The sequence below is a fragment of the Cheilinus undulatus genome, linkage group 8 (assembly GCF_018320785.1).
Source record: "Cheilinus undulatus linkage group 8, ASM1832078v1, whole genome shotgun sequence".
Taxonomy (NCBI): domain Eukaryota; kingdom Metazoa; phylum Chordata; class Actinopteri; order Labriformes; family Labridae; genus Cheilinus; species Cheilinus undulatus.
The window spans coordinates 48,201,888-48,344,551 of record NC_054872.1 but is presented as its reverse complement, the minus strand read 5'-3'; the positions used below and the strand labels follow the sequence as shown (position 1 = coordinate 48,344,551).

Here is a 142,664-nt window from a genome sequence, read left to right as displayed (position 1 = left end):
GACCTGCCCTCTTTTTGTTGAGGGTCTTCAGATAAAATCTCACGTGCACATTAAGATTGATTGAAGCTATTGATTGACTTGCAGCATGCATATCACACTTACATCCTTATAATGCGCTAAATATACATTTTAGAGCACAAAATCAAACCGGAAAAAATATGTCTATAAGCTAGAATTTGAAATAAATTAAAAATTAAATAAAACACGGTTTTAAAAACGGTTTAAACCTTTAAATTTCAGCAAATATAAAAAGAAGCTGAAGCCTAAAGCTGCAGCATCTTTCTACGTTTTCTGCAGCCTCGGCTGTAATTTCAGCTTAATAAAGTTGTCCTTGCAGCGTCTCAGCAGTGTGCTGTGTGTGATATTATGGGGTTAATATTAATATATATATTTATATATCTAAAGTAAATAGGTTAATATTAAAGTTAACCATTATTTGTGCAGCTGCAGGCGTGAAATTCAGCTAAAGGTAAATAACACCACAACAGTAAACAGCCCACAGTGCACGAGCATTGATTTTTTATAATAATAATAATTTTCTTTCTTTTTTGGAGCACAGTGTAAATAATGGAAATGGCTCAGGGTTGTGACCCATGATTTCTGCTGTTACATACATTTAATTTAAACCACAACAGGGCTGTTACGTAATATTCAAAACTTCTCCTTAATTCACGCTGTTGCAGGAGTGTCATGCAAGAAAATAATATTTTTAAGAAAAATATAAAATAAATAAATATATTTCGATTTAAAATAAAATAAATAAAGGCCATTTGATTGTTAAAATAATAATTAAAATAAAACCAGCACTGTTACGTCACAGTGATAGTGTGTTTCTGTGTGTTTTTTTCGCTGCCTTTTTCTCCTTGTCATCTCCCTTTTTATTTCTCTCCCACCCCTAAACCAATCGATAAAATCAATTATTACCACGAGACCTGGCGTCACACACATCACAATGTGAATAATCGATACCTGAATTAATTTGACCCGATTAGATCTCAGAGAAAAAAAAAATAGCCATAATAATAACGATGATGATAATAATGGTGGAAATAAGCATCGATGTAAAAACCGCCATATTGACTCCAGCACATTAACCTGCAGCAGGATTGATGCTCGTGCTTCGTTATTCTCTCCTGATCTGTTATGCAACTTACAAACCTAAATGTGAGCATTATTATAGAGGGTTTTATTTGAGATTTAAACACATTAAAGCTGCAGGCAGATGTGTGTGTGTGTGTGTGTGCAGGCCTGTCTGCATGAACAGCGTGTGGCCTGCTGCAGAAACACACACATAACAAACTGCGCATTTCCCTCTCTGAGCTCTATGCATTACGTGAAATTAGCACGTTATTTCAGAGCAGAATCAATGACATTATTGCACATGAATAATTTTGAAAATGCAAATTACTGTGAGGCATTCATAAGAAATTATAAACATTTAAAATAATGCAATTAAAGTGGACGTTCTCCTTTAAATAGTCAAACAATTAGACGAAATAAAAAAAACAGACTATGAGGCAGAGGATGTAAAAAGCTGCAGCACTGACTGAAGAGTAATCACATATTTTCCTCCATTATTTGCAGGTTTAGTTGCAGTAATGATCGTGTACGCCATGATGTGGAACTTGACTTCGCAGCGTGAATAATGTTATTATCGATCATATCTGGATTAATGCAAATTCACTCGTTTAATTCACTGCATTCGACTCCTGCTGCACGTGAGCCAATAATGTGCAGAAAGCATGCAAGTGCTGGGGGAGAGGGGGGCGAAAAAAAAGGGACTAAAATGCACAATCACCTGCAAAAAATGCAACATTTATGGAGGCAGATGCTTCTTAATTTTGCTTCATGTTATTTTATGACATCTTCTAGTTTTCTATCTTTACTTAAACGTCATTTCTGGCGTCTTCTAATGCTTGTAAAACACGCATTTCAACTGCTTGTTTCTGAAATATATATTTCTGATTTTCCGAATACATTAATTTCCAACAATATTCAAATGTAGCTATTAAAAAGATTTAATTTTTAACTCCTCTATTTAGAAAAAGCTTGTTTATGTGTGATTGTGAGCGCGCACCACCCGAGCACGCGCCGAGCCAGTATCGATCCACGCATTTTAATCAGCCTAGCGTTTGCCCTACAACTATTTTTCATATAAAATGTAAATATCTCCCTCTGTAATTGGCTCCGCATTCTTTATGCAAATGAAATTATCTGGTGGCCCGAGCCGCGCGGGGCAGGAAGAGGCTTTAATTCATGCAAAAAAAATAGAGCTCAAGGGGGTGCAAAGGTCGATAAGTCACTACTTGTCTGACTTTATTTCTTTTCTTTCCACTCCTCTAGGCCCATCTTTCTCTCCCTCTCTCTCTCTCTTTTAGCCCGGAGTCAGTGCTCATTAGAAGTTTTTAAAAGTTAAACAATTAGAGGTTTCCATCATTAGTCACAGAGCTGGAGAAGTGGAGGCCTGCATTAACACCACCTCTGCTACAGGTGGACTCATTCAGAGGGGATGCAAATCAAGATGTCACCACATCTTTGCACATTTTCTGCAGGTTTGCAGAATCTCTAACCCTTTAAAACCTATCATTGTGCAAGCCTGCCAGGACATTCTTACATTTTTACATACTGGAGTGCCATTTTTGGGAGTATGTTTATGTGCTTTACATCAATATAACCCTTATATCCCAAGTTTTAATAATGTGTATTGACTTATGTTGTAACTGCTACAATAATTTCCTTAAAAGTGCAATAAACCTAAAAAAATTAAAAATTGTTTTGTTTATTTCATATATTTCAAAATACAGAAATTGCACAGCTGTATCCCTTAAATTTGTAAATGTATAAAAGTTGCACAATATCCTTTGGAACCACAGGAAATTTATTTGGAGTCTGTACATAACTTGCTTTTTGAGATATAGCCAATTTTGTAACCCGTAAAAAAACGAGCCAGATGAGTAGTTGGACTCTTCATCCAGAGCTTCGCGCCAGCTCTAAAACTGTTTGGCATGACCGGGGTTTTGTGAATCCATAACTACATATGTGTGGAAGTGTGTCAAAGGTGTGTGTGATGGATGTCTGGTGTGTGTGGGTTGTGTGTCTGTTTTTGTAAAAAAAAGTAGGGGTGAAATGAGAGCGGTGGCGAGTATGTGTGCAGGCTAAGTTCTTCAATGTATACAACTCCCTGGAAAATACGCCACTTCCTGTTGCTGGGGTGGGGCGCCTATGAAGTAGGGACACTTAAGAATCATGTGACAGGTCATGACCACAACGTGATGACGTTTATTTCAACGCAGGAAGTGCTGAAAATACCCGTGGTCTTGTTTATAAAGATTTTTGTTATTGTGTATTTTTACAAACCCATCACTGCAACGAGAAAGCGCTCTGAAACATGGTGAATGTGTGAAATGTTAGTGTAATTCCCCAGGTTTTATATGCAAAAAGAATGATCGATCTATCTTATCTGGTTTCAAATCTACCACCAATCAAAAAACGGATATGCTTATCGTAGCGCCGGCGCTATGCTGGGTTCTATAGGGTTAAACCAACAAGTAGTCTCCATTTGTTTAAATTCAGCCATGCTGAGGATGCAGTGTGAAAGGTTTGCTTTAGGGCTGCTGAATTATGGGAAATATCATAATTATAATTAAACATATTGATTTTAAAACATAAACACTGTAAACGCTGTAGGAGTCTGAACACTGAAAACAAGCAATAAATACATGAAAAATGTATAATTAATCATAATAAACACATAAATTGTGTCTCTGAGTTAACGGTGATGCACTTTCATGCCAAAATCTGTAAACAATCACCACACATGACAAACCTACATATGAAGAAAAGAAGCAGCATGCAGCACAGTGATGAGTTAATCTCAACGAGAGTGCTTGCATGATCACAGGAAGTTAAAATCCCAGGTAAAATTGAACTCAGTTAATCACCTTGCACTGGTTTGCTTTATGTTGCATTTAGACCAGTGTTTCTCAACTGGTGAGTCAGGACCCAAAGGTGGGCCCCAGAGCAGTTTTCAGTGGGTCACGAATGTGTGTCTGGAAAAAAATGGTGGTAAAAATCTTTTAAGAACATGCAACCGTACTGTTCATTTTACCCGGTTTTATCGTGATAGATGTTTTATTGATATTTCAACAATTTATCTCCTTTATTGCAATAAAGAGTTGCTTTTGTCTTGTTATTGAAGTAATTTCTCAAGATCTCTGGAAAATTGGAGAAAATTTACACGTTATGGGGAAAGGGGGGTGTAAAATGTGAGTTTTGTCCCATTTCTTGTTCCTGTCATAAATTATGTTCCATCCAAGATCTTAAACTCAACATTTTTATTTATTTAATTGTGGGACATGTTTGGTAATTTGGGTCGTAATTTGTCATCAAAGATATTGGTGGGTCCTGAGGCTAGAGCAGTTGAGAACCACTGATTTCATCTAATGCAGGCTGTTGCATTTATAAACAATTTTCATATCTAAAATGAAGAGAAATTTACCTAAAAATGCCATAATGCATTACTAGAGCTGCCAGTATTATTCACAATAAATTAAGCTTTACAATTAGTGCACTATTTTTTTCTCAACTGAGATTAATTGCATGCTTACTTTGTTTGAGCTGCTACAGCGTCTCCCTGCAGCCACAGTGATGTAAACAGCTCAGTGGACAATTCTAAAAACATCTGCACCTTGTGATATCAAAAATGTACTAGATTATGGTGTCCTTATTTCCTTTTAACCCATAACAAATTCCTTTTTCTACAGTTAAATGCATGTTAATACCCTCAGTCCGCCTCTAAAAGCAGATCTGCATCCAAACAGGAAGTCAGTGACCCGTAGTTCAAGTCAGCAGAAATGTGCAAAATGACACATAACAGTTTTGGATGCAAAATAGTGGAATTTTAAAATGCGATTAATGTAGATGTGATTAATTGCAATTAATCAAAGAAATCATGTGATTAATTGTGACACATTTGTAATCTGAAGGTTCTTAATAATCGCAGCTTCGAAAACCATATTAAATCAATAACTAAAGCAGCTCAAATCAGCCAGATTTAGGGGTTTTGCATGCTAGAAAGAGCACATGAAGCTGCTCCATGCCTTTGTCTCCGCTAGGATTGATTATTGGTTTTCTAACCCGCCTTCATAAAAGGACCATAACATGCAGCTCATTCAATATGCAGCTGTTTGGACCAAGACGGCAAAAAATTAACACATTACTCTTGTTTAAAAACCTCTGCACTGGCTCGCAGGGTCAGCTTTTGTTTCAAATTTAGGGTTTAGATTGAAATATTCTTAAGTTTTAGTCACATTTTAGTCATTTTAACCTGTAAAGCTTTAGTCAGCGATTATTCAAAAACATTTTAATCCAGTTTTTATCAGTGAAAATCACAACATATAGTCTATTTAGATTTGACTTGATAGGCCAAATTCTGAAATTAACACAAGTGTAAATGTACTATATTTATATGGCCCTTTATAACACCCCACAGGTGACCAAAGTGCTTTACAAAAAATCAAACAGCATTAAAAACACAGAACAAGACACATCCATAAAGATGAAAAATAGCAGCATTTATAGATACAGACTAAAAGGATAAAACACTACAAGGTATTAAAAGCTATCCTGAATAAATAAATCGTAAGTTTTGATGTGAAAAGGCCCAAGTCAGAGAAAACACGCATATCAGGGGAGATTATTCCAGAGCCTGGGTGCGGCAACTGAAAAGGCTCAGTCCTCCCACTGTTTATATTTCGACCTGGGCACTTCCAACAAACGTTGGTTTGATGACCTCAAAGTCCTAACTGTTAAAACCTCAAATAAACAGGACAGAGCAAGGCCATTCAGAGCTTTGAAAACAAACATTAAAAGTTTAAAATCCATTCTAAAATGGACTGAAAGCCAATGAAGGGAAAAGAGATGAGGAGTAAAACACATAACCTGAGAAATAATACACACTTCAGAGAAATATCATTGATTCTGAATGGCAGACGGTCCTGCTCTAACATTTGAGTTTCGTTTTAGTCTCTTTGCCAGAAGCTTAAAATGCTTTTTGTCCAAGTTTTTGTTATCAAAGACACTTTTTTATCTATCTGGTATTGGAAAAGAAGGTTGTCGCCAAACATATTTAATCATATTTTCAGTTGGTGAAATTACTGTTCTTAGTTGATTTTTGGAATATGTTTTAAATTGTTAAAATGATTTAAAGTTCCTGTTCGACATGGCACCGGAATATAGTTTATCTAAGGTTATTGGTTGGCCTTTTCATATCATGCACCAAACATGCACCAGGACTGGGGTTTAGACCTGCAACCAGGACTGCAGCCTCTACATGAGCCCCTGCTCTACAATCGAGCCAAACTGGACCCCAAGAAAATATTCCCTAGGTTTAAAATGTAGCAGCTGAACAGAAGCCTCAGATCTGCTGACTCTGGTCAGCTTGTGCAGTCAACAGTTCAGACTAGACTGAGGGAAAAAGTTTCCATGGCCACACATAAGAGGGGGAAAACTTTCAGGGGCCCCAAAGCAAAAACATAATCCATCCTAAAATAAAGTGATGCTAACAATAAATAGTCGCCATTACAGCCACATCTTTGTGATGGGCTGACCATCGAAACATAATGTTAGACTAAATCTACCAGGAGCTGAACAAAGTCAGGACTCTAGTTTTTTCTACTTCAGATTCAACACTGATCTGGTTTAGGTGAATATTAGTCAGAAAGCTAGTGTTTCTGATTCATGCATTAAAATTAATAAATCACATCTGATGAGGATCCTTTAATTGGGCCAGTGAGTGGCCCAGTAACTTCTGTGGGTGGGCCTGATTTTGTTCCAAATGTAAACATTTTAAAATCTAGGCTAAAAACATTTCTTTGCCCCATGTGCCTTTAAATGAACTACACAACCTGCACTTTATTTTTTATAGATTTAAGTCATCTTTATGTCATTAAATCTCTTTTAACTCAACGTGTCCCTTTTAAAATACTACCAGGCCCGTCCACAGGGATGTCTAGGACCCTGACAGGCCCATTAAAAGAGCCCTATTCAGATGCCATTTCAGAATATCAGCATGCATGCTGGATCTGTAGCATTAATGGTACATTCATGGTAAACATTTGCCTCCTGATCCTGGCTCCAATCCGCTCCAATCCGCTTCGGGTACTGAAATAAAGTGTTGCAAGTCTTGTGATGGTGGTAACATTACAGTCCTGGTCCAATGGGCCTGTCCAACAATGTTAATATTACAAAAATAAAAGCTTGTACCATTTCAAGAAAAGGAAAAGTACATTCTGAAACAGGCAACACTTCATTAAAGTTAGTTTTCACAGGTAATAATTGGTAGTTAGGTTTGATATAAAACTCAAGCATTGCTTGAGTTTGGGATAGACGATGTCTTTGCTAACCTCCACAGACAGCCCCCCCCCCCCCCATGGATGGCCTTGTGTACTACCACTTTCCAGCTCAAACGCTCAAGATCAAATTTTATTTGTTTATCATATCATGAGTTTCTTAATTTTATAGTCTTTTCCATCTTTGTAGTGCTCTGATTGTGATGAAAACATCCATAGGCTTGTCTCGTATTGATGCACGCCCTAAATAAAGGCAAGGTCATCCCATAGATTGACAAAAATAAAAGCCTAGGCTACTAATTGAAGTTTTACAGTAATATGATCATAATCACAGAGTGGCTTACAGGGCTTGAGCCTTGAATGCTGTATTGAACAATGTATAACACACTATAATGATTCCAGTGATTAGTGTAGAATCTGTCCATGCGTTGGGTTTAATGGGTTCAAGAAATGGTGCAAGTCAGGCCTGCATGAAAGGCATCCAACAACCCAGATGCAGTCAAGACATTAAAAATGGCAATAATTATGCAAAATGCACTACTCACATAAAAACAAGAGTGCAAACTGCCCATAACGGACAATTTTTTGGTCTTTTTTGTTAGCGTTTTGCAAAATGCCTTTGTCTGCAACAGTTCCTTCAAATGACCTAAAAAGTTTTTATTTTGCTATTAAAATCAGTACAAATTAATCTAAAGGTAGCTGATAGTTAGCTTAACACTAGTACAGCCAAAAGATTAAAAAGTTAATCACAATTAATCACAGGATTTCTGTAGTTAATTCAGATTAATCATACTCTTTTTATTGCATTTTAAAATTCTACTATTTTAAATTTTAAATTGCTCCTGTGTCATTTTGGATTTTTCTTCTATCAAAAGTGTGTTGATAGGGACAATAAAGCATGTGATTAATGGCAATGAAAAAAACAGTGCGCTACTTCTGGACCACAGTTAATTGCAATTAATGCAGTTAATCTTGAAATCCCAACTTAATACATTATACAGCTGTATCAAAATGATCTGCAAGCAGAGGCACAACACTCAGGCCACCACACAGTTAAAATCATGGCCATCAAGATTAATCACAAGACTTCTGTAGTTAATTCAGATTAATCATACTATTTTTTTTACATAATAAAATTCTACTATTTTACATTGTAAATTGGTCTTGTGCCATCTTGGATTTTTCTACCGTCCAAAGTGTTTTGACAGGGACAATAAAGCATGTGCTTAATAGCGATAAAAAAATAGCGCACTAATTGTGGATCACAGTTAATTGTGATTAATGCAATTCATCTTGAAAGCCCAACTTCATACATTATTCAACTATATCAAAATGATTTGCAGTCAGAGGCCCTACACTCAGGCCACCCCACGGTCAAAATTATGGCCATCAAGATTAATCACATTAACTCAGAACCACAATTCGTGTATTTTTTCAAGTGCGATTAATTGCATGCTTTATCGTCCCTCTCAGCACAATTTGGCTAAGCCATGTCAGTGTCTCTCTGCAGCTACAGAGCTTTAAAATAAGTCCACCACTGCTCCTTAATGTCTCATTTTACTTTAAAAACCTCACAGACAGCTCAGTGGATGAGTCAAAAGTCACCTGAACCTCGTGTTAGTAAACATTTAAAGTTTTACCTTTGCCTTATTTCCTTTCCAATCCATGACAAGTTCCTTTTTCCAAAGTTATGCTCATGTCAAAATCTTTAATCTACCTATAAAAGCAGGTGTGCATCCAACAGGAAGTCAGCTTCCCCTAGTTTAGGACTAAACAAAAACAGTTTTAAATGCAAAATAGTAGAAGTGTGAAATGCAGTTAAAAGGATGCGATTAATCACAATTAACTGCAGAGATTCAGAGAATAATTGTGATTAAAAATTCTAATTGTTTAACTGTGATAAATTCAACCCTTTTGCATTAATTGCAAACAATCTTAATGCATCACAATAAATTATGAAGACGTAGTTAAACATATCGTACAGGACAGAAAAATAAAACCAGAACAAGTCAAGGCCTCCCATGCACCCCAGGCCTGTGGTGTTATCACTGCAGGCTTCATCTGCTTTCATTATAACCCCTGCTTGTTACTTAAATAGCAGATAAATTACCCAACAGTCTGTACAAATGACTCACTGATAAGACACTGTGCATATGTCAGTTTCTCCTTCTGCTGCCTTGAAAAATACTCCACCATCCCTCCTCCTCTCCCATGCAAGATCACTGACAAACATGCAGACACACCCACTCAAACGCGTCGACACAAACATACAAATAAACAAGTCTGCATCTCCCTCCACCGCCCTCCCTTCCTCCCTCCATCTTGCCCTCCACACCTTCCGGTCCCTCTCGGAATAAAAAGCGCCTTTCTCGGAAAACCTTGGCGTGCATCTTAAGAAATCCCTCACCGCACGCTGCTTAACATGGTCACTGGCTGATAAAAATACAGTTAAAAAGGCTACATATTGATCACACGAGCACAAACGCACACTCTGAGCTATTTTCTGCTACCATAATGCATGCTTTCTCCTCGGCCTGCAGCCTCACAGTCAGTGTGTTTGTGTGTTTCAGTGTGGATGCAGGTGTGTGTGGGTGTAAATGAGTGTGTCTCACAGCCCAAAGTGTGTGTCAGTCTCTCCAGCCAGCCGCTGTAACTCGGTGGGAGATCAGAAGCAGCAGGGTTTCTCTTTTTTCCTTCCTTAGTTTTCCAGTCAGGTCAGCCCCCCCCTCCCCTTCCTTTGCATCCACCCTCCTCCTCCTCCTCCTCCTCCTATTCCTCCTCCTCCTCATCTTGCTTCCCTCTCTCCTCCTCTTTCCAATTATTCCCTGATTTTCCTTCCCCGTTCGGCTGTTAAATCCACTCTGCATCCTTTTCTCTTCCTCAGCCGCGGCGGCTGCTGCTCCAGCTTCCTCTCCGTCCATCCGTCCGAGCCGAGGCGAAGGCGAGGAGTGTGTGCAGCCTCTCTTTCACTCCCTCTCCCTCTCTCTCTCTCTCTGCCTTCTCTCTTTAATCAGCATGTTAATAAGAAAGGTAACTAATCAATACATTCAATGGCCTGGCTTGGCGATTGATACCATCTCCATCCACCTCCCCCTTGCTCTCTGCTAGCTAAACACACACAGAGTGACACACACAAATACACAGCTGGAGTGTCTGTGGGTGCAGGGGCCCTCGGTGCTAATTTAGTCATGTCACTCTATGTAGGTGTCACAATTTAAAACAGCTAAAGTTGGCCCAAGGTATGCTCAAATTTGGAACATCCAAAGGTCAAGAATCTGTCCGAGATACAAAAAAATGCATATTCTGTGTGTTTTAGGACTGCACAACATCATCTGTATGACATCAGTGAAGGCAGATATGAAAACTCAGTATTTACAACCAACGTATCAGCTGTGAAAAATGGCCTACAGTGGCTGTAAATATCCGCTGCATGTGCAAAAAGTCTGTGGGGTTTTTTTCAGTCTTTTCCTTTCTTCATTCTTGTTCTTAATCTGAGAAATATCAGTACTGGCTAAAACGAATCTGTAAAATCTAATAGCGTGCATCCCCAGTATATCAGCATAGTTAGAAAAAGTCCAGTTATTGCACTAGTTTGCTGAGCACTGGACTTCTAAAATGCATATCAACATCCAATAAAACTGCCCAAAATTGACAGCAAGAAGCTGTAATGACACACCTAGATAATGCTGCTGGAGAATGATTTACTGTTGCATGTATACACCTCAGTTAAACGCAAACTGGACTAGGCTCTCAGCACATGCTACCCTGAATCCAAATGAGGCTAGACCCAAAAGTTAAGGCGTAAAAATGCAAAGCAAAGTGGAGGTTACATAGTCGTCTGCATTTTAGTATCACCACAAGCAAGAGGGTGATGTACGTAGCACTTGTACCAAAAGTAAAGAGCATGAAATTTACTTGGTTGTGAAGTAACATTTCCACTGTTAAATAAGTTAACAGTTAGCTGACTGCTGACTCTAGGCATGGTAAACTATAGAGCAAGGGTTCCCAGCCTTTACTCTTGTGCCCCATCCACACAGAGACAAATTCAGGAGTAAACGCAAAACTGTTTTTGTCATTTTTTGTCATCCACACAGAAACGGCATTTTGGGTGACTTTGGTTGGAAGGGAGGAACTAGGCCTAAAAATGGGCATGATTATCTTGTATAGTGTACCTCACTTTAACTGATAGTAGTCCTATCATGGTATACCACAATCCATGAATTGATCCTCCCTCAATTTGGTGGCCCTGGATGATGAGACCAAGAAGTCCAATCTAACAAAGTGTGTGATAACTGCAGGTCGACTTAACCATACATGTGCATGTCCTGTATGTACTGACTGTGATGTAAACAGCAGCTCAGTCCACATACCAAGGGAATAAAGTGGCCTTTGAGAGAACTCTTCTAACGCTAAGATGGAGGCTGTTGCCTCAGTCTTGAGACAGAATAAAGGCTTGATTCCCTTTTCCGTCCACGACAGAAAAACAACAGCATCGATCGCTTGTTCAGATGCCTGAAAGGACCTTGTTTACCAGGAAAAGGACTCTCGTTGGCATGCAAATGATGGCAAAGCAAAGGTGAAAGCAGGGTAAGAGTTGAAAGAGGATTCAGAATGGGTGGACGGGTCAAAAAGTGTGACGCTTTCAATGGAAACTGCTGTGTTTCAACCATCAGTCAATATCTGAAGCATTTGCATTTCTATAGTGCCAGATTTCAACGGAAGTTATCTCATTTGACAGTTTTATTTTTAGAGCATACTCTGTATTATCAAACTGAATCCACCTTAAACAAGCACCAGATAACAGAGAGAAAGGAAAAGCTTCCCTTTAGAATGCAGAAACCTTCAGCAGAGCTCCGGCTCTTTGGTAGACCATCTGCCTCAACAGCTCGACACCAGTGTCTTTAACCTTGACCACAGTCCTTCCTGAACAATAACCAAGCAGCTTCTTTGACAGCTGAGCTGAAAACTGGTTTGGTGTTGCTTTGGTTCTCAAAAGACAGAGAAAAGAAGGTCTTAATGGTCAAAGGTCAAAGAAGAGGCTATTTAACATTGGGTCTGAATGAAATCTATTATTTCACACTTTAAACTTTGTTTTTGATCAATTTGATGTCATTAATATAACTGGATTAAGATGACTGCCACTGTCTAGTGCAGCCAACAGTGTAACTTGCAGCTGTAGTTTTTAGTTTCTGCAGACCTGAAAATGTAGGAGACTTCTCCCTTTATCAAACATAGGGAAATGTCCACCATGTTGGTATTTTTCCTGTATATAAGAAAATTCTACATTACTAAATTGCACATAGCAACTTGGTCAAAGCTTATTCCACCAGTACGCTGTGTGTACATCTCCTTGTCTAGTCAAGGCACATTTTTAATTTGAATAGGTAAAGGGCACATTAACTGCAAAATGTATGAAAATAAACATACAAGACATACAAGAAACATACAAGAACACTAACATACAAGAAAACTAAGATAAGTCATAGATTGAGTTATGTTTCAAGCACTGTAATAACAGCTGATGAAATGTTTAGGCTGAAGTCGTTTTCACACATGCAATTCAAGAAAATTCCAAGGTGGCCTACCCAGAAAACGTCCTTACTTGCTTGTTCACAATCGTCCCACACAGTAGGAGGACTTCCTGTAGGGAGGGGGGAAGTACTATGTGGTACACAAACTTCATAATGATAACCATTATTTAGTAAAAAAAATAATTAAAAAAAAAAACTCAAAATGCACTGTTCCACATTATTGAGCAAAACCGAGTTTTAAAACATTTTATAGGTTGTAAAGAACTGAAAATGGTCATTTGTTGAATTTGCAGCATTAGGAGGTTATTTTTCCTGAAATCAAAGCTATTTCAATCAAAAACATCTTAACAGGCCAAGTTCCATGTTAACATAGGAGCCCTTCTCTGATATCACCTTCACAATTCTTGCATCCATTGCACTTGTGAGTTTTTGCATAGTTTCTTCTTGAATTTCTTTGCAGGATGTCAGAATATCCTCCCAGAGCTGCTGTTTTGATGTGACCTGCTCCAAGCAGCTCTCTCCTCATGAATCCAGCCCAGAACATGACCCCACCACCTCCTTGCTGACATCACAGCCTTATCGGGACATGGTGGCCATCCACCAACCATCCACTACTCCTCCATCTGGATCAGGGTTGCACGACACTTATCAGTAAAAAGACAGTTTGAAAATGAGTCTTCATGTATTTCTGGGTCCACTGCCACCGTTTCTGCTTGTGAGCATTGGTTAGGGGTGGCTGAATAGGAGGTTTATGCACGACTGCAAGCCTCTGGAGGATCCTACACCTTGAGGTTGGTGGGACTCCAGACGCACCAGCAGCTTCAAATACCTGTTTGCTGCTTTGTAATGACATTTTAGCATCTGCTCTCTTAATCTGATGAATTTGTTCATCAGAAACCTTCCTCATTCTGCCTTTATCTGCATAAACCCACCTGTGCTCTGAATCAGCCACAAATGTCTTCTATGTTAACATAGAACTTGGCCTGTTAAAATGTTTTTGATGGAAATAGCTTTTGATTTCAGTAAATATGACCTCCTAATGTTGCAAATTCAATAAATGACCATTTTTTAGTTCTTTACAACCTATAAAATCTTTCAAAACTCTGTTTCGAAAGATTTTATAGAAATAATGTGGCTGATGACTTGAAAAGTATTCTGACTGTCATTTGCATTAATATTTAGTAAAATAAGAAAAAAATATCATTTGCATAATAATGTGGAAAGCGGTGTATGTTCCTTTCCATCGATGAACCGAACCATAACCCAAAACTGAGGTAGAAACTGATCCATGACTTCTGAGGACTGCTAGTACAGACATTCTTATGCACAAAACTCCACTCTTAAATGTTGTAAAAGTTCTGCTTTTAAATCTGTAAAGCACCTTTAGTTGCTTTGTGTTTTTATGGCGCTCTAACACCATAAACGTATCCTGTCTATGCTTTGCACATGAGCAATTATAAAAACTAAATTCACCCTGGAGATAAATGGTATATTCTTAATTCTGATGCTGTGAACTGTGAGTATATGAGGAGGAGGAGGAGGTGAAGAAGCTGTTTTTTATTAATTAACACTGAGAACTAATCAAAGATCTGATAAAAACAAATGGATTTAAAAGCAAATTATAATTTTGAATCAAACCACTGAAGAGCAAGGGTGATGCCGTCTTTGTTTTGTGGCTGATAAGAAGCCAGGCTGAAGACATTTTTTAACAATATCCTGCAAAGAAAAGACACAAACGCACGCTTATATCCAAAGAAAACATTACACCCCATGCACTGGTGTGTTTCATTTAAGAGTGCACCTTATAAAAACAAGGCCTTGATTCTTTTTAAGAGGGAAAAACCATGATTGTGGAGATTTCGACAGCTGAACGGATCAAACTGACAAGTTTATTTGCCTCTCAAAATTGAGATCAGACTCAAACAGAGCAATTTTGGCAGAAGCTTAAAAGTAGCAAGTCAAGAATTTTAGAAACTGCAGTGGTCAAGTCAGTTGGGCCAGAGATAATTTTATAATAAAATGTTTGGACACAACCAAAATTGTAATTTTTTTCAACTATTTAAGTCTTTTTCAGCCAAGTAGGTCATAAATTCACCCATTTGGAAATTCATGTTTCCCCGTTGTTATTAAAATATATTTGGCAGAAGATTTAACAGGCTTAACTGCGTTGTGGTTTCTAGTAACTGAAATGTTCAAGTCTTGTGGGCAACAGAAAATACTTTTGGTTAAAAGACCGTTTCCAAAATGTTTTCGACACACCTGGATTTGTGCTTTTTTTCACACCTTTTCCACCCGTACAGGCCCTAAATCCTCCCATTTGAAGAATTTTGGTTGCCAGTTGCTGTTAAAGGTATGAGGATATTTGGCCAGGGAGGTCCATGCAGCCCTTAAGGGCAAGAGATAGTTGTGAGTCACAAGGGAAGGGAATATTTAAGAGCTGAATACTCGCACAGCTTAGGGCTGCAAACAGAGAAACATCTCGCCTTGTACCAAAGCAAACATCCACTTCTATCTCCCTGTCTCTCTCTCTCCCCAATATTATTAATAGATAGAAGGGAGGAAAATACACAAGCGCTCACACAGAGACACATAAGTCCTCCCTCCTCGGGATATGGAACTCCAACAGACATGAAAACGCTCAGGCTCCTTCTGAGGAGGACATGAGAGGCATGGCACAGGATGAAGGGAAATCCTTCATACAGGAAGAACACAGGCAACCGCCAGAATGCAAGGTGGCCTTTCAGGGCCGACTGGATGGGTTTCTCCCCGTGACCCTCCACCCAACACACAGAAAACCTCCCACCCCCTTCTGTGCAGAGCCTTTTTTGCCTTCTGGTAACTTCTCTCTCAGTGCGGAGCTTACAGTGTGATGTAGATCCTTTTACATTCGTCTCCCAGTTTATATCCACCCCCCTCCCCTCTTCTTCTTCTCCACCTCCTCCTCCTCCTCCTCCTCCTCCCTCTGCTTCTTCTTCTTCTTCTTCTTCTCTTTTGCCCTGCGTATCATTTTTCACTCGCACAGAGGAACAATCGATATGTAGAAAAGCGCTACGGTATCATGTATCATTGTGGAATATGTGATATAGATTATGGCCAGTTCATGTTTACAGTATTTTTCTTTTGTTCTGTTTGGATCATGGATGGTTTTTTAAGGAAGCCTGCGTTCGCTGGGCATTTATACTGAATGTCTAATATCTGAATCAGAAGCTTGTATAAGTGCACTGTTAGACCGAACAGTAAAAGCTCGGTTTTTCTAACTTATTAGAACATATTTTAAGTTTTAAGTTAACAGTACTCGAACACTGTACGTATTTTTTCTGCTTTTGGACTTAAAGTCAAAGGAAACTGTTGAAATGTGTTGGGATGTTGCCTGTCATGCAGTACTCACTCATAATTTGAAAGATTAATGCTGGTCTTTATTATAATACATGACAGTAAGATCTAGACCAGGGGGTCAAACTCAAGGCCCGGGGCCAAATCCAGATCACAGATCTTTCTATTACAACTGGCCCACCAGTATAAGGTCTGCAGATTACTCCAGTACAAACGTGTAAACTGAGCCTTGATGATTTATAATATTCTTGTTAAATTATAAAAATCTGAAAAAGTAAAGGGTAAAATAAGTTAGACAAAAAGTCAGGAAGGTGGGAAAAGAAATTAATATTCTCATTTCATATTTTCAATTTTGTATCTCAGAATTCTGACTTAAATGATTTTGACTTTTTTTTCATGTTTTGACCTTCAAGATTCACAATTTAAAATTATTAGTCATATTTAACCTTTGAAACTTGTGTTTTTGACTTTATATCTCATGTATTTGCCTTATAAAAGCATCATTTTGCATTTAAGTTTCATGTTTTGACCTTTTGAACTAATAAGTAGGGGTGTAACGATTCGTCGATCTGGATCGATATATCGATTGTTTGAGCAATGATTCAGTCAAATCGATTGAAAGTATACACATTGATATTAATCGCCATTTTTACCTTATGCTTTTAATTTGAAAGTCCCCCCCATGTGCTTGGCTATGACAGTTTCTACCGATCCACTAGTCACAACACTGCTAGGTGCGGATAGCAGGTAATGGCTAGCAGCTGAGAGAGTATCAACATTGTGTTTTTTTCCTTTATGTGAAAAGTAACAGATTGTGGTAGATGGATTCACAAAATCGTCTGATATCGATCGCAGGCCTCTAAATCGAAATCAAATTGTGGCAGACTTTGTGATATCGGCAAATATCAAATCGTTGTTCCGAGAATCGATATTGTATCGTATTGTGATGAAACTGGTGATTTACACCCTTACTAATAAGTTTGACTTTTTATCTCAGGCTTGGACTTTTTTCATCTCAGAATGATTTATTATCAGTGTTATTTGAATTTTAACATATTTTACAAATGGTGAAAATGAGGTTCTTAGGTTAGGCCTAAATTCAGAATCTGCCAGAGAGTCCGGCCCTCAGGACGTCTCATTGGAGCAAGCAGGACAAGCGGACTCAATATGAGTGCGACACCCCTGATCTAGACCTACCCTGATTGGCTGCTTAAGATTCTTCTGCACATCTTCCTGGTTTTAGAATTGCTTTGTGGTTTTGCATTGTTGCACCGTGAGTGAAGTTACCCACTCATTTGGCAAAGAGGAGGAAAACATTCAGAGTTTCATTAAAAGTGAGAGCAACTTTCAGTCACTGTTATATGTAAACTCTAAAGTTAGATTAAGGTGGCTGGAGTGAATTTTGAAACAGAGATACTTGAAACTATTGAATGAAAATCAGCGTTAATTTCGTCAACTAAACAATGACTAAAAATGTTCGCCGACAGCCTTTTTTTCCTTGACAAAAACTAGACTAAGACTAACAAAAATAGATCTGTGATGACTAAAACTAGATAAAAAATGTAATGTAGTTTTCGTCCAACATTCAAAATCTATTATCTATATTTCTCCACAGTGGGTAAATCTGTCTAAAAACAGTCTAGCTGTATCTATTCTGCCTCTCAGCTGTAGGGACCCCAGGTTTACCAGAGTGCAGAGAACACACTACCATGTTTTGGTAACAGATTTAGACAAGAAAATAAATGCTTGGACTAAAAGTAAAGACTAAAATGTGAGGACTTTCTACGGACTAAAACTAGACTAAAATGTTTTTTTTTAAGGTTTCGTCGACTAAAACTAGACTAAAACTAAAAAGAGTAGAAATGTCTTAAATGTTACTAAAACTAAAATGCATTTAATTTAAAGACTACAACTAAGACTAAAATTAGAAATAGCTGCCAAAATTAACACTGATGAAAATAGCAGTAGAGAAACATTTTGGTTGGTAAGGCTGGAAAAGTAAGTGATACTAATGAATAACAGCTAAAGAAGCCTTATGAATAAGATCAGTTAGCAGCAGGTCAGTAACATGACTGAGTGTAAAATGAGCATTTTAGAGAGGCAGAGTCCCTCAGAAGTAAAGATGGGTAGAAGTTAAAAAAAACAGCATCTACAAGTTGATCAGCAACTTCAGAAAAACATTTCTTAACTTAGAACTGAGAAGACTTTGAATATCCCACCATGTAAAGTCCATAATATCAAAATATTCTGAGATTCTGAGGGAAATTCTGTGTGTAAGGGACAAGGCTGAAGGTCAATACTGGATGCTTGGGATTGCCGAGCCCTCAGGCAGCATTGCATTAAAAACAGGCATGGTTCTTTGCTGGAAATCACTGCATGGGAACACTTCCAGAAATCATTGTCTTTTAACACAGCCATCCACAAATGCAAGTTAAAGTTAGATCATTCAAAGAAGAAGCCATATGTGAACACAAAATGGGAAACTGTTCTGTGGTCAGAAGAATCAAGATTAGAAAATTGCTTTTGAAAACCACAGACGCCGTGTCCCGTGGACTAAAGAGATGGACCATCCAGCTCTGTTCTCCTGGCTCAGTTCTAAAGCCTGCATCTCTGATGGTAAGGAGTTGAATTCATACCTATGGCATGGGCAGCTTACACATCTGGAAATGAACTATGAATGCTGACAAAATACACTGTCACAACAGCATGGCTTCACAATAGAAGAGTCCAAGTGCTGAACTGGCCTGTCTGCAGTCCAGACCATTCACCAACAGCTGCATCCTAAAACAAAACATTCCAGTGAAGAAGTACGGTTAAGCTGCCCTCAGATAAGAAACCTCCAGCAACTGGTCTCCTCACTTCCTAGATGTTTCTAACCTGATACGCCAGATGGATGTGTTTCACACATCCATCTGGGAAACCTCCCATAGACTGTGTTTGGGAAAGTCCAGAGCCTTTGGAAAAAAAAACCCGGAGGATGATTTGTTGAACGTTCTGTCTGCCACATCTTTACGGGCCAATCAGGGCAACAAAACACGTGACGTCATGGCCGCTACAGTGGAGTAAAGTCTATAGAGAACTGCATAATGCAAACTATGGCGACTGTATACATGTCAGTACACGACTTTTGTCAATTTTTTAGAAGAAAACAACTCACTGCTGTTCTTGGTTCTTCTTTTAACAAAGAAATTTCGTCAGATTCTGAAAAAACTGGTGCTTTAGCAGCATCCACGCTAATCTCTTGCTTCTTCTCGTTGCTTGCATATGTCACGACTCTGCCACGCCCGAAAGTACTGCACCAGGCCCAAACGGTTCAGACAGGAGCTTTGCAAGATGGAGTTGCCAGTGAGAAACACGGAAAGGGGCATATCCATCTGCTTTGCAAGGTTGAGATGTTTCTAGACTGTAGTTAAAAGAAAAAGGGATGCCACACAATTATTAACATGGCCCTGTCCCTACATTTTTGAGTTGCTTTGCCGTCAAAATCAATATGAACTTATAAATTTCATGAAATGGTTATAAGTCTCAGTTTCATCTGGGATTTAGTTTAGCTTCCATTGAGATTCGAAAATCACTGCATTGTTTTCATTTACATTTTAGGCAGCACCTCTTTTTATATCTAAGTACCTGCTACTTACAACATACTGTTTATTATTTAAAAACAGTTAGGTAATGAGTTTCCTGTCATTTTTTTTTAGTTCTGTTAACTTATCAGGTTTTACAGTGTAGAAATATATATTTTTTTTATGAGGAGAGGTCTTGTCATGAGTCATACCTTAATAAAACCCAAAGGAAATGTCGCACTAGCACGCCTGTGACTATAGTTTGTCATATCTTATTAACAGCTTTATTTCATGGAGTGCATAGAGTTTTATTCTGTGATATTGACCCTAGGAATCAAGCATCATTTTTGACGGAACCATTGCAATAAATCCGCCCAGCTCCTTTGCAATTCAGGGAATGGTATATTTGAGTAAATTGCTTTTGTCCTGTGATGAGAAACATTTTAACTGGGATTGTGCCAAAGCCATATCCTTCATCTTCAAATATAGACAATATGTTTGGGACAATGACTATTTGAATAGCCGTTTGTTTGACAAATCAATATTTTCATATATGGTCATCGGCTCCCTTGAAATCACAAGGGTGTCGTAAATGTTTTCCAAGGAATCTAATTTTTGTGAAAAACTCCACGACGTGAACTCTCATGTCCATATAACTGGGCTAATAGCCGGTTTCCAATTTTATTTTACCATAACCTATGTCATAAACAAACACAGCCGCAGTGCGAATACCAGACTCTTCATTGATCACAGGCGGACAGAACAAAGATGGCGTATGAGACTCTCTCTGCTGCGATATTGTCTTTCTGTATTTCTGCCTCGCACCTTCCTCCCTGCGAGCTGAGGTCCAGTTTCATTGCATTATCTGCATGTCCGGAGCGTCCCAGAGGAGCTGCAGAATGACCAGTGGCCCCGCTGACCCTCAGAGCTGCTGTCACCCTTCATCACCCCGCTCTCCATCTTGGATGGTGTGGTCACCTAGCAACCGGGGCCAGGGTTCGCCGCTCATGGACCAGAGGCTATTGGGAAATCAATCGATACGCCTCGGCCCAACCTAGCGAGCTGCCTGCCTGGCTGGCTGGCTGACTCCCCCCTCCTCTTCCCCTTCCTGCTCGCTTCCTCCCCCTCTCCCTTGTTATGGTCAAATGAAGACGATGCAGTTCTCACTTTTCCACACCTCGCTGTATGTGGATATCCTGTTACAGGATAAGAAATGCCTCTGCTTGCCAGGGGCTTGCAGCTCTTGAGGCTGATGTATCTGTCCTGTCATCCAGCCTCCATTTCCACCAATGTTTGGATTGAGAGGCGGAGAGACAGCAATTAATCAAATTTCAGGAGAGGATCTCTTTTCTATCACAGTATCGGCCATGAAGAAGTGCTGACCAAAGATTACACTGGTGCACAATTGCAACCCAACCCATCCCTCCGCCACATTTATGAATTTCTTTCAGCACATCAGAGCACTCTGGTGTTTCTGGGAGCAATAACTCCACCACTCCAATCCTCCCTCGCCTCATCCTTTGGACCATTTCCACATGGGTCTATGTGAATCTAATTAGAAACCTATCAGACATGAACGCAAAGATCACTTTCATTAGCCGAACAATGATAAATGTTAAAGGGATTACAGAATCTTCAAAAAGAAGATGGTGATTTTTTAAGCCCGTAGAAACGTCTACAAGGTCAGATCTTTTTAGCCAGACCTCTATTTATTATGGAGGTTCCTCTTCACAACCTTCACAGTCACATGGGGGTCAGCAACCCTTGATCCCCTCTGACCACATTGGGAGGATGGGCCAAATTCGATCACCTTAAACAGTTTAAGACAGAAGGCTGAGGCAAGAAGAAGAGGATGATGAAAAGATGGGGGTGGATAGGAGGTAAAAAAGAAGGGGAGGTGGGGTGACAACAAACCAGCGCTAATCTGTTCTCCGATCAGAGCCATCAAACTGAACGACTAAAATAAAGAAGGATCTGGAGGTGCATGTGGGCCCTGGGACGAGCCCCTGGGGTCTTCTGCACTTTAAAGGATAAACTCTATTTCAAACACATTTAACATTTCAGGTAGTCCACTTCAGTCCAGTCCAGTACATGCAGACAATATAAAGGCCAATAGGAGGCAGCTTTTTCAGGACTTAACCTGGCTGTCCAAGTGTTGAGACTGATTTCATCAATAAGATACTGCTTTGAACATAACATTTGCTAGTTATAGCCTCTCTACTTTAAGATATTGCTCATTTCCTCTGTTTGATTTCATAGATAAACTAGCCTTGGCAGCCCTAGGCTATTTAAAAACTTCATACAAAATCATGTTTAGCATCATTTGCAATTTTACTTTATGCTGTAGATCACCAGTTCTCCACTGGTTGCTCAGTATCCAAAAATGGGTTCCAGAGTAATTTTCTGTGGTTTGTATTGAAAAAATGTAGTAAAATGTCAACAGTAAACAAAATTATCAAGCAAAAGTTGATCCATCTTCATAAAACAAAATTTTGGTTTGTTTTCTCAAGGTCTTGACTTGTTTATCTCATTATCTTGGTAAAATGGATGGATGGATGGATGGATGGAGGGATGGATGGATGAATGGATGGATGAATGAATGGATGGATGTATGGATGGATGGAGGGATGGATGGATGGTTGGCTGAATGGATATATGAATGGATGGATGGACGAATGAATGAATGGATGGATGACGGTCCACCCAAGATGGTTGGGGTCTCTGGGGCCCAGCCAAACCTGGGGCCCATGGAGGTAAGTGAAAATGGACTGATAAAAAAATTGATAGAGTGGCAAAAAGAATGGATTAAAGTGGCAAAAAACACCAAGAAAATTGGTTAACAGTGGCAAAATAGGGGAAAGAACCAATACAAATGGGTTAAAAGTGGCAAAGTGAAGTGGCAAAAACAAGTTAAGTGGTAGAAATGGGGCATAAATCAGCAAAAATGGTTTGAGAATGGAAAAACAGGGTAAAAACAGTGTAACAGACCAAAAGAAAAGGGTTAAAAGTAGCAAAGAGAAGTGCCAAATGGGCCAGAATTAGCAAAAAAAAAAAGTGTCAAAAATTGGCAAAACAGGAAAAGCAGCAAAATTGAGTCAAAAGGGGCTAAAAGAGTGGAATACAAGGGCAAAACAAAGCAAAAATGGGTTAAAAGTATAGCAAAAAGAAGTTGCAAAAATGGGTAGAAAAGTGGTAAAACTGGTTAAAAAGTAGCATGAATAGATCATTCTGTTATCAGAACCCAATAATAGCTTAACACACTTTCAGCTCCAAAATGAGCTAACTGTTAGCCAGGACGCTAGCACCAATGCTACTGATCCACAACACATGCATTGATGTAAAAAAAATCACAACTGGGTAGTGCTCATTCTCTGGGGTTTTCAGGAGCCTGGCCTGGTTTTAGTAATAACACATTGTAGTGCAAATGCAACCCTGATTTTCTCAATACACAAGTTTGAGAAAATCAGGGTTGCAAAATCTGTTTTGGTGTGTTGTTTTTTAATCAATGTATTCTGAAAGAAGGGCAGAAAATATTCTTCATTTTTTTGTAAAGAATGAAATAAACATCTATAAATAAAATCAAAGAGGAGGCGGTGAATCTTGAAGCTAGACCAGTTGACAATGGCTGGAACTGAAGAATAAATCATCATACTGGTCATCAGCCAGTCTAACCAAACAAACAAAATGAGATAGATGCCATGACTGTGATTCACCAGGAAAAGAGCAGTCTCCTGCTTCAAACGCTGCAGCGCATTGCATAAAACAGCAGATGCACACAACACTTGATGCCAAACGACAACAGGCAGCTGCAGTGCCCCCTCCCACCTCTCTCCAGATTAGGCTGACAGATTTTTTGACTTTTGTTGTTGCCATCCCCACAACTAAGAAGATGATGCTACCTCTGTTGTGGGGTTTGCAGATCCCCAGATGGTCATCCAGCACGTGGCTGGAGGTGGGCCGTGAAATGACCCCCCAGCTGGACACTGTGGCCAGGTCACTGATCTCGGAGCCTCGCTTGACTCCCCTCCTCCCTCTCCTTCTTTTTAGGGCCAGCTGCCATCGCAGCAGTCCTACCCTAATGGTGTTGGATCACCACCCCCTCCCCTCCTCTTCAACCCCCACATCAGCGGCTAGTCAGGCCACTGGGAGTGTCCAGCTGCCCTCTACCCCTCCCCTCCCTAAATCCACTGGCCTTTCACTGGACACAGGAGAGCCTAAGGGGGGTGTGTGAGGGGGGGCAGAGTGTAAAAGGATGGGCTTGTCTGATTTGCACCCCCACCCCAGTAAAGATAGAAAGAGGGGCAGATGAGAGCAATAGCCACAAGGATGAAGCATGGCCACAGAGGCATGACATTGACACGAATGAAAGAAAAGAACCTTTTAACCATAAAAGTGGAATAGTCGCCTCTGGAAATCGGAGGCGACAGTAAATGTATTTGAGTGCCAGGGTGTCTCACTCATTGTCCCCATTACATGTCCCATGGAGTGACGGAGAGATGAGGGGGGGACAAGGAGAAATTAGAAGGGCAGAAGGGAGGGGTCAATGATTGAAGAGTAACTGAATCCCCAGACCACACCTTTCAGCTGAAAACCTTTGGTATTAAGTAGTTCTGTTGACCAATTCAGGTGCAAATCTTATTTGAGAATGAGGCATCTAAATTCTGGATACTGTGCTGAAAAATGTGGGCAACTGCCCTCTACAGGTTGAAACCTGGCTACTGCAATTACATTTTTCTTTTGGCTGAATCAGATGCCAGTTTTCATCATCAAAGCTCAACAGTTAAAACCGTTTTTTGCAGTAAATTTTCTCGTTTTCAAATCCTCAATAGTCAAAACAACCGTTGACTTCAGAGGTAGCAGCTCACAGGGAAAGTAAACACGTCCAAGGTAAAAGCAGCTCCTCCAATCAGACATGCTGCTGGGATTCTGTTTGAGTGTGGTTGTAGGGGTGTACGATCCATCAAAGTAAATCAATGTATAGATCGGTCTCGTTCCTCGTGTCAAGCCACTCCTGAACCACAGACAGCGTCAGAAGCATCTTACCTGGGCTGTGGAGAAAAAGAACTGGACTGCTGCTCAGTGGTCCAAAGTCCTCTTTTCAGATGAAAGTGCATTTTGCATGTCATTTGGAAATCAAGGTCCCAGAGTCTGGAGGAAGAGTGGAGAGGCACAGAATCCACGTTGCTTGAAGTCCAGTGTGAAGTTTCCACAGTCAGTGATGATTTGGGCTGCCATGTCATCTGCTGGTGTTGGTCCACTGTGTTTTCTGAAGTCCTCAATCAACACAGCCATCTACCAGGACATTTTAGAACACTTCATGCTTCCTTCTGCTGACAAGCTTTATGGAGATGCTGATTTCATTTTCCAGCAGGACTTGGCACCTGCCCACACTGCCAAAGGTACCAAAAACTGGTTCAATGACCATGGTGTTACTGTGCTTGACTGGCCAGCAAACTGGCCTGACCTGAACCCCATAGAGAATATATGGAGTATTGTCAAGATGAGAGACACCAGACCCAACAATGCAGATGACCTGAAGGCCGCTATCAAAGCAACCTGGGCTTCCATTACACCTGAGCAGTGCCACAGGCTGATCGCCTCCATGCCACGCCGCATTGATGCAGTAATTCATGCAAAAGGAGGCCCAACCAAGTATTGAAGGTATATAAATGAATATACTTTTCAGAAGCCTGACATTTCTGTTTAAAATATCCTTTTTTATTGATCCAATCAATATGCTAATTTTCTGAGACACTGAATTTTGGGTTTTCATTTCTGTAAGCCATAATAATCAACATTTCAAGTAATAAAGGCTTGAAATATTTCACTCTATGCGTAATGAGTCTATATAATATATGGGTTTCACTTTCTGAAATGAGCGACAAAAAATATTGAACTTTTCATGATCTAATTTTTGAGATGTACCTGTAGCTTGGCCACTGTATGCCCCTCTAATATATCTGAACATTACACTGTCATGGTCTGGATTTGTGAAAAGTTTGGGGTTTTTCAACTGACATACTGTACAGTGAAATGTGTATTGTTAAAATATTGTTTTTATTAAACCACAAAACTTCTCAGCTATGAAAATGTCAAAACTGTTTTTTTCTTTACCTGTGTGAAATTGTCTGATACTGACTGCAGGCATGTGATTCAAACTGAACTGAAACCATATCCAGGTAGACTTTATGATATCTGAAAATATTGTGTTGTTGTCTGTTGAAACTGCAGATTTAGAGCTGTTGTAGGTTCTGCAGTTCTTGTCCCCAAGATCCTGAATAAACCTTGTATTTCGTTTTTAAACAAAACTGATAACATTCGAACATCTCTCCTGTAAAGTTGCACATACGATCATTTCACTCTCAGGTAGCTCAAGGTAAGTCTACTATTGACGGCTACAACATAAAGGTTAGAAATTAGATCCATAAATTCACTTTGACTTTAGGATGTTGAGGCTGATGGTGATGACACAAAGTATTGAAACGGCATGACTTATTTTTCTTTCCTCACATTTGACTAAATTCCAGAGTAGAGGCACCTTGGCGGTAACTCTGGGGTTTAGTGACTCTTTAAAAGCATGCTCAGTGACATACGAAAACATGCATCTACAAAAAAAGACACTGTGTGGTTGTGTGCAGCTAATGCGCTGCTGTTTCCAGAGAGCCTGGTACAGTTGGATGACTTGGCACAGGCCCACCCGGCGCAGGGGGAGGTATGCCTCTGCTGGGCTGGAGCCGGGCTGCCTACTGAGAGAGGGGGCTTTTGGGTTCGCTTGCCTGGAGTAATGTCGATAAATCAATAGGACACACGTCACTGCAGGCCCAGAGAAGCCACATGAAACTGTCATTGATCGGCATAAGGTGGAGTGTGTGTGGGGGGAGAAGGGGTAAGGGAAGGGGGGAGGGATGGATGGATGGAGGTGTTGGGATGGGAGGGGTGAAGATTGTGGGGGGAGGGAGAATCCAAACGCAAGGAACCCAAGGGTCATCTATCTCCCCTCTTCCTCCTGCTCCTCTTTCTTCCTCCTTCTCCCCTAACAATGAAGGCCGCTGCATGGATGTGGTGTCAAAGGTCAGAGCAGCGGCCAGTGGCTGCTGAACTACGCTGCAGAGCCACGTGCCCGTCAATAGCTGGCTGTCACAGCTCACAAAACACAGAGTGCCTCTGGTGCTACAGGACAACCGCTGTGTCGTCCACGGTGGTGCAGCTTGCCAATCGCTGACATGCTGTGTTCATGCTCGAGTTTCACTCCTCTGTCATTCAAGTAAATCCATTGTGGTTTGTGATTTGTCATTCATGACTGCTGCATCAATGAAAATGGAGCAGAATACATGAGTACAGAAGGGAAAAAAATGCATATGCTTGGTGTTCAACCCTCTCTGAAACCACCATTTCCTCATGTGCAGCACTGTTGGTAACCACAGCAGCCTGATACAGGACCACTGACCGTAGCAAGGAGCCACAGCTGATTGCCTTCCCTCCCACTCTCTATTTGGCTCTCTCCCTCTCAATCCTGCGTTTTCAGCAGTAGTTTCGATTGGCGATCAATACCGCACATGATCAACACAGGCCTCGGATCATGATATCCATCCCCTTCACTTAGGGCAGACCCAGCTCAGCGACACTTCTCTGGAGCCACCGATCCTACGGTTGAAAGGGGGTTGAAAGTTCAATGCCCACCATGGTCAGACAGATGGAGATTCGGTGTCTGTCTGGGTGTCAAGTTCTCCTGACAGCCTGACTGGCTCGACCTGGTGGTGTTTTGATCCCAAGAAAGCTCTGGCTAGCCTCTACCAACCATTAGAACATGAAGTTAGATAAAGTCAAGTTACTGTGTTAGACCAACTAAAACAGGACTTTTTAAATGCATTTGTGTCCAACTGAAACTCTATGACATCCAATTTCATGAAGTCCAACTTAAGGTACATTTATTCTCTATGTTCAAAATGGATTTTAAACAGACTCTGCATTAATTTCATCCTTTGGTAGTGAAGCTTGCAGACACAGACCAAACATTTCAATGCAACCAACAGCCATAGTGGCAGTGTCAAGCAATCAAGCCAACATTTTAAGCAAGAGCAAAAAAACACTTTGAGGAATAATAACTGAATAATAGCAGAACTTTACCCAAACTTTCTGAAAAAATGTTTCTGAATATTGTGAGTTGTTTGGAGAATTTATGGTGCAATTGATCAGGAAGAAGATGACTTGATTCAAGGCATATTGCAACAAATATTTTAAGAAATATTTTAAATGCTCCTGATTGGTGCAAAACCTGCTCTATCTAAAAAGTAAATATCACAAGTTTGATATTTACGAATCAAGGTCATTGTAGTTGACATTGTAGTTGACATACATTCAACTATAACATCTTCTAAGCTAGGATTTCCCCCATATTATTTTTCCTGGTATTTCTGTTTTCCAATGCAAAACAGAACATACGCCAGCAAAGCCAGATGACAATGCAGATATCACTCAATATTTCCTTTTCTCCTGAAGTCACCTAACCTGACACGCCAGATGGATTTGTCTCACACATCCATCTGGTAAACCTTCCATAGACGGCGTTTGGGACAGGGCAAAGCCTTTGAAAAAAAATAATAATTGAGAGTGATTGGATGAACGTTCTGTCTGTCACATCTTTATGGGCCAATCAGTGCAACAAAACGCGTGACTTTGTAGCCCCAAACCAAGGTGCGCATAACGCGAATCATGGTGACGTTAGACATGTCAGTACATGGCTTTTGTCGTTTTTAAGAAGAAAACAACTCATTGCTGTCCTTCGTTCTTTTTTTAATGAAGAATTGTCTTCAAGGTCTGATAAAACTGGCACGTTATCATCATCCACGCTAATCTCTTCCACCAGAATTGCACTGGCCTCTTGTCGGCGCTTGCTTATGCCACCGCTCTGCTGCGCCCGACAGTATTGCGCCTCAACGCTGATTTGGCCCAAAGTGTTCAGACGAGAGCTTTGCAAGATGGATTTGCCAGTGAGAAATGGGTAAATCCATCTGCTTCGCGAGATTAAAAGTCACCTATACTTGTTTGGGTTTCTATGTCTGTGGATTTGGTACTGTGAAATTGTTCCACAGAAGGTAGGTGCACATTTTCGAGTTGGGCCAAACAGTCTAGTGCTTCTGTACTGTCAGTTTAAAGTGTCCTCATGTCTGTGGTCTCCTCTGTTTTTAAAATTGGTTGAGATTTGAAAATGGTCAAGTAAGGACACAGCCTAACACACTTCATAAAGCACTTAGAGATAGAGATGATAAACTCTTGCATGTATAAACCAAAATTATTGCTTAACAAGACTGAGCATTCTGCCCTTGCTCTGCAGTCTCCACACTAAGCTTAGACTTGGATGCCAACCAATAAAAATTCTAAGCATAACAGAAGTCATGTGGTCATCTGCCTAGCTAAAAGGTGACCTTGCAAAGCAGATGGATACACCCATTTCCGTGTTTCTCACTGGCAAATCCATCTTGCAAAGCTCCTGTCTGAACTGTTTGGGCCCGGTTAGAAAGTGACAGGACCAATCAGCAACGAGAGGCAGTACTGTCGGGCGAAGCAAAGTCGTGACATAAGCAAGCAACGACAAGAGGCCGGTGCAATTATGATGGAAGAGCTTAGCGTGGATGCTGCTAAAGCGCCAGTTTTATCAGAACTTGACAACATTTCTTTGTTAACAGAAGAACAAAGAACAGCAGTGAGTTGTTTTCTTTTCAAAAACAACAAAAGTCGTTTACTGACATGTCTACTTTCGCCATGGTTCGCGTTATACCTCGGTGGCTGCGCACACGCACACCTCGGTCACGGCTATGTCACGTGTTTGGTTGCTCTGATTGGCCCATAAAGATGTGACAGACAGAACGGTCATCCAATCACACTCCAAGTTTAGGGTCCTCTGCCCTTTCCCAAATGCTTAGTATTGAAGGTTTTCAAGATGGATGTGTTTCTGGCTTGTGAGGTTAGTTTCAGTCAGCAACTCAACTACAAAGTGAAAGACCAGGCAAAATCACAGCACAGGGTCAATGACTGCTGATGCACATTGTGCATTAAAGTTGCTAATTCTCTGCTGATTCCACGGCTGAAGAGTTCTGACCTTCCACTAGCATTAATGCAAACACAAAAACTTGCAGTGGGAGTTTAATGGAATGGTTTTTCATGGCCGAGCAGCTACATGCAAGCCTCACATCACTAATTTCAATGCTAAGCATCATATTGAGTGATGTAAAGCACACCGACACTGGCCTGTGGAGCAGGGGAGATGTGTTCGGTGGAGTGACGGTGAGTGATATCCATCCATTCCATTTTCTATACTACTTATCCTGTTTGGGGTCGCGGGGGGCTGGAGCCTATCCCAGCTGTCATTGGGCGGGAGGCGGGGTACACCCTGGACTGGTCGCCAGTCAATCATGTCAGTTTTTTGTGTATAGCTCGTGTTGTGTTGGTAAAAAACATGGTGTCTCACAGTGATGATCTGCAGGTGGGGGTGCCTAAAGGCCCATTTATGCTCAATGTTAAATATGAATCCGGATAAGGACGGAGCCTTCTGTCCATGCTCAGTATTCATTTCATCCGTATTTCTGCATGTTTCCATAAAGCTTACGGATACGGGGCAAATGAAGCAGTACCACCGGAAACCTTGGGGACAGTGTTGCTGTCACTACCCGATACGAAGCTCTAGTGAGACATGAAGAAAAGATAACAATGGCGGAACTTTCTGAGGAAAAGTTGCGCAAGTTGGCCTCCTACAACGCTGCCCCCCCAGTGGATACATTGGTTAACATCCATGCCAATGTAAAGGACGCATGGAAGTATGTGAGCCGTGACAGTAACATCGTTTGAAAAGGACGTATACTTTTTGTACGTAAAGGGAGTATAAATAGGCCTCAAGAGTGGCCGTCTGCTGTCAGACCCCTCTCAATTTGTTTGCATGGTGAACCAGAATGTCTGACATTAACTAGCTGAAAAGGGGCACATTTCCACCTAGTCTAGTCATACTTCCATCAATAAATCAATTCTCCCATGGTAGATGTATACTGGGACAAGGGCTGTAGCCCAGTTAAACATCCTGAGCTATAACTGTAGCCTGACTAAACTGTGCATGTAAACATACTGACAGTCCTGCTTCCCATTCCTGTAGCCAGTCTTCTTCACTATTTTTCTGCAACTCTGCACTCATATTTCTCTCCCCTTGTTCTGACAGTTGCTCCTAAAGCTAATGGCCAGCACATTGATCATGCTTGCTCGACCTCCAAATTGGGGTCAACACCAAAAGAGGCCCTTTCTCCACTGGCAGGAAACAACTGCCAGTTTCAAACATGTTTTTCTAAAAAGAAAAACAGAGATTTGGACCGTGCATGCTACAACCTAGTTGGCTTCAAGTGTCCTTCAGCTAATATGAGGAAGAGGAGGAGGAGGTCACCAAAATCCACCCTTTTACCCCTGCCCTCGCTCCCATTTTTCACATCTTTTCTCCAGCAAGCTATTAACCTTTATGTAATTTCTTTAATTGTGGAAGTTGACGCTGGGCTGGAACCTCGCGTCACCTTTGCATTCATTTTCCTGACACTTTCATTATCACAATAGGTATATGAAATAGACAGGTGCAAAATGCATGGCAGCCCTCTGTCCTTGCTCGGTCGGTTGCCATGGAAACGGCTGATAGAGTAGGTTATCGATCGCTGTGTCCAGTCCCCCCTGCGTTCCCCTCCTCCCCCCTGAACTGACTTTTTTTCTGCAGTGATGGGCGTGGATCAATAGCCTGTATATTGTATGCTTTTCTCACCATTCGTCCTCCATAACAGCAACACAGAGAGAGGGAAAAAAGGATTGTAAAAGAGAAGGCGATTGTGTTTACCGTGAAAGAAGAGGGATTAAAAAAAATGACATGCAATTAAAGAATAGGGCCTTGTAGACTGGTTAATTGCAAGTACAGTGATTTGTTGTTGTGATTTGAACCTTGAATTCCCTGCTTTAATGGCTAAGATAGAAAGATAGATGCATTGGCCCCCAGCATTTTTCCTGTGTTTCTGTCACAGTCCCTCAAAAACCATCCCTTTCCTTCAATCTGGCACCATGTTTACATACGTTTACACGTATGTCACGGCACATTTACCCTCATGTGTACATTTTTATTTCCATTTATACAAATCTTCTCTTTAGAATTCAAATTTATTTCACATCAGCCATCAGAGAGGGCCAATTCAGGTCTTTTAAAATGTGACGGTGAATAGAGGAGCCGCTGCGGACCTGGGGGAGCTCGTTTAAATCTCGCCTGAGGGATCCCTCCAGCGAGGGGTCATGGTTGAAGTCATGGAGCAGCGGATTTAAAGGTGGGCGCTCCTCAAGGTGTCTCTGTCGCCCCGAGGCACGGTCATCACAATTCCAAGAGAAGGTGGAAATAAAAGTGCACTGAGGACACAAAGGCTTTTGGACACTTCTGGAGAAATTAGCCGCCCAGCTCACTGATGGTCAACAGCCTTGGCTTAGCTACAAAACAGCCCCAACCCCCCTGTCTACCTTCCTAAACGACTTGATCCTATATATCACAATTCACCTCACCATTTCTCCTTACAGTATTGATATTACTCTGACAAATGAATGTGAAACCGACAGTTTAGCTGTAATGATTCCTGGGAGGCAATCTAAAAAGGCACAAGAGCAAAAGAGAAAAGGATATTGCATACATTTTTACTCCAACCTGCCAATCTCTCCTTACATGCATCAAGTAGGTGCCTGCATTCTCCAATTGTATGGCAATATTTGCAGAGAAAAAGGGAGACAAAACATCTTAAATCCATCTATACAGAGAGTCATGCTATCCATTTCTCTCTTTAAATCTCCAGGCTGATATTATATACAGCCTTTCCCCCTACACACATATGTCAATATGTTTGGTCTTCACTGGGAGGAATGTGCCCTGAGGCTTCCATATAAAATTAGCTGACCATTCCCATGTTGGCTCCCTTTCATGCCCCCACTTGCAAAGCGGCCGACGCCACTGTATCAATAATTCAACCACAATTTAGTTGTAGTTGGGCCACATGTTACGGGTCAGTTGTAACGGGCGCTATTGCCATAGGATGCCTGCTCGGTCTAATAGGTTCAGGGGATGTTTGTGGTCAAATGGTCTGCTGTCCTACCATTGTGGTTTGTCTGATGAAGGTCTGAATGTACAGTAAACCTGTTGAACTCTGCAAAAAGCTTTGTTTATATGTTTTGTTCTGTATTTCTGGGTTATGTAAACAAAATCAAAATGCATTTACTTGCTGTTATGCGTAGCTGAAATGTTGATATACTCCCTTGCTAACATGCTTTTTAAATGTGTCTGTCTGTCTTCTCCTTAAAACATAAAACTGATTTTGAAGGTTAAATGCATTCAAGCTCAAACTTCACCAGTTGCAGACTGGCTGACATTACCTGCAGGTTTATACAGTCTTACAAAGAAAGCATGTGGATCTATTGCTCAAGGACCGTTTTAAGGATGTTTATCATTTTAAAAAATACTTCTGTAATATTAACTTTTAAGGAAGAACATTGGGTGTAACATTCAGAAAATGATTAAGGGACATTCTTTTATTAACTGATCATAGCATGTTCTATAAAACATGTCTACAATGTTAAATGATAACAAAGGAAGAACCCTGCCATTTTCAGGCTGTTAATAAGATCTCAGATTAGAACAGTTTCCACAAAATCTTCCTTCAATGTTTGATGATAACAAAGTAGTATTTTGAAATTCTTTGTGGAGGGTTAGAAAGGCCTCAGACTACAACTATGAAATGTTTTTAAGATGTTTTTAAGAAAAAGCATTGTTAAAGCTGAATAAACAATACTTTCAGATTCCTGTAAAGGTGTAAAATTACATTTTCCTATTTATTTTCTATTTAAATAAAACATTTTCATAGTAACCTTAATTGCAAAGCAGATAGGTTTGCCAGACTCCATCTCTGTCAGGCAAATCCATCTTGAAAAGCTCCAATCCACAACGCTCATGCTGAACAGAACACCGTTCAGACCAATCAGCATCATTTGAGGAAAACAAGGCAGTAGTTATGGGCGGGGTTTAGTTAAAGTCATATGCAATGGCTGCCTCAAGTGTGGTGATAACCTCAGAAGTAGCTTAAGCATAACGTCAGTTTTACTAGAACTGGACCACGTTTCTGCATAAAATAAAGAGTAAAAACACTTGAAAGCTTATGTAAAAGATGTCTTCACTCTTCTCCCAGTGTGCTTTAGCAGGTTTTTGCGATTGTTACGGGTGGGCTTCGCCTTGAAAAGGAAGAACATCGCCAAAGGAGGATTCTGAAAATGTTCTCAGGATGTTTTTAAGCATTAACCTTTCAAAACAGATGGATTCACCCGTTTCTGTGTTTCTCACTGGCGAATCCATCTTGCAGAGCTCCTGTCTGAACACTTTGGGCCCAGTTAGAAAGTGACAGGACCAATCTGGAGTAAGAGGCAGTACTTTTGGGCACAGCGGAGTCGTGATGTAAGCAAGCAGCAACAACTATGGAATTATGCAATGCAATTATGGCGAAAGACATTAGCGTGGATGCTGCTAAAGTGCCAGTTTAATCAGTACTGTGTTAAACACATCCATCTGGCATGCCAGGTTAAGCGGGATCCACACATAAGGATTTTCTAAATCTTAAGAGATTTTTTATCTGTTAGAGACCCCACACATGCAGATAAAAAATCGGGCACTGAACAGTTTTGATCATACTGTGTGTGTGCTCCAAAAATCTAAACACAGCAAGATTCTGTCCCACCACCGATGTAGAATCTCGTCCTCCAAGCTAGAAATCTTGCGTGATCACACGTGATCTAACAAAAAAACGAAGAAGAAGAAACACAGCAACAACCAGAAAACAACACGCAACATGAAAGAGGACATACAAGAAGAGGGAATGATGGTGTTCTTGGGACTATTTGTAACGGAAATGTCCCGAACTAAAAAAAGAAAAGACTGTGACAAAAATCCTGGAAACAGCGCGAACATGGACTTTATGTTTGTACACGGACGTTGAATAAGCATTCTCGGGCTTCCCACAGCTCCACGAGCTGGTCCTCCATTTCAGAAGTCCACTGAACTTTATGATGCTTCAGCAGGTCAGTCCATGCTTGTTTTTATTTACGCCTGCTTCCTTGTTCCTCAGTCAGCTCGCTTCTTGATTGGCTACATTTCACGTCACAATTCACAGTTGTGTCTTGGGAGTCGTCGGCTTTCTCCACACACATGAAGATTTTTGGTCGTAAATATTGAACAAGTTTAATATTTCTGATTGTCAGCCCCGACCGTTTTCAGAGCCGATTATCGGGACAAATTCACTCTTAACACACCTCAGACCACAGGATAATCTTATAGGATAATCTTATAAGACATAAGATAATCGGGCGTTTGCCGTCCTTGGGTGGGAAGGGAGAAAATCGGGACAAAAACAGCCCGACTGTCTTTATGTGTGTAACCCAGTTTAGGTATGTGTATGACGAATTTTTTATACAGATCAGACATTTATTCCATGTAAACATGGCTGAAGTCATTGTAACTGAGGGAAATCTCATTGGTTTCTGAGACTTAAATAAATGTTCAATGAATATACAAAAGGATGTTTATCTTGTATGCATAGGTTTTACAAAGCAAATTCATCCCTGATAAGAATCATAAGATTATTTAAACCTCTGAACATCTGAAGCCGTAATCTCTTTCTTTTAAAACGTTCACTTCCTCATCATAATCCCATTTTTTTCTAACCTTAAAAAAGTTAAGACTTCATCAGCCTTCAACCATCTCCTTGCAACTAAAGAACTGTACAGAAAGGTAGTCGTTCATCCATTCTGAAAACACCATCTATGGATTTACTGATGCCATACAGGAATGTCAAGGCTTATTCACACTGCCATTACAATGCCTGATATTTACGTGAATGGTGACATTTCCCCATGAGATGGACTCAACAAAGCCAGCAGTGCTTGTGTGCATGTCTTTCACTCTTGTGAAATGCTATGACACAATGTGAATTGACAGACGGACAGAGACACCTATATTACGTTGTTACAGAATCAATATGAATAGCTCTTTCCACTGCACACTTCTGCAACAGCTCCATAATGGAGCTAGGCCACCATTACGCCATTGAAGCATCCACACTGATTCTTCAGCTTTGGCTGCTGATCTTGAGCAGTTTTGGGGGATCTGCTTCAGTATATGATTCAACGAAAGCTACATTGACAGTCTTCATTAGGCAAACACTTAGAAAAGAAAGTATACCATAATATAATCCATTAGGAGAGGAAATAACACACAAAATTGTATCTAACAAAATATTGTCACTATCAGAAAAAATGCCATGGGCTTGCTTTCGCAAGGAGAAGTCAGCCAACAATTGCAACTGACTTGTTGAACCCACATATGACAGTTTTCATGTTTTGAATGTCCTCCACTTCTTTAAATATAACAAATAAAGGACGTAGCAATGGTGTTTGAGCCTAAAATAAAGGACAAAAGTGGCTGCCATTGGTTAAGTAACATAAACTAAGTAAAACTGCATTAAAAGGCAACAAGAAATGGTCTTCAGTAAAACAGCAGACACTTTTAGATACCGGTGTGTCTTTTTCCCTTGCAGTGCAAAGCTTTGGCTACTTGTGAGGGCATCAAGTTGACAAAAAATTGACACTTCACAGCACAGCTCATCCTAAACAACCACATGTGTTTGGAGAAATCTTCTATAGAATCCGCGGCGGCCTCAAACAAGTCTTCAGGGATCTTCTCCCCCGCATGCATCCCACCAACACTGCTGGATGTTTGCCCTCCTGTCTTAAGCCAGCCTTGGGGTGGTGGAGCTGCTAATCTTACGCTATAGCTAAAATGGAAATCCACATGTGTATGTGCATGCTAGATGGGAAGAAGGGGCTGGGAGAGGAGAGAAGTGGCTGCCCTTGCACCTTGGTAAGATGAAAAACCCTCAAAGCCTGGAGAAGAGGAAAACACTAGCAGGGCAAAAGTCAAACTCCCAAGGCCGTCAGAGAGAGAGAGAGAGAGAGAGAGGGAGAAAGAGAGAGAGAAGGAGTCTAACCAAACTTTCTTCTACCCTCCGGCAGTTTGTGTATGTGGTCAGTCTCGAAGACCTGGTGTGTACACTCTCAGTAACTGTATATGAAATGTACATTCAATTGAAACTTCTGGACTTGTGAAAGGCTGCAAGACTGCAGTGACCTGATACAGTGTTTAGTGTTTCAGTGTCCGTCCGTTCTCTCCACTGTTTCATTCATGTGCCCAAGGCAATGCATTATGTTGGAATTTTATATTTAATTATGGATGAGCTGATTATAAAATGTGACCATGTTCTTTGTTGGGGATGCATTTGTTATGTCTTGGATCATGCCGAGTGCACCATAGTATCACTCGCAACTGCACTAAATCTGGTCAGTTCAGTTCTGAATAAGTCGATATCCAATGCAATTGTGCCTTACCTTATACCAGGGGTGTCAAACTCAAGGCCTTGGGGCCCAATACGGCCCGTGGAAGAGTTAAATCTTTATTTATTTATTTATAGATATTTATAGATGAAATTTATTTATTTATAGATAAATCTATAAATAAGGATTATTAAATCTGGCCTGCAAGATGATCTCATATTCCTGTTATAACTGGCCCATCAGTCTGAGCTCTGCAGATTTCCTTTTAAACTCCAAACTTCTTATGAACTGACTTAATAATCCCATAGTTTGACCTTTTAGACTCACAATTTAAAATTTTGAATCATATTCTGACTTTAAATTTCATGATTACAATTTTTATTTCATATTTTGACCTTTTAAACTCATGATTTGGACTTCTTTCATGTATTTCTGCCTTTTAAAAGAACATTTTTCTATTTCATGTTTTGACCTTTTTGAACCAATAAATTTACTTTTCTCAGATTGTGAGCCTTCAAACTTATCTTTTTAACTTTTGAAATGTCAAAATCATTTATTATCGGTGCTAAGTTTTTTTTTTGTTCATATTTTATTACTGGTGAGAAGAGGGTGAGAGTTTGTTGTTAAAATGGTGACCCTGTTAGGCCCTCAGGTTAGTCCTGAATCCAGAATCCGACCCCTGCTGTGATTGATTTTGACATCCCTGCCTTGTGCGCAAAACAATACCATCTTCATTCAAGAAAAGCCAGAGAAGCAGACTCTGAAATCGTTTTTGGTTATAGAAGGGTACGCACGGCAGGTATACGGTTGTAAACTGGGGTATGGGTGGTTAAATTTGGAAATTGCATATGAAAAGTTGAAGCACTTCAGGATAAGGATATATGGTTACCTAGATGTATAACAGTGGAATACAAGATGGAACAAAGGGAGATTTTCTAGTCTAAGACTGGGTTAAGGCCAACATTTACCAAAAATTACACTTTTAAAATAATCAATCACATGCTATTGTGTCAATTAGGAGCTCTGTAAGCTAACATGGGGGGGCAGCTATATACTGCTCAATGAAGCATCTTCCTGCTCTCACAGTGATGAAAAATAAAGACATCATTGCTCCTTTGAATGCTTAATTTCACTTTTAAAAAGTCAAAAACAGTTCAGTGGACGACTCAAAAGTCATCTACACCGTGTGATATAAAACATTTAACTTTTTTATTTCTTCTACCTGTTTTGATTGACTTTTCTGTCATTTGCAAGCTCTTTTTGTCTGGTTGAGCTAATGCAGTTACTATCGATCTACCAGAAGTGACTTATTTTCTTTCAAAACAAAGGACCTGTGTCGTTAGCCGGTTTTATAGCGCTAGCAGCACTTATTTTGAATTCAAAACCAAATATAGTCCTAACCTTGCAAGGCAGATGGATACGCCCGTTTCCTTGTTTCTCACTGGCAAATCCATCTTGCAAAGCTCCCATCTGAACCGTTTGGGCCCGGTTAGAAAGTGGCAGGACCAATCAGCAACGAGGAGCAGTACTTTCAGGTGCTGTGGAGTCGTGATGTAAACAAGCAGCACTAAGAGGCCAGTGCCGTTATAGCGGAAGACATTAGCATGTATTCTGCTAAAGCACCAGTTTTATCAGAACTTGATGACATTTTTTCGTTAAAAGAAGAACAAAGAACAGAAGTGAGTTGTTTTCTTTTGAAAAATGACAAAAGTCTCCATGATTCACGTTGTGCAGTTCTCTATGGAGTTTATTCTTCGGTAGCTGCGAATGCGCAGCTTGATAGCTGCTACGTCACGTGTTTTGTTGCTCTGATTGGCCCGTAGAGATGTGACAGATGGAACGTTCACCCAATCACCCTCCGAGTTTTTTTTCAAAGCCTCTGCCTTTTCTCAGACGTTTCCTATTGAAGCTTTCCCAGACGGATGTGTGGAACAAATCCATCTGGCGAGTCAGGTTAACCTGGCTGTTCAGGATTATCAGTGTGCACTCTTTTGCATGTTTTTTAAATTGAAGACAGCTGTTGATAACCTAAATACTACTGGTTAAAGTAACAACGGTCCTGTGTTTTTCCCTTAATAAATGTAGTGTTTTACTTATTTTCTGTGCACTTTTCACCTGTTCATGGTGGACGGTGCTCGGTGGGAGAAGTTGCTGGAGTTTGGTATTTACACGAACAAGCAGCCAGAAAGTGATGAAATTTAATTGGTTGTTTGCCACAGATGAAATAAGTGCAGGTGAATCTGTGAGTTTTTTGAGTTGTTCTTGACTTAGTTGCTCATAGTCAGAGCTGCTGAAGTAGTCAGACTGCTTGAGCACTTCTCTGTTTTCATCAGACTGTTGTTAAATTTTTTCTTGCTATTAAAGTTAACAGCATTCTGGTCACTCATCCCTGATGTAGTCAAAGCGCTCCTCAGGTGAGGTTTGTGTATTAATTGTTCCATTTATCAGTTTTATTATGGATCTGTTTCCATATTAAAGCTGTTTTCTCTCTTGTTCCAGTGTCACCGAACAAGCTGTTATAGCCAAATGCCCCTGTTTGGATTAATACTCTTGTTGATTGATTGAATTATTGATTAATTGATGATGTATGTGTATGGATTGTAATAAGGTGGCTGCATCCATATTCATCTTCTGCAGGCTGTAAAATGTGTCAGTGTTTGTTTAAAATCTTGTCAGTTATTGGCTTGATTTTGCTTGATTTTACAGTCAAATAACTTGAAAATGTGATGTGAAAATATTCCAAAAGACAAAAACTGCATGCATATCTACAAACACTGGACTCTCATCCAGGAAGATGGAAAAGGTATTCATATTTCTCACGGGAAAACCAGATGACACAAAATTTCTTTGATTCTTTTAACATTTTTCATGATTTAAACCAATGCTATAATATATTTTTAAACCTTTAAACTATTTTTAAAGGTTTCTCTGAGCAAAACAACCACAAGTCTGCTGCTGACAGCAAGACAAGACGGCAGAAGACTGAAAGAAAGGCAGATCTATACTTTTGTATCACCAGAGAAAGCTTAGAAACACCCCTGCCAGAGTATCGATACCATATCACAGGAGAGCACATCATGACATATCGTATTATTGATCACTTGTCAGCCCCTTTAGTAATTAGGGTTAAAGACACCAAAGTGGAAATTGAACATGTGGCCTCTCAGTGCTCATTCATTCCCTGATGGATACTTTAAATATTCTTTAAAAACGTCACATTCCTTTAAAGCTGGGATACTAGTAAAACCCCAAATAACAGGGATTGTTTGGGTGGAGTATTGATTATTGTTCAGACAGCAGAAGGTGGCTGTATTTTTTATGGTGCTGAACTTTTTCAGTTCCTCTCAAAGGTTCATCAGAAGATGAATAAAAAGGATGAATGGAGACTTACAGAGTCAGTCTTGGTGTTCCTGATGTAGTTTGTTAGTGTCGTTCAGTGGTTCCCAAACTTTTTTGTTCAGGCCCCCCTTTGAAAGATTAAAACATTTTCAGGCCCCCCTACCCCTCACCGTACAAATCAATGTGTCAAATTATGTTAAAGCAGGACAAACACATTGTCAGATTCCTATTTTTAAATAATTTACCACTACATACAACCTCAGAATTTTGCAGAAATAACAACCATCACCTTAAACAGAGTTTTAAAATCAGACTTGGAAGAGGAAATTCACTGAAAATAAAAACCTACTGAACATCTTCAAGATTTATACTTCCAGTCCTGCGATGATTGCAGTAACTACTGTGGGCTTTTTTGGTGCTCCAGACCTTCTCGGTCTTGGTTTAGCTATGAGACGACCAGTCTCAGATCATTTTCAGTTATCAGCTTGATCTGGATTTTATCTGATTTTGGCAACAGCAAGAAAAACATCTCACACTGTTAAGCCTGATTTATGCTCCTGCGTCGCGTCGACGGCGTAGCCTGACGCGCACCTCCAAAAAGTCCTAACTACGAGTCGCGGCTACGCGGACCGCAAGGGCTGTGATTGGTCCACTCAAAATGTCATGTCTTCATCTGAAAGGTGAACTCGAAACTAGGAAGTCCTCATCCATCATGTTCAGTGTATTGTCCACTCTGCTTTGTCCTCACAGGCAGGACTTGTCTAACTGAGTCGGTAACTTCACCCATGGTGCAAAACTATCTAATGCCCAAAGGTATTCTGGGAAAACTATGCAGATTAAGCAATGATTGTCAAATCATTGAAGTACAATGACATAAAAATATTTAAATTATTGAGTACAGTCTCCTTCAAGTTAAAATGTGTTCCATCAACTCAGAAAAACAGAGCAGAATTGAGCTATTTTGGATTTTTATGTTAATGCAGTGTAAACAGTGTGAGACCTATTCTAAAAGGTCATCAAAAGAGGAAATACCAAGTGGCAACACATCTCAGTGTCAAAATGTCTTGTTGACGGCAGAAAAGAACGACCAGACTGGTTCAAGCTTAGGGCTGAACAACTCGGGAAAATAATCTAATTGCGATTTTTTTACCCCAATATCTCGATTCAGTTTTGATATGCAGTTATTTCTGAAGTTCTTCATCTTATGTATTTTCCAACAAACACAAGCAATTAATCATTCTATATTACAACCAACACAATTTTACATTAAACAAGGGCTAAACAAGTTTGAAACAAAAATCTAATTGTGAGGGTTTTGACTCGTATTGCAAATTGAACTTGAATCCTTGTAATGAAGGGAGTGATCATTTTGATGTCATTCTCATATTCAATAAGAAAAACATACAAAAGTGGAGAATGTAGGATTAAATGGCACTTGAATAATTGCATGATATGTAATGTATAACATCTCTGCTGCAAAAAAAGGTTTCAAAATGATATTTTTGTGCAAATATCAGGTTTGAGAAATATTGCACTGTCTGCGATTTTAAAATTGCGGCGGCCCATACTGCAATGATATGCAATTAATTGCCCAGCCCTATTCAAGCTTATAGAAAGGGAAAAGAAACAACTGCTCATTTCTAGGCATGCACGAACATCAGCTTGATATTAGTATCGGCAGATACAATCTGAAACAGGCAATTATCAGTGTGAGCAGATATAGATTTTTCTGCTGATATTTAAAAGAAATATATCAGTACTTATATAGGCCTATGTGAGCTGTAAATATTGACCAAACTTTTTTGAGGGGTCCCAAAAACACAGATACAACTTAAATAACATAAACAGAATTACAGAACAAACAAACAATACATATTACAAACAAAAAGCTCACTCACCGTCTACCTTCAGATATACCACATGATAGAAACAGTGACCCAGATGATTGATAGGTTCACAATCACAGTCAAAACAGTTAAATGATCTATAATCAGTCAGTGGCAACCCAAATAAGTCAAAGGAGCGACATAAACAAACTAAAAACATGAGCATGTTGTTTAAAGATATGAGAATAAAGAAACAAATGAGTTAGTGGAGTTTTAGGCCTGACCAAAAGACTGTCGTAAGCTGAAGTCCATTTCTTTGTTTGTCCTCATTCCTTTTACTTTAAAATGTGTTTTGGGTACTGAAATTGGTTTATTTGTTCATCCTTTATTTATTTATTTTTTTTTACAAGTTTTAGATCTAAACTATATTCAAATATTGATACAGGTATGGGCTTAAATGTGGCCAGTGGGTGCAGTAGAAAGAAGCCATAATCGTCCCATCTGGATAATCCAACAGCTTTGCATCCTGCTTTTTCCTGGATTCTAAGATGATGGACTTCAATGTCACTTTAAACTGCCTTAAATCTGTCTGTTTTCTTTCAATTATTTATGAAGGAAAGGAAGGGAAAAAATGAATTTACTCTATTACAGTTAGGCTCAAGTTAGAGAATTCCTCCCTTGTAGAAAATGTGCATTTATGATTGTTTTGTTTACAGAAGATACTTACAGATTAAGTTTGATATCACAACTTATATAATTCATATTATTTCAATATTTATTTGTGCTTTTATTTTGATAGAATCATCAGATTTGGCATGGGATAACAGCTGTGTTATTGTAGATAGGATGGGTTTGTACCAGAGAAGATGCATGATTTTTTTACCAGGAAGGCTAAGCCAGGAGCAAAGGACTACTGAATAAGCAGAAGTGAAACTGCATTTTTGCTAGGACATTGTTTTTTTTTTATATTGTGGAAGAGTAACTATCCACATGCTACAGTGGCCAGCTGAATTTTAAGCTTTGGGTTTAAGTGACAAGACCAAATCACAGCAAGAACAGGAGAGAGTAAAATGAATGTGCTGGCTTTGTAAACAATGATAGCCATAAAGATATTGCTAGAATACAGGAAAACTAATGAGCTGTAAGTGAAGAAAAATACCCCAACCTTTAGCACTAATTCTGTGCCAATGTCTTAAATTACTTTATGAATAATAAAGCATTAATTATCTCACTTTAGCGTAAAAATCCAGAATTTGAAATTCATGCCTGCAGCTCTGGCAACGTTGACCACACTACTCTGTCTGTTGTTCTATGTTTATTGAAACTACAGTGAATTCAACCATTTACAACAATCAATACAGAGTAAAAAAAACTCCACTGCAGATGCATGAACAGCTGACGCTGGAGGTTAAGTGTTTCAGAGAACACACAGAGGTGTATGAGCCCAAAAAAAAAAGAAAAAGCTTAAAGCACAGCAGTGATCTATGTCCTTAAGTGCCTCAGTTTGCTTTGCTGGCACTCTTGATGAGTTGCTGCTGTGATTGGATGGAAAAACAAGTCTAAGTGATGTGGCCCCACAGTCACCTGACCATCAGCACGGCGGCGTGTCTACCATCGCTGGCCTCGCCGAGCCTGCATGGCACGGCGACGTATTGCACAGGTATACGGCATCAGTAGTTATTCATCATCCATAATGTTAACGATTACAGCATGTCGATAACAAACCCAGGAGTTAAATGAGTTTGTGCACTCAGCTACGCCTGCTCCTCGCCAGTTCAAGGTCACTCCCTCCCGTCCCTGACAGGAGGGATGATTCCCGGGCTGGGCTGCAAAGCACACACATCTCCACTCAAGGTCAAGTGTGCCACTATTTAGAACAAATAGATACATAAAACACTCAATCTTGTAGGTGGGTTAAGTATTGGCCAGGACCTTGGGCTGGGATAAAGTTGGCTGGCAGCTCGTATATTTCGTCCTGTACTTGTATTTCAGCTTGACACTCTGTCACCTCACATCTCTCGCACCGTCTGCCCGCTTTAAAGTCTCTCCAATGTGACTGAACGCAAAAAGTTAGCATTGATTTTGGCCATGTAAGAGCTCACCGGTGTGCACTGTGGCGGGATCTCAAGCGTCTCAGAATGGATGACAAACTGTGTTTATCATTCAGCCCGGTGGCCAGCTGAATTTAGAGTCTGCAGCCTGCTTTTAAGCTGCTCTGTCAAACATAGCATGACCAAAGCTGCTATTCACCTATGGATGGTTGAAAAAATAAAAACACTGAGGGCCTTTGTGTCGGAGCAAGACCAGGACAAGGCTAGGGCGCGTGGCAAGAGGATACACTTGATTTGGAGTCAGTTAGCAGCTCATGCCTATCGTAATGGACAATGGGGCAAGGGCAAGTGTCTCCCTCCCCTTAGCTTTGCTCTCTCTCTCTCCTCAGTCTCTTGGCGTGCTTCCCCCTGGAGACACGAGCCGGGGGCTGGGCGCTGTGATGGCCAAGCGTGACATTTAAACCCCTGCCCTCCGGTAGCTTTAGGGGGGCTTTGTGGAGTAGATGGGGGGGCACGTAGAGGTCCATCTGAGCACACAGAAAGAAAAAAGGGGGTACGGACAGAGGCTCACCCTATAAACCCCCTATCCCTCGCTGCACACGCACTACTCCCCCCTGCAGAAATCCTTAGTGTGTCGGAGCGGAGGGGGCCCCATTGTGCGCGGGCCTGCCGCTGAAGAAAAGGGCCCTTTGGTGGTAAACAATTCAGCTGTCCACTCTGATCACAATGGGGGCACATCCCATTGCTTTGAGCATCTGTTTCGAGTAGGTATTGGTCCCCTTTGCCGCTCGCCAGCGCTGACCATACATACCCGGTGAGCGACTTAAATCCCTGAATCTGCTGGCCCACTACCACCTGCTCTCAGCCTCCCCTCCTTTTATCATTCCTTATTCGGATCAATACTGTTGACTCCACTGCAGTGTCTCTCAAAAGACAACTTGAATAGCCTGGTGTGGGCTGCTTAGGAGAATCGCATGCTTTTTAAATTGTGTACAGTGCTGAGGCCAACTGTATGAGCTGATTAAGGCATGCATGAGAAGGAAGATGCTTTTCTGTCATGACATAAGGCAGCAGAAGTGATCTAGGAGGGCCTCATTCTTTCAGATTGTTCCATGGCTGCTTATCGCCCCCTTGTGGCTGTTTGGGCTACTCTATTCCTGCTTGTAAGTCCTGTCTCTACTGTGACTGTACGGTTTCTGCTCCCAGTGTGGACATGAGGAGGTAGAATATGTCCAAATCCTGAAGTAAAAATGCAAAAATCACTGCAAAAAAAATGCATTTTGTCTACAAATATATTTGACATATGATAGACGCAATATGCTTAACTGTTTTGGGTTGTCCCGGGTTACATTTTGACCCGTTTAACAGTTTTTTTAAAACAATAAATGGCCATTTCTTTGATCTTATTGCCTAAAGATACAATAGCAGTTCTTGTTCAATGCTTTTAAGTAGGGCTGGGAAATTAATTGAAAATTAGAATAAATCTGCTGCAATTTCCAAATTGCAAAAGGTGCAATATTTCTTTTAACTGCAATTTGTGTCAAAATATCAGTTTCAAACCTTTTTTTTGCAGCAGAGATTTTATGCATGACATATACAATCATTCAGGTGCTATTTTTTAAGAATAGTGTACAAAAATCCTACCTTCTTTTTCTTATGAAATATAAGAGCGACTAAAAACCTTCAAAGCAAAAAAATCATGTTTAATTTGCAATTCGAGTCAAAATCATCAGAATTAGACTCTTTCAAAGATTGTTCAGCCCTTATTTAGGAATAAAACAAAGTTAAAGAATAATAACATATCAAATCGCAATTGCAGTATTGGGGGGAAAAAAAATGCTATTAGATTATTTTCCAAAATTGTTCAGCCCTACTTTTAAGGGAGTGTAATAAAGATATTTGTTGTCTTTGCAGGTCAAAAACAACCAAGGCATGCTATGATTATAGTTAGTTATATATATAGTTATAGCCAAATAATTCACAATATCTTCAAAATTTTAGACTAAAACAAGGCATACTTTCATGCAAATAAGGCATATTGACTAGAAATTACAAATAGAAGTGTAAAATTTGTGTCAGTGAAGTATAGAGCTCTAACACAGACCAGGGTGATCTACATATGCTTTGCCTAAAAATAACAAGGATGCTCTTCCTACTACACCCTTTGCAAATACCCTTCATGCCTAATACAACAGGGAGTGTTATAAAAGTGTTTGTTATCTTTGCGAGTCAACAATGACGATGAAGACAAAATTTGTATTAATGAGGAAATAAAGTTTGCCATAAAACCCTAACACAGAATTATATGTTATAAGAGTGCTTCATAAATATTCAAACTAGACTGTGCCATGTTTAAACAATGACAAGTGGGATTAAGTTCTGTACAGGATATTTCATTTCTTCTTTTTGACCCATTCCCGGTTGTTACTGAAAGGTTTCTACTCCCGGTGTAAACATGAAGAGGCAGGAGTGTCCAAATTCTACAGTAAATGTTCAATAATCGCTGCAAAAAAAAAACATTTATCTACCAAAATGTATTTAAAAACTGAGGTATGCCTAAACTTTTGTGTTGATCAAAGTTAAATGTGGCCTTTTCTTAGACTTTTTTGGTAATAAATATGTATTTCTTTAATCTAATTGCCTGAAACTGTCATGGAAGTTTCCCTGCTACACCCTTGTGTTTAAAATATAAAAAATGCTTGTTGTCAAAAATGATCCAAGGATTCTGTGATCATAACTAAAACCAAAAATATTCACAATTTCTGCTAAATTTGGCTCTAAAGTGAGGCGTGATTTCACGAGAGTGAGGCATACTTACTGTAAATGTTAAAGGAGGGTGAAATACTGTAAGAGCTTTATAGACAACTTTATTCCATCATTAACACAGACATGGCTGATTAATTACTGTTATACATAAAGAGACATCCAGGTAGGGTCATATATGACAAATGAGGAGAACAAATGGGATTGTTTGATACCATTAGAAATATGTATAGCTTGGTTGTGATGGTCTATCATTAAATTCTTCTCTTATCACAACCAAGGACTAATCTCATGTACACGAGGCAAATAAAGAGAAAAATTTTAACGAATGAGTGCTAATTAATGAGCACGAGCTCAGTCCAAACAAAGAAAACGCGACAGTTAAATTCTGCTTAGGTTAGGGTTAAAACTAGGGCTGAATGATTTGCAAAAATAATAAAATTCCAATTTCTTTCCCACTATTGCAGTTTAATACGCGATTATTTTTAGTTTCCTCATCTTATGAAGATTTTTTAAAAATTATATCTAACTGCAATTGATTTTGCTGGTACTGCAAATTCGATATCAATTGCTTTATTGAATAGGTGTTATCAATTTATATCATTCTAGTTTTGATTAAGAAAAACATGCACAAAAACCAAAAAGGAGGATTTTTGCACACCATTCTAAAAAAAATCTGCAAAAAAAAGTTCTGCTCCTGCCAAAAAAAATGAATGCATTGAACTGGTATTTTGACATATTTCACATTAAAGAAATATTTCATCTTCTGCAATTTGTAAATTGCACCAGGCCATATTGCAATTTAATCTAATTTGCGATTAATTGCCCAGCCTAGTTGACACCATGCATGAAGACAACAGGTTTGATAAAATCCCCTTTGATACAGTTCACATTTTGTCAATTTAACCCATGTATATTTTTTATCACACTGATAAGTTTAAATCTATGGGTTATTTTTGTTATAACTTCCATTTCTTTGGTAATGTTTGTCCGTCATTATGCTGTGATGTTTGTTGTGAGCTGTTCAGCTTTGCATTGACCAGGTTTTATGCAGTGGTTTACCTTTTTTTGTCTTTATTAGCAATAACACTGCAAATTAACTCACTCATTTGACAGAATAGCCAGTTCAGGATTGCTTTATCAAATAACCAGGTATTAATTTTAACTCCTATAAGCTGATACTGATAACAACTAGGGATGAACGATATTACCGGTCTGGTATTGGCAGATATCAAAATTTCTGCCGATATTTACATCTGATATTTTGCCTGTAGATTTCAGCATACATCAACTGTAAATTTTGTCCATATACACTAAAAAAATAGTGGAGTTTAAGCCTGAACCAACAGACCTAAGTCAGTTGAGGTCTTTTTCTTTATTTGTCCTCATTCTTTTAATATTCAAGTGTTTTTAAAAACTAAAGTTTGTTTCCTTGGTCATCCTCAAACCATAAAGTGTGTCCAAAAGAACTGATATTTCTTGTCCGAAAAGCATATTTAAATATTGATATCGGTATCGGCTAAAATGTATCTGTAAATATCAGCAAAAATACAATACGGTGCATCCCTAATATCGATATAATCACAGCTTTTTTTTTTATAGAAAGTGCCAAGTCTATCCTGTTCTGGAGTCAACTAGAAGCAGGTTTCCATGGTGTGTCCCTCGGACGATCCTGATAAAGTACTTGAAAAAAAAAAAACAAAATAAAAACACCGTCTTCCTCGGATTTTTAGATGTAGAGAGTCTCAAAACGTTATCCAGTATTATTGAACTGATGATGTGCTTTGTTTGCAAAAGAAACACATCAAAACAAACATCAGCAGAACAATAAAAGCTCCATGGATGAACTCTACCAATATGGTTGAAAGTCCGAACAAAGATGCTGATCACTTTAAGACAGAATCTATTAGTGGAGCTGTCATAGGTAATAATCCGGACGTCTCCTTTAAAAGGAGTCAGATCTTTCCTGTTGTGTTAGAGAGTTACGTTGAGCTGTATAGCACCTATTAAAACCAGCATTCTAAAGTGCTTTACAAAATATAAATCACAGCAATGAAACACAATAAAAAAACAAATCAGGGATTTATAGAAAAAGATACCAAAGCAGAAACTGACTAAAGAATGAAGAAGCAAAATAATAAAAGAATGAATGATTTAAAAACCTATATTAGGTTGAATAAAACAATCATTTTAAATCAATTAGGCCTTGTAATTTCAAAACAGAAAGCCTTCTAACAGATATGTGTTTTAAAGTGATTTCAAAGATGGTACTGGTGAGGCTTGTCTGAAATTCTCGGGTCAGTCGTTCCACAGCCAAGGAGTCGAACAGCAAACGCTTGTTCACCTTCAAAGTTTGAGGTGGGAACAGAGCCGTAGTTCCTGTTTAAGGATTTCAGACTACACACTGGTTGATAATGAGACAGCCACTCAGATATTAATGTATATTATATTATAATATTCCAGGGCCATACCATGAAGTACTTAAAAAGTAAAAGAAAAACCTTTAAACCAATCCTCAAAGAAACGGGCAGTGTAGGCTCATTAAAACAATACTCTAATATTCCCTTGTATCTTAGTTTTTGTAACAAGTCATTAATTTTGCCATTTGGAGATGACTTTTCTGATTTACACCTGCTAAAAGACCATTTTCATTACATATTCTCCTAATCTTTTCTACAGTATTGACTGATGTGCAGCAGTTTTATATTTAGGTAAGGTGAACTATCTCCAACAGCATGCCTCGTCGATGCATCTCTGCACTAAATGACAATATAAGGTTGTTTCGATAGCAAGTGAGATGAAACGTTAGTTCTCTAGGACTGTGAGGCTACATAAGAAAGGACAGAATTAAGAGGTAGATGCAAAAAATGCAAATGTAGCATAGAAGGAATAGTTAAAGTAGCAAAGGTAGCTATTGCAGCTATTGGAAACTTAGACCTAATGGTGCAGATATTAGCATTCTGTAAGATAAAGAGCAATGTGTAGGGAAGTGGTATCTTTTTTCTCAATAAATGCAAAGATAAACAATCTTGTAACAAAAGTAGCATCGTTGCAGTCCAGAGCGGCATCTGTCACCATCTGAAAAGAAGCTGCCAGATAACTGTAGTAGTCAGTACTGCCTCTAAAATGTGGTTAAATTTAAGTCTAAAAGTGGAAAGATGCTAAACAAATCTGATGAGATGTGGCTGTAAAATTTAAATTTACAACGGCTTCCATGCAGCGTCACTTTATTTGAACAGAACTACGACTAAAAAAGTCTGTCCACCTTTTTCCATAAGGGAGCTGAGACTAAGACCAGCTAAAAACTGATCTTTGATGACAGAAACAGACTAAAAACGTGACTAAAATATAATCAAATTTGCCCAGTATGTCTGGCAAAACAACATACCAGTAGCTCTGCTGCCTCTCAGCTGTAGAAAACAACGATCCCAGGGTTTATAGGATGCATAAAATACACAGGTCTATGATGATGCAAGAGCATAAATATTTGGACCAAAATGTAATCACTTTTCATGGACTCTTAGATTTTCTGTTCATATTGACTCTTCTTCCATGTATTGCTCTTTTATCTTCTGGTAATGTTCACTGTGTGGAAACAAAATCATCTCATTTCTCATCTAAAATGATTAAACACAGTTTAATAGTGACTGTATTTCTCAAACTTAACAAATCCAGCAAACACCTGATCATGTAATAGAGCAGAAAAATGAGTGACACCTTTCCCGGATTTCCTTGAAGCCCTCTGCCAACTATCTGATTCCAAAGGGTTAACAGTGAGCGGGGTTACTCTGCTGGGGATGCACTAATCAGCTCGGAAACATTTGCTGCCCTTCTGGCAAGGTCAAAAGGGTCACGGTCCCTGGGATGGGTGTCCACTCCATCCCTCGCTCCTCCCCCTCCTAGTGTAAAGCCCAGCCCCCCCTTGGGGCCCATAGGCCCTGCAGGCACAATCACCGCAACGCGACTATAGGCTCACAGAAGCTGGCTTTAATCTATATGGAGCCCTGGGATGGACTGCGGCTGTCTGTCCATCAGTCTGTCAGCGCGTCTTGCCTTGACCGTACCCAGGCGGCCCTGGACCTAAACTATCGACTGAGACAGGGCGAACCCAGATTCCTGATTGGTCTGCAGAGGCGTCCAGCGGGCCCCTCCTGCTGTTTGGTCAACTGATTGATCTGTTAACTCTGGCCGCTGGACGTGTGTCCCTGAATTTAATTTCAGAATTCATTTCTGGGAGACGTGTGTGTACAGACATGATGTAGAGTCCCAGGATCCGAGTGAAGGATTGAGGGTGGGGGCCAAATAAAATTGAAATTGAGATTCCTTTCCTGCATTGTGGAGATTTTGAACGTGCTCGACAGGAGAGCTGGTCTATCTTTAAAATACTTGATTGAAGTGGATCCATGTTGAAGTCTGCATGCCCTCGAGGGTCTGATCTCCAAGACGACATCTTCTGAAAATATCTATTTTCCAGCAAACATTTCTTTTTATTTTCCACACAGTTGGACACATTTTGCCTTTTGGGCTCCATTTATCTGTTCATCTCTGTGATAAAGAGTTGTTGTAATGTCCATAACAGAGATCCTGGTTATCTACAATACATGAGCGGAGCAGCAAAGCTGCCTTTACCATCACTGCATTTCATCACTTATCAATACTAAGAGAACCCCTGCTGTCAAAATAATAAAAAGTGTTGAAAAATGCCTTTGGAGTCGGGCTGTGAGGTTAGATAACCCTGATTCATTTCACAGCTCATAAAGCCCGTCGATGTGCTGGAGTGTGGGTACGGTCCACCATGGATTTCCCGCTCCATTCTGCTTCTCCGTTATCAGAAATACCCATAAAAACACAAAGACAATGAAATAAAAATGTGGTGGCCAAGACAATGCCCGTGTTAGGAAGTGAGGGCTGATTTGATGGAGTCTCTCTTTCTCTCCCCCTTCTGGCCTGCTGCAGACACGGAGAGAGTGGGGGCTGCTTGGATATGCATCACAAAGGCTTCCTGCAGTATTGATCCACAGTGGGTTAAGGCAGTCTATCAGCAAATGTCCCTCTCTCTGGGAAAAACAATAGGAGATTAAAAACACACAGCTTGCCGGGCGGGAGGCTGCTGATGGGCCCTTATCTGGGCCCAAAGGTCACTGTGTACAGATATAATCCACTTTCACTTAACAGCTTCATTTAAGGCACCTCACATGCAAATGGTGGCATTTGTGGGTCTATTCAAAGATAGAGGTTTGTTTTTCGAGAGGTAAGCGAGCATGGGTGTTTTTTTTTTTCTGAGACAAGGTACCGGGTAGGGGGGGTTACAGACAGGAAGAGGAAGCTGTTAAATCTTTAAACAGCAGAAGACGGCTGCATTTCCTTTATGAACAAAAAGAAAGCAAAGGTGTCTGACAGCTCTTATCGCTGATGGAAGCAGACGCTGATTAATATGACTGTACGGCCGAAAGAGTTGCATTGTTTTTCTTGATTTAATTCACTTCAGGGCAGTCCAAAGCTTCATACAAACAGGGGCAACTGCAGTGTTAATTTCATCAACTAAAACTCTGACTAAAAATGTTCGTCAACTAGACTAAGACTAACAAAAATAGATCTGTGATGACTAAAACTGATAAAAACTAAGTTTAGTTTTCATCAGGATGACTAAAACTAGACTAAAATGTAATGTAGTTTTTGTCAGACATTCAAAATCTGTGATATTTCTGCACTGTGGGTAAATCTGTCAAAAAAACAATACATCTGTAGTTCTTCGGCTTCTCAGCTGTAGAAAGCAGGGACCCCAGGTTTGGCAGAGTGCAGAGAACCCACTACCATGATTTGGTACCAAATTTGGGCAAGAAAATAAATGTTTGGACTAAAAGTAAAGACTAAAATGGACTAAAACTTGACTAAAATGTTTTTGAGTTGTCATTGACTTAAACTAGACTAAAACTAAAAAAGGTAGAAAAAACTAAAATGGGACTAAAACTTAAAGACATTTGTCTAAAGCAGGGGTGTCAAACTCACATTGAGTCCGGGGCCAGATTTGCTCCAATGAGACGTCCTGAGGGCCAGACTATTTAGGCCAGGATTGTGAAAGTCATTTGGGATTCTGAATTTAGGCCTTACCTAAGAGCCTAACTAAGTCAACATTTACACATAAACTGTTTTCACCATTAGTAAAATATGAAAAATGTAAATAAAACGGATAATAAATCATTCTGAGTTAAAGATAAAAAAATAAAAATGCTAAGTTTAAGGTTCAAAGTCTGAGATAAAGTCAAACTTACTAGTTCAAAAAGTCAAAACATGAAATTTAAAGGCAAAAGAATGTTTTTAAAAGGCAAATAAATGAGACAGAAAGTCAAAATCATAAGTTTAAAAGCTAAAAATATGACTTTGAATTTTTGAATTGTGAATCTTGAGGGTTAAAATATGATATGAAAAAGTCAAAACATGAAAAAAAGTCAAAATCATAAGTTTAAGTCAGAATTGTGAGATGCAAAATTGAAAATATGAAATGACGACATTAATTTCTTTTCCCACCTTCCTGATTTTTGGGCCAGTTATAATAGAAAGAGCGTATGCTCTTGTGGGCCGGATATGACTGTACCACGGGCCGGATTTGGCCCCGGGGGCCAATTGTTTGACACCTGTGGCCTAAAGACTAAGACTGAAATTAATAATAGCTGCCAAAATTAATACTAGGCAACTTGACTTGGTTTTCAGAACTTCAGCTATGATTCTGGCCGTTGCAGTCCAGTATCAAAGATCCAGCCTGAATATGAGAGTTCAGGATGACAGACCTTAACGTTTAATAAAAACATTTGGCAAATATTTAAAGAAGTTTTGGGATACACTCTGCGGGATACTTTCAAAATATGACTAAAAATTTTCACAAAAATATTTAAGTAATTTCTTTTAAATTTCAGGAAATTTGTGAGGATTTTGGAAAGGAAAATTTCAGAAATCCAGAACCTTTATTGAAAGCTTTGTCCATGCTTGGCCTTCACAAGTCCTTGTGGTCCAACATCAGTATGACTCCAGCATACCTCTCTGACTGAAGACCCCAACAACGGACGGACACACAGCCAAAACATAATCTTTAAAACTGATGCAGTGCACTTCAGGAGATTTGTGGAAATCATTTCTGGTAAAAACTAATTCCTGTTCAAAAACAAGGCTGAGCTTTAAAACTTTTCAGGCCCAACTGTTCCCAAAGTGGAAGAAACTAAGAATGCATTCTAGACAAAATCTCAGGTCTCAGGAGTTGGACAGGGTTCCTACACACTTTTGAAAATCAAATTTAAGACCACATTTTGCACAATAAAGTGTCACAAATAAAAATCATGATATTTCTTGGTACACCGCATCAGGGTGAAAACTTCAGACTTAATAAACTGTTTATAAAATGTCCAATGGTAAAGGACAAAATACATTTTTGATCATAAACGAGTGTGCAGACGGCCTAGCGGTCTAAGGTGGGACCCATGTACACGTCCCAGGTTCAAATCTGGCCTGGGGCCCTTTACCACATGTCTCTCCCCACTCTCGTCCCGTTTCTGAATCTATCTACTGTCCTCTTCTAAAAGGCATGAAAAGCCCAAAAATAAATCTTAAAGAAATGGGTCATTAGCACCCAAATTTGAAGAATCCTGGCACATTTAAAGCTTCTGTTCTGTCAACATGTTGTATGTTGATGTTTATCATAATACATTTGTGCAGGTGTGCTGCCCTGATTCTAAACAGTTTAACTATTAAAAAGCAGAATAATGCTGTTTATTAGGGAAGCCCTGTTAAAATAAGGGCGGGCTGCACTGATTTTTAGTGTGCGACCTGGTAGCCCAGACGTTAAAGAAGTAGACCAGTGTTTCACAACAGAACTGAGTGTATTTATTCACACAGAGTCAGACAAAATCAGAGAGGGGTCTGGGGTCCTCCCCAAGGAAACGTAGAACATCCAACACTGAATTCCATGAATTATGGAGAATATCTATGGAACAATTTATGGAGGAAGACGATTAAATCATACAAGGTTGGCTAGAGAACAACATGTTGTAGTCAAAGTTACTTCAAAAATTTAAGACCCCTCTCTGGTGGCATTCAATTTTAAATGTGCAATTTAAGACTATTCAAGGCTTTTCAAGGATCTGCAGAAGACCTGGTTTGAATATGTGACAAAAATTCAATTCCTGTAAGTAACAGTCCAAATTCAGCCATAATCAATTGCAATTTGAAAAATTAAACCTTAAGAAATGATCTAGAACGGTGGTTCCCAACCTGGGGTCTGTGCACCCCTAAGGAGGGCGCCAAAGATCTCATTCGGGGCGAGGGGACCCTGTCTGCCCCAATGTTGTCAAAATTAGATGTACTTATTGAAAATCACCATCAGAAACATTATGTAAAACAGAGGTATAAAATCTAAAGGATAAAAAAGTAAGGAGTCTATTATCATTTCATCATAAGGTCAAAATTTGGGGGGAATAATTTCAATTTTTTTGAGACTGTAAAGTCAAGAAAACAGAACCAGAGTTTCACAGTTTTAAAAGTTGGAAATTTACGACAAGAAGTTTGAAATGAACAAGTTCAGGAGGTCTTAAATTCTGACATCAGAAACTTAAGAATATCAAGTTTTTTAAATCAAATTTACAACAGTGTAATGTCAAAAACTTACTAGAAACCAAACTGAAAATAGTGGTTGGTGTTCAACTTTATAACTTTTAAAATTCTATTTATTGGTTCACATATATTTATGACTTTTAAAGTCAAAAATTTTGTTTTTTTTATCTCTCTTAAAAATCAATTTTTAAATTTGAGAATTTCAGGAGTTTTTTTTTTTTAGAAAATTTTCAGATCCCCTCATGTTTTTTTCCTTGAGTGTCCCCAAGACACCTTCATGGTAATAGATAGTTTATTTTTCAAAGAACAAGTCTATGTCGGTCAGTGAAGTTGGGATCAGTGACAACAATTAAAACTGCTGGGTGGTTTTCCAAATAAGTCCTGGGGCGGCTTTACTTTTCTTATGGAAAAAAGGTTGGAGAACCACTGATCTAGAAGGTTCCATCAGTCATGAACACCAGCAGCATGTCGTACCACATTAAGCAGAAAAGTGAATAAAATAAACAGAGAACTCAATCAATGACAATGCCCATCTTTAAGACAAACGAGTGTAAATGCTGCAGGGTCTCAGTAGTCATCACCTTAAAGGCATTTCAGTTCAATACAAATATCACAGTGTGACTTGGATTTATTTTAAATGAATTTATTTTGAATTTGCTTTGAATTCATGCAAACCTTTCACAAGATGCACTTAAGATAACACTCCTCTCTCTGTGTGGAGCGTTTAATCACCAGTAGACCCTCTTAACTGCAGTACATAAGGGGTACAGTGAGAGGAGATTGTTCATTAATGGCTACAACAATAGAAACCTAAAAGCAGGTATAATCACATTCCTACTGGGTGTTCTGATGATTGAAGGGATTGGCATGGATACGGGGTCACGGTGACCTTCACCTTTCATCTCTAAAATCTCATCAGCTCAACCTTGAGGCACAGTTGATGTTTGTGCAAAATTTGAAGATGCACCCTGAAGGTTTTCTGGGATCGTACAAAACAATAGAGCAATAAAAACCCTAACACTGCACAGTAAGTCCATAGATTGCACCTTCCACTGTTCTTTCAACAGTGAATAGGAATAATCATTCTTCATGACAGCCATATTTGTTCTTGTAGGCTGCATAGAGACATCAGTATTAATTTCAGCCTGTTTCATAACCAGCTAAACTCTCCTTGCAGAAACTTTGGAGCTGTTTCATAAGATGCAGACAAAACTTGGACTAAGCAAGCTCAACCTAAAGTGAAATAACTGCAACACCAGACGATTACAGGTTCTTTTTGTTTAATTAACTCTGAATATAACGTGTAAAACAAGCATAACAAAAACAACATGGATGCATTTTCCTTTTATAAATGGTCCATATGTTGCATAACATTGCACTGATCTAAACTGTGCGGCAAACAGACAAGTGCAACAAAACTGAAAAATAAGTGCTAAAAGGAGTAAAACAGATGTTCAACCTTTTCCTCAAGTGTTTAAGGGGAATATGAATCATCACAGCAGATCATGCAGTGGTCTGTGGAATCAGAAGCGCTCTTTGGGCTCGCTGAACTTGCATCTCTTCGCAGGCGCTGTGGTCGAGGATGGCGTTTCCTGGCTGCTGGGGATTTCATACTGAGAAACCTGAAAGCAGCAGAGGAGACGTTGAGCGAACGACGAGCTAACCGCAGAATTTTATGAGTCTTCTGACAGACAACATCCCACTCAGAAACCAAAGTGATCAGTGCTGACTCATCTGTGGAACAAACAGGGATCCTACGCATTTTCCATTTTAAAACTCATCGCTGTAGAAATGCTTCATGTGTAGAGGAACAGCTGTTAAATCATCATAAATCAGAAATACATGAAACCAAATGATATGAGGGCACAGTATCGCAGCTGTTAATTTGTAAAAGCAGAAGTGCTTTGTTTATGAATGTTACAGCTGCAGTCAAAGCTTTATGGTTTTATCACAGTAAAATTCAATCAGAGTTTATAGACGCTGTAAAGATGAAATTCTCACCTCTTTCTTTGCCATAGCTCTCTGCCTCTTGTTGCTCACGGTCACGTTTGTCTCCTGGCCACACACACACACACACACACACACACATACACATAAACACAGCAATCATAAATCAACCCTCTGCTTTTCATGGACTTTTCTTCCTTATATTTGTAATGATTTTCCCAACATTGATGTCCATTCATCAAAAACACCAGAGGCCTCATTCACCAACCATTCTTCAGAAAATATTTGTTCTTGAAACCCATTTATGCAGTTTTTAACAAGACTCTGACATTCACTGAGGTTTTCTTATCACGGGCATATAAAGGAAATATGACATCAAATTTTTGCACATACTTAAGTACTTTTTAAAGACCCTTTGCATTACTATATTTTCAATTTCTAACTGGTTGAATTTTTAAGTGCAGTTATGAATATTTTCTGCTGACTGTAAGATAAAAATGTTGTGACATATAAAAGAAATACTGGTAGAATTTCTTATTGTAGTGTGCAATAGTGTTGTACTCACGACCACACTATCAGAGACCAAGACTTGCCCGAGACCAAGACTTTGGGGGTCCAGACGGAGACAAGCCGAGACCATAAAAATAAATTTAAAAAAACCTGACAAGGTTGAACAGTTAAAGAGCATTCTCTCTTTAATCTTAGTTTTCTTTTAATAAATTTGACAGATAAAAACAAGGTGTCTGCAACTCTTTCAAAGAACAACATGTAGAAATCCAAAATCTAAACAAATTTTTTCAACTAATTTCTTATAAAAAATAAATCCTTGTGTGTCAAAGAATAGCAGATCAGTGCTGGTTTAGACCGGACATTCACCGGTCTCAAGACCAAGGCAGTTCTCGAGTACAACAACACTAGTATGCAAATAAAGCTTTCTTGGAGTGTTTTGAGATACGATTTTGAGAATAAAGATTTTGGTTTCATACCATAAGTACAACTCCAATTCCAAGAAGAGGTTTGGGCCGTGCCATCAACAAATGCTAGTTAAAACTGCATCATGCAAATAAGATGCCATATGTGAACACGATCCAGGAATTCCATCATCTTTCTGGGCCAAAGCTCAATGAAAATAAGCTGAGGATGAATGGAAAACTGTTCTGTGGTCACATGAACATAAATTTTCACCTTTTTATTGGAACCCAAAAGAAGACGGACCATCCAGCTTGTTTTGAGTTTATATTTAAAAAGCCTGTGTCTGTGAGGGTATAGAGTTGTATTAGTGCCTATGGCGTGGGCAGCTCACACATCTAGAAAAGAGCTATCAATGCTGAAAAGTAGAGAGAGTTTTTTCAGCAACAGATGCTCCCATCCAGACAACGTCTAGACCAGCATTTCCGCTTAACTTTTTTGTCTCCGGTCAAAATGACCAGCAGTCCTCAAGAATTCAGGCCATTTAGAACAACTACCGGACATTTGCTTTAACATTATTTTGCATTAACAGCAGCAAAACGCATAAATCTGATATTCTGTGATACATCGATACATACAAGTCTGCGCTAAACGGGAGAGAGGACACATTTTTATTTCCAGACCTGACTCAAAACCGAGACAGAAACCAAGCCGAAAGTAAACCTGAGTAATTATTATCCTGTTATTACAGACACATGATTAGACCCTAGAACCGACTACACAAAGACTTTCTCTTATTTTTCTTTCTGTAAGTGGTTTAAAGTATCAAAATGAAAGTTGCGTGTTTTTCCTTACACACAGTCAGTTACACAATATACGCCCACGTTAAGCTCATAAACAACAACACTTAGCTTCACATTAGCACCGTTAGCCTGTTAGCACATTGGCCACTACCATAACTTTGCAGCTTACAACAGCCAAATACCATCCTCCACCAGCATCCAAACATAACTCCCCAGTGCTCTGTTAACTGGACACCGCGTTAGAACTCTACATTTCAAATGAAAAATAAGTCTTACCGTCAGTTGCTAATATCAGTCCTCATGATGATATAACTGTAACCTCTGCTAAAGCTGTAAATCCAACCATCCTGGTTTATTTGGACTAGTCCTGAAAAAGACAAAAGCTCCACAGCAGATAGTCCAGTCCAGTCCCCCTCTCATTAACGGCTTATCCAAGACTACTTCTGCTAATTAGTCGGTGTAGGCCTCTTTCTCTCTCTGCTGCTGCATCGGTGTTTCAGACACTCAGCTGTACAGTGCCCTTTGTTTCAGCCTCTTCATTACTTGCAGCGATGACACAAAATCCCTCCATACCGCTGATGGTATTAAGCCTTTGGTTAACCAGGAAAACCTCACTTAGATAAAATTCTGCTTTACGAGAAGCTCTGGTCAAACTTTCCCACTTTCCCTGCATAGTCCCCAGGAATACTGAGCATGCGCAGAGAGATAGGCTTGCTTTAATGTCTTCGTGCAAACATAATTAGCCATTTGCTTGCCGTCTGAGGAGATGAACAACCCCAGCACCAGGAGAGAAGGTGTAGTAAGATTAGGCAACTTTTAGTTTATATTAATGCATTCTCGCAACATATCTTCTAGGTTACACAAACTATAATATGCAAGTATTCAGTATTTACTTATCTGGTCATTTGCATGTTTTCTGCTGGACATTTTGACTGGTTATATTTTTATCTGCCAGACTTCCGCCCTTTTAACCGGCCAATGACCGGTAACTGCCGGCAAATGGAAACTCAGGTCTAGACAATGCTAAACCACAGACCACATCTATCACAACAGCATGGCTTCACAGGAGAAGAGTCTGGGTGCTGAATCGGCCTGTCTGCATTCCAGACCTTTCACCAGTGGAAAATATTTGGTGCATCATGAAAAGGGATGGAGATCACTTATCTATATTCATGTTGACACCTTAATGCAGGGGTTCCAAAACATTTTTCCTTGAAGCCCCCCCTACTTGTTTCGAAGACAAGCTGAGCCCCCAAAGTCCCAAAGAAATTATAGTGTCATATTGTTTCCCAAAAATCAGCATCAATTTATTGTTTCATGGATAAAACCATAAGGAAGTGACGCTTTAAAGGTTTCTCTTACCAAAAGAACATAACTATAAAGTGCTTAAATCATGATTTTACTTCATATTTGCAAATCTAATTTTGACAACCTCAGAGCAGACGAAGCCTCACACCCCCTCTGAGATCTTTGGTGCCCCCTAGGGAGTCCCAGACCCCAGGTTGGGAACCACTGCCCTAATGGATACTCCTTATCAATGCTTTTCTATTGTTTGGTAGGAAGGCAAAATGATGACAAATATCTACAACAGAAATGGTCTAAATTGAGTTAAAAAATTATGATTTAGTCTGTTACATTTATTTTACATCCCTCAAATACAAACACATTCCTCAACTTTCAAAGTTTCTCACCAAAAACAGAATTTTCCATTCTTTTGATGTGGCATTTGAACACACCATGCCCTATAGACTACAGTCTTCCAATTCACTAAGGCTACTTGAACGTATCACATATAACCATCTTTCAGCTCGTTAGGTCTGCTAATTAACTTCAATTCTGCTGATCCTACCAAGATGTCAACCCTGGATTCACATTCTTCATTGCTTCTTTAAAGTTTAGGAGCTCTTTCCAGCATTTTTCTGAGCAGATGGAGGAGGAAATTGTCCTGAAGCAGCTGAAACAAATGTTGAGTGCATGCTAGAGAGATAAGATAAAGGTACTGCATTTCAGTTTAATAAGATGTACTTTTAGCGTTCTTCGCAAGAACTGATGTATGTTTTACTCGAGCGATATCATAAACTGACGTTAAATCACAGAGCCTGTGAGACTCAATAAGCTAAAATGTTATTGATTTTTGTGGTGTTGAAGAATACAGAACCAGCTCTTCACAGATCCAGGTTTTGATCCCTATCATAAAACAAAAAATCTGGCAAAGAAGACCCAGCTAGAATCCTACATCAAGACAAGAATGGGACAACATTCCTCTCCCAAAACTCCAGCAACTGGTCTCTTTACCTCCCAGATGTTTACAGACTGTTGCTAAAGAAGAGAGGATGCTACAAAATGGTAAATATGGCCCTGTCCCTACTTTTTTGAGATCTTGTGCTGCCATCAAATTCAAAATAAGCTAATATCTTTTCAGGAAATGGTGAAATATCTCTGTCTCGACACCTGATATGTTGTTCTTGTTGTATTGTGAATAAAATACGGGTTTATGAGATTTGGCAATCATTGCATCTGGTTTGTATTTACATTTTACACAGCGCCCCAACTTTTTTGGAATTCGGGTCGTACACAAACACAGCAAATACACACATCCAAGTTCACACACACACACACACACACACACAGACTGGAATTAGATTTGGTTGAGCTCCAAAAGAATCTCTTGTGTGATAAAAATCATGTCAGAGTCTTGAAAACTGAACAAGTGTCCCTAAAAGTAAATTAAATAATTGAAGAATGAGGTGTTGTTGAATGTTTTCTTGCCTGTCCTCATCTATTCTTATAATCCAGTTAAGGACATGCAAAGAGATTTATTGGTCAACAGGGATGTCAGTCAGCTGACCTTAAAAGCAGTGTTGCTTCATTTACATCAAGTAATTATCTAAAACAAAGCTATTTGGAAAAATGAAAACTTGGATATAAATCATCTTGATAGCTGATCATCAATACAGAATCCAGCACTGAGAAAAAATCAGTTGAAGTTCATTTTATTGTATAATTTGGCACACAGCTGTGTCACCATCCATTTTGACAGACTACACAATACTTATACACACCGTGTCTGCATTTGAATGCATCCAAATATTCAAACCCCCACAGTAAGCTTGTAAATAGATAAAAAAAATACTTCCTCTTATATTTAGGTCAAAGCAGGGCAAACTCAAAAAAGCAATTAGAGTCACAATTAGTTTAACCTATGCTCGGTCACACAGAGAACGCTTCTGCCAGAGTGGATCATTAGAAAAGAAAAAAAAACGACCCAGTTGTAAAGGTCATCTAGCTGCTGACAGTCGAGTATTTGTTGCGGTTTGAGAAGCTGACTGACCGTAGCAGATTTGATGATCCGTCCACTCCTGGTCCTCTTCACGCCTACCTCCACGCCGGAGGTCCTCGTCACCAGAGTGCCCATCTGAGGGGGGACAGATGGTCCATAACGCCTCAGACCATGAAGTGCACTTAAAGTGGCTCGATGCTCTGTGTTTACTCAGGGTCTACAGCCACTTTCAAAGAAACCTTTCCTGGTGTTTGAGGAGTCACAAAGTCATGTAGTCTAGTATGATCCTCTGCTCCTGTCTTTCTTTTGTTGACCTGTCTGTGTTGTTCTTGGGTTTGTTTCTACAGCTCCTTTTTTATATAGTTCATCTTTACGTGCATTAAAAGCCAATGAAAATGTGTAAATTATAATAATAATAAACCTTTATTTATAAAGCACTTTTCAAAACAGATGTTGCAAAGTGCTTTACAGAACATAAGACATGCAACAGATCAAATTAAAATCAACAAATTCCATAGGAACAGTTTTGTTTATGCACCAAAACCCAATAAGATATGAAGTGTATGAAAAGCTGATTCTTTAAAGATGCGTTATTTTCATTATATTCAACTCCAACATAAAGTAAGTAAAAGCACTCTGGTAAAAATATGTTTTAAAAGTGCTTTTAAGGAAAGCACAGAGTCAGCTGACCTGATTTTGGTAGTTTGTTCCAGAGCTTTGGTACCTGGACTGAAAATGCTCTAGTTTTCTGGTGCAAATAAGAGACCTTTGCCTGAGGATCTCAAAGAGTGTGCAGGAGAATAGTGAGTTAAAAGGGTGGTGATATCTGGGCCAGAGACCGTTGAGTGCTTTAAAAGTCATCAATTTTTTATTTTTTAAATCCACCCTAAAATGTACTGGCAGCCAATGTAAAGATGCTAAGACAGGCGTAATGTGCTCATGCTTCCTAGTTGTGGTTAAAATCCTTGCAGCTGAGTTCTACTCCACCTGTAGCCTGTCCAGGGATTTTTGGTTTAGAAGTGTAGAAAGCCTGTTGCAATAATCCAGACGAGATGAAATAAAAGCATGTTAAATTGTCTCTGTGTCCAAAAGAAGCTAAAAATGATCGAGTCCTTGAAATATTTCTGAGGTGATAAAAACAAATCTAACAAACAAACAGGGTTTTGGCAATGAATGCCCTCGTATGTAGCACTGATTTACTTCATTCAAACTTACCCTAAAAAAGTAAAAACAAGGTAATAACTCCTGGTAGATGAAATGATTGTTTCACAATGAACAAACAAGAGCACATTGTTGTAAAACGCCATTATAGAAGTCTTCTTAATTCAATCTTTCCTCTAAATAATAAACCTAGCGAATCAGTATCAATGTCTACATCTGTATAAAACATCAGGGTTTGAAAAGAAAAGTTTTATGCATTCACTTTAAATTCTGCCTAAACCTGACATAAATAGAAAATTGAAGATTTTACTGGTTTCAGCCATTATCAAAGGCTTAGTCTGTGTTCAGCAGCTCAGTGTCAGTACACAGGTAGAGGTCAGCACTGTGTACCAGACTTCTCTTTTTATAGCCGAGTGTGTGCAAGTCTTTACGTACAAATAGCTCACACTGTATAGATGTTAGTGTAGTTTATGTCTTACCTCTGTGACTTCTTCACAGCTCTCAATCTTCTCAAGATGAGTCATTTGGATCTCTTGAGCACAGAAAGAGAAAAAATACATATTGTTCATATAGTTTCATAAGTCCTGTTCAACTTTTTAGATTTTTATGGTTAGAAAATAAAGACTTCTCCATGCTTGAAAGTAAGCATTTTCTTTCAGATTTGATTATCAGCTATAATTCAAGATTCAAGGATCTTTGTCTGAGTAGTGCTGATAAAAAAAACATTAAAAAAAACATTGTGGAACAGTCTACCTGTAGAAACAAGGCAGGCATCCTCCATTGATGTATAAAGCAAAGCTGAAGACCCACTTGTTTACTGTTGCATGAGACTTAGATTATTTGTTTTTCTGATGTCCTTTTTATTGTTTCAGTATGTTTGTATATGTTTGTTAACTCTGATTGTGATTCTCTGAAAGCGCTTTGGAAATACATTTATTATTATAATTATTGCAATAAAAACACGTGCAGTAAGCAAAAACTCTAGAAGTCTCATAAATACAGTAAGAATGCAAAATAGAAAGAACAAATTCATTATAATTTAAAAATATTATTATTATTAGGCATTAATAAATGATTCCCTCATGGGAATTTTTTTTCCCTCATGTTCAGTCCTAGTAATAACTAGGACTGAACATTTGGCAAAAATAATCTAACTGCGATGTTTTTCTCCAATATTAAAGATTATTTTTAGGTTCCTTATCTTATATATACACATATATTTTTTTTTCAATAAATACAAGCAAAAACTCTATCTAAATTATAATGTACATAATATTAGACACAATACACCAGGGGAAAAATGATTTAAAACAAATATATAACTGTGATTATTTTTACACTATTGCAAATTTTATATTAATTTCTATATTGAAGAGCATAATCATTTTTTATGTCAATCGCATTTTAAATAAGAAAAACATACATTTAGTAAAGCAGGAATTTTATTCTAAAAAATGTGAATGTTTGCATTATGTGTATAAAATCTCTGCTGCAAAAGTATTAAAGAAATATTGCAACTTTTGGGATTTGTAAATTAAAGCAGGCCACATTGCGATTTAATCTAATTTGCGATTAACTGCCCAGCCCTAGTAATAACAGCACTTAGAAAGCAGGCTATATATAGATATTTATTTTGTGACATGGTTAAAGTGAGGGGGTGAGGCAACAGGCCTGAGCTCCATGAGTGAAAGTGAAATAAGACAAAAATTTACCCATGTTCTCCATGTCTGTGTTGTTGTCGGTGATGTCTGGCTTCTCCGTGTTTTCAATCACAGGGCTCTAACATTTAAAAGATTTTATCTTTACATCGTGATAATACAACATCAACAATGTCAACACAAACTGCTTTAACAACATGCACACTGACTCACATGTCTGACTTGAAGACTCAGATACTTTCACAACTTTAAGAATTACATTCAAACATCAACAACGAAGCTGCTTTACTTGTTAGCATTAAAGAGGAATTATTTTTAATTCCTTCTCTGTTCACATCTACAAATAAGTGATTTGCCATAAATAGGTTGGAATAAGTCTGGTAGTAATTTAGGAACTTTTAGAACCAACTGTTCCTTTAAACCACATGAATTTAAATTTTTTTGGCATGCTGACCTGCGACAGGACGCCATCCGCCTCCATCTTCATGACCCACCTCTCTGTCCCACAAGCACTCTCCTCCACCTGCAGACATTTCATCATGAGATGAAAGTTAAAGAACTTTCAAATAGAGACAGGGAACATGACAACTAAAGCCAGATATATGAGGAAGAACAAAGACATTTTTATTTTGCCTGACGACCTATACAATGTTACAGTATGTCTTTCCCTGTGTCCTGTGCTTCGTTTCATTCACCTCCTCCAGTCTGTGCCTCTCTGTGGTCATGTCCAGCTTCAGAGTGTGGAAAGGAGTGACCACCTCGCCCATGTGAAGTTCGACCGGCTCCCTCTCAAACTCCATGGTGTCGCCATCTGCCTCTTTGAACCCTGGAGGCTGGTAGTCCTGAGGAGTGACTGGAAACAGACCAACAGGGAGTCAGAGGTACAGTAAATAAAACCTGTACGGGAAAAAGAGAGCATGTTTGGACATGTACAGGTGGATTGACAACAAACTTGACATATAAACTGTCAAATTATGACAAATTTCTTCACACAATTTGATTTATGGGTGCCAAAAAGAGGTGTGTGCACCTCAGTCTAAACTCGAGCTGTCACAAAACCAGAATTGTGACTTTTTTTGTTTCAACACTCCCTTATTTGAGTTCTGGCAGTTAATTAGCACAAGTTTCTCCAATTCTTACAGTAAATGTGTTAATTTTGGCTTTAGCAAACCAGAGAGATAGCAAAGGTAATAAAAGTGGGAACAATAGTAACAGTAAGGAAATTGTATTAAAGATAAAATAACGATGAAAAAATAAATAAATAGATAAATAAATAATGAAAAAATGAAATAATGAATGGTAATAAAAAAGAAATAAGATGCAATAATTAATAGTAGAAATAATAGTAATAATGACAATTATACTAATAATACAAAGAGAGAGTAGAGACAGAAAAATGAAAAAGGAGAAGGGAGAGAAAACAGAAAGAGAGAGAAAAATTAAATCATAAATAATAAATACTCAAAAATATATAAAATATAAAAAGTAATAAATAATAAACAATCTAGCAATGTTATTGAGAAAAAAAAAATCGAATGGTAAATACAGAATTTGAACTTTGATATGAATAAAAAGTTAAAGTTCTGGGCTCCTTATATCGAGTAACACCATTTCAATTTTAAATTTTTTAAATTAAAACATTTTCAATTTTCAAACATGCAAGAAAATGCATGCACACTGTTGAAATGGCAAAAACTGCCGTGCATGCCAGCATATAGCATTTGTGAATGTGTTTGTGTGTATGCGAGTGTGTGCCTGTGGGGGTGATCTAACTCTGCAGCTTGAGCTAATGTTTTATTGTCATTTTTCTGTGATGTTTTATAACTGATGTTTTAATTGTGACTTGCCAAGGGACTGCAGATGTAAATTAGCTTTACGCTAAATCTGGTACAATGCATCAAATGGAAACATTTATGTTTTTTATTGTACATGGTCCCTTTACAAATAAACAAACAAATAAAATAAATATATTTGTGCAATTTAAACAGTGTGCAGGAATTTCTTTGCAATTTTTGATGGATTTATTCTGCTCCTGTATCTTTTTCCTCTTCAAACCTTGGAATTTGGAGTAATATCCGATGTAAAAACAACAAATATTGGCTTGTTTGAAGCACATGCTATTAAAATAATATTAAAGTGTCACAAGTTATGGCAGCTTGACCTTCTTTTGAGATCTTGATATGGTCAGTTTAAATGCAAAAGTAAAAAAGAGACATCAAAATAAATCACCAGATGTATTTGTCTCATCAGGTGTTCTTGATTGAGTTTAAGCTGCTTTTTTTCTAATTAGAATGACATAACAGTTGTGTTTTTGTGCGTTACCATCTTCATAGTACGCCAGCTTCATGTTGAGACACACGTTGTCTGGTAGAGGACCCAGGTTCTGCATTAGCATGTAGAGCTTCCTCACCAGCAGGATGCTGGCCTTCTTAGTGTTTCCGCTGGACATTGACATCATGTTGTTGTTGCTGACAGAGAGAAAAGGACAAACCTTAGATGATGAGGACTCCAAATATAGTTTAAAGAGAAAATACAGAATCTATGTACTCCAGTAGTTTTCAGAGCGTGAGGCTGGCCTCCCCTAGGGGGCACCACAGGACTTCAGGGCAGGCGTGGAATCATAAACCTTCAGAAAATGGTGATTTGCTTTGCTAACCTCTGCTGTGCATGGGGCAAGTTGGGTAGAGTTCATGTAGAGATACTAGAATCAACTTTTTAGTTAAGAATTTTCCTTTATTGGTCCGGACACTCAGTGGCTACAGTGTTTAATTAGCAAAGACGTACAAGATAATGACAGCATACGGCTGTGTAAATCTGGAGGTCACATTGAGACAAAAAAACAGGGGGATTTTTGACAAGTAAAAGGAGTTTCAGACACTGAAGGTAACTTCAGGCACTGTAAACACTAAGACAGCCTGTGCAAGAGCAGGTTTTAGGAACCAAGAATGTCCTAAAGCAAGTACCAGGCAGGGCTGATGGTGGAGGATGATCTGCTTTCATGCAATCCTGCAGCAACCGCAGATGTAAACTCATAGTTCCCATTAAATTAGAGCACAGAGCATAATGATCAGGTAGTACTGGCAATAAGGACATCGCTGAAACCAAATCACTGACTACCTAGGAAAGATGGATGTTTACCAACATACAAACAACATAAAAATGTTTAAAAAATGATTAAAAATGATACATAAATGTTTGGAAATGAACAAAACCTGTTCACGATAGAAACCCAAAAAGATCCTAAAAACCCAGACCTTAAGAGACACCATGCAAATTTCAAAGAGGAACAAAGAAAAATAAAACCAAAAAGAGAAAAAATAGTAAACAAAAAAACTATAAAAGGTCATAAAAAGTGACAAGAGGAGCCAGTAAAACAGTAAAATATAGACGGAGGGTGGAAAATCGAGATCAAATAAGGTCCATAAATATAAAGGCAGTAAAAAAAGTAAATATAATAGCAAAGGTAGAGAGAAGAGAAACAATTAAAGACAGCCAAAAGAGTGGTGAAATTGAGGATAACAAGGAATAAAAGCAATCAGGGGCATTAAAATATGCTTAAAAATTAGAAAAGGTTAAAAAATGCTGGAAGACAAAAGCCAAATAAGAGGACAACATCACATAAAAACAAGTCTATAAAAAGGACTTGGGAACGACCAGGAGACCCCCCCTGAGAATCTGAGGCTGCAGCTGGCTCATAGGGGGTTAATAATTCTGATTTATAGTTTGGAGCCAGACCCCTATGTGCTTTAAAAGTAATGATTGAGATCTTAACATTAATTCTAAAACTAACAGGGAGCCAGTGCAGGGGAGAAATGTAGTGATGTGATGAATTTCAGTGATGTTAGTTGTCAGGAAAGATGTTTAATATTCTTATCCTAGCTTATTTAATGTGAATTAAAATTGGGAAGCTGCCAAAACAAGTCATTAATCATCATCATCTTGGTTTTTGGGAAACACACCAACATTTCACCTTTTTTTTCAGTTTCATAGACCAAAACACTCAATCAGTGGATTGACATTTATGAGAATAACAGCAAGTTTAGCCCTAATAAGATATCAAACATACTATTCCTACATCTATAAAGTGTGAATCAAAGTATGCATGTAAATTTAGACTTTTTGTTAAGAGGTTGATGAAATATGAACTCTTATCTTCTAGGGGAGCATACTAAGGCTGGAAATAAATGGAAAATTAGATTAAATTGCAGAAAGTGCAACATTTCCTGAGATCTGTATCAAAATATCAGTTTAATATGTTATTTTGCAGCAGAGATGTTATGCATTACATACTATGCAATCATCTGACTTGGATTTTTTTTTAGAAATCTACAAAGATCCTACTTTTTTGTGTGATTTTCTTATTAAACATGAGAATGACATAAAAATCATAACTCTGTTCAATACAACAATTCCTAGACAATTTTCAACATAAGTCAAATTCATCACAATGACATATTTTTTCTAAAATTTTCAGCCCTAGTTTAATCTAATATTGTGTTTGTTATAATATAGAATAATTTATTGCTTGTGTTTGCTGGAAAAACACAAAATAAGGAACTGAAGAAATAACAAACCACAATTGCAATATTGGAGAAAAAAAATCATAATTTGATTATTTTCCCAATCATTCAGCTCTGGTTTTTAACAATAAATATCCCCCTTCTTTCAGCTCACAAATAGGGCTGGGAAATTAATCGCAATATAGATTAAATTGCAATATGGCATGGTGCAATTTTCAGATTACATGAGCCAAAATCACAATTAGAATTTTTATCATGATATCCACTTTATTCCTAGTTCCCATGATTCTTTGCGTGAAATATGGGTGCAACTTCCGGTCCCTTCTATCTAAATGGAACTTTGCATTGAATACGAGATGTGAAACGCGATTTTTAGAGCAATTTGGACATTAAAATATGTAACTTTCAACTGCTTCCCCTCAGTTGGGACAATATTATTATTTCTCTGCCCTCTACTTAAGAGTACAAAAGTGACGACATTACCTCGGATAACCTAGACAAGCATATTCAGCTAACTTTATTAGCTTCATATCAGTATAGAAAGAAACGATCACGTCTTGTTAAATGAGTTCAGACACCACCTTCAGATAACATTTGTAGTTTGTGGGGTTGCTGAAATCCTTATTCCACCAACTAATCCCTCTTAAAATGTGGGAATTATATGAAATAAAATCATCCATGACTGAAGTTGTCATCTCTTCAGTTTGGTAAATGTCTATTTTTTGAATTAATGGTAGATTAATATTGAAAGGATTACATCCCAAATGCATTTAAACAGTGAACAGCATGTTTAAAACACTGTTGTTAAAGACATATATTTAACTTTGTCATGTAATTAGTACCACAACCGAAGCAACAGGTACTGATTGAGCATTACAGAAAATATTATTTAAACATTCAACTCATTTAACTTTATTGAGTTAATAAAAATGAAGCAGTATTTGTTGCAGCAAATATTTATTTCAGAACAACCACTGTTGATGCTAAATCACTTTAGTAATCCCTTGGAAGAATCCTGTTTTGCTATTATTGCTACTGTATGGGAAGTACCAACCACATTTATAGCAGTAGACCTCCCAAGAATAATGTACCACCTTATTTACTTACTTACAGCTTACAAAACAAACAATGAGAACATGTGATTTCAAAAATATATCAATATTTACAAATTTATGGTGAGTTTCTATCAAACAACTGTTGTTGACAGTTAGCATCTATCATTAGCTGCTGTATTGAATTACATGTAATTATGTACTTCTGCCTTAGCACCGGAAGTTTCGCCCAGATTTACAGTAGCGGCCCCAGGAATAAGGTGGATATCTAAAGAAAACTTGGAAATGATTTTTTTTTTGTTTCATTTTGTGTTTCCTGCAGTGACTTGAGATTTGTAAGTCCATGCTTATTGTTATTAAAAACTCACGTGTCAAAGTCCATCTGTGGTCCTTCTGCTGTGTACTGGATCCTAAACTGGTAAATCTCAGTCACTCTCTGAAAGACAACACAGCTGCTCTTTATGAGACAGGCGATGTTTATTCTATCTGTACAGAACCGTAGTGCTGTGAGGCATCAACAAGGCATGAAGGAAACCTGCTCCTTACCTGGGGGTTGTCCTGGTCAGTGAAGATCTGAAAAACAATAAACAAAATAACAACTGGCAAGTGGATATTCTCTCAGGTCTGACAAAGAACATCTGCACAACAGCAGCGTAACACTGGTTTAAAACATTCAAAATAGTTCAAGTTTTTCCCCACAGAACTTTATCACCCAATATGATAACGAAATAAAAAGATGGAACAAAAGACTTGGGGGATAAAGTAAAAAATACTTACAGACATAATGACTGTCCGCAGCTGATGGGGAAAAACAATAAGATTGGTAAAATTAGTAACAATGGAGCAGAAGGGAAAAGGAAAGAAGGACTTACTTTTTTGTTATGTTATATTTTCTAACCTTATTAGCCCTCTGAGGTCTAAGGATAGTTCTTTGATCTTCACGTTATTTTTTTATTCAAATTTTTAAGGTACTTGCAAATAACACAATGTCCAAGTGTTTTATATCAAAACTTTTAGGACAGTCTCAGCATTATGCATACTGAGGCCTATTTTTGTCAAAAGGGTGTTTTGTTGAGTTATTTTAACCCAAATGCTGAATTTTGAAATCCGATCTTTGAAAATGTTTGCATTTCTTATGAAAACACACCTTCACTTACGTGGACGAACTGTTTTGGTGCTTGAAAAAAGTTCACCAAAGTCTTCTATTTTCCCCAAAATGAAGCTGTGTCATTTTCATCACTTCCTTGTGTTTGTTCGAAAGCTGCAACATTCAAAAACTTCGCCATCATCCAGGTCTGATTCTCTGCTCTCGCTCCTGTCTCTAACCTTACCTCTTCTGCAAAAACTGTGATAGGGATTGGGATTCCAGAGTGTCAATTGGTTGACGGACAAAGGATTCATCCAGTAACGCTCAGTGACAGGTGACAACATGTGCCCATTACTCTCTTAATGACCCTGTAATTCGGGCTGTGAATCACGTGGAATGGCAAGTGAGGGTGGAAGTGCAAGATGCGATTCTCATATAAGTGTTTGAACCGCCTTTCTGCGACATAAATTGACAAAGATATCAATAAAAACAAAGTAAAAAGGTGCAAGTGAGTGCTTAGACCTCAGAGGGAAAAACAGACTGAAAAAAGATGCGTAGTTGACTTACATACTTCTTCTCGATGGCTTCAAAGATTCCCTGCATCCTGAAAGTAAATAAATGAACAACGTGAGATTAAGCTGCAAGTCATTGCTATAATTAACCAATTAATCATGATTAACTCAGCACTACATAAAAACAGTTTTAGGAAGGATTAAAAAATGGGCTGGTAAACAAACACCTCATTTGTGGCGTTAATGTTATCCTTGTGTTAATTATAATTATTATTGCATGTTAAATGGCTCCTATAATCTCTCAAATTTGTTTTTGTGAAGTTAATTCAGTGGTAAAGATCTGGAAATTTTAGAAATTTCAGCTGTAGATGTTGTTCAGAGGCAGAAGAATCAGATAGCCTCCTCTATGATACATAAATAGAGGCCAATAAGCATATATAATTCAAACTATCATACTGGATTCTTATACTGCATCAACATTTGCTGAAAAATGAGATGATTATTGTGTAAAAACTTAGATAGCATTTAATTTCACTCAGTTTTCTTTAATCAACTTCTTTTCATTGAAATATCTTTAGAATATAAAGAGAGTTCAGGCTTATCAAACTGCTTCTACCTTCTGTATTTTCATTGGAATTATAGCAACAGGAAGTGAAGAAATGAGGATGGAACACACTTTTAATATACGTGAATATCTGGTCTGTAAATGCATGCTTGATAAATGACAAGACAGATTTTCTGTAAGCTAGTAAGCTTCAGTACAACAGGATTATTACTTAAAATTTTTTTGACTTAAATAAAAGATGCATTTTTCCAGTCATATATTCTGTTATTACAGTTAATAAATAGTGTAAAATCTTGTCTCGTCCCATCCCTAATGATGATTATTGTTTCGTATGCACACACTTCATATAAGCCCGGGGTTGTTAGGGCTCAGGTAACCCTGATCAAATGCCCGGATTCACTCCTGCTTGTTGATTTAACGTGCTTACAACCACATAATGAGACTTAATCCAGCAGCAAAAAAAAAGAGAAAAGAGGGGGCAACTAAAGAAGGACAGGGACTCAAGTTAAAGTCAGACAGCTGATCAAGGATGGCTGTCTGGTTTTTGAGTACAATTTTTGATTCAGTAAATTTACTTCACTTTGTGTTTTTGTGGGAATCATTTAACTCAGCTTCATTTTTCATGGTATCAATTACTCAGTTAAAAATAAATAGCTAAATAAATTAACTCTGTACTGTCATCTGAGTTAAAGCAGGTCTTGTGTCAAAGGTTGTTAATATTTACCATTGGACAACCTGACTGGCCCCTGGACAGCTGCGCTCCTCTCTAAGGATCAACACTTTCTGATCTGTGGTAAAGAAAACCAGGAAACTAAGAATCTTCTCTACAAATACTTTCATGTGAAAAACACATCTTGATAATCACTACTGTGCTCTAACCTTCAACATGTCTGCTGCCATAGGCTTTCTCTGGGAAAAGGCCCCGGAGGTACGTGATGCCAGACACTACGATGGCCAGAAGCTTCTTGGTAACAATCAAGGACTGCTGCTCCGAGAGAACCTGATTGGGCAACAGCTGAGTATCCTGAGAGAGACACAAATGAATCACAGATACTGAGGTCTGCTGACTAATCACAAAAAAAACACATGAAGCCCAAATATGCCAACAGCTGCTTTGGAACAAGTTAGACGACTACATAACACCTTAAATGTTTATTCTAGTCTCATGTGAACTCATCAACCACTTCATTAGGAACACCTTTAAAACTGCTCATCAACTCAAAAATCTAATCAGCAAATCACATGGTAATGAACAATGCATTTAGGCACGTAGACATGATCAAGATAATCTGCTGAAGTTTAAACTTGGCATCAGAATGGGGAAGAGAGGTCATTTAAGTGACTTTAATTCATTAAGTGAGAATTATCAAACTGGTTCATGCTGGTTGAAAGGCAACAGTAACTCACACAACCACTCCTTACAACAAAAGTATGCAGAGTACCATCTCTGTGATTACACAACATGCCGAACCCTGTAAGCTTAAAACAACAAGTTGAAGATACAGCTTCCACAGGCTCACTAAAATAATACGATGGAAGACAGAAAAAACAGTGCCTGGTTCAGAAACTCTTGATTTCTGCAAAGATGTTCAATAGTGCACCTTTGGGATGAAGTGAAACAGGAGATTCGAAATGTTGATGTCTAGCCAACATGCCGTAAAGTATGTTTTATTCCAGTGAAGAACCAAGACCAAGACCAGATATGACTCTTACACATTCAAAACCCATGTTATTTCTCCACTGTACAGTACATTGTATTTTTAACTGTGTATCTGAAACCAAATAAAGTACTGACAATGCACTGATACGACTGTTTTACATATATATTCATTTTAATCTTATAATTTGGCTCATTCAGTTTGTTTATGAAGAAAGTAAATACCTTCACAAGAGGTTCTGACTAAAAAGTGACGATTTTTTCTTGACTAAAACTAATCTAAAATGTTTCTGAGATTTTGTCGACTAAAACTATAAAGGTTAAAATGACTAAAATTTGACTAAAACTAAAAACATCTTAATCTAAACACAAAGATTAAATTTAAAATACCGTTTATCAACACTGTTATGTATTACCTGTAGTCCTATTTTTGACATGAATCCTGTGAATCCAAAATAAATCATGTATTTTTTTTACAACTAAATGTACAACTAGATTTACTTACATTACTGTAACTGAGTAGCTTTTTTGTGTAACTGTAATTTTTGAGTACTTTGTTTAAAAAATAATTTTACATAAAACATTAATAATTATTTTAATAAAGGTGCACTTTTACCAGTAAGGCTAGGCAAATAATCTAAATTTAGACTAAATCCTGATATGGCCTACCACAATTTTAAAATTGCAGCAGGTGCATTATTTCTTCAACCTGAATTGTGCGTCACAGTACCAGCTTATTACAAGTTTTTGCAGCAGAGATCTATGCTCTACATCGTTAACCCTATATGACCTACCATAGAAGGTAGAAAGTAGGAAGTGCTATGAAAGGCAATAGTCTGGATTACATTATAGTATATTGTTTGTGTTGTTTGCACTTTTTACTACATTTATGCAAAAGAAGGGAGGATATTTCTGGAAGGAAACAGTACTCTTGGACTCACTGAATATACAATATGTTAGTATTACTCTTCCAGTTTTATATGCAAAAAGAGTTATTGCTCTATCTCATTTGGTTACAATTCTACACGTGGTTGAAGATAGAAATGCACCGGGAGCGCCGGCTCTACCATAGGTCTTAAAGGGTTAAAGCAGCATTTTTTTCTGGAATAGTTTGCAAAATATCCAGTTTTCCTTATTTGTGCATGTTTATTTTATTGAAAAAGAGACCGACATACAACTCAAACTGCATCTGCAATATAAGTCAAAATAACTAGTTAGATTTTTTATTGTTCAGCCATAGCTGGTCATGATGATTGCTCAATATATCGTGCAGATAATATCTTGAATCCCGTATATCTTATATAGAGATAGATTTGAACTTCAATGATGGGTTTGTTGCAGAAGCTCGTGTTATAACATTGAAATCTGGATCTTTTCTGTGCAACCCTTGTAAATATTAATAAATGCTTGTTTGTACTAGTGTCCTTGAACCAGAAGTGGCAAGGATATTGTGATCACCTGCTATACAGGCTGCACACCTGTAGCTAATCATGCATAACTGAGGACCTTTTGGCTGAATCTAATGGTCTGAAGTCCACATATTTTGTTAGTTAAATTTTAATCTGCTAATCTTTCATTTGAAAACTCAAATGGAGGGAGCGGTGTAAATGTATAAGGTATAACACAATAACACAAATAAGTTGTACATCAAATTAGTGGTAAATGTGTAATTATGCCCAATTTTTAACAATACACTCATAATGCAAACATAAATTCGCATTACTTTTTCAGCCAACAAGCATAGCATGTTTAAGGCATCATTAAAACAGCAGGATCTACATTTGTTTACCAGTTTATAATAGTTTTACCTGTGAAGTCCTCACTTGTTGAACAGTGGCCATCGCCTTTGCGAATCACAAGAATATAAAAAGCTGTGAAAGAAAGGGAATTTTTTTAATGGAGAAAGACAGTATATCCTTACATTCTTGCTTTAGCTTTGAGCCATCAAATTACATTGAACTCATGAAAGCTAGCTAATTATTCAGTTGCGTTTAAACAGCATACTTTTCTTCGGCTGAAATAATGTTATACTCACATAGTAACAATATACAATTAAAACGACTGTACAAAACAATCGATATGTATTTTTTTTCGTTTGGCAGCAAGCTAGCTTGATTAAAATGTATAACAACGCGTTCCCGCGATTCGTTTAATTGATAGGAGGGAACAACGTCAAAAACTAGCCAATCACAGAGTAGAACGCTTCGCCAAACTATACAACAACTGACAGCAACAATGACAACAAACGCTCAGTTACAATGCTCGTAGTGAATTAATTTGTCACTTTTATATAATATGTGTTAATAAAAAAAAGTCAGCAATACGCGTAAGTGGAATGTTTTCAGTTTTGTGCAGGTTCTTTGTGTTGATGCAGTGCGGCCCCCGCATCGCCCCCAGTTTCTATACAAGAAGAATGATTGGACCACGGGGCTGTCAATCACATAGAGTACGGACTGAACTGTAACGTCATTGGCTTGAGGCAAGCCGATGCCGCTCGTCCGTTGGCTACTGTATATGCCAATCAGGAGGAGGAGAACCCACCGAGGATGATGTCACAACTCGTTACGCCATTTTTGTTGGGGAGCAGCAGTCGTGTCCAGAAAAGGAGGATTAGACTCAGTACAGGTACATCAAACGGTACCTTGTATTTTTATCTCTGTGAGTCGTCCGTGAAAAAGGACACTTGCGTCACTTTCACACATACGCAATGTCGACAGAAAACCTGGACTCGGACACTCAGGTGGACTACGAGGACGAAAAACAGGTGGGTTTGTGACTGCTGTCTCAATGTTGTTGGCTAACCACCGTGCACGCTAGCTAGGAGTGGCTAACACAGCTAGCTTAAGTAAAGTGTATATGCCCAGCGCTGCAGTGAGGTAGAAGAGCACCCGTGGTTGGCATGCAGAGCTGTAATGAAGCTGTCGGTTTGCCAGTAATGTTCTCACCCTGGCTGCCCCTGCTATCAGAGCACCTTGCCACTGTGTCACTTTGTTTTGTCCCTTGCCTTGTGTCATTGGCTGGGAAGTCCACGGGAGCTCGGGCCTCATTGGTCTGTCCTGGAGGGGCTAAAAACGTGCCATGACAGGCCGAAAGTCACCAAATAAAGACAACTCGGAGATAACACAGTGAATCGTTGAAAACACGTCGATTTAGACGGACTAGTTAACTTGTTTTCTTGGCTGTCACATTGCTTAAGACGCCTGACAGTCTTCATTGACAGTGACAACAACTGCAGTGTGACAGAGGTAGTTCCGCATTTCCTTACAATGCAGTAACTACAGAAGTGATGTGCATGGTTTGACACAATGAATAATATTAGTTCAAACATTCACTGGTGTTTAGAAAATGCATGCAGAGGTAAAGGCCTACAGCTTCTGTTTATAGCTTTACTTTGCTGATGTTTGAGGTCTTACACCTGGCCTTGTTACTTTAGAAAACAATGACACTTTTTGTGTATGTTGTGTTTTAAACAATACAATTTCAACTGTTTAACAAAAAAAATCAATTAATAATTAAATAAAAGATACAGATCATAAGTCATCTTTTTTGTCCACCCTGGGCAAAGATGGAGAGCAACTGCTGTACATTAAAATTTACTGGTCTACTGATGTTAGACAAGACCTTTTGGCATCTTTTAAGATGCAAAAGTAATGTGTTGTCTTAAACAGATAGACATTAAGAAAAGTCAGCAACACTGACTAAATGCAGAGATACACTAGCAATCTTTCAGCATCAAAATTTTATCAAAGGTTTGTACATTATAGACTGTGTTTGAATTTCTTATAAGTTAAAAATATGGATGCAGCATGTTGGATTTTCTGCTGATGTTGATACCGATACTCAAAAGATGTTAAGACCTAAAACTTTAGTCCTTAAAACACAGAATTTAAAGTTAAAGGATGAACAAATGGACAAATATCAGTCCTGTAAACACGCTCCAAAGTGTCAGGAATGATGATAAATTTAAAAAAAGACGCCAGCTGAAACAGGTCTGTTGGTCCAACCTAAAACTTTACTCACTTATTTGTTTATACAGCCGATATTTATGGCTGAAATGTTGTTTGTAAGTATCAGCAGAAATTTTCATAAGCCGATGCAGGTAATTCACTTTTTTAATATTGAATCTCTGTTAATAACAATGTCATATCAATAGTATTATGCATCCTTGGTTAAAAATAAAGACTCAGTACTGGGTGCTTTTGCTGTCTTATTTACATGTCACTTGTATATGAAATAGGGTTGCACAATATTTTTAACATGATAGACATATGCTTAAAAGTTGAACGTGGATAACAGCAGATATTAAGATTTCAGCCAAAATTAACAGCCAATATATTGGTTGTACAAACCAGCAGTATAGATCTTGAACTGGTCTTACATATGTATAAAAATACAACTGTATCATGGTTGCCTTGAACACAATACACTCAAGGAGGCCAACCATGAGCCCTGAATGTTTTGAATGAAACCCAAATCAAAAAACAACTGCTAGATGCCTACTTCTCCGCTCCTCTCTAAGCTCTGATTGACTCACCTTTGCTCTGCACTGGAGACATTTGGGTTTTTTATTTTAAAAAATGGTGTGTTTATCTAAAATGAGTTTGTACATATTAGCATATTGGATATCAGCAAAAATCTAATTATTGCATCCCTAATATCATGTTCCAAAACCATTTAGTCTACACTGTTTTAGAAATCAAAAGTACCAAATACAGATCCTCAGTCATTTTCTCTCCCTGAGCAAAGAGAGTGCAGCAGAACTCCATTAAAATTTACAGGTCTGCAAATACTGAAGTTAAACAAGAGCTTTTGATGTCTCAAAGTGATGCAAAAGTTGTGTTTGTGTTTCTTCCAGACAGATGGCTAGCAAAGGCAACACTGACTAAACGAAGAAATTCACACACAACTTTTCAGTACTTAAATATTGCCAGAGTAATTGTACATTTTAAGAAAGTGTGCTTGCATTTTTTAAACTAAAAGAGAAGACTCAATTCTGGGTGTCTTGGATTTCTATTTTGCATTTATGTTGTTATTGAATGAAATAAATTTATTTTGGTTCACTTGCAACAAAAAAAAAATTAGAAAATCAAAATGAAATTTCTAAATTTCCAAGCTAACCAGAAGGGTGTAGGCAGAAGCTAAAGCTTGTTAAAAGAGGGGTCTCTTATTTAACAAAAACATAAGAAATAAATGCAGTAGAATAGAAATAGGTTTTGATGTGATTCACAGCATTTTCAAGGTTTAAAAATCTAGTAGTATGGCACTCCTAAAGTAAATATCAGGGTATCAGTTTAACATTGGTATCAGATAATATCAACCCTTTTGACAAACGTTGGCCATCTGTAAATAATGTGGGCATGAACAGACATAATTTGCACATATTAAGGTTTTTTCTTTGCAGTTTAATGGTGGCATTAGCAGACCTAAAGGCTCATTCAGAGAAGAAATTTACTAATGGGCAGAAGAACTGACCTGTTGGACTAACTGATCCGTTTTCATGGTCAAACATGGCAGAAAATGATGGCAGAGTGAGAGTGTTGCATCAAAAGAAGTAATGGGGAAAAACATGTCAGTATCAGACATTCACAACATTTTTATCAATGAGGTTATGATTTTTTACAATCGGTGCATTGCTAATAAAGATAGATCCAAAAACAAACAAACAAACAAAAACATATCTGATCTTTTTTTCTGCTATTTTGATGGGTTTTTGTAGAGAGCAGCAAACAGCGACCACTCCAGTGGCCCCACCTGCATTTGTTTGAATGTTGCCAATGGATTGGTGCATTTAAGACAGCGCTGGAGTTTTCTTGCAATCTATGGAAATTAAAACCAATTAACTAATCAATCTTAAGTTCCAATTTTACTATGGTACAGGAACTGTTATCATTATTATTAGATTTTTTTTCACTTAAATCACATTGAAGACAAACATTCTGGTATGGTAAGTGGGCTTAAGATTGTATAGCGCTTTGCTATTCAACTTGAAGTGCTTTCTACACCACAGGTCACATTTACCGATTTGCACACTGATGGCAAAGGCCGTTATGTAGATTGATCGTCAAAATTAACAAACCCATCCAAAGACTTTCACATGCCACTGACACAGCAGTGGGTGCAATTTCAGCATGTGACCGCATTAGTTGGGGATCAACCCCCCAGCCCTCTAGTTCAGAGACAGCTGACTCTACCTACTGATCCTCAGTCACCCTGATTTATAAATACATGAAATGATACTGGAATGGAAAGACAGTATTGTGAAGTTCTCTCTGATTTAAAGGGAATGATAGACATAGCACTTTGTGTCCCATATAGAGAGGTTATTATCCTCCAAGTGCTGCCAGGGTTCAAGAACAACCTGTTAATCTTTTTCTACATGCAATCCACCTTTCTTTCTCCTGAATTGTACACTATTCCCTATCTACTAATGCAAAAAGTCCATAAATGAATATTTAATGAAAGCATTAAAAAAGCAAAAGATAGTGATTCCATTTCTGATACCACAGCAACAAATACAGAAGTCCTAGACATCCAGTATTTTATTTTGATTTTATTTTATTGTATTTATTATTATTTTTAAATACTGCAAGCAAACTTATGGGTGCTGTTCCAACTGCACAAATAATATTGAATTTATCGTCAGTCTTTTAAAAAGTTCAACTACCTAACAGATACAGTGACACATCTGAATGTAAACTTGTTCTCACATGCAAGTTATTGGCTGCCGTGAGTTTCAGAATTGCACACCTGTTGGCTTTTTACTGTTCAACTCAGGTGTGAGCACAACATTTTAACCAGTGGCTCCCAACTCTATTTTCTTAGTTCCCCCTTGTATCAAAGAAAAGCTGAATACCCCTCCAGGACCCAGACAAAAGAACTCATACAATGCTTTAAAAAATGATTTAACTTACATTTTACAAAAAGAAGATGCCCAATAAAACTTGTTTTGGGCAAAAGACATTTCTAAAAAACTATGCATAAAGAGTGTCAGGTAGTGCTGGGCAGTTGATAGAGTTTCAATTTCTATCCGGCTTTCCAAAATCACTAAACGAAAATAATTGTGATTTAAAGATTACTGTGCCACATGCCATGGTGAGCCTGTTTTGCTCTGGTATTTGTGATAAATATTTTAGTGTTTGTCATCATATTTTGTTCATTATTGGATGTATTAATATTTTTTTCAGTAATTTGTCTTCATTTAAACCTTGATTTTCAAAGTGTAATGAGTGTTTAAGTTCAAAATAATGATGCAGATGTACAATTAGTGGTTGATCTTTTTTAATAGCCAGTAGCATAATACCAGTCAAAATAATCATGGTCTTGATTTTTGCCATGATTGAACAGCCCTAGTGTGTGTTAGGCTATAATCTTGTATGCAATATATTTTTGAAATTGCGATGAGGTTAAGTAGTTAATCATGCTGCAACAAGATCTTGTTTTGTTTTAATCAGTTCAGATCATCATCCAGGGTGAGCTGGCTTCACCTTATCGGGTTGATCTAGAGATATCATCCAGTGACTTTGTTTGTTTCCATTAATCATTGGTTGATGTGTGGGTGTAATATCAGTTGACCAAGCTTCCCTTTTATTGACTACAGCTCTACTTGGACATTATTTCTATTCTGTAATACAGTTTTAGGTGCAAAGCTTGGCATTATGGCTTCAAAATCAAGAAAATTTTAACACAAGATCATCGTTTCATCTTACCATGCATCAGATTTGTCAAACTTAAAATAAGGGTTAGTTTGAGGTTGCACATTGAAAAGCTAGGTGAGAGAGGTGACTGTTTTTGGGAGCAGACTCCTTACTTTCATGAGCAAAAGTCCATGCTTTCATGTTGCTTTAGTCCTGTAACTAAGGGAGAGACGTGCTTTAACAGAAACTTTAAAGTTCAGTTTAAGTTGATTTATGGAACACTTTCATTATCCAGCTGTTTGTTTTAGATTTCAAGCTCATTTGGACAAGAAGTAACAGTTATGTTGAAACATTGTGAACAGTACATCTGTATTGCTAGATATTGTCAGTCAAAGGTTTATTTAAACTTTAGTTACCTGAGGGGATTTTCACTGTTCCAGACACAACTGTTTAATCTACTGGTTCTGGATTCAGCAGTTTCTCAGCATCGGGGTCAAATATAGTAGCTCATAAATTTCTTGTCATGGGCCCAAGTGAATCAGCACACCCAGTACCACATGCCCCCCCTTTTCTCCTGAGGGAATCCGTTCAATGGCTTTAGTGTCCTGAGTCACATTTTAGCCCTGTCCTGGCAAGCTCTCCAGACTGAGTGCCCTATCTCATTTGCACTGTGTGCCACCTCCTCCAGGTGGATGTGCAGGGAGTGCAAATGGCCTTTGGAGCTTTCTTGCAGCAGCTGCATGCATGTTGCACCTACCGTACCCTGAGATTGTTTGAACATGTAGTTAAATCACCTGACTCACACTCTGTACACAAACAAGGCGTGTCCTGATGGCCCAAATTGCTGGCCTCAATTTTCACCTGACAGGGACCTGAATGACTCGTACCTGAACAGTTTGGCTTGTGGAAGTCACCGAAAACGATACAAACACCTCTCTGTTGTCTACACAAGTCATCACCTCAGGCCTCTGTAAGCCTGCCCTCATGTCATCAGAGCCAAAAAGCTTTACTGACTTAATGCTCCTTGACCTCCATTCTTAGAATTTTTCTCACAAACACACAACTAAGAAACCTAAGAATGCACATGAGTAAAGAGCAAGGAATTCACCCTAAGCCTTTTAAGAATACTTATGATAGCAGATTTTTGCATGTCAGTGTGATTCTAGCAAAAATAAAACCCGTTAATACCTGACTGGTTATCTCAGCGACAAAAATAGAAACCAATGAAACCTAATATTGTATACTGAACATAAATCAAAGAGAGATTAAAAAAATGATCATCATCTCCTGCTGTGAAACTAAAAGATAAGTGCATCTGCAAAAAGCAGAATAAAACTTTATGAGCCAGTAATGGGCTTAAATTTCTATTATATGCATTTTTCTCTGTGGTAATGGTATTGTATTGCTGTTTCACAAATTTAAAGGAAAATGCATTTAAATTAGGGCTAAAGGATTTGCAAAAATAATCTAATTGTGATTTTTTTCCCCAAATATTGCGATTGCAATTTAAAATGCAGTTATTCTTGGGTTAATATTGTGTATTTTTTGACAAACTCACGCAATAAATAATTCCATACATAAGACCATGTGTATTGAAAACAGTGAATTTATTCCCGAAGCAATTAATCCATAGTAGCATGAATCTGAATATGGAGGTGCAACAAGCTTGAAGCTACAAAGGAGGCGGCTGGGGTGGAGGAGGTGAGGCTGGCTACCAGCTGATTGCAAATGGGGTATGACTTTCGTGAAGTCACGCTAAATTTCATCAATATTGGATAGAAGGAGCTAACTATTTTTGCTCGTATTGCAAATTGTTTGCTTTGTTTAAGGGTATTATCATTTTTATGTCACTCATTTTGATAAAGAAAAATATACATACAACACAAAAAGGAGGACTTTTGTAAACCATAATAAAAAAATGACACTTGAATGTTTGCATAATGTGCACAAAATCTCTGCCACTGCAAAAAATTGATTTATTTAACTGGTCTTGTGACACATTTCAAGTTAAAGAATTATTGCAACCTCTGCGATTTGAAAATTGCAGCAGGCCATATTGCGATTTAATCTAATTTGCGATTAGTTGCCCAGCTCTAATTTAAATGCATATTCAAGTTCAATTTGCCCCTTTTCCCCACTAAAACAAACTTCACTCATACCAGTATAATAGATCACATAAAAATGTTTTTCTAAGTCTGTGTGAAATCTGTTGTAACCCCACCTGTGTTTTTAAGTTTCATTTCTCCCCTGCTGGGGTGTTTGGCATGTTAATCATTGATTCAGCTTAGCTATACGTGGCGAGTATCCAAAGCTACCATGTTATAGCTGCTTTCTGGCTCCGTTAGACACCACAGCCTCTTTCTTTGAATTATGACCGGCTTAAAACAAGCAAGTCCTGAGTTAAAAGACACTTTCAAACAGTCATTATTAGATGATTGGCTACATCGCAAGACAACTGAGTCACTCAGTTGTACTGCATTGTGTTATAGCCCCAGACAACCCAATAGAGATGCTCTGCAAAATGAGCGCACTTGCTTTATGTTGCTTTTATTACAGACATCAGACCTGGGGAGGGAAGAACACACGTTTTAGAAGAACACACTGGGTATCACATTAATTATACTGACACAAACAGGTGACTTCAATCGATCCCCTGATATTTAGCATTGAGGCAAAACATGCTGATGACTGGACTTAGACTGAGCTGTTGTCTGTCACTAATCACTCTGCTACGCTATCAGTGGCATTGGTTAAGCCTTGGTACAACACAGCATTTGTGTTGCAAAATTCCACTTTGTAGCAGAATTATACCGGTGATGGTACTGATACTGGTTTACTGCATCAGTGATGTCTTAGACCAGTGGTTCTCAACTGGTGGGTTGGGACCCAAAAGAGGGTCGCGGAGCAGTTTTCAGTGGGTCACAACTAGGTGTCTGAAAAAAAGTCATGGCAGAAAGTCCTCAAGTTCTCATTGGGCATGCATCGATACCATTTATTTTACTCAGTTTTACTGTGAATTGGGTTAATTTAAATGTTTGATCAATATTTTATCTAATTTATCTCCTTTTCCTGCAATAAATGGCTACTTTTCATATGATAATGAAGTAATTTCACAAGTTTTCTGGAAAATTGGCAAAAATTGCCACATAATGATGGGAAAGAGGGTATACAATGTGTCAGTTTTGTCTCGTTCCTTTTTTATATCAGGTGTTTGGTCCAGTCATGCTCCAAACTGCCAAATATTCAATTAACTTTTTCAATAAACTTTTTTTTTTGGGGGGGGGGGGGGCTTGGGGTTTCGATCTGTTGTAAGACATACTGGTGGGTCCTGAGGCCTGACCAGTTGAGAACCACTGTCTTAGACCCTCTCTTCTTTCACATCCAGAGGCTATTTGAAAGCAGTGAAAGGAAGATGAAGAGAGACAAGAAGCCTGGGATTGTCATAGCTCCACCATGTCTTCTAGTTACTTACTGCTGCTTTGTTTACCTCTTTTTCATTTAAAAAGTGGTTATCAAATAGTTAGAAGCATTACTGCCACCTGAACTGGGTTGTAGATACTTGCTCTTCGTCTCACCCATAAACAAAAAAAAGTTTGTTTTAGTTTATTATTTTGAGGCTGGTGAGGGTCCCCATTACCTCCTTGACTGATTTTGCTGCAACTTACTAAAACACAAGATAACCAACTTGTTATAAAAGGAGATGAGGGGAATCCTCACATTTGCATGATGTTAGCATGATGTTTGTGTTTTGATAAGCAAAAGACAAAAGAACCAAAGTTAAAGACATTACAGCCATGTATTCATTCCAATTTGTCATAGGTCATCGCTACTCTTATCACACCATCGTAATAAGGACAATGCAAACTAAAACGGTGACTCATTCTTAAGTTGCCCTCATTTCCAGAGTTCACACAGTCTGTTGTCCCTCTTTATCTGTGTAAACCTGCATGTTAGACCCTTGAGTCCCTGTTAAGTTTGCTATCAAATGAAGTTTAGTGCCATAAACATGCTTGATTTCCTTTATGTCAAGGCTTGCGAGGGTCAGGGTTCATTCTTCATGGATCAGCCTTAGCTTTAACAGGTCCAAACAAGCTGCTCTTGTGTGAGAAAAAAAAACAGCTGAAGTTCTTAAGAGGATATGAGTAGTTAAAGCTTCTAACAACAATTTAGAGCTCATTTTTAGGTCTGTTTTGTACCCAGCATTGTCCTCTTTTTGAGTTAATTCCTCTCAGGCATGATGGGAATGAGAGCCACTGTAACAGAAGAATAATCCTGCTGTGACTCATGCTAGCATAAAGTAGCTCTAGTTCCCTTAACTCGTTGTCAAAGTTTTAAAGCCGTATTCACAGCAGAGGGGTTAAAGAGCTGTTTTAGTACTTTTGGAGACTGAAGTGACCCTGCTTTCCACAGTGGATGTTTCTGTTTCTGGAATTCCTGTGTTTTTGTACATGCGGCAGCATTTTTGGAATTGTAGGCTGACCGTAAATGAACACCTGTCAAAAAAAGCAGCTGTTCCAGTTGGGCTTTCTGAGGTTAAATCACCTGATACCTGGGTTTTGTGGTTTCTGCAGAGAAGATGAGTTAACATACTTTTGTTTTTGTCTCCACAGGACTCGCAGGAGAAGAATGCAAACCCGGTGAAGGCAGAGGAGGCCAAGCTGAAGGCCAAGTACCCCGGACTAGGCCAGAAGCCTGGAGGATCAGACTTCCTGATGAAGAGACTACAGAAGGGGGTAGGTGACCATGAGTATGGCATGGTTGGAGATGGGACTGTGTCTCATACCAAACCACAAACCCCTCAATCCCTCTTATGGTAAAGGAATACTGAAATCATTTTGGCAGACTATAGAGAAAAAGAACATTACCAGCAAAGGTTGATCACTTTACTTTGAGTATTAGTATCAAACTCTGAAATGATAAATCCATTTGACCATGTCAAAAGACATTTCAGCATCATAGATAAATATGCTGCATCTTTAGTTGATCTCTTTAAGTATAAGTAGGATTTTGCTTTCTCCCTGCTACTTTCTTGTCGTGGAATGTAATGAAGTGGTGAATATTTCTTGGTGAAAAATTGTGAACGTTTCCATGACCAGAACAAATAAAAATGAGAATGAGAAATTCCTCACAGTTAGAATAAAATCAGGCAAAAGCAGACACACTCAGTAGTAGAGGTGGGAATCTTTAGGCATGTCACAATTTGATTTGTAATCAATTATTGATGCATTTTGCTGGACATGAGTGTTTTTTACATTCCTGTTGTTCTCACTGTCAAACATAATAAAAACATTACATTTGTGTTAGAAAAATAGTGATAAATTAAATTTCCACTATCCTCTCATGTAAGATGTGTGTAAACTGTAAATTTATAATTGCACTGAACCAACGGTAGCAGCATCCTTTCCTTGTAACATATCTATAATTACAGACATAAAAATGTCCTTTTTCACCAATGAACATCTGGTAATCTAAATCTTGCTGTTTCACGCTGCGTGTCAGAGTTCTACCTTTTTGCTCCTGCTATTCCACAGTATTAAATATTTAAATTACTAACGATTATCGATTATTGGACATTTATAAAATGATTCAGACCCTTCCACCTCCACGTCACGATGCATCTAAGAATCGGTTTTTCCTCCCACCTCTACTCAGTAGACAGGCCTTGATTAGATGCAGTCTCGTTGCATTGCAGCCAGGGCATGTTTCTGGTGTGCAGATTGAAGGCATGTAGTTGAGAAATGTAGAACACTTTGTATTGTTTTGTAGCACTTAGTACAGTTCATTAAAGGCCTGCATCCTTACAAAGTAGGTTCAATGTTGAAAATACCTATTCCAAGCCTCAGCTATTACTGAAAATTATTTATTGGCATTTTTTTAGGAAACGGTCAGTTAATGCCTCCATATCAGTCCAAACCAGGGTCAGAGGCTTTATGTTTTGGGGTTGTCTGTCTTGACCCTGGTTGTTAATGCAATTGCACAATAACGTTTTGAGGGTTTGTTTTCTTTAACTTAGCAAACATGTCTACTCTGACATGATTATTAAACCATTAGGCTTAAAAGATCATAGGTCCAAAGTTAAAAAACACCATAGCTGTCATTGTCCAGTAATTATAGACCACAAGCGCATTCAACCACGAGGAGGTAGTTGTACCCTTTTTTTTTTTTTTTAAATCTTGCAAATATCTCAAACCATGCAAATATATAAGGAGTATACAGGGCTGTTTATAGATGTGATAAAGTGGACATAAATTGTGCAAATTTTTCTGTCTTCAAAAGACTTAACAGTGATGTGTCCCTTACAATTAAACAACTGAGTTCTACAGAAAGCTGCTATTTTGTCGCTAATTCAACAATACTACCAGGCTTTATGGGTTAGAGCTGAGAGCAAATAATCTCTCAACACACAGAAGAAGAGGTGGGTGATGCAGCTAAAAAATTGTGTCAAAATATTTTGAGTTAATTAGTAACAAAGAAATAGTAAGGTAGGGAAAAACTACAGAACATTTAACCAGTGGCTGCAGCTTGCAGGAAACAGAATTTATAATTGCAAGCAAAATGAAGGGGATTTTCATCTTCTTTTTTATCAAGCTTCTGTCTGAAATGATAGATCACCTAACAGTGTTAATTTTGACAGGTATTTTTTATTTTAGTCTTAGCCCTTAGATTAAATGTCTTTTAGTTTTAGTCTATTTTAGTCATTACTGCCCTTTATACTTTTAGTCGAAGGAAACTAAAATATATTTTAGTCTAGTTTTAGCCTATAAAGAGTCCTCACATTTTAGTCTTAACTTTTAGTCCAAGCATTTATTTGCTTGCCGAAATCTGGTACCAAATCATGGTAGTGTGTTCTATGCACCGTGCCAGACCTGGGGTTTCTTCTGTCTATAGTTGAGGGGTAGAATATGGCTACACATGAAATGTATTTTGACAGATGTATCCACAGTGGAGAAATATGGATTTTGACTGTCTCACAAGAACTAAATAACATTTCTGGTCTAGTTTTAGTCATCTTAACAAAAACTCATGTGAAAAGGGTTTTTGATTAATATTTTTGGTCTTAGATTTAGTCAACGAAATCAACACTGCTGTCTAACTGTAAGTGTGAATCTGTTGTCACAAGGTCAACAAGCCAAACCATGACATTGAAGTAACTTTTTTCAGGTAGGCTGACCTGCTGCTCTCAATCTCAGACATGTTTGGGCTTGTGCTGTTTTTGTTAGGTTTTTGTCACGCTAGGGAACGTAAATGGGTCATAAGTCATTGCCCTGATATATCATTGATGTCCCAGTGTGACACTTTTTTAATCATGTAAACATTTATACCAGTATTGTTATGGAGAGTGGGATGTGTTCCTGCATGACTGTGGATCTCAGTTAACCAGAATGCACAGCAGCCTCTTGTGAAACCAGTAATGTAGTCAGATTATAATTTCTACCAGCAACCCACAAAGTCCTGATTCTCTCCTCTCTAACTTTTCTTCATCTGTAAAAACTGTTGTTTGCTTCACCTAAAAACAGTTTATCTGTGACTGAAAACTTCTACCTCTGGAGATTTTTGAAGGTCAGTGTGGGAAATCACTGTCGAGGAGTAGGAGTAGCTGAGGCAGGCTGAGGGGAAAGCCAAAAAATAAATTGCTGCTCTTAATCATAAAATAACTCCCAGAATGAACATCATCTAAGAGCGATGATTTCTGAGAATCTAAGACTGAGGACTTCCATTTATCAGTATTTTCTTTGTCTGATGATTGATTCTGCACAGTACAGCATTCACTGAATCCCAGCTCTGTGCAGACATGCTCTTCAGAGAATTTCATAATACATGTGCTTGGGTATAAATTCTTTTTAAAATAACTTACTATGACTTTAAAATAGCTGTAAATCTAGTGGATGTGTTATTTTTGCCCTGATCAGCTCATTTTTTATAAATACAGATGAGTTGATTAGTGTGTTTTTCCCATATTAGTATTTCTTCATCAAAAACTTCCTTTAAGTATCACGCTGTATCACTCACCTCTAGTTTTGAGACTGGATGAATTATTTGCTTTTACAATGTTGAGTTAATTAAAGCCAAAGATTATAAAATGCTTTGTAAATGACATCTTTTGTTTCAGTGTATTCATTCACATCTCTGACAAAAGCAGAGGTAGTAAATATACTAGGGATGCACCGAAATGAAAATTCTTGGCCGAAACCGAAAACCGAAAATGAGGAAACCAGGGTCGAAAACCGAAACACCGAAAGAAATTATTATGCCAATTATTAGTGTATAGCATTTAGTAGTAGCATTTATGGCTATGACTATGTAAGCTACTAACCTCACTAAAATCAACTGCAATTGCAAAAATTAATATTAATGCTTCAAAGAATAAATCTATTACAAAATTATGTAAATATTTATTAAGCACTTCATTCCAACAATATACAATATAAAATAAAATAAAATACAAAATAAAATGTTTAACTTGACCCCACTCATGTATACATTAAATCAGTGGTTCTCAACCTTTTTTTAGTCATGTACCCCCTGTGAAGTATTTTTTCAGCCAAGTACCCCCGAAACAGTGCAAAGCTTTTGGGCCAAAAAGAAAGACATTAAAGAGAGCTGTGACAGCTGTGGGAGTTATCAAACTTTGTAACTGATAAACACTTTCAAATTACAAATATTTGATTTTTTTTCATACATTTCAAATGTTAAAAATGCATGACTAAAGTCATGGTACATCTTCTCATCTCTAAATGTGGGGATTCAAATTAATGTAGCTGTTGAAAACAGTGACTGGAAAGGCTTTAAACCCAAAAGTGTGCAAAACTCTGCTCGGCTGCAGCGGTCTCTCTTGAACAATTTGGAAATAAAAACGTAAAGCTAGAAAAAAACTTAAAATCTGTGAATAATTAACTAATTATAAAAAAGACTTCTCTCTTCTCTTTTCTCAAACTGAAATCATGAACTTAGTTATAGATCAGCATTTCTTCACAAAAACAAATCATAAACCTTTTTATGAATGGAGTGATTGTGAATGCAGTGATTGACAGGCATGTTCCAGTGTGCTTCAAACCATTCTGCCATGGGGTAGACTCGGGGGTTTTAGGGTGATTAAATTTAAGAGCCTACAAAAAATTAACTCCAGTTTATAAACTGAAGGTGCTTACACTCCATACGCAATTTTTTCATGCAAATTATTTACACAAAATATTTACATTTAGAACCTGTAATGAGTCAAGGCAAGCTTTATGATTGTATACAAAAAAAATGTAGGAAATTGTTAATCATTTTGATTAGATAGAAGTATCAAAAAAGTGCGTATCAAATATGATACAATTGGCTTTAAAGGGTTAATTAAAGATTTACAAAAGGAGCAATTCTGAGTCAATATGACCGTTATCAGACTGTTGGTATATATTAGGAGGCAGAGGTGGCAGCAGGCTAAACACGTCAACCCAGACATCCCTCTCCTGAAGACAGACATCCCAATAGGACATCCTTCACTTTAGTGATGCTTTCTAGCTCATCTTGGGGATCCTGAGGCATTTCCAGCCCAGATGGTCTCCTGCAGGACCAGGAGGAATCATGATCAAATGGCCAAGCCACCTCAACTGGCTCATTTCGATGTGAAGGGTCAAAGACTGTTCTCCTAGTCCCCCCCAGATTGATTCAATAAGTCTCAGGACAGTTACTTGGCTGCATTTTATAACTGAAGCAGTTATTATGTAGGTCCCTTCCAAGCAACACATTTCTAACCAAAAGCTAAGCTTCCTTTCCTTAAAGTTACATTTAAAAGCTCATGAGGATTTATATTTACATTTGCCTTAAAATCAGATTACAGGGCTGCAGGTGGCCTAGTGGTTTAAGGCGTGCCCCATGTACTCAATCAACCCGGGTTCGAATCCGGCCTGTGGCACTTTCCCACATGTCTCTCCCCAACCCTCTCATCCCTATTTACAATTCTGTCCACTGTCAATAAAGGCATAGAAAGCTCAAAAATAAAAATCTAGTCCAGTTTACAGACTTGATCTTACACTCATCAGCAGAGTGTTATGTCATCTCCTTTACAAAGTTAGTAGATTTTCCAACATCTGCTTCTAGTGGATTAGAATGACTGACCTGCTGCAGATGTTTTGACAGTGTTGTTTTCAAGCAGGCAGACCAGGTTTCTGCATTTAAGTTTAAATTAATTTGACAACACTGATGTGATTAATACTTAAAGACTGGCGGTTTAACTTTATAATTAAATTACACCAAACAAACGGTTCTTTCTCAACCACAGACATCAAAGTATTAACGACGGGAAAAACACTTGGCGTATGTTGTCTGTTGGAAACTCTGGTTAACAGTATGTATAGGACACATGCAGGGAACGTCACCTGCAGAACACAATGATATATGAACTATAGAAATAAAATTCACTGTGCATTTTCATTGCACGTCATGTTTTCCTCAGATATGTCTGTAAGTTCTAGTGTATTACAGACTTTGCTTTTCCCATACAAATGCACTGCACCAAATACTGAAATCAGATGTAACTGACAAATTATCAGAGGTCCACAGGTTATACTAGTTGGGTGCAAATAGCACATAAGATTCATTTGAGTATGTGTCTAAAACTGTTTGCACCTTTTATTTCTTTTCTTCTGCAGCAAAAGTACTTTGACTCGGGCGACTACAACATGGCCAAGGCCAAGATGAAGAACAAGCAGCTTCCTGTGGCAGGGCCTGACAAGAACCAGGTGACCGGCGACCACATTCCCACGCCGCAGGACCTACCCCCCAGGAAGTCGTCTTTGGTGGCCAGCAAGCTAGCCGGCTAGCCTCCTCCAGCCCGAGAAGCACCTTTATCCCCCTGGGGCTCCTGGCAAACGTCCCCCCACTTCCTCCTCCTCCTCACCCATGCCCCCCAATATTGTCCACCCCTCCCCTCTCTTCCGTTTTTATCCCCAGGCACCACTGGCTTTAACATGTCGGGCAGAGTTGTATAAGTTTAAAAACTCCATTTTGCTTGTATGTGGGTGGGGCCGGGTGGGAGGGAGGAAGGTTCAGGCGATCCCACAAGGTCGCAGCCTTTTCTGCCTTCCCACCACGCACAGCTCTGCCCCCTCTGCGCACTCTGCTCTACCGCCTCCCTTATATCTTGGTTTTTGGTGTTCCAAGATGCATCACAGTAGGTGTGTGTCATCAGGCAGGGGTTGGATGGGGTGAGTTAATGCACTTTGTAGTCTGTATAGTATGCCTTTGTTCTTTTATTGCATCCTAAATGACACCAAAATAATGTGTGCAAGGGAGTTAGGAACCATAATCGCCACGTGCTTTTTGGTTTAAATGTCCATGCTGGTGGCTGGCTTTGGTGGGAAGTTGTATGTGAATAATTGCTTGCATACCAAATCTGTGAGCGGGCTGCTGCCTAGCTTAAGTTCTTTAGGATTCACTGAAACCGTATTGGGAAATGTGGGAAGTGAATGTATGCCTCCTTTCATCTTATTCTTCTGTCACTTTACGTTGAGATTGGCTGCAGCTCAGCCAAACAAGAATTTGAAACCCCCCCAACTCTCTGCTCATGTTGCTTTAATCCTCCTCTATCTAAATATGCTGCATGATTGTAACAATTTTAATTTTTTAACAGGAGTGGGACGTCGTCTTTGTGCTAGGAAGCATTAAAACACAACACACAAGCTTGAAGACTTCCACAGTCCTACTTCCTTCCCTCCTTTCCTGTTTGCTGTCCTGACAATCCATGTGTACACACGCTCTACTTAAAAGGCGCAAGGCAAGAGCCAGATGAGTATGTCCGGATAGTATTTTTAATGGCCAGGAACCCTGCCAATATCAGTCTTCATTCGGTCATCACTGAGTTGCATCAAGACGAGTGTTTACTATGAGCCTAAAAGATATGTGCAGGGATTGATCCCCCCCTGCATAGAGTGTATATGCTTCTGTAAATACAACCCCAGAGGCATGTGATTTGTAATAAGCTTGGTGCTTTAAGGCCCAGACTAACTAACACGCCTAAGAGAGATAGCAGTGTTAAATGCACTCTCTTGGGATTTTTTGGCTTGGAAGTTCACTTCAGCTATTAGACTCCACGGGTAGAGTTGTCTTTTCAGTTTCATGAGGATGAAGCTAACTGGAACCCACGCTGCTCCGGCTCACATGATGCATCTGTCTTTTGGAGATAAAAAAAATAATGTGACCGCTGTTCATATAACTTACTTTCCTGTCATCTTTCAAAAACAGATCCAGACACAGCTAAAGATTGCATTTACTCACAAATGGGCATGTTATTTGCCAGGATCGCTTTATTTGATCCCAAAAGTCACCATTGTGAACGCCGTTTATGGATAGCCCGGCAATGCAGTGAATGTTTTTACACATTTTGGACTTCTCAGAGTTCCTCTTATTTAAGCTAGCTAAAGAAAACACAATTTTTTCTCATCGTATTTGTAGTTTCTTAACCCTTGCAGTACATGTATAAAAACTGGCATAAGGGTTCTCTTAACATCTTGCTGCCTTTAGGAACCCACTTTTCAAAACACTAATTTTATAAAAGAATATTTTACTGCCCAAAACCTTAGCTGGAGTGTAGATCTACTGCTGCTCTACATGTTTTCTTCTCAAACTTACTGGCTTCATAGGCTGATCTTTGATCCCATCGGTGTCAGAGGGTAAACAGCAAGAAACATGATAACTACAGGTGTCAGCCCAGATCCCAAGTTCGTCATCACAGGCTTAAAGTGGGACACTGCATGCCTGCAGACTACGCTCACTGCAACCCTTGGCAAAACAGCGAGTGGTTTTATAACACATAGCTAGAGAATTTAAGCCTCTAGTCCCACTTATGATGGGGGTTACCTATGAAAGAGGTGATCTTTGCTGTTAGGGCTGGGTGATATGGAGCAATAATTATATTAAGATATTTTTAGCTGAATGGTGAAGCGTGATATCTTGATATTTTTTTTGCAGATTAATAACTAAGATAAGGCCGGTTCAAAGCCAAATCCATGTAAGCCAAATGTCAGAAAGAAGAAAACAGGTCTGCACACCAGGAAGCTCCCATTCAGTTATTGGTTAAGTAGAAGTGGCAGTTCAAGCAGAGGCCATCAGGGATGTTCCAGGTAAATAATTGCCTTTCTGATTAAATTCAATTCCTCACTTTGAGGTATTATTCAAATAGAAAATATCACGGTCAACAAGCATGTTGCAGTTGACAAACTATATCAAAAACTTTCAAATCGTCTTACACTGTATCTCCCTTGAAAATATGTGCCGATATGTCTTAGAAATTCACTATATTGCCCAGCCCTAATTGCCATCAACAATTTGAATCAATGCATTCAAGAATCTGAACTTCCGCTGTCGTCCCTCTTTGAGAATCAGCCTCCTTGTATAATAACGCTTCAGGGAACCTTCACACGCACACTCCTCCATGCAGGCTAGGTGATCAGGTGCATGCACCATCACAATCTCAACCTCACATGAGTCACTGAGACTTTAAAATGTGTCAAATTTGCAGTGAACGAGAGAAAGAACTGACCTGAACGTATGTGCTTGTTCTGGTGTTGTATGAATGAATGCATTGCTTTTTCTCTGTTCTAGCCAATGTAAATAGAGTTCAACAGGAAGGGTCTTTTTTGTGTTTTTCTCCCACCTGCCATTCACTCTTCCATAACCCATTGTGTTTTCTGATTCTATGGTTCCTCTCTCCTTTCAGTTTAACACTACTTCTGCTCTATCTGAGTGAATTGCAGAGGCTATGTGAATCTGTATCATATGAAAATATGTGTAAATGCTGCTGATTCAGTCAAAGACAAATCTAAGAGATGATACCCTGTAAAGAACACCTGTCCTCCTGTTTCCACCAGTTCAACCATTTTCTCTCCAAGTATTTTTGTTGTAGTCCTTCAGCTCCTGTGGCAAAGTCACTTTAATCGGGACAAGGGTGAACCCCCATGTAAATTCTGCCACAAAGTTTTTTATGGTGCATTGTTGAATGTAATTTGGCAGAGCTTGAAAGAACAGTCTGGAACACTCAGTACGTTTACATGCAGATAAAAGTCTAACTATTATGTTAGTTTGAATAAAAATGGAATTTTAAATAAAGTCTAGCATGTCTAGATAAAGAGGTTGTAGACTGATTTTCCTTGCACGTACGAGCTTCAATCAGACGGTACTGGACTAAGGGGTCTGAGCATGCTCCACAGCCTTATGGCTTGGTTTTGACCCAGAAGTTGAACAGCATTAATGCACAATGTTGCAGGAGTCATGCAATCATCTTCATTCAGACTTCACAGCTAACTCGAGGTATGGCGTTCGTCTGTTTTGCATCAAATTTAAAGTGTAGAGTTTGCATGAAATGTTCGGGGCTATAAAGTTGGCCCTTCTTTTTCCAACCAGTTGGCTGCTTGCTCACTTGTTGGCAAGATCAACAAGAAAAAGGCCCAGAGTAACAAACAGATAGGGGCATATTTATGACCACCGTAGTAAAATTGAAGGTGCTCCTATCAATGAGCCAATTCTGTCTTGCCAAAATTGTAGCTCATCTTAGTTATGCATATAAATGTACTGACTGCTACTTAAAAGCAGTGGTTCTCAAGAGGTGGATTGAGACCCAAAAGTGGGTATTGGAGCTGTTCTCAGCTGGTAATGATTGTCTGCCTAGGGAAAGAATGTGGCATAAAGTCTATTATATATCAATTGACCAGTCCAAGTTTAGTTGCAAAGTGCTTTTTAGATAAATTTATTTCAGATTTCTTTACAAGAGTGCTGAAAAAATGACTAACAAAAATTTTGGATGCTGAAATATGACTTCAAGACCTGTGCACATCAGTATGAATTCAATTAAATAAAAAGCTGGATGGTTAAAGTACTAGCCCTGCAACTGACTGGGGACCAGTCCAGGGTGAATCCTGCTACTTGTCCAAATGACAGCTAGGATTGGCTCCAGCCCCCACGGCCCCAAATGGGATGAACAGTGTAGAAACTAGATGGGTGGATGTTTAAATTACTAAGAGATGGAGAATAAAAGGCCAGAAATAAATTATGAATTAATCAACACTGAAAAAAACATCAAATATATATATATATAATTAAATTTTAAATCTAAAGTAAGTGTTAAAAGTGGGTAAAAAGAAAGTTATGATGATAATAAATACTTAAAACCCTAATTTAAAAAAGAAAACTAAAACACATTTTTTAGATAACCAAAGCAGCCATACATCATTTTCTGACATTTCCCTATGATAAAAAGTGCATTTAATTGATTTTTTTTTTTTTCAACTCATCTCATTTTCTTGGTTTAACACTACCCCTTTTCATATTATGACATGTTAATCTCTGTTAATCTGTTAAAGTTGCATTCTACTATGGGAAACAAAGTCAAATCAAAAGTATGCTTCCAATTCAACACTTCTGTAATGATGAGCTTTTTCTGCCTGTTTTTTCCACATTATTTTCCCCGTCTTAGGTCCAAACTGCAGCATTTTTCATTAAAACATTTGAGTTGGAATATCCTCAAAAATGTGGGTCATGGTGACAGATCTTGAGGCTAAACCAGTTGAGAACCACTGCTTTAAATGACAAGAAATTGCCTTTTAGAATCATTTAGTGTTGAAAATTTACATTTCCCTGCTTCAAAAAATACTGCAAAAATTGGGTAAATAAGCTGCAACTGATATATTAAATAACAGTGGACAGGAGTTCTTAAACGCTACTTGATATTTGGATTTGCACGGAGCAGTTTAACGAGAGGAATAAGCAGGGTATGTCTCAAACCCGACTCACAGGGTGTCTCTCGTTCAGCTACGATAAACACGTGCCAGAATGTATAAAGAAATGACAGGCTGTGTGCTCTGAAGTACTTCTGTGCTGCTTTTACCTGATCTGTTTTCTTGTTGGTTTTGAAAATTAATGTTTCTTTTTTTTGTTTGTTTCTTGTGTTCTGTTATTGCATTATAAATTACATGTCATCCTGGCCCGAGATAACTGCAGGGAAATCAGAGGCACCCTTGCTTCCAAGAAAAAAAAGGGTTTACATGATTAAGAGGATGACTGGAAACACAGGAATGATTTTAAAACTCCAGAAAGTACAGGAGTACTTGGAATGTTTCAGTTGTGTGGGAGTAGATGAGAAGATTTTTGTCAGTATTTGAAATAAACTTTTACATTAATAAGATTTCCTCTTTGTTTGTCTTTGTTAACAGGACTCTGCTGTAGTTACTCAATCTGAAAGGAGGTGATACTATTCAATGACCACTAGGGGGAAGCATAATATTTCACTCTAACGTCACTCTCCTATGGGAACATGAAGTCCTAGTTTTTTTCCCCTAACAAAAAAGGAAAGTTTTTGTTTATGTAGAGAGGAAACATGAGTTGTGTAACAGGATGATGTGCTTCTTGAACCTTTGTGAGTCTGTCTTTGGTATGAGATGTGACCAAACAAAAATAGTCAATTACAATATAAATAATAAAAGAAAATCGATAACAGGTTGGCCAAATAAATAAAGAGCTTAAACGTGGTACATATCCTCTGAAAGACAAGTAAATTAGCATCACTATTTATGTAAATAACTTAATTTAATTAAACAAAGAACATGTTTTATGGTGAAACAAGGAATAAAACTTTCTATCTGCTATTAGTACTTAAGATGTGAGATGAAAATTATGGAAGGAATGTGAAAAAATGTCAGTAATAAATCTGTCGTTTTGTCATTTAAATGAAAAACTTGCTAAATTTAAATCCAGATTAGCTTTTTAGGCCTTTTAGTCCAATATCCATGTCAAATATAGTGGATCCTATCATGAATAATAATAATAATAACTTTATTAACTTTATTATGAAAGGAGATAAAGAAGCTCAACTGACACCAACATGAACGCTGCTGAGCACAAGTTCACTTTAATCATAATTTTAATAGTTTTATTTTGTAAAAGAAACTTTCCTGTTTTAAACTATGAATAAAATATGTCGATTGTACAGCCGTAATCAACGCTTTTTGTCTGTTTTAATTACAATTTTTATAACTTATTGTGTTTTGATTTGAAAACATGTCATTACATGCTTTGAAAATACATCTGTTGATGTTGCTATTATGATTAATTGGTCACTATGCGTGCTTCCGGTAATCCCTGTTTGCATACCGATCATATTTTTGATGTCATGGAAAATTACAAAAATAGTCAACAAATTTAAAAGATGATATCCGGAGTGTTCGTGTTTTAATCTTCTCAATAAGCATGATAGTTCTACAACAATCTCCCTCTTTTGATTTTAAGATAGTTAAGTTAGTAATAAGTTGGCTTAATAAACAACTAACAAAGCCGTTTGAAACAGCTTTTTTTGTCGACAAGTTAAATAAACTTTAAACAAAGTGTGTCACTGTTTAAGCACAGTTTAAAATCTTTGAGCGCATTATTTCGATTAACATCAAAAATAGACACAAACGGCAGAAAATAGGGGAAGTTATTTTGAATTGATGAGAACCGTTTGCTTGGGAGAGTCGGGGACGTGCGTGTACATACGTCAGTGTGACGCACGACGCATTACGTTGGCCGTCTATATAAAGCTTATCTTCAAACTTCTACTTCCGTTTACCACCACCCAGCAATGTAAATCGAACAAGCAGTAGAAACCAAGCTAGCTTATTGAAACAGACAGGCTAGCAGTAATTCTCGGATAATTTAATACAAGACTAATCAACGGTAAGCGTAATTCAGGCAAGTAATTAAAAATGAACATCATTCCTACAACGACGAAGCGGGCTGCGTTTGGTGTAACGACTGGAGTCATGAGCTATATTCTTCCACAAAATGGAGTCGTGGACGGACAGATTCACTACGGCGTAGGCGCTCCCTCTCCACAAACGGCAATGGGATCTTCACTAGACTCTCAAAACGGCAATGTTGGGTCTAATGAGACCCCAAAGAGGCCGAAGAACCTGGTTGTAAACGCAGGGAAAGGATTTGTAACCGCGAAAGCACTTAGGGAAGCCAGCGACGACATCGACGACGGCTCGTTACCTTGCACCCCGGAGCTGCACTCAGACGGTGAAACCGACGTCTCCAGTTGTCCGGCAGGGTACGAACTGTTGGAGAATGACACGAGGCAACTCATTGGCCGTTTTCTCAGAGAGTATACTGGACTTTCAAAGCCTGGCTGGAATGAAACTAGTGCACTATCGACTATGAAGAGAGTAGTGGAGGACGTGCTGGCAAAACACAGATACGCATACAATGGTATGTATCGAATGCTTCTTTTGTACGTGGATTACGTGAAAGGTTAGCTTGTAGCATGTAGCATTTACAGCTACAGGATATATATATTATCAGTAATCCTATTGACGGGAATCATGTCTGGAGCTGCTGTTTGGACTTGCTGGAACTAGGGCTGGGCAATATATAACGTTTTTAAGACGGATTGGTGCAAAGCATTGGCTTAGACGTTATCATGTATTATTTCTATACTTTATGTGGCTTTTGATTTAAAATGAAAATTGCTGGCCCAAAGATCGTGCATTTCAAGAACACCCATCAGTTTTATCTCAATTTATCAACAAGGTAATATATTTAAAGTGTTTACATTGGAAGTTTATTTTCATGTTCTTTATCATGTGCATGTTTGCATTTTGCGGTCTATTTGAGTTTTAGTCTGTGTTGATTTGAATGAAAACACATTGTTTTAATATTTCTGCACAGAAAGTGCATATCATGTAATGCCATTCAGTTCAAAAAGAATAGCTGTGTTTCTTGCACCATATCATCCAGCCATAGAAGTTAGTTGTTTGCCTTTATTTAAAAAAAATAGACTTGGGAGTTTCAACAAAGAAATTCAGCTGTGAAAGATAAGGCAAGACACTCCTTAGAGGAAGTAGTAGAACACCCTTTTGGACTATGTAGACTATTTTATATTGAGAAGAAAGTGTCCAAAAAGGAACAGTAACAATTTAAACTCATTATAGTGTATGTTTTATGCTTGTTTTTAGTTTACTTCATTTAATGCAGCCAAATGAATCCCCCTACAGAAGAGTGCTCTGTTGTTCCTGTTTTAGTCTGATAATGATTCCCAGATGTGCAAACTTCCTCATCTTTAATATATTTCAATGATTTGATTTTGTAGGTATGATCAACAAACTGTCTCTGGATGAAAGGGGGGCCGATGCAAGCTTTGTCAGCGCAGTAGCAAAGAGCCTTTTCTCAGACGGAACAACCAACTGGGGCAGGATTGCCAGCCTGGTCGCTTTTGGAGCAGCTGTGTCTCAGTACCTAAAGGAGAAAGGCCAGGGGGACTGTGTAGAGCTGGTGGCACAGGAGATTTCCACATACTTGGTGTCTGACCAGAGGGACTGGCTGGTCAAAAACAACTCCTGGGTAAGTTGTGACTAAGAGCTGAATGACAGGATGTAGGGGAAAAAATGGTTGCATAACTGCTCTCATTGTGCAACATAGCCTACGTGTCAAGCAAGCGCAAGCCTTTGCCCTCAACAAGCTCATGATGTTTTAATTCTTTGGTTTCCAGGAGGGCTTTGTAGAGTTCTTCAGAGTAGCAGACCCTGAGTCCACAGTGAGGACGACGCTCATGGCCTTTGCTGGATTCGCAGGAATCGGGGCAACGCTGGCCCTGTTGATCAGGTGAACTTTTGGACACTCAGAGACTTATTTTAACACCACATGGACTTAAAACGAAGGACGCTAAAGCATAACTGCTGGAAGCTTCTTCACAGCAGTCACTCTTCTTCAACTTGTCACCTTTTTTGGACTCCCCTTCACACCCAGCCTACAATAAAAGACTTTCCAAAAGCAGGCAACTTTTGACAATTAGGTTTATTTAATTAACAAAGATTTATTTTTATAATAAATGTAAAAAAAATGTGTGTCAAGACAAATTAAAGTGGTTAAGGGGACACTAGATTTTTGATTGATTGCTTTTTTTTTTTTATCACAAATCCCTTGTGCTGATGGTGTTTGTAAGGCACATGTAGGAAGGGAAAGCTGCCATGTCATGCAGTCATGAAGCCCACGTCTTTTGTGCCCATTCATAACCCCTTGAATCCTTTGTATGGAAACCTTTACCATGTTGGAGGAGGAGGGGGTGGATTTGCATGAGTGTAGCGCTACTTCCTTGTTATGAAAATGTTTGGATCTGCGCTAGGAGACGATGGCAACCACATGCAGGACTGCTTGCTGTTCAAAAGGCTGGAAAGTTTGAGTCTGTTGAAAGGAATGAACAAGTACTGTGGGTTGAAAGGATGCAGATTTTGTTGATCGCCTGCACCAAAACTCACTGCAGTTTTTGGAAGAAGGTCTTTTCCCCCAGGGAGAGGGGAAATCCAGACTATGATAAATAGTGCAGATCCAGTTGTAAGCTAGCACAAGTATGTATAAAATAATAAAAAAGCAATATAAATCACATGATTTGACCTTTTGGTATTGCTTCTCTGTTGAAGGGTTAAAATGTAACACACACACTCATTATGATGCTGTTGTCAGAAATTGTCTGACCCTGTTTCCAACCCACTCTAACACCCCCACACATCTCTGCCTTTGATGTCTATTCACACTACGCCCCAAAACAAAACCATGGTTACAGTTTCCTAGAAATTGGATGAAGCTGTGAAACTGTGGCCTCGCCTCTATTGCACAGAGCAGCTCAGCTGCATCCGCACTTTTTTTGCGAGTTGCAGTCAAAGCGAGTTGTTATCTTGAAAGAGCTGGTGCACAACAGCAGAATGCACCAGTAGAGGATAGGTTGTGAAACTGGGGTAGAAAACAGTTCAAAACAGCCTCAAAAGTTTCACAACATAGTCGACTTCCTATATATGAACCTTTTCTAACTGCCTGAAGACTGGCAGATAATCAGATGTGATTAAATGTTAATGAGCTTTTATGTTTGGTTTCTCAATGCATAATGACAGCCATATTCTCACAAGCAATGTGCTTTTTAGATCAGGTTAAAATCCACTTGATTCTGCTGTACTGTCGCTTGTAACATAAATGTAAAAAACGAATGTATTTTTGTGCTTCTGCTGCACCTACTATGAAAATTTGGGCTTATGCCAGTGTTTAAATTTAGTGTAGCCAATGGCTGATATCAGTGATTTTTTTTTCTGTCATTTCTTCTGGTGCAACATCCACCCCTATGCTATCTTTTTCTAAGTAAACCGATCAGTTTGTCCAACAGGTGACTTCTTTTACCTTGTAAATATTGTATTTAATTCAGCTCTTGCCTCAAGCATGAAATCGAAACAGATTAACTGCTGATATCTGTTCAGGCCACATTGTGGCCAGTGGTTGTCAACAGGGCTGATATCAGCTGATATTGGTGTTGAACTCATGCATCGGTGCATCCCTGTTTCTCATTTAGAGTCCTCAAAAAGTCATTTAAAACCCAAGCCTAATCGATTTTTTTTGACCCTGCCCTACTCAGGAGCCATACTGGTCAAACTTTTCTGAAAGAGCCATAGTGCAAGAACATTTTTACTATATCAATGTAGATAAAAGTTCACTAGGTAAAGGAATTAAGAAATGGAAAGCACAATGTATAGTGCAGTTATGCTTCCTTATGAATGCTACATGTCTGGTGGAAAGGCAGGAGAACAATGCATTTTTCAAAGAGCTAGTTTAAGCTGATGAAAGTCAATCACTCAGTCTTTATTTGTATAGCGTCAGTTCATAACCTGTGTAGCCTTTACACACTGCATAGAGGGCAAGTCTAGACTATACTGTTATATTATTCATAAAGAAAGACCCAAAATAAATCCACCATTAGCTCAACTCTATGCCACATTTGGCCAAATTTCAGTGGCAAGGGAAAAATGTTCATTTACTGGGCAGAAACCTTGAAGAACCAGACTCATGTTCAGGGTTTTTTCCTGGCTTGAAATGAGGTGGTGGTACCTGAGCGTGGGCTCACAGGTGCACATGTACCGTGTCTTCAACTGGCTCAAACAAGTGTTTTACTAGCAGTCTATTTTAGGAGTTGTAATCATATGAATTTTAAAAAATGACAAGTTTTATTTTGAAGCATATTCATTTACGTTTATGTGCTTTATTTAACATTTTAGTTTGGTTACATGGCAGCTTAACCACCATTGCACAAGAAACAGCCAGTGGCAGAACATTTTGCCCTCCTTGGTTACATTTTGTAGAACCTCCTGAGACAGTCTTTTTATTCAAGGACTTCTGGTTTGGACATCAATGGCCACATTACAGCATACATCCAGGTGCCTCTCCTTAAGTCTGTTACGCAGGGGTGTTTTTATCTTTTTAAAAAAAGTTCATGCATTATAAACTTTGCAATATTCCGGTGTAGACATGAATTGTGATAGTGTTGTCAATCATATCTTACAATCTTGAGTGCAGAAAGTAGCCTCTCAACATCCACTGTCCGGCCAGGTGCTGTTAGGGCTATTGCAGCTGCAATGCTGAGAGCAGGATATAGTAGAAAGGCACACCCAGGTGTCTTACTTTGACATTAAATTGAGAGATAAATATAAAAATGAGTTTTTACTGGTACATGTTCATCCTTCTGTATTTGTAACTTCTTTAACATTATAAATCCCAATAACAGTACAAACTAAATATCAAGTTTTCCCTAGAAGCACAAATTAAAACAAATTTAAAGCCACAAGGACATTTGGACAGACAGAGCTCTGTGTGTCTGCTAGTACAGGAGAACAAGGGGTTAAAATAATATTAAAAACAGTCAAAACAGACTCCTATACATTTTTTTCCTTTCATAATTCCTCTTAATGTGAATTTTCAGTCTACATGTTGCAAAAACATGGTTATTTCCTTTCTCTGTGTATTTGATCGTTCTTGATTGATTGTCATTCCTGAATTAATTCACTGGAGAACAGCTGATCTCCAGCTCAGTGAAGTCCTCTCTGTTAATATTATATCAGTGGCTCAGATGTATTGATTATGTCACCAAATCCATCACTCCTAACAACACGTTATGGTTCTAAAGCCTGTGAATAAAGGGGCTGTTGTGATAACTTCAGACTTCTCAGAGTTGGCGGCCGCCTCCAAATTCTCTATGCAGGAAAAACCCTGCATGTTGAACAGCCATCTGCTGATGCTGTGTTAGGGTTTTAGGGGATTCATAAAGCTTCTGTAAAGAAGTTAAACATATCTTAGTTCCACTGGTTTTATCTTTTTAATATAGCTGGGAAAATAGAGAATTTTTGTCCTAACATCTGGATTCATTCAAGCTTCTCTCCAAAACTTTAACTTCCTGTTTCTTGGCCTTGCATTCGAATCATTCCTGAAGACATTTACATTTGCTTGATAGTCATTTTGCTAAGCCAAGCTTGAACATTATAGTTTAACTTCATGTTTCCTTGTTAGTTTAACTAACTAGCATCTGTAATGCCCCAGAGGAAGGACACCTCCACTTTACAAAATGTGCATGGGATGAACAAAAACAATTCTGGGATGCAAATGGTTCAAAGTATTTTTTGATGCATGTTGATTTGAGCTGAGCAATACTGAAAAAATATCTATTTGTGATCATTTTGACATGTATCACCAGTTGGGTATGAATTTCAGGGAATGATTATTCTAGGGAAAAATCACTTAAATGTGTATGATGTGTAGAACATCTCTGTTGCAAAAAATGGTAACTGATGTTTTGACATATTTAAGGTAAAAAAAAATATGTTGTTTTGCAGTTTGAAAATTGCAACTCTATTGCGATTGAATCTAAATTTATGATTCACTGCTCAACCTTAATGTTGGTGTTGGAAAATGAGCAGCAGCCACTCGCTAAGTATGTCTTCCTGCTCAAATCAGCCATACTGGTGAATTAACAGGTGATCTGATTCCCAGTCTTCCCGTTCATTCATCCATTTACTATACCGCTTATCCAGTTTGGGTCATGGTTACTGTTGGTGTTCCCAGCTGTTACTGCGCAAGAAGTGGGCTGCACCCTGGACTGGTCGCCAACCAGGAATGCACATACTCACACCTACAGCCAATTCAGAGTGGTCAATTAACCAAACGAGCATGTTTTTGGTGGTGGAGTACATGCAAACTCCATACAGAACGGTCATGACCAGGATGTAAACCAAGGACCTTCTTGCTGTGAGGCAACAGTGCGAACCCCTGCACTGCCGTGCCACCTTCATTCAGCTTTATAAAAATAGCTGTAATATTGAAACAACGGTCTGACATAATGTTTTTGTGTTTATACATGACCACATTTGGGGACCAAATTCATTTCATAATGGGCTATTAACCACTGATCTGTCAACTTGGAAGTATTCTTTGTGGAGATAATTTACATCAACTTTGGGATGGTTATAATGGATTTTAAGAATAGTGGCAAAGAAAGTTGATCTAGAGCCCTGCTTATAGCCTGCTGATTTCAGCATTTAAAATCTAGGTCAGTAATCCTAAAAAATGTGGCTCTTTTGTGATGATTTGTGGCTCTTTTATGACCTAATTTGAAATATTACCCAAGAAATCCTTAAAAAAGGGAAATTTTGACCTCAGAAATTATCCATTAATCCATTTGTTTCCCACACTTAAACAGCTGGCTTTGATTGTAAACCTTTAATTTTTGTCTAGTTCCATTCCCCTTATTTGCATTTTTTCCCTTTTTTTTTCAACTTTCAGCACACTTGACATTTTTATCCCATTTTCACTCTTTTTTATGAGTTTTTTGCCTCTTATCCTTTTTGCAAATTTTCCCTTTTTTTACCCATTTTCCCACCTTTTTGCCACTTTCTGCCATGTTTTTGCAACTTTTTGACTATTGTTGCCACCTGTAACTAACTTTTTTTTGTCACATCTTACCTATTTTTGCTGCCTTTTGGCCACTTTTCACTCATTTTTGCCACTTTTAACTTATTTTTTATTGCCACTTTAACCCATTTTAGCTACTTTTCACCACCTAGATATAGCTCCTGAGAAGGTATTTTTTAACAGTTTGGCTCTTTGGTTGAGCAGGGTTGAGTGACACTGCTCTAGACTCATATTTTGACATTCAGGAATTACATACTATAAAGTTTGTGAGCACTTACCACAGCTGTTTTAATGAAAGGAGGATGTCTGTCCTGCAGCAGCAACCGACAAGTGTCTAAATGCTACCTGGAGCAGCCACAGAATTTTTGGAGTTTTATGTTTTAACCCAAAGTCAAACATGCACATTTTTGTTTAATTTTATTACAAAAAGCGCTGATGGGCTCGGAGGTTATTTCCCCCCCTGAAATGATGTGTTATGATTTAAATGACATGCCTCAATTTGAGGTAGTACACTCTGGTAAACCAGTGGTTCCCAACTGGTGGACTAGGACACAAAAAGTGGGTTATAGAATCCTATTCAGTGGGTCAGCGATGTGTGCCTGGGAAGGAAATTTATCCCAGAAGTACACAAAACTGTTTTAGAGCGCTCTTGTTTTTTTCTCATTCATTTGTCAGCTTCTGTGCTCTCCGTGGTCCAAACTGCAAACAACCCGAGAAGCTCGATAGCATATGGCAGTTATTCCAGCGAGTTGCACATCTTGCCCATCAGCAAACAAAACAGGAGACGTGGGTTACATCGGGTTTGGCTGGTTGATACAGGTGGAGTTGCAGAGTGTGATAGATGGATGCGATGAATAATTTCTGCTGCTGTTGTTTCCGTTTAAAACATTTCTCAAGTGGAACTGAAGAGTCACAGCTACTCACAAAAGAGCTGCATGTGACTCATGAGCCTTGGGTTAAATATCAGGCCTAAACCCTGCCAAACCTCAACAGTGGGATCCCTGGTGATGATGCGAGGCTGCACCCTTGTTTGTTCAGATCCTCCTGTTGTCTCGGGTTACAGGACAAACACAACACTGGTGGAGGCCTTAGGAGGAAATGGAGTAGAGCTCCTCTCCATGGTGATGATCCACAGCAGACCTCCTCGTGTCCTCTCCTGCTGCTAATGATGTTAGCCACCACCCAGGTTATCCCCTGCACAGTTCATTGTGAAGAACATGCTGCTGCACCATGGGGAATTGAGGCTGAGGCAATTTTCCTCAGCTGTTTGCACCATCCACTGGTGAATTGGGGGGTGCAGAAAGCATGGAGGTGTCTTGGGGCTGAATATGCAAAGTGCGTCAGTCTGTGAACAACCTTGAAGTTGGTAGCTTGCGTATTAGAGCCATACATTATTGAAATGTTTTGGCATATATTATTTTTTCCTGTAGGATCAAAGCCTCAACATTGACTTAATGTTATTACCATCTATACACATAGTGGGTTTAATGTTCACTCTTCAAACACGGGTTCAAGCTTAGAGAATACTGGTACATGTGATAGCTCAGACTTCATTGCACAAACAGAAACCTAAAACCAAGCACTCAAGCAAAACTGGTATGACTAACTCATGCATCAGATGCTCAATATCCATACTGAATCACTTTAATATGCATGTTAAAAATAGATATATTATCTCTGCACTCAAGACGAGACCAATGAAGTTAGTAATCCAGTGAAAAAATGATTTTTTTTTGTTCCTCAAGTTCCTCTTTCTTTTGCCTGTACTTGGTATTTAAAAACAGCTTTCCTGCTAAAGATATACAGTATATCCAACAGTTATAAGGCTGTATCCCAAAGGAAAAAAGAAAAAACACAAACTTCCTGCTTCTTCCTGCAAAGAAGAACACTACATTAACTCTCTTAACTAGAGATAAAAATTTCATATCACAGTTACAGTGATCAAAATGATCAGTATTATCAGTATTTTTGTTTAAATAGTACTGATGTTTCATAGGAGGTCATTACATTAAGTTTTATATATAAAAACAAACAGAGTACTAGGCACTTTTTCTTTGCATTTAAGGATTAAGCACATGAAAACTCAATCAAATTGCAGTGCAATTGCAAAGTCAGACAGCAACAAGGTTGACAAAATGCAGTCATATTTTAAACCCAAAGTTGTAGACAGAGAGGAAAGAGCAGTGGTGGACGATATAAACTAAGCACAAAAAGTAAGCAAATTTGTGTTTGGTGCTTCTTGGCAATACCTCTTGTACTGTTGGAAAGCCTGTTTATTTCCCTTTAAATATGGTGCCACATTTGTAAGGAGCATGCATTTGTTGGATGAGCAGCAGAGTTGAGCATGTTGGGTGTGCACATGAGAAATTTGCCAAATCTTCTTTGTCAGTGCCAGATAACTTATTCTGCCACTGATTCTTGTTTGGTGGATTAGATGATTGCAGTCTGAATAAACAAGACATTGTCAAGTTAACATTGTATTCATAGTAGCATGTGGAAGAACCATACACAGCCACAGCAGCCTGGCATCTCCTCCTCATGTTGGTCACCAGCCTGGTCACACACTGCTCTGGGATGGCATCCCAGTCTTCAACCAGCATTTGTCACAAGTCAGCCAATGTGGTTGTGCTGGTCACTCTGGCACAAACAGCACACCCAAGCTGATCCCACAGGTTTTCAATGGGGTTTAGGTCAGGACTGCAGGCCGGCCATTCCATCCTCTCCACTCACAAATTTTGAAGGTAAACCCCACTCTGTGGGAGCAAGTGTTGTCATCTTGGAGGATAGAGTTCAGTCCCAGATTTTGGAAGTATGGGATTGCCACTGGTTGCAAATCTCATGCAGTCAAATGCTACTGTAACGTGAAGAAGCTACTGTGGCTAGCTCACCACATACAACAGCATTTTTGGTCGTAAATGCTAACAATGTTTGATATTTATTATCTTAAGTACCTTTAATCAGGTCAGAGAGGGAAAAATCACTCTCAACAGACTGCATATCACAGGATAATCTGGTAAATAATCTTAAGACCCATACAATAATCAGGCCTTTGCTGATCGTGGTTGGAAAAAAGGCTTCAGCCCAACAGTTGGCCTGACTGTCTTGAGCTTGTTTTATCTGAGCCTAATGTATTCACCCATGGCAGAAGCAAAAAAATCATGGAATAATATCCAAATGAATGCAAAAACACCCCAGAAAAGCAAAATAAACTGCTGTTTACATATTTGAACTTGATTCTGAATAAAAACAAGATGGTTGTGCCCTACAAAAAGGATCAGTGCTCAGTGAGGAAATCCTTAAACCATTACCAATTGCCTCCACAAGTCAACTGTACAAGCCAATGGGTAGCAAAAGCCAGCGCTTCGCCAGGGTTGTCATGTGTGAACCCTGCTTCATCAGTGTTTCATTCAGTTAATCCCGCAACACCTCCAGAGGGCTGAACAGTGATCTCCCAGAGCCACGCCCCTCATGCCAGCTCTCATTGCCCAACATGCAGACATTAGCCATTTTTACACAGAGATTCCGCAATAAAGGCGAAAAGGAATGCCCGTCTCTTTTCTGCAACGAGTAATTCACACAAAGGTGTAACAGAGCCGTGCATGCACGAGATTACACACACACCCCGGCGTCCCGTAATCAGATGGCAGCCGCTGCCCAAGCTGCTGCTTTCAAGGAAACTCGAAACTCTGGATTTCTCGGTTCAAAACTTTGTATTTTCTAAATAAAATATAGGGACAATAACACGAACATTCATTTTGCTTGATCGCAAGTCCATTTAATCCTCTGAGCTGTACAGATACAAAGAGCGAAGTTGCTGGCATCTTAAAAAGTGATTTTAATCATCCATGGCTGCAGGATGGACTTTTTGCCGGGTCAAAACAAAAGCAGTCTGCGCTCAGGTCATGACCCTAGTGGTTGCCATGGTAGCTTCTTCTTCTTCTTTCTCCTCCTTTCCGGGGTTGTAAACCAGCTATGTGCATACCACCACTTTCTGTTTCAGACCGAGTAAATACGCAAGTGTGCCCGGGCACAGTTCGATGTTGCTAGTGTGAATGCAAGCCGGGGGGGGGTGAATCGCCCCGCGGCGCGGTTTGAAACAACTGAGCCTAATGTGAAAGCACCCAAAATGTATCCAATGTCCTGAAAGGGCTTTAAGAGGAAAAGTGTGATTTTTCTAAAGGAGGGCCTGAGGGTTAAACAGTACTATAAATTTGGTGGTTGGTGCATGCAGATAATGAACCCCTGTATCAGTGCATCCCTAGTTATATCCACTACAGTCAAACAGTCACTTATCTTTGTCAAGAAAAGGCAGCTACTAAACACATCCCATTAATGTGAGGCAAGTCAAAAACAGCAGCAACAAAAAGGCATGCCCGCATACTTGCTCAATGCTACATTATTGCATTGAGCTTCATTTTGACTGTTGGTTTTTTTCTTCAGATGATAACTGACTCATCACCTGAAGGGGATTCTTGCAGAGTGATTCAACAAAGATTTCTGTTGCACTGAGAAAATGTGCAGGCATGTCATTTATCAGTTATCTTCACTAGCAAAAGAAAATTGATCAAGTAAGCTGTGACAACAAAGTTGCATTTTTTATTTAATTTCTGCAGCATTTTGCCCATATAGGTAGGCTCAGTATTCTTTCCAGTAAAGCCAAAAGTCCCAAGCACGTTAAGCCTACTAAACTTATGTAAAATAACCTTGAACCAAATCCAAAGCACAATTTTTTATATCATCAAATGCAGGTCCTGTGCCCTGATCTACTGTTGCACATTCACATTCATTTAGGACTATGGCAGGCATGAACAGAAAGACCCATACAAGTCCAAACAAACAGCCCAAAGTCTGAGAGAAGAAGACAAAGTTTTCTGACTGCCTTAAAAAGAACATGCAGCACAGCAAATAAAAAGTGCAAATGCTTCAGTTTTGGTCAAACAAACAAGTCAAATGTAGAAGCTTCTGCAGAGCCAGAGCAGTACAACTGGAAAGCTTGCTGAACCCTCAGGCAGGTGATTGCATTCCTACCATGGGATAGTTAAGGAGTGGTGATAAAACTATTGTCTGCACACATACTTCACAATCACATACAGCTGGGAGTATTGATTATATAAAGCTTAGATCACTGCCCAACCCAGAAGAAACCAGGATTGATTCAGGACCTAAAGTTAGCAGAGCTTTATAAAGTTTATGTGCCTTAAGCATTAAAACTTTGTAGAGTTTAACAAAAAAGAAGTGACTCGTTGCATACTTTTTTGAGGATCTAGTCTTTCAAGAGGCTCCAACAAGGAAGTTTGCCTTTTAACATAGCTGAGTAACTCTGGAGAAAACTTCACAAAGAGCTGGGAGTCATTTCAGAACTGTATAAAGCCGATTTCATCACGATGAACTGCTCAGAGCTTGCTTCATACAGAGGCTTCCCACACAACATGAGCTTACTGCAGTTTATTTTGCAGTTTGGAAACTTGAGCCGCGAGGCACCGCCTTCCCACAGAGTCACAGCATTGGTTATCGGCCTCCTCACTTCCTCCTAGCAACAGACCGCCCCTTATTTTAAAAAAAGCTACAGTTTCTCGGAAATCAGCTGACGCACAAGTATATCTTTAAAAGGAGTTATCTGCACAGAAGCTGCAAATACTCAGAATTCTGACCCTGACATGCAGAGATAGGCCACGTCTTGGCAGTTTGAGGTCACACTTAGTGAAATGCTGAGTTTTTTGTCTTAAAAAGTTCAGTGCATGCTTCTATATATTACCAGAAGAGAATAGAAACTTCCAGACATGCCCTAAAAGAGTTTGGAAACCAGCTGCATGAGCTTCAGAAGGAGAGGATATATAAATCCTGGCCTCCAGTCTCTGCTCTCCTAAGTCAATACACAGGTCTTTATATAAGCAGAGAACCCTGAGCGTGTCAGCTTAACTATTTCCTGTTTTAACTCTTTTAAATGGGTGCATTTCTGTAAATAAAAAATATATCTGGTTAAGCTATTTGGTTCTAAGAAGTTGTTATTGTGCTGCATGTGCACTAAACTTCCCAAGAATCAGTTACTGTGTAGAAGCTCAAAACTGACTCCTGTATCAGGGTTTTTGATAGATCTTTGCATGTCTATCTGTGGTCCACATATGCTGTCTGCACAGCTTTGCACCCAACCCAAGCACTAACAAGCAAATTTCTGTCTTTCAGCCTTTATATTTCCACAGCATGCACCACAGTCCTTTTCTGGCAAGTGCTAGAAGTGCTCTGCTCCACCTGAGATACATGCAAAGTCCATTTTCCAGCAGGTATCAAGTGGAGCCAACATGAAGTCAGGCTCAGGGAGCCAAAGTCAGTTCAGTTACTTTGCAGTCCATTTCAAAATAAAACACCGGGTATAGCCTGTTGATTATATATCCCATCGCTATATCAGCAATACAGGAATCAAACAAAAAGCATACAGACCCCAAACAGGCAAAATGATAAAGCTGTTTGTATCTTATTTTACTCTTTAATCCCTTGTGAACTTGTAAACTCAAGATCCGGAAGTTCAGACCGGCACTGCAAATCTAAAATGAATCCAGTGGGCAAGGATATAGGCGACCGCGGCATGGCCTGAACACAGCAAACCAAACCCTTACCTCACCTCTATCCCATTTTCATGGGCGTCATATCAGTGGTGTCTTAAGTAGGGTTGTCCATTTATTTTTACAGTTGTAAACTGGGGGCGGTGCCAACTCCCTACATGACATCATGAGGGGAAATTCTGAGAACGGCTTGTTTCGGCACACATTTGCTGATAGGTGGAGGGTGGTGGTGTTCTGAGTCTTGGGGGGATAGTGGACAGGCCAGGGGCACATATTTGTGTTAGAAAAGCCTGACAAAGTGATTTTTGCACAATGATCTTGGCAGATTACACTGATAGTACAGGTGTTCAATTAGGGGTGGGAATCACTAGTCATGATACTAAGGTCACAATTTGATTTTATTGCAATTTTAAACATTTTGCTATACTGTGAGTATTGTGGTACCATATTTTGCGATATATACCATTTTTCAACTGTTTAGCTGATTTAGCATCAGCCTTACCCTCATGTTTATCGTATTTCCGCAGTATTTTATTTTCATGCAGCACTTCTTACAAACCTCATGTGCATGTGTCGTATCCATCTCATCCGTGCCCTGCTTGCATTCCTAATGTCCTTCCCCTGGTGCTGCCATGTTTGTTGTACTAACTTTCTCTTGCTTTATTACCATCACTTCTGTCTACCTCACTAGACAAACAATTGTCCAAATAATTGATATTATTTTTCCATTATCATAGACTTCAGCTCATATAAGCAATTAACTTGAAAAAATCAATACTTGTGGGCGAGACGATACAATATATCACCAGACAAAATATTGCGATACTATGCTTTATTGATTTTTCCTCCCACCTCTATATTCAATGCTGTCTGTTTGAACATTGAGTTGGAACAAATGCTTCAAAATGTATTGCTTCTTTGCAACAACATCTATTATGACATGATTGGCTGCTGTGATGGCTACCACTTTGCATTCTGTGCTTATCAGACAAACATCTGAATAAAAAATATGTGGCAAATGCCTAAAACCTTAGGTAAATTTTCAGTCTAAAATCTTTTGAAATGCATGACAAAAAGGAGATTTACCAAAACACTGAACAGCCAGGACGAACAAAAAACACACTTTAGCATCTCTAATTCTGGACAGTCCCTAAAAAGCCTCTAAAACAAGTACAGTTTTACTGTAAATGAAATGCTCTTCTTCTATATAAGGGACTTTCTCTGCTCTGTGTTTCTAGGATGCTGACAAGGCCAAGTGCAGGAACACACCTGTGATCATCTGTAAGCTGCCACTGCCAGGAATTAAAGATGCTATAAGAACATTTTAGTTCAGTTTTCATATTTGAGTCATAATGATTTTGAGGAGGTGGTGTGCATTAGTTTGCATCACATCTGCTTGCATGAACTCATGATTTATACTTGAAAATAAACTGGATTTACAAACCTAAAATCCATGCAGGAAACATTTTCCAAGGATGCATCTTCCACATGCAAATTTGCATTCTTTGCATAAAATATCACTTTATGCAAAAAATGCAAATTTGCATGTGCAGTCTTTAACTCTGCAAACAATTTGCTCCTTGTTATATCTTTTATTTCAGCCACCACATATTCCTCCAGTCATCTATAAATGGATGTCAACACACTGGGATGTATCCCTGATATTTGGACACTGCAAATATTGTCATATCCCAATGTGGGACTAAATAAAGAGCTGTGGTGTCCCTCAAATGAATTAAGATGGAAAATACAATACAAATACACAGACAAGCTATTCAACATTAAATTCATCTTCGTTGCTTTAAAATTAAGTCATCTACAGGAAAGTTTCTTTCTCACATCTTTAGAACTACTAATTCTGCTTTTTTTCGCTGTTAATGACTGTTTTCATAGTTTTCTGCGGTGAATGCTGAGCATTTTTGGTGCAGCCAGCCTATTGAATAATTTGTCTGAATCCCTCTTTTGCCTTCCTCCATGCAAAATCAAAGTCTGTCACTTGTGACACAGTATGTGAGGTGTATCCCTGAACATGCTTACTGTCTCCACTGAGTCTTTTCTGCCCTCAGTTTTTGGTGTCATTCAAAACGGCATTGCTGACCAGTGCTAGATTAGAGGTTGCAGACTAAGAACAGAAATAACCTTGCACTGAAGTTTAAAAATAGACTGAGATCATTGGTCCAAGTCCTGTCATTCATCATCACTTCAGCCTGAACTCTGATCTTTCAGTTCTTCGTGGTGCTGTGTTGTTATCACAGATCAAATTTAATCCATCGGGTGATGTGTCAGGTTCCTCCTGAGCTGAGTCACCCAGGCCTTTGAAACTTTAGTCTGTGGCTGAGGACTGTGGTGCAATATTAGAGTCATACCTGCATTACAGCATGTAGATGTGAACACACAACAATGCTATTTCTGTACCCATAAAACATGAACATGAATACTATTGGACTTTTTTGCCTTTGCTTACCTGTTTAAGATCAAATTTTCTACATTAAAATAGAAAATCATGAATATTTCAGACCTAACCAACATAATAGCTGCCACCCATGTGGAAGCTTTCCAGAAAATGACATAATTTAAAGGTGTTGACTTTGCATATGAAGTTGATTTAGACACTCGTGACGTCAGTCAATGGTTTATAGACTTCTGGTTTGAAGTTTGGCATATATAACATCATTTTTGTGTGATATAGTTGGGCCAGTAGTGACCATGTTTGAAGATGCAGATCATTTCCATACCTCTGTCAAGGGTTAAAGGCTGCACTTGTAGCGATTTGTAAGTCTTAACCCTTCTTTGTAGTCAGTTTAAACCTTTGAGACCTAAAAGGCACCAAAAACACCATGTAAATCCACAGTTTTTTTTGAAAACAACCTTCAGAAATCTGTCTTTTCTGACAAACTGCACTGAGTTTCATCGGTTACTTAAATCTTTATTCTTCAGCGTTGGTCACAGAGATATCTAACGACAAAAACTTCTGAAAGCTTCAGTTTCTGATTTTTTAAAACCATGAATGCGTCAAATCAAAATCATCAGCATCCTGCCAATTCACCAACCATCCACTGAGCCGAGGTTAGCAGGTCCACAGTCACATTGCCATTCTGTTGTCTATAATATCGTTGTCATCTGCCTCTTTGTTGAATCCTCTCGCTCAGGTCGTCAGCCATCCTCTGCCCAGATGCCAGGCTGGGAATCACTGCCCTAGGACAAGCTCACTGGCCACATCCACCCTCTGCTCTGCCCTAAAGGTACAGACTTTATTTTTCCCACAGATTATTTTCCCATGCCCCAAGTAAAATGCAAGGACATCCAGAGCACAAAGGGGGTTGTGTGAGTCCTCCTTCCAGCCTTTTGCACGTCTTTGCTTTAACGCAGTCTTAATTTTGGCTGACTGACGGAAAAGGTTTTGAGGCAGTCTTAAGCCGAGTCAAGCGCCGATGTTTGACCTGGGGCTCGTCCAGTCTGTACGCCATCACCAGTGTGGGTTTGTACACTGAAAATAATGGCGGGGGGGGGGGGGGGGGTTTTTTTTGCAGCCAGCCCCAAGTGGACACTTGAGGAACTGCAGGTTTCAGACTTCCACATTGGTTCCTTTTTCCAACATTCCCTGTAACTCTTGGACAATGTGGAAATTACAACTTTAAAGTTGTCCATTAGCTTTTAAACACTACTATTAGCAGTCACAGTGATTATTAATGCCGTGTTGACTCATGTTCACCATTTTTTTGCTTTCATCACTATAGTTTCCTTCTTGCTTTAGCAATGTTTACTATACTGTGTAAAACCTAGAAAAGTACCTCTTTTAAATATCATAAATACATCCACTATTTCCACTTAAGCTGCTATTAAAACTATGGCAAGATTCACTTCTATCAAAAATGCCTTATGCTGAGTTTTTCTTATGCATCTTGAAACACATTATTTCTCTCATCCAAGCAGCTTTAATACATAGATTTATTTCCCCCATCCGCAGTGATGTATCTTTTATAAATCTGTACATCCCTGTTGTAGCTGTCTGCTCTTTCAGATCTCTCCAGCTGCAGTCAGACGGTCGCTACGTGTCGTTTCAGTGCTCAGGCTGAGGGTGTTGTAACCGTCTGCTCTCTCTCAGCACATTGTGTTCTCTGCTGCAGGTTGTTGACCCTTCATTAGGTCACTGGAGTCTCTCCATGTTTTGTTTTGCAGAGGAAAGAACAGTTCAGTTACAAGGCAAGCATTCAGGCTGGAGGGGGAGGAATGTTCCCAACAAGATTCCCAGCAGGTCAATAGACGGGAAGGAAGTAGGAGGACTTTTAGTCCAAGAATAAACGCTGCACCCATGTACTGTTTACACGGCACTCCTAGACTGGCACAAGTTCGGTTATTCTTCATTCTCATCAAGACGTAACATGTTGTATTTTTCTTCTTCGTTCCTCCTTTCTATTCATCCTTGTTCTTTTTATTCCAATTAGTGGCTCATAATGAAAGTGAAAGAGCAGAATGATTAAATAGGGTCTTTCTTTCTCTCTGAATTCCTGGAATCAAAGAGAGAGCTGAAAGTGAAAGTTTAATTTCTAAATAATGGATAGAAAATACATCCAAAATCAAGACTGTGTTTGGGATTTTTTATTTTTTATTTTTTTTTGGAGAGGCCACAACAGTAGAACTGAAAGTGCTTCAGGATTAGAGGGCAGAAGTAAAGGTTTCCTTTTTACGTCCGTTTTTTTTTTTTTTTTTTTAATGTTGCAACTCAGTGCCTAGATATGTTGTCAAATATCTGGTTTACCGCTGGTTGTCTGTTAGTTGATTACATGAATGTGAAGGGAAAGGGGAAACAAAAAGTTGCAACAGCAGTGAACCAATCAGTTGTTGTTGGGGTTGACAAATCTCCGGACAACCCCTCCCTGATGTCATTTAGAATATGTATTATTGCGTATTTATGATGCATTTTGGGCATTTATATACAAAGTGACTCCACCTTACATATATTCAAACTTTGCATAAGCGTAGACCTAATGGGAACTCTTACCATAGTTCAGTAATTCCAAGGCCACCCATAAGGGGGGCCAAAGGGAAGAGCTTTCTGGGGCCCCGCCAAACTGAGGGAGCCATGGAGGACTACAAAATCACAAAAATAGCAAAATGAGTGAAAGGAACAAAAATGGGCAATTAGTTGCAAACAATTGCTGAAAAGTGATAAAAACAGCGAAAAAGTAGCAAATGGGCAAAAAATGTCAAAAGGCAGCTAATATGTGCAAAAAGATGAGATGAGAATGATGAGAAAGGATGGCAAATAAGGGGCAATCCTACAAATATGAAAAAAACGTGGCAAAAATGGTATAATGTGGCAAACAAAGTAAATAAAACAATAAAGTGCCAAAAATAAGAAAAAATGACAATGAGAAGCAGCACAATGAGCAAAAACGTGCAGGTCACAACTTGTCCACAAGAGCGTTTTGGAGTTGTTGGATTGTGTATTTGATGGGTTTGATGAGGGAAAGCCGGAATACCAGGTTCAAGGTTCAAGGTTCGTTATTAGTACCCAAAAGGGTAAATTTGTTATGCAGACAGGAGTACAGCATCCAAGAGACAAAAAAACAACAACAACAATGGTTCACAATACAAGACACAATCCACAAACTACATTAAAGCTGACATTTAAATGCCAAAACAAACATTGAAGATTAAAACCAAGTCATGATAAAGTGCTCTAGATGACATCCATTCAAAAATGATACTCTTAAAGTGCTGAAGCGCTTATAATACAGATTCCTTTCCAGTTAAAGTGCATCATCTTGTGCTAATTTGGTTAAGAAGTGCAATAGCTGCAGGTACAAAAGTGTTCCTGTAGCGTTTTGTTCTCCCTTTAGGAGCAACAAAGCGACAACCTGAGCGAAGAAGTTGGAAATCTGAATTTAAAGGGTGAGAACAGTCATGGAGAACAGAGCTGGCTTTACGCTGCAGCTGTGAGGAATACAGATCCGATAGGCTGAGTTGTTGCTCACCTATTAGCTTGCTTGCCCACTTTATGATCTGGTTAAAAGCATTTCTTTTTTTAAAAGATAAGTTACCAAACCATGAAACAAGAGAAGAGGACAGGACAGATTCAAGAAAAGCTCGATAGAATAAAATCAACAAAGTTTTGTCAATGTTAACACTATGAGAGACCAAACAGAAATCCAAGGCTGTAGGAGCTACATTTGTCCATGGAGCATTAATGATTCTCAGCAGATATCTATGACAGATCTATGATATGACTGAGCAAGCAAAGCATTATTGTGTTTATAGGCTATGTGCAATTTGTGAAATTTTGCTGCCAAGCTATGATGTTATTGACTAAAGAATAAGTGATGAGCAGGAATCATATACCCTGATGTGATGCATCATTGATGTAATAAAGATGCAGGAAAAATAACTGATGTTCAATACTATCCCGCTTGTCAGTGTTCATTTTGGCAACTATTTTAATTTTAGTTTTAGTCTTTTAATGAAATGCATTTTAGTTTTAGTCACATTTTAGTAATTTCTATCCTTTTTAGTTTCAGTCTAGTTTTAGTCCATAAAAAGTCCTCATACTTTAGTCTTTACTTTTAGTCCAAACATTTATTTTCTTGCCTAAATCTGGCACCAGATCATGGTAGTGTGTTCCCTGCTTTCTACAGCTGAGACAGAATAGCTACACCTTCATTGTTTTTTTGAACAGATTTATCCACAGTGGAGAAATATCATGGATTTTGAATATCCAACGAAAACTACATTACATTTTAGTCTAGTTTTAGTCATCTTGATGAAAACTAAACTTAGTTTGTGTCAGTTTTAGTCATCACAGATCTATTTTTGTTAGTCTTAATCTAGTTTTGTCATGGAAAAAAACATTTTTAGTCATAGTTTCAGTCAACGAAATTAACACACTTGTAGTTCCCAGCTCCAACATCTGACTTCCAAGGTAACTGAAACACAGCAGCTGTCCCTGCATGATGACTGGGTGCAACATTTTGGTATTCTACTGGCAATTTGTTCATATTAATCAGCAATTATGATAAATAATTTTGAGATTTAAAAAGTCTAAATTTTAAGTTAAAAGGCTCAAAATCTGAGATAAAATGTCAAACTTCTTTGTTCAAAAGATCAAAACATGAAATAAGATGTTAATATAATTCTTTTAAAAGGTAAATATATAAAAAAGAAAGTCCCAATTATGTTTTAAGGCAAAAATATGACTTAAAATTTAAAACTGTTAACCTCAAAGGTCAAATTTTGAGGTAAAAAGTCAAACTTATTTGCTCAAGAGGTCAAAAGACAAAATTAGATGTTAAAACAACACTGTTAAAAGGCAAATATATAAAAAGGAAAGTCCCAATCATGTTTTTAAGGCAAAAATATGGCTTTAAATTGAAATTGGTGCACCTTAAAGGTGAAAATATGATATAAAGGTCAAAATATGAGAAAAAAGTCAAAATTATGAATTGAAAATGTCAAAATATTAGACAAAAAGTCAAAATAATCAATTGAAAAGGTCAAAGTTTGAGATAAAAAGTGAAAATAATAAACCGACAAAGTCTAAATATGAGATAAAAAGTCAAAATTATAATACTGAAAATGTCAAAATATGATAGTAAGTCAAAATTATAAATTGAAATAGCCATAATATTAGATAAATTCAAAACAATCAATTGAAAATGGTCAAAATATGAAATAAAAGTCCAAATAAAAGACTGAAGTCATAACCGTGCTGTGCAAAATTGAAAATATGAAATGAAAACACAAATTGATTTGTTTTCCCACATTTCTTTCTTTTTATATAGCTATTTTTACTCTTTATTTTTTCCACATTTTTATGACGTCAGGATTTTTATATCATCAAGGTTAAGTTTAGATTTTTATACTGAAGGAAATCTGCAGACCTCATATTTTAGGGCCAGTTATAATAAGAATATGATATGATCTTGCAGGCCAGTCGTAACCATACCATGGGCTGGATGTGGCCCCCGGGCCTTGGGTTTGTCACCCCTGTGATTACAGATCCAAAAGTTGCATCTGAAAATGACAGACATTGTGCACAAAGGCCTAACTTAGAGGATTCCATATGCTGAACAGAAACTTGTGTATCTGGAGAAACATTCCTGCTTTAAAGACGCATTACTGCCAAACTACTGCTGTTGTTTAATTTCAACGGGGCGACGTTCAAACCAAGAGAGTTAAACTCTAAGCGCTTAAGTCCCATTACTTGCATGCTTGCTTTGGTTTCAAACTGTGGTTTAGGTTAAATCTGCACGCAACCACATGTTTGACAATTACCTACTTATGCAGTGCCAGTAAACAACTACTGTGCATTGCTGCCTTTATGTGATTTCTTCTAGTTTCTCCCTTTCGACCCTCTCCCTCATTTTTAATCAACCAGCTCATTGGAAAAGACAAAGTGAGGCACTTTCAGACCTTTTCAGCACATTGTGTCCTTCTGTTGTCAGTTACCAGGGCAATCTGAAACCATGAAACTGGGTGACAAACATGAGAAGTAGGTCAGGTAGTTCCTTATTAGTCTCTGAACTCGTCTGAACTATAGCAGAAGCAGAGTTAGCCCTGGATCCCCCTGTGCGGTGTTTGCATAAGCTTTGTGACTGCTCTGCATGGCGTCGTCTTCCTTTGACTCCTGGTATTTCAGGGTTAAACTCCAACAGGCCTGGACTTGTTTGACCCTCGTGCTCCTAGGTGTGATGTTGTTGTGTCTGGTGAAACCATCAGGTGGAATGGGGGTCAGATGGTCAGTGTCGGTTACAGTTTGTCAGACCCCCACCTCTCCTGCCTTGCACCTTTTGTTTGGAAAGCTCGTGTTTGCAGAGCACTGATGGCCGTTTGTTGACGTCCGTAGCCTCGAACATTCCTGACAACGATCTGTGGAGCTCTGGAGTTCAAAAGTCATTGAACACTGCTCAATGGGGGGATTGTGTTTAAAAACAACAACAGTGCTGCTGATAGTCATCCGTTCATGTGTTTATTTGGAGAAGCTCAGCATGTGGTTGCTCGTATGACCGATAATCATTCGACGGCAAACATGAAGTCATGCATCTTTAAATCACATGTTTGGAGCGACGGCTCTCTCTGAATAGATAACTGTCGAAATCCTGCGTTAGCCGGAGGATGACTTTAGGAGTTCAAGAGATGACTTCATCCCCAGCAGGATAATTATACACCCCCTTTTCTTCCCTCATGTGAAGCCTGGATCAGTGCTAAGTCAGCAGAAATGAACACCAACCCTTCTGGGAGTGAGTCATGGTGTGATCTCCCAGGGCTCAGGACCAAAAGTTACTATTCAACAAAACCACAAAATTTTAGGTGGTCAGGAAAAAGTGCTGCTGTGAGGACAAACATGATGTATCATATCTGAATAATGGCTACTATTCGGACATCATGAGTCATGCCAGTCTGATCCAGCTTTGGACAGACATGGTATAATAAATTAAAACATACTCCTGCATAGATGCCACCTTAGACACTTCTGTTCTCAGGCGCAATACATCCAAGTGGCCATCATTTTAAAAGGGGTTAGGGGTAATATACCCATCTGTGCATTTAAGGATGCACACATCAAGTTCAAACATAGCCTAGTTTGAACGGAAGTTCTTACTTATGACGGAGTTTATGCCCTCCTAACATTTAAGGTGTTGCACCAGCCGTGATAGTTTCAACGTATGCTTAAGTTATAACTTAAATCTTACACCTAACCCCTACTAGGTGTAAAGTCCTCCGCAGAAGATAGCTGTCATAGTGATAGCTCTAAAAGACGTGATAACCTGGAGGGTGACAAGGAGTTGAGGATTTCACCACTCGATATCGGTGTTGTTATTTTATACTGGCTCTAGGTTTAGGCTGTAGGCTTCACAATACTCACATAGGCAAAATACCTTGTCATATTTTTCAAAAGAATATGTCATATCTGCAACAATATTTTGGTTAGTTTGGACGTAAATCTCCACAAGTTACGATCAGCCTTACGTCTCTGGTGCAACTGAACAATGACGTAACTTAAGTTAGAACTTAACTAGTTTCAACGTAGGGTTTAGTGTGGACTTTACACCATAACTTAAGGCAGAACTTACGCATAGCTGGTGCAACAGGCTGCAATTCTTTGACCAGTGTGAGCCATCACTGTGCTCTAGCATGGTGCACTTCCTTGGCCTTGGCATACACTGAAGCAGTGGGGTTTAGCGTATGATTGCTCATGCACGCCCACATGCATGGGTGTAAGTGCAGACCAATGAGGGTGGGTAAGGTGCGAAACCAGGATTCAGCCTGGTATTGGGCAACTAGCCCCAATGTGCAATCCTATAATGCTTTATGAGTTGCTTGCAGTGAATGGCACTATTTACACTTCAGTCGCCATGGTTTGCGTTATGCAGTTCTCTATGGAGTTTACTCCTCCGTAGCGGCTACATCACGTGTTTTGTTGCTCTGATTGGTCCGTAAAGATGTGACAGACAGAACGATCATCCAATCACCCTCTGAGTTTTTTTCATTGGCTCTGCCCTTTCCCAAACGCTGTCTATGAGCGGTTTACCAGATAGATGTGTGAAACAAATCCATTTACCGTGTCAGATTAATGGCATAGTAATCATACAGGCATCATTCACCTGGTCTGAAACAGCTGTTACTCTCATTGACTGTCCCCGGTGTTCTGTCAGAGGCAGCCTGATCTGGAATTGTGAGATTGTAGAGAGTCCAACTTGATCTGGAGCAGTAAAAGATCATAATGATGACACACTTCAAGATTATTTGAAAAATAATTGATTGGAACAACCTGAGTATCAGGATTCCCTCTGCTCTTGATAGTTGTGAGAGAAAATTGAGCCAATATCAGGCCTGTGTAGGTAGCTTTACCCCGAATTTCCATGGTGCAAAAGCCCTGATCAGCAGGAAGAGATCACGGGAGAACTGCGAGTTTATGCAGGAATAGTATGTCAACAGCAGACTATTTTACCTTTGGGGTTAATTTATCATCCTTTCCAGTATAAGTCCATGATATTATTGCTTCCTCCATTGAGTGAGTACATTAGGAAGTTAAAAGGTTAATGTTTGCTCAAAGGATATGAAGTTGTTTTCCAAACCTGAACTTTCCAAAGTAAAAGCCTGGTTTAGCATTCCTGTAGAGAAACTCACCTTGTTTCTGCAGAGAGCTTTTATTTTGAGTTTCCTCCAGCTCACTTTGACGATACGTGCACCTATATGCACACACACACCTGGTACAACAGCCATGACTATGTGAGCTGGAGTGGACATGTACCGCAGCTGCACACAGTAAACACACACCCAAGCTAAAAAGATGTGCTTGCCTTTAGGTAAATTTAGGGATTTTCTTGCAACACTGACTGAGAAACAAAAACAAAAGCAAACAGACAACAATCAGAATAGAAAAACAGCATGGGCTTTGACTTTATAGCACACTAGTTTCGCCATCTAGTTGAAAATGCAAGCTTTCTGCTGATGCTAAACGCACCACATGCAAAGGCCATGTTTTCAGATTTATCAGCTGGGAGTGGGAAGGTTTGACGCCGCAAAAATACAGACAAAGCAGAAAGGTTTGTAGACTTTAGCAGAGAGGGGAAACCCAACCAATCTTTATTTGCATCTTCTCTGCCCGCATTGACAGTATAGGAAGAGTATTTAGGTCAGGTCTGGAAGCAGAGTTGTTGTTTTATTTTCTTTTTAATTCAACACGTGAGCTGTTGGTCTGGCTTTACTTATCAGTGAAATGTCCCCTGTGCAGCCTTGCTCATCACATTTCTGTGTTAAAACTGTTAAAAGGTTAGCTTGATCTTGTTAGCTTGATCCAATCACGGTCACATGCAGATGTTCAAAGGTCTTCCTTGTCAAAATGGGATTTCAGGGCATTTGCATGACCTCCTCTTGGTAAAGATAGAAAACAGTGATGTTTACAGGGTTTTTTTTGGATACACGTGTTGCAAAAAGCAACAGCCGGGCAGAAAGTTTCAGTCAGTAAACAATGTGAGTGTGAGACCATCTAAGATTCATCTTGAGCACAACCAAAGTTCAGAGGGTTATTTTGTTTAACCACTTTTAAAGGCCTTAAAATCAGTTTTAAATGATTGTTTATTTGAGTTGTATTAAATATAGTCAGCCATATTTTGGCAGCATTTTGAAGTTAGTATTTTTGGCTGTACAGCAACAATCACAAAAACAAGGTTCCTATTTTGAAACCCAGAGTCGAACTGGTGCTTTCCTGAGTACATGCATTATTTTTCTTTGGAAACCGCACCTTCATCCCAGAAGGTCAGAGACTGAAAGCATTCTTGTGATATTACCTGGTTATTCTAAGGGCGCTAACCCTAACTCAGTGATGCACAGATGTCAGCTAGAGCAGCCTCTAAAACCAGTCAGAGAACAGGATAAAATTTAACCACAAGTTGATATTATTAATGCTCATCTGTCTCCACAGTGCTAAGCAAACCAACACACTCTGTTGAGAGAGAAAAATGGAAGAAATCAGGGAAATGCTTTTATCTGACACTCCTGGTACCTTGTCATCTCCATCTTTCCTTGTTCCCGGTCTGTCTCAATGTGAGCGACAAAAAGGAATGAGGCAGAAATGCAGCACGGCATCTTAACGCATCGTTCGCTTGCTGTCAAGACACTACAATAGGAATCAGTGTGTCAAGCTGATTTTGTTGCTAGTTAGAACACAGTGATGCATTTGTTATGTAACATGATCTAGCCATTGCTAGCCAATCAGCACTCTCCTGTGCTATAATGATGATTTCTTGCCTCTCACCTCCCAAATGGAAGCATTATTGACTCAAATCACCTCAAATCCCCCTTCCATTATATGGACTTTCATGCTGGTGGCAATGTCAGAGGAACATTTCTCCTCTACTGTATACACACCAGTGCATAAACAATGTTAAAGCTAGGTTCTAGCTGTGACTTTTTTGGTTTCAGTTATATAAACAGTGTCCATGTGCCAAATAAAGGTCTAGACTGACAAAAAAATTGCAGTTTGAATCAATATTTCAAACTTTTTCTGCTGTTGCAGTTGATATTAAAATGTGTTGTTTTAAGAGATTGAGAATGAAAATGCCTGGTGCTGCAGCTCCATGAACTGGTCAATGGTTGCTGCCTGTGTCCGAAGCTTTTATAACCTCCAGGCCACAATATGCACTATATGGACATAAGGAATCAGATGTTTTCCAAAGATGTATAAAATCCAGGACCTAGCCATGCAGTCTCCATTTGCAAACATTTGTGATCCTAAATGGGTCGTTCTGAAGAGCTCAGTGACTTCAAGTGTGGTACTGTGGTGGACTCCACCTTCAATTATGACGGTTCATGATGTTAAGGAAATTTCCAATTCTTCTATGGCTCCACAGATATTCTGAGGTTGACTAAGTTACTTCATGGCTCCAGGTCTAATTGTACTGTCTAGGAATCTCTCCTCTTGTGCTGATATTCTTAACTTGCCAGCTTGAGTTTGCTAAAGTACTGTTTGTTCCTGTAGTCAAGGTTGTTTCTTCACAGCTTGTGCATCTGTGAACCTTAGACAGAGACGGTCTGGCTCCAGAATGCATTAACACTTGATGTCCATCAGAGAGTCCGTGAAATCATATCTTGAGTTGTGATCAAGGTTTAGGTCAATGAAAAGGCATAAGAGGGTGTACTATTTTGGGCTTCGTTAGAAATCTGGCTTTGACCTCACACTGTGTTCAAGTCACTATTTCTCCTCGGCTGAGACTAAATGTGGCATACTCTGCACGATTTTCCTCTGTTTCAGCCATGAATTTTGAGTCACTTGACTCAATTGGAAGTCGGGCCGACTTTCAGTCAAATCGTGCATCATTTGTTGTGCTGTGTACAGGGGCATATGAGAGCCGACCACGGCCCGACGACCTGCTCCTGACTGGTTGGAAGGATTTCTGGCATGTTTGATATTTTGGTCGTATGACTCCAGGCCCTTGCACAGTCAGAGCAGAAATGCAAGCAGAAAAACAGCTGACAACAGCTAGAATTACTTTCTGATGCCCCAACCCCACTATGATAAAGGAAATAGCCTACACGAGCAGTAAATATTCCTACCTACGGACCTGCAGCTGACACAGATGGTAATGTTGTTTTTGTGTGTGTGATAGAGAGAGGTAGCGGGAGAGATGGAGGGGGGAGAGAGAGGATATGACTGGAAACACTTCACCCTCAATGTGTGAGACTTTTAAAAAGGAAACTCCAATGGTTTCTGTCACAGACTGTCCCGACTTCAATTATACAGTGTGAGCACTCAGGTTGTGCACAACCGTCGGACCGTATAGTGTGAGCACACCACTCATGCGTGATGGTCATGTGTCGTAAACTATTCAGTCACACAGTATGAGTTGACATTCTGCCACAACTATCCTATGGTTGGCTTGAAATTGCACAGTGTATGCGAATCTTAAGCTATTTGAGTCTCTTGTGTCTTTTTTCTTCTCAGTCTTGGACTATTTATGGAATATTTTCTTTATCACATGACTGTAAGTGATGTTATTAGTGGAAGCATTTAGAAACAACAGCAACTCAGCCACGGAGCAGAAGACCATGCAAAAACCACATAGATGAAGAGTTCTGAACTTCCACTGGCATTTATGTGAGTTTCATGAGTGGGTTTCCATGGCTGAGCAGCTGCATCACATCACCAAGTCCAATCAGAGTGTTGGGTGGAGTGGTGTAAGGCACACCAACACTTGACTGTGGAACAGTGGAAATATGTTAAAATCATGCTTCTCTGTTGGGCAGTCAGATAGGTTTGTGTTTGGTGGATTCTGGGAGAACATTACCTGTCTGACTTTGTCAGCTGTGAAGTTTGGTGGAGGAGGGATGATGGTATTAAGCTGTTTTTCAGGGTTAGGGCTATAGGCTTCTTATCTCCACTACAAACATTAATGCTTCAGCATGCCAAGACATTTTGGACAATGCTATACTTCTAACTTTGTGGGCACAGTTTAGGCAGTGCCCTTTTTCTGCAGAATGAATGGGCAAAGATTTTCACAAATAAACTCCATTTTAAGTACATGTATTTGAATGCAGTCTGATCTGCTAAATGAACAAAATCCTTGTGTTGTTTTGTGTTTCATGGTGTTATATAACAACATTTTCCATGGTGTTGAAAGGTGCACTGGTGAGAACTGCAGCTATACTATGAGCTCATACATGTGGGTTTGTGGTTCATTAAAGTGTTCCTACTGGGGTTTTTTGAAATATGGTCACCCTAACTTTAAGTATAGCCTGCTCTGCTGTTTGATGTTCAGTGCTCTTTGTTCAGTGAAGCATTCTAAACTACAGTCTAGAGACTTAACTGTCAAAATCTGATGTCGTGACCTCCAGAGGGTGGCTCGGTAAATTCCACAGCAGTTCAAATGTTTTGATCAGCGAGATCAGAAGATTAAATTCTAAAGCTCGAGAGAGAAAGGAAGTAAACATTAGATTAACCCCTGAAAGGAAGCTCCCTGGTAAAAACAGCTTTTAGGTTCTTTCTAAAAACCTCACTGTGAAGCTTTTCTGAGCTTTAACGGCTGACTTCTGTTTCACATTCATACAGTTACACACCGTTAGACCAGGGAGCCCCCCACTCTAACCACAGCCACTCTCAGCGAGGGGCCCTCCCACAAGGAAAGCACTTCTCGTTCACTTCCCGCTTAGATGTTATCAGGTTTCCCCAGACCCTGACCTGGCAAATTTGACTTTTCTGATACTAACTGAGCACACGCTGTTCTGCTGTGTAATCTGACCCAGAGGCTGAACGGGACGAGTCGCCCCATCTCTGATAAATGTTTTACCAAGCACATGAAATTACAGTTTGCGGTGTGTGGTTCCCCCTGTTACACTATGCAAAGCCGATACCTACACCTATAAAAACGGTAATTAGGGGCTTTTCTAAAAGCTCTGCTGTTGTTGTGTCTCTCAAGGCCTTCCTGTGAATTTGGGTCATGGCTGAACTTCTTTCATCCTCCCCCATGGATGACGATGAGGAGGATTACAACAGAGACAAAATAAGCACCCAGCTGATAACCGAAGAAACAAAGAGGGCTGCCAGCTCCAGCCTGTCGCCCTCACATTACCAGAAAAAAAGACACAGAGCTGTTTGGTGAAGTGTTGATCCCCATGTTTTTACTCCGTCTTTTCACACAGACAAAGAAAAGGCTGCTCAAAAACACCGTCAAAAGATAATCCTCTCAAATTCTGCCTATCAAATGGATTTCAGAATAAAATGTTATTCATTTTTGAGATATTTTGTGCTGTTGGCAAACAGTTTAATCCAGCGCAAATCCTTCAGCATGAGAAATCAATCAAATCTTTAAAGCAGCAAAAGGGTTAATCTGTTTAGCAGGAGGCCGAATGTGCCCATAAACAGCCAGGGACATTCCTTTGAGCATCATTTGTTCTTTATGTCATTGTCTGATAATCTTTAAAAAGGATAAATGTCTAGAATGAATAGATCAGACTGACAAGTGTAACGCTAGTAGATCTGTGATTCAGAGCGCCACTGTCGTCCTAAAACTGGGGAAAAAACAAAGAGGTGAAATGATATCTCAATCATAAGCACTTACATCACAAATACAAGCTTCAAGTTCAGCTCATGCTCATATTTCAGAGTTTTATACACACAGATATGAAGTTTACTGGGTATTCCTCTTGACGTGATTGGGCATGTTGCAGAAACTGACAGAGGTAACCTTGCATTGTCCAGGTTCCATCTTTGATTTGGCGGCTCCATCTTGCAAAGCTTCAAACCTTTAACCAACAGCAGCCAGAAAAGCTATGTCAGTGTCCTTTTTTAAAATCCCTTTTAAAAACATATTTCTATTGGAAAGCCTTCTTATGAACCATCCTGTGTTTTATCTACGATCCCTTGTCTGTATGATTGTTTTTCCATTGGTCAAGGTTTTTAATATTTTATCCCATTTCTCCTTCCTTTGTATTCCTCTATTTAGTCTGTCAAACTTGTTACTATTATTTTTTTTTAAATCAATGATTATTTTTCTTTTTATTGTGTTTTTTTTACTGATGAACTTTTCTCTGAAGCACTTTGTAACAATGGTTTTGATAGATGCTCTATAAATAAACATTATTATTATTATTAGGATATTATTATTATTATTATTATTATGTTTATTATTATTAGGGGCCTAGCCCAAACCCTGAAAACAATGCATCAGCAACAGAGCTAAAGATGACAACAGAAACTGAGCTGTTTCTTAAGGTAAAATGATGTCAGTCATGTGGAACCACTTTGTTCTGAGGACGCAGACCTGGACGAATGCAGAATACTTGTGGCTCGATGGTTTGCACAGCTGGATCATGTTTCGAATCCTGGTCAGAATTTGCATGTTCTCCCTGTGAATGCATGGGTTCTACAAAGACATGCTCATTAGATTAACTGGTAACTCTAAATTGCCCGTGGAGGTGAGTGTGCCCAGTTAGTTGGCTTTGTCCAGGGTGCACCACACCTCTCGTCCAATGACAGCTGGGATTGGCTCCTTCCTTTTGCAACCCTATAAGATAAGCAGAATAGATTATAGATAGATGGAGGCTGCCCCAAAAACGAACACAACAAATATATAAAATCCAAATGGAAGTATAACAATAATGTTGTCAAAGTAATCATGAGTATAATTTTTCCATAATCGAGCAGCTCTAGTTTAGAATATGAAAGTAACCCGGTATTGTAATGTTTTATTGATCAAACTAGGACATAAAAAGTTAATGATTTATCACTATGATTGTTTTCACATGTCAAAAGTTTTACCAACAGGATAAAATAATTAGACTGCACAAACAACTCCCTAAGCTTGAAAAACATACATTTTGCTTTTAGGAATATTTAACATTTGCATTAATCCCTATGGCATAAAATGACGTTCATGCCAAGTGTATGACAGCCACAGATAACCATTGGCCTCTGGTTGAATGTCTTTGTAATTGAAGTTTATTGGTGTTAAATAGGACGAGTAAGGGATCAAACTACCTGAGACATGAGTGCGTTGGTGTTTGGATTACCATGATTAGGGTCTGGAAGACTTTACTGTGGATCTGTTAAGCAAATTGATCATTGACAGGTTTCTTAGATCACTCTTTATTGCATGCTTAGCATTGCAAAATGCATTTTTTACAAATAAATTCATTTAACAAGAAAAAAAATCTCACAAATCTAGCATGTCATTTAGCGTTTTATGTGTCTGCTGCATGCAGAACTCTTAGACATCTTCACACACCATAGAGACATGTGGCAAAGCTGTTGCAAATCTGCATGATATCTCCTTCCTTCTTCAGAGGATTTTCGTCATAAAAACACAATAACACCACCTGGCTCTTAGGTCTGCTCTCTGTGTTTTTAGGCATCCTACCAGTTAATAACCCTTCTGAATAATATCGAGAGCCCTGCCAGCTGCACAGTCACATGAAATGTGCACATATCCATGCAGGATATTTGCCGTTGGCCTTACACAAGGTCATCTGATCTCAGTCTGTTTGTGCAGGAGCTATGTTTGCTCTCCTGTGTTTGCCAGCTTCATCATGAGCTAAGGTGCATTTACGCTAATTTGGTTGGTATAAAGTAAAGCCTTTCATTACGGATGTCTTTGGGAAAACATCACATGTATTCCTGCAAAGTCTGACCCATCACCGTGTTTTGTTTCAGCGCCGTGCCATTGCTGAAAATCACATGCTTGTTCATCAGATGATCAGATTGCTATTTACTTGTTTAGTTGTGATTGCATTTGTTCTGTACCTTGTGTTTGTTGGTCATCATTGAACTTACCCAATGTTCCCAAAGTTCACGTGTACTTTTTGGAGGAACCAGGAAGTCAAAAGGTACAAAAAAAAAGCCAAGTTTCCCCTGGGTGAGAATGCGGATATTTGGTGCTGGCACGTTTTTTCTGTTGGCAAATAAAGGAATGACAGGAATTAGTTTCCACATGACAGAGCAGAAAACACATTTTCTCATCCCTATTATAAGCATCAGCCATTACAAGGTTATAGATCCAAACTGACCTTCAGATTAAATCAGAGTTTGTTGGACTTCCTTATTTGTTCTGAGTATTCTTACTCATGCCAAGTTGCTCTCAGGCAAGTTTGTAACCCCTCAGATGAAAATAAAAACAAAGTTTAAATCAAGAAGTTGTCCATAAACTCCAAAAAGGCCTTTTCACACCGGATGTGTTTGCACAGGATCAGAGTTTTGGGTCCCGTGGCCGGTCAATGCAAGCTTTCACACTGGCAGCATTATTCTGCAGGGCAATCAAGGTTTCAGGCAGCAGTCACTATTTCCAAAGCTCATCTTTTCAGATATTGTTTTTTGGGCTTTTTCCTTCATTGGGATAGGACAGCTGAATAGAGACAGGGAGTATGGGGAGAGAGGGTGGGGGGAAGACATGCACCAAATAGCACCCAGATAGGCAATCGAACCCCTGACCAGTGTGTTGAGGACTTCAGCCTCTTTAAAGGAGCGCCCGCTCTACCAGTTGAGCTAAACCAGCAGCCACCAAAGCTAATATTGAACAAAAATCCATCTGACCAATCAAACCGCTTTCTGGTGCCCACAGTAAAGAGCTATGAGGCAGCATAACCGAGGAGCAACAACTTCATCCTCTCCATAACACTTACAAGTTTCTGCACAATTGTATAATTGTCTCTAGCTAGTGCTTAGTTACTTTTGGCTTTAATTTGATGCTATGTAACCTAAAAGTTGCACAAGGCAGCCTAATGCATCTCCAATTTATTTATTTATTTATTTATTTATTTATTAAATTTAATTTAGCCATCCATCCATCTTCTTCTGCTTATCCAAGGTCAGGTCGTGGGGGCTGCTTTCCGTGTTTCTCACTGGCGAATCAGCGTCAAGGGGCAGTACTTTTGGGCACGGTGAAGTCGTAAGTCAGGCAATGTTGCTGGGGAGATGGATGCTTGGTTGATTTGCTAAGAACATCTTAGGCAGTAATCTGGCCCTGGATAAGTGAAAGAAAATGAATGTAAGAATGGGACTATTTAAATGTTTGGGTCTATATTTACTTGCATTAGCTCGGGCATTTTCATTTGAAAGTCTTTAATCTCATTGTATCAGTATATACTGGCCAAGAGTTTCAAAACTGATTTATTTAAAAGGGCATAATCACAAGTAAAAGAGAAAAGTGAAAGTGCTGGTTATGAGACTGCACTTTTCACAGTTATTGTACAGTTAGGATTATTGCTGTGAAGATGATGGAGTGAGGGTGATGTTGTGGTGTTTTAGTCTTGTGATGTTATTAAAATTATGTTTTTAATGCTGAAAATGAACCCCCACCTGAAGATTTCTGGAAACCCCACAGAGTCTGACGAATCTCATGACCGACTTACACTCACAATAAACTCCTACATGACTCCAACACAGGAAGTTTCAGGGTACTAACTGGTTAAAGTGCATGTTGGAAATAGCCTATAAACATCAGCCTCCTACTCACTACTGCATGTGAGTAAACAGTACCGATCAACTCACCACATACCACTCCTCAACAACAGCGTCATTTATGTTTAAGGACACGGGAAGTAAAAATCACACCTCGCTCAGCAGGGATGTCATCATCTCATTCAGCTTGGGCAATTTCAACATTTATGACCAGAGATAGACATTTACAACTGCTGCCGGAAGCATCTCTATATAGGATCTAAATGATTTATAGAGAGAATTTCAGGACACACTGAAATGATCTGACTGATTTATGCTTCTAAACTGGAATCACAGAATCATGTGTTTCCACATTTAGCCCTATCCAACATTTTTATTCCATGTTAGAAACTAATAAAGCTGTTTAAATGCACTTCTTCCTTTGCTGCTGACTGAATGCGTTCCTCCGATAAACGTGTGATAGGTTATCTGACCTTTGTGAAAACAACCTGCTGTTCCCACAGGGTTTGATGCTGAAAGCTTTTTTTCATGTTTCCCGTCAATAAGCTGGAATTTTTTTAATTTTCTGCTTTCATTTTGAAAAGTCAGAGCAGCCAAGGATAACGTCATCCACTGTGAGCTGAAATGAAACTAAAATAATCCATCATGAGCTCCTGTTTATCGTTAGTTGAGTCCAATATTGTACAGTAATTATGGACTTACCAAAGCCATTCCTCTTATCTGGGGAATTTTCTGAAAAAGAAGTCTGATGGGAAAGTAAAACTGCTGCAATAGTAGGACATGATAGTAGACTTCCAAGCTTTTATTGAGCCGTTAGAATTTATTGGGAATTTAAAAACAAATATGGCTCCAGTTTTGACAGGAATGATGATTAACAAGTCAAAAACAACAGGGCCCCTTTCTTGAGAAACAATATTTATTTCTCCCAATAGAGGTATGCATCAACATCATGTTCAGCACGCAACCCGACTGCTCAGTGGTAAAGCAGCTGTCTGCTCTATGGGGAACAGATGAAAATGGGAGAGAAACAGACTAATATCAGTTTGAACCAGGGATATTTGGACTGGACAGAGTCCACATCATTTCCCTTAAAGACCCTGTAAAGTGAAATCCAAAGTTTTTGTCTTAACACACTAGATATGTTAAGGTTGCTGTAATAATGTGAAAACACTGAAAGCTTCATGTGGATGAACTTTGGATTTAGACCGTTAGAAAGTGTTTCATCTCTTTCCTGGCTGGGTTCAAATTGGGCAGGGCAAATATGTGGGCTTGTGATGTCAGGAGCCCACAGAAGGGAATGATGTAGGCCAGTGGTTTTCAAACTTTTTTTGCCCAAGGCACACCTAAGGTTAAGCCAAAATCTCAAGACACACCATATTTAAATCAATACAAAATAGACTTTTTAAATAGTGTTACAGTCAAGGTGGCCGATAAGGGGAGATAAAGGGGAGAGCTTTCTGGGGCCCAGACAACTGGGGGATCATGGAGATGGCAAGAGTGGGCAAAAGGTAGCAAAATGGTGATGAAAAAACATGGCAAAATTGGGCAAAAAGTGGCTAAACAAAGTCAGAAATGGGTGAAAATTAGTAAAAAGTGGCCAACCAATGGGTTAAAATTGGCAACACTTGTTGAAAGTGGCAAAATAGTGGCAAAAATGGGTTATAATTGGCCTAAAAGGATTAACTGTGTAAAAAGGTGGTAAAAATTGGACAAAAGCAACAAGAAAAAAAGGGCAAAAGTGGACAAAAAGTGGTCAAAGGCAAAAGTGGGCAAAAGTGGCAAAAAGGGTTAAAGTTACTACATGGTGGTTAAGAAGGGGTTAAAAGTGATGGGAGAAAATGGTACAAAATGACCAAACAATAGCAAAATCGTGTGAAGTGGCAAAAAGGTAGCAGAAATGGATTAAATGTGGCAAAAAGTTCCAAAAAAGGTTGCAAAAATGGGTCAAAAGTAGTAATAGGAAGTGGCAAAAATGGGTAGAAAAATTGTTTAACTTGGTTAAAAATAGCACAAATTAATCACTTTAACACCAATTCAACCCAATAATGGCTTGCCATGCTTTATAGCTGTGACATGAGTACTTCCTGTTTTATTTTGGTGTTTCCTTTGGTGACTGCTGATTTCACCTCGTTGTCTGCACCTGTGGTTAATGACCCAGAGTCTATCTAGGCAGGATCTGCTAACCAGCTCACTCTCTCTCTCCACCTTGCAGCAGCAGCACCACCTCCTTTGTGTGCGCTCAGGTTTTGTTTAGTTAAACCTTCAATAAAAGTGATTATTATTTAACCCATTGTGTGTGGTTTCCATTGTTATGTTTGGCATTTGAGCCAGCCGTAACACAATAATGGGGGCTCGTGGTTGAACTTGGATTAGTTTTGCCCCTAGATTAGTTTGTTCAGGTTTTTTTGTTAGTTTTGGAGGTGTGATGCAAGCACTGAGGCAGTTTCTGCTTGGAGTCTTCTGGTGAGTACGTTTGGAAGCACATGGTCTGAGTGTATGGGATGCCAAGTTAGAGGTAATTCTCCCTGGTTTAGTTAGGAGGGGTCTTGCTGGGCTGACTTCGGTCGTTCTTCCATCGGCCTCTCATTTGTTATTTTCATTTCTTTCACATTTTTCTGGTAACCCTGGGGAGGGGGTGCGCTGGATTCAGTTTATTGTAGTTGGTCGTGTCTGTGGCCTTCTGCGGTATTCTGGGTCTAGTGATGCCTCGAGCCCGGCACGCCAACCAGGTAGGTTTAGATAAGTTTAGGTAGGAACCAGGGGGAGTTGCTTTTTTTTTCTGTACACTCAGTGATATGTTTCCAGTACTCAGTGGAAGATGTTTTGTGTTGGCTAGGTAATTTTGTGTAGGTACTCTTTATTGTGGGCTATTATTGACTGTTTTCTAAAGCCTAACTTTTGTGTGTTATACAGTGCTTGTATTAGGCTATTTTGTGGTATCAGGTGGAAGTGTGTAGCTTGTCTTTGTGTGTAGGCTAGTTCTCCCGGAGTTTGTAGCTAGCTTAGCTTAGCTTTTGTTGACCAGCAGGTTACATTTGGGGTAATTTGTATGGGTAAATTTTGTGTGCTACAATAAAGTTTAAGGGGGATTAAAGTAGTCCTACTTTTGTGTAGTTTAGCACTGAGGTTCTCTCAGTTTAGTGGAAAGTGCTCGTTACTCGTGGGGGTTTTTCTTTTTGTGTGCAAGCTGTGATTTAGTTGTGTCAAATAGTCACAATATAGCTGCAGCTTTGTGGCCCATTTTTGTGAATCTCTGTGGAGAAATTGACAAGTGGGCCTTAGGGTGTTGCTATTATGGCATTTGAGTTAGACAGGTTTAAGGAGCCTGATGCTAAGCAACTTTTTGTTTGCACAAAAAAGGATCTTCGTGCTGTAACAGACCATTATGGCCTTGCTAATCAAGGTTATCTTAAAAAAGATGATTTGCGCTCTAACATCATAAATGGGTTACTTGAACAGGGCATTTTGTGTGAAAAATTCGAACTGCCCATTGAGCAATCAGATGCTTTTTCCAGAGGACGAGCAAGAAAAGCAGAGTGAGTTAGAAACATCAGAAGTTTCTGTAGACAAAGCTTCAGGATCGAGAGAGCTTGAGTTAAAGTTACAATTAAGAAATCTTGAATTAGAGATTGAGGCAAAGGAAAGAGAGCAGATCAGAAAGCATGAGCTGGAGCGGGAAAGAATGTGTCTTGCTCGTGAAAGAGAACTTCAGATACAGTTGAGGGCTCAGACAGGGAGTAATGCTACTGATAAATCTGGCTCCCCTAGTTTCTCCAAATTTGATGTCGGTAAAAATATAAATTTGGTGCCTCCTTTCAATGAAAAAGATGTTGAGACGTATTTTTCACACTTTGAGCAGGTGGCGACCACCTTAGAGTGGCCTAAGCACTGTTGGACTTTGCTTTTGCAGTGTGTTCTTTCTGGTAAAGCTCAGGAGGTGTATTCCTCACTAACTTTAGAGAAGAGCTTCGACTATGATATTGTTAAAGGGTCCATTTTGCGGGCATATGAACTTGTGCCAGTGGCTTATAGACAGCGTTTTCGTAGCTATTCCAAAGCTGAAAAGCAAACTTTTGTGGAATTTGCACGAGAAAAAGACATTTTGTTTGATCGGTGGTGCACTTCAACAAAAGCAGAAACAAAAGAAGATTTGCGACAGTTAATTCTCCTTGAAGAGTTAAAAAATTGTGTTTCAGAAGTTGTTGCAACCTATTTAAGTGAGCAAAGGACAAAAACTGTTGCAGATGCAGCTATCTTGGCTGATGAGTATGTTTTAGCTCATAAAGTTTTATTTAGTGACCAGCCTCAGACAGAGACTAAAACTTGCACAAATGTGCTGCAACATGATACTGATGTAGGTGATAATGTTCCCATCAAACAACATCCCTATCGTGTTAACCCTATTAAAAGAGAAATAATGTAGAAAGAAGTTGAGTATTTACTCACTAATGGTCTTGCAGTCCCCAGTAACAGCTCTTGGAGTTCGCCCTGTTTACTTGTTCCAAAAGCTGATGAAACTCCTAGATTCTGCACAGACTATAGGAAAGTTAAAAGTGTTACCAAGCCTGACTCTTTTCCTCTTCCTCATGTGGAAGACTGCATTGACAGGGTAGGAACAGCGCGTTTTGTGACCAAACTGGACTTGCTTAAAGGATATTGGCAAGTGCCCTTGACCCAGAGAGCATCTGAAATCTCTGCTTTTCTCACACCTGACAATTTTCTTCAGTACACCGTCATGGCATTTGGCATGTGTAATGCCCCTGCCACCTTTCAGCGGCTAATGTGGACAGTGTTGTCTGGTGTACCTAATTGTGAGGCCTACTTTGATGATGTGTTGTTGTGTATTCACCTGACTGGGAAAGTCACATTAATACCTTGCACAGTGTTTTTGACCGCTTTGAGAAAGCGTATTTAACTCTTAACCTCAGTAAATGTGAGTTTGCAAAAGCCACAATTACTTACCTTGGTAAGGAAGTAGGTCAGGGACAGGTTCGCCCCATTGCAGCCAAGATCAGTGCTGTGGCTCAGTACCCTGTCCCCACTACTAAACGCCAGTTGAGACATTTCCTTGGGTTAGCAGGTTATTATAGAGCGTTCTGTTGCAACTTTGCCACCATTGTTGCACCCCTGACTGACCTTGTCAGTCCAGCTAGGGAGTTGGTGTGGGACTCCAAGTGTGAGCAGGCTTTTCAAGCTATTAAAGCTGCCCTGTGCAAGTGTGACATGAGTACTTCCTGTTTTATTTTGGTGTTTCCTTTGGTGACTGCTGATTTCACCTCGTTGTCTGCACCTGTGGTTAATGACCCAGAGTCTATTTAGGCAGGATCTGCTAACCAGCTCACTCTCTCTCTCCACCTTGCAGCAGCAGCAGCACCACCTCTTTTGTGTGCGCTCAGGTTTTGTTTAGTTAAACCTTCAATAAAAGTGATTATTATTTAACCCCTTGTGTGTGTGGTTTCCATTGTTATGTTTGGCATTTGAGCCAGCCGTAACACAGCTCTTAATGAGGTAACTGTTAGCCAGGATGCTAGCACCAATGCTACTGATCCAACACACATGCACTGATATCATCAATAAACCCTAACTCCGGAGGTCCCTTTCTCTGGGGTTTTTCAGGGGTCCAGATCTGTGGGCAGGCCTGGTTACAGTACTTGCCATAAAGTTGTAATAATAACATATGCTACAAATTCCCACGGCACACCAAGACTTGCCTAAAGGCGCACCAGTGTGCCTTGCCACACCATTTGAGAACCACTGATGTAGGCTATTTCTCCTGAGTGGGCGTGGCTTCAGCTCATTCAGCAGACACGCCCACACCATCCTGGAGCAAATTTCACAGCCTCACTTTTCATGATTTTGATGCTTAATTTTATAAACTTAGAGATGTTTAAGTTGACTGAAATTTGATTTAGGGGTTCATAACACAGTGACCTATCATACAACAAACATAAATACAGATTAATTTCACTTTACAGGGTCTTTTATGTAGTTCAGACTGAACCCCAGTAGAACCTTTATTTTATTTTTAATGTGATAAATTCACACGGTACAGATCTCAACATTCATATTTTGTTATGTAACTGGTAGCGTCATACGTTCACTTCATGAACTGTCATGAGATCCTGCTGCTTTCCTTCGAATTGACGACAGGATCATCGTTTACTCAACAAAAAAGGTCAAAAGTGATGACAGACGCCTGCAGAATGTAGAAATACCATCACGTTTTAATGCAGTTTTACAGTAAAGGCAGAATGAGCATGTTTTCATCAGTATTCAACCACTTAGTTTACAGCTGTGATAAATATTAGAGGACTTCAAAATTTGTTGGTCTTTCACCAACAAAATCAGCCATGTTAATCAGACATTGTGGGACTATTTCTAAAGCTTGGAACATAATCTGTTATCATAGATGTCTTGTCATCTTAGATATTATTTACCCCTGTGGTTGTGGCTGAAATGCTGATGTGTCTCTTTCATATGTGCAGTTATTAAAACTGTGAATGGTCATTACAGACTCCTTTTACTCTGCAGATAGAAAATGAGCTGATGTTTTGAAGTATCTGAGCTCTATCTTCTGTCCAGGACTAAAGATCAATGTCCAAAGATCACCAACGTATCACTGCAGCAGATCAATTTTTTTTCTCTTTTTATCATTATGACTCAAAAAAAGATCGTAATCCAACCCAATGTAATGATTTCCTTTCCTTGTAAATGTTCTTCTGTCTATTTGTGAAATGTAGAAGGTCAACGAGGACCTTGAGCCTCAGACAAAAACATCCAGGCCGGACGGTACGACTTGAGGAAGTCTAGGTGTTGACTGAAACTGTATCAGGTTCTGGACATGAAACACGATAGGCGTGAGACGGTAGGGGAACAGCATTCCTGAGAGAACGGTCCCATGTGACGACGTGGTGTAGCCTGTACTGATTAATAATAGAGATAAGTGTTGGTTCTCAGCACGTGAAAGAGGACGCCCACTCAATGTCAAGGAGAGACAGAGCTGAGGCCTTTGTGTCCACTGGCCTGGATAGCTTTATTTACAGGCTGAGAACAAACATCTGCTACAAAGATCCAAATGTTCTTGATTATGACCTATTTCATTCCTTATTTATTTATTGTTCCAAGCAGCTCAAGTAATGTAGGTTTGTGTAGGCTGATACTTTATTTGTTTAGCTGTGGAAAGCTAATATTTGAGAATGCAAGAAGCTCGAGGTGTTTTAACACATATGTAACTTTACACATGTGATTCAGTGACTTTAGAAACTAAATAAGACCCAAAAAAGTAATCTAGTTGACAGAGAAAGTGCATGACTCACTTATCTGCATTGCATTTTCCATCTATCTATCCATCCATCCATCTATTTTCTTCTGCTTATCCAGAGTCAACCCAGACATCTCTCTCTCCAGCACCTCCAATTCCGAGGCATTCCTAGACAAGATAAGATATATAATCCCTCTAGTGAGTTCTGGGTCTACCCCGGGTCTCCTTATGGTTGGACGTGCCCAGCAAACCTCCACAGGGAGGCAACCAGGAGGCATCCTAACCAGATGCCCGAACCCCCTAAACTGGCTCCTGCCAACGTGAAGGAGCAGCGGCTCTACATTGAGATCCCTCCCGATGTCCGAGCTCCTCACCCTATCTCTAAGGCCGAGCCCAGCCACCCTCTTGAGGAATCTCATTTCAAATGCTTGAACCTGCGATCTCTTTCTTTTGATCATTACCCAGGGCTCATGAATATAGGTGGGGGTTGGGACGAAGATAGATCGGTAAATTGAGTGTTTTTCATTTGAGCTCAGCTCCCTCTTCACCACAACGGTGCAGCACAATGTCTGCAATACCGTAGATGCTGCACCAATCTACCTGTGGATCTCACGGTCCCTTCTACCCTCACTGATGAGGGTACTTGACCCTGAGGTACTTGCACTCCTTCACTTGGGCCAAGGATGCTCCCCACCCAGAGGGAGCAACCATGTCCTCGGACCTAGAGGTGCTGACCCTAACCCTGACCGCTTCGCACTCAGCAATAAACCGTGCATTGCATTTATATACTCTAGTTACTTTCAGGCCTGTGCCATCCCGGCAAAGGAGATTTAGAAGTGGGCATACTTGTGCACCTTTTGTAGTTGCATGTGGAATGTCGGTGAAAGGAATGGTAGTCTTGTTGTAGTTGTAAGTATGAGTCATGCTAGGGTTGGTAGAATGGGGAGGTAGAGTGCCGGGACACCTCATCCTAGCTCCGTCTCCCCCATCTTCTTGCTAAGATCTCTGTCTCCTAATTTTCTCTGGTGTCCTTTTTGCAGTTCAGGGTAGGTAGAACCAGCACTGTCATCACCTGTATGGAGCCTGGGTCTGTTGAGGGTGGCGTTGCTGTTTGGGCTGTGATGGCCATGTGTCAGGATAGGTAAGAAAGAGAATGTCTCAGTGGT

The 142,664-nt window shown here is 39.0% G+C and overlaps 3 protein-coding genes and 1 long non-coding RNA gene across 5 annotated transcripts; 3 read left to right on the top strand and 1 right to left on the bottom strand.

Moving 5' to 3' along the window:
- Positions 1 to 57,040: 57,040 nt before the first annotated feature.
- Positions 57,041 to 77,066, bottom strand: hormad1 (HORMA domain containing 1). 2 transcript variants are annotated; one of them, XR_005992236.1, is made up of 17 exons: positions 76,964 to 77,066; positions 76,737 to 76,799; positions 74,151 to 74,295; positions 73,996 to 74,059; positions 72,762 to 72,798; positions 71,885 to 71,905; positions 71,654 to 71,680; positions 71,476 to 71,543; positions 67,858 to 68,003; positions 66,231 to 66,388; positions 65,990 to 66,058; positions 65,590 to 65,656; positions 64,357 to 64,409; positions 62,768 to 62,851; positions 61,969 to 61,987; positions 57,779 to 57,832; positions 57,369 to 57,399 (listed from the first exon to the last, which is right to left on the bottom strand). XR_005992236.1 is itself a non-coding variant. In XM_041793954.1 (16 exons), exons 2-16 carry the CDS (start codon positions 76,767 to 76,769, stop codon positions 57,301 to 57,303), a joined length of 1,125 nt encoding a protein of 374 aa, XP_041649888.1. In that variant the 5' UTR covers positions 76,770 to 76,799; positions 76,964 to 77,066; the 3' UTR covers positions 57,041 to 57,300. The 2 variants fall into 2 exon arrangements, 1 of the variants encoding a protein (XP_041649888.1); XM_041793954.1 differs by lacking the exon at positions 61,969 to 61,987 and having other exon boundaries at positions 57,041 to 57,399.
- A 428-nt stretch (positions 77,067 to 77,494) lies between these two features.
- On the top strand, positions 77,495 to 98,721 carry ensab (endosulfine alpha b). The gene is made up of 3 exons (XM_041793138.1): positions 77,495 to 77,692; positions 87,173 to 87,295; positions 93,197 to 98,721. The coding sequence occupies exons 1-3, from the start codon at positions 77,636 to 77,638 to the stop codon at positions 93,365 to 93,367; spliced, it is 351 nt and encodes a 116-aa protein (XP_041649072.1). The 5' UTR covers positions 77,495 to 77,635; the 3' UTR covers positions 93,368 to 98,721.
- A 1,414-nt stretch (positions 98,722 to 100,135) lies between these two features.
- Positions 100,136 to 102,951, top strand: mcl1b (MCL1 apoptosis regulator, BCL2 family member b). The gene is made up of 3 exons (XM_041793218.1): positions 100,136 to 100,781; positions 101,662 to 101,912; positions 102,061 to 102,951. Exons 1-3 carry the CDS (start codon positions 100,277 to 100,279, stop codon positions 102,175 to 102,177), a joined length of 873 nt encoding a protein of 290 aa, XP_041649152.1. The 5' UTR covers positions 100,136 to 100,276; the 3' UTR covers positions 102,178 to 102,951.
- Positions 102,952 to 114,902: 11,951 nt separating this feature from the next.
- LOC121513463 lies at positions 114,903 to 130,873 on the top strand. The gene is made up of 3 exons (XR_005992210.1): positions 114,903 to 115,129; positions 116,998 to 117,090; positions 129,763 to 130,873. It is a non-coding gene; the product is annotated as an uncharacterized LOC121513463 (long non-coding RNA).
- Positions 130,874 to 142,664: the final 11,791 nt, after the last annotated feature.

Excerpts from the sequence above, each read along its gene's own strand:
- hormad1 (XM_041793954.1), bottom strand. The coding sequence starts at position 76,769 with ATGGCCACTGTTCAACAAGTGAGGACTTCACAG. Across the intron at positions 71,681-71,884 it reads TGCGGACAGTCATTATGTCT|ATCTTCACTGACCAGGACAA; the intron begins GTAAGTATTTTT and ends ATTGTTTTTCAG. Across the intron at positions 66,059-66,230 it reads AGAGGCACAGACTGGAGGAG|GTGGAGGAGAGTGCTTGTGG; the intron begins GTGAATGAAACG and ends AAATGTCTGCAG.
- ensab (XM_041793138.1), top strand. The coding sequence starts at position 77,636 with ATGTCGACAGAAAACCTGGACTCGGACACTCAGGTGGACTACGAGGAC. Across the intron at positions 77,693-87,172 it reads ACTACGAGGACGAAAAACAG|GACTCGCAGGAGAAGAATGC; the intron begins GTGGGTTTGTGA and ends TTGTCTCCACAG. Across the intron at positions 87,296-93,196 it reads TGAAGAGACTACAGAAGGGG|CAAAAGTACTTTGACTCGGG; the intron begins GTAGGTGACCAT and ends TTTCTTCTGCAG.
- mcl1b (XM_041793218.1), top strand. The coding sequence starts at position 100,277 with ATGAACATCATTCCTACAACGACGAAGCGGGCTGCGTTTGGTGTAACG. Across the intron at positions 100,782-101,661 it reads ACACAGATACGCATACAATG|GTATGATCAACAAACTGTCT; the intron begins GTATGTATCGAA and ends TTGATTTTGTAG. Across the intron at positions 101,913-102,060 it reads TGGTCAAAAACAACTCCTGG|GAGGGCTTTGTAGAGTTCTT; the intron begins GTAAGTTGTGAC and ends TTTGGTTTCCAG.